This window comes from Oncorhynchus masou, chromosome 5 (assembly GCF_036934945.1).
Source record: "Oncorhynchus masou masou isolate Uvic2021 chromosome 5, UVic_Omas_1.1, whole genome shotgun sequence".
In the NCBI taxonomy this organism is placed as follows: domain Eukaryota; kingdom Metazoa; phylum Chordata; class Actinopteri; order Salmoniformes; family Salmonidae; genus Oncorhynchus; species Oncorhynchus masou.
In genome coordinates, this window is record NC_088216.1 from 16,762,844 (window position 1) to 16,907,022 (window position 144,179).

A 144,179-nucleotide genomic window follows, 5' to 3' on the forward strand; every position below is an offset into this window, starting at 1 on the left:
GGAGGATATAGTCCCCAATTCATGTTGCGGGTCTGGAAAACCTTCATGGAGGAGCTGGTGGCCACGGTCAGCCTCACATCCGGGTACCGGCCTCAGTCTAACGGGCAGGAGGAGAGGACCAAACAGGAACTGAGGAGGTTCCTAAGGAGTCAATGCCAGGACTGGCAGGGGGAGTGGGCCCGGTTCCTCCACTGGGCTGACTCCCAATGCGTCCTGGGATATCAGCCGGCCCTGGCTCCGTGGACTCCGAGCCAGACCGAGGCCCCTGCAGTTAACGAGTGGTTCCGGCATGCAGAGGTATGAAACAGTGCCCACCTGAGGCTCCAGCGCGCCGCCCACCATCAGAAGGATCAGGCGGACCACCACTGCAGTGAGGCTCCCGTGTTCCATCCTGGTGCTCGCGTCTGTTTCTCCACCAGGAACCTCCCGCTCCACCTGCCCTGCCGGAAGCTGAATCCCCGGTTTGTGGGGCCCTTCAAGGTCCTCTGGAGGGTCAATGAGGTAACATATAGCTTACAGCTCAACACTAATTACCGTATCTCACATTCTATTCATGTTTCCCTCCTCAGGCCGGCCCTGCCTATGCCGTCAGATCCCTCCTGGATTCCAGACAACTTATGGGTCAGCTCCAGTACCTGGTGGACTGAGAGGGGTACAGTCCAGAGGAGCGGTGTTGGGTTCCGGTGGATGACATTCTAGATCCCAACATCATCCGAGATCTCTACCTTCGCCGACCGGCCCGCTCCTTGCTCTCAGAGCCGTCCACCTGGCCGGCATCGTCCTACGGCTGGATTTACTAACCATCGGTCCTGGCAACCCATCATAACGCGCACCTGGCAACCCTCATTATGCACACCTGCACCCCATCATGAGGCACACCTGGACTCCATCACTACCCTGATTACTTCCCCATTATATAGCACTCCCTAGCATCACTCTTCGGGCAGTATTGATTCAGTATTAATGTCCAGGCACATCTCTTGTTTTGTAACTCTCCATGGTCGTTATTACTAAACTCACAATCTGCACCTGCTTTCTGACTCCCTGCGTCTACGTTACACTATCACACCACTCTACAACACACTACTCAACCTCAACATATCTACAATACAACACACTACTCTACCTCAATATATCTACAATACAACACACTACTCTACCTCAATATATCTACAATACAACACACTACTCTACCACATCATATCTACAATACAACACACTACTCTACCTCAATATATCTACAATACAACACACTACTCTACCACATCATATCTACAATACAACACACTACTCTACCTCAACATATCTACAATACAACACACTACTCTACCTCAACATATCTACAATACAACACACTACTCTACCTCATCATATCTACAATACAACACACTACTCTACCACATCATATCTACAATACAACACACTACTCAACCACAACATATCTACAATACAACACACTACTCTACCTCAATATATCTACAATACAACACACTACTCTACCTCAATATATCTACAATACAACACACTACTCTACCACATCATATCTACAATACAACACACTACTCTACCTCAATATATCTACAATACAACACACTACTCTACCTCAACATATCTGCAATACAACACACTACTCTACCACAACATATCTACAATACAACACACTACTCTACCACAACATATCTGCAATACAACACATTATTACACACTACTCTACATACACCAAACACCCCACACACAGTGAAGAACCAGCTAGCGTTAGCTGAAATGATGGATATCATTTACATTTACATTTACATTTAAGTCATTTAGCAGACGCTCTTATCCAGAGCGACTTACAAATTGCAGCCAAGAGGCCCATGATCACTCTGGATGAACTGCAGAGATCTACAGCTGAGGTGGGAGACTCTGTCCATAGGACAACAATCAGCTGTATATTGCACAAATCTGGCCTTTATGGAAGAGTGGCAAGAAAGCCATTTCTTAAAGATATCCATAAAAAGTGTTGTTTAAAGTTTGCCACAAGCCACCTGGGAGACACACCAAACATGTGGAAGAAGGTGCTCTGGTCAGATGAAACCAAAATTGAACTTTTTGGCAACAATGCAAAACGTTATGTTTGGCGTAAAAGCAACACAGCTCATCACCTTGACCACACCATCCCCACTGTCAAACATGGTGGTGGCAGCATCATGGTTTGGGCCTGCTTTTCTTCAGCAGGGACAGGGAAGATGGTTAAAATTGATGGGAAGATGGATGGAGCCAAATACAGAACCATTCTGGAAGAAAACCTGATGGAGTCTGCAAAAGACCTGAGACTGGGACGGAGATTTGTCTTCCAACAAGACAATGATCCAAAACGTAAAGCAAAATCTACAATGGAATGGTTCAAAAATAAACATATCCAGGTGTTAGAATGGCCAAGTCAAAGTCCAGACCTGAATCCAATCGAGAATCTGTGGAAAGAACTGGGGGCTGAATAATTTTGCATGCCCAATTTTTCAGTTTTTGATTTGTTCAAAAACTTTGAAATATCCAATAAATGTCGTTCCACTTCATGATTGTGTCCCACTTGTTGTTGATTCTTCACAAAAAAATACAGTTTTATATCTTTATGTTTGAAGCCTGAAATGTGGCAAAAGGTTGCAAAGTTCAAGGGGGGCGAATACTTTCGCAAGGCACTGTACATTACGGCACATTGTTGTTTTGCAGTTCTCATATATTACTCATATGGTCAGCATGTATTTGTTGCAGGAGAAATCTAAGAAAAGCTATTACTGATGCCAGTACAGGCATTGTGAAAAACACTAAGCGGGGTACACTAAGTGAGGTACACTCTAAGCGGGGTACACTAAGTGAGGTACACTCTAAGCGGGGTACACTAAGTGAGGTACACTCTAAGCGGGGTACACTAAGTGAGGTACACTCTAAGCGGGGTACACTAAGTGAGGTACACTCTAAGCGGGGTACACTAAGTGAGGTACACCCTAAGCGGGGTACACTAAGTGAGGTACACTCTAAGCGGGGTACACTAAGTGAGGTACACTAAGTGAGGTACACTCTAAGCAGGGTACACTAAGTGAGGTACACTCTAAGCGGGGTACACTAAGTGAGGTACACTCTAAGCAGGGTACACTAAGTGAGGTACACTCTAAGCGGGGTACACTAAGTGAGGTACACTCTAAGCAGGGTACACTAAGTGAGGTACACTCTAAGCGGGGTACACTAAGTGAGGTACACTCTAAGCGGGGTACACTAAGTGAGGTACACTCTAAGCGGGGTACACTAAGTGAGGTACACTCTAAGCAGGGTACACTAAGTGAGGTACACTCTAAGCGGGGTACACTAAGTGAGGTACACTCTAAGTACACTAAGTGGGGTACACTAAGTGAGGTACACTCTAAGCGGGGTACACTAAGTGAGGTACACCCTAAGCGGGGTACACTAAGTGAGGTACACTCTAAGCGGGGTACACTAAGTGAGGTACACTCTAAGCGGGGTACACTAAGTGAGGTACACTCTAAGCAGGGTACACTAAGTGAGGTACACTCTAAGCGGGGTACACTAAGTGAGGTACACTCTAAGCAGGGTACACTAAGTGAGGTACACTAAGCGGGGTACACTAAGTGAGGTACACTCTAAGCGGGGTACACTAAGTGAGGTACACTCTAAGCGGGGTACACTAAGTGAGGTACACTCTAAGCGGGGTACACTAAGTGAGGTACACTCTAAGCGGGGTACACTAAGTGAGGTACACTCTAAGCGGGGTACACTAAGTGAGGTACACTCTAAGCGGGGTACACTAAGTGAGGTACACTCTAAGCGGGGTACACTAAGTGAGGTACACTCTAAGCGGGGTACACTAAGTGAGGTACACTCTAAGCGGGGTACACTAAGTGAGGTACACTCTAAGTACACGTGGGTACACTAAGTGAGGTACACTCTAAGCGGGGTACACTAAGTGAGGTACACTCTAAGCGGGGTACACTAAGTGAGGTACACTCTAAGCGGGGTACACTAAGTGAGGTACACTCTAAGCGGGGTACACTAAGTGAGGTACACTCTAAGCGGGGTACACTAAGTGAGGTACACTCTAAGCGGGGTACACTAAGTGAGGTACACTCTAAGCGGGGTACACTAAGTGAGGTACACTCTAAGCGGGGTACACTAAGTGAGGTACACTCTAAGCGGGGTACACTAAGTGAGGTACACTCTAGCGGGGTACACAGGGTACACTAAGTGAGGTACACTCTAAGCAGGGTACACTAAGTGAGGTACACTCTAAGCAGGGTACACTAAGTGAGGTACACTAAGCGGGGTACACTCTTAGAAAAGAGTGTTCCAAGAGCTGTTCTTCGGCTGTTCCCATATAACCCTTTTTGGTTCCAGGGAGAACCCTTCTGGGTTCCATGTAGAACCCTCTGTGGAAAGGGTTATACCTGGAACCAGAAAGGGTTATACCTGGAACCAGAAAGGGTTATACCTGGAACCAGAAAGGGTTATACCTGGAACCAAAAAGGGTTATACCTGGAACCAGAAAGGGTTATTCAAAGGGTTCTCCTATGGGGACAGCCAAATAACCTTTTTAGGTTCTAGCTATCTCCTTTTCTAAAGTGTACTGGGATTGAGCCTAGATTGAGACAGAGTTCTCTAAGGCTGGATGGAGTGATGGTGGAGGGAGAGAGGGATGATGGAGTCAAGAGAAATGGCCCCTAAGAGGTGTCCAGAGGCTTGTCTATATAAAAGGCACTTTAATGTGTGTGAGTGCAATCTCACACCTTCGAGGGGGAGAAACATAGACATACACACACAATTGAACATACAGTATGACAGACACACACAGAGACACACACAGAGATACAGAGACACACAGAAATATAAAGACACAGAGAGAGACAAACACACACATAGACAAACACACAGAGACACAGAGACAGACACACAGAGACAAACACACACACAGAGGCAAACACACACACAGAGGCAAACAGAAACACACACACAGAGACAAACGCAAACACACACAGAGACAAACACACACACAGACAAAGACACACACAGAGACAAACGCAAACACACACACAGACAAACGCAAACACACACACAAACACACACACAGAGACAAACACACACACAGACAAAGATACACACAGAGACAAACGCAAACACACACACAGAGACAAACACACGCGCACACAGACAAAGACACACACAGACACAAACATTTGAGTTGAACAGACAAAGGAACAAACCAGAGCTTGCTGTCTTGACAAAGTAAGACCTTACATCTTCTAGGATGACGCATGGGTTTTTACATAGCTGTCATACAATAGCTAATTAACACTCTCTCGCTTTAGACTGTATCATAATTATATGTGGCAGGGGAAAGCTGTGTGTCACACACTGTGCTTCTACAAGTGAGCTGAGAGGGGATCTGAGGTGCCACAATGTATGAAGAAGAATCCCTTCATAATAAAGCATTGCATGATCACCACTTGTACATATTGACATGGAGCAGTATAGAGGCACTTGCACAATGCACACACATGGGGAACATTAGTGTCGCTGAAAGATCAGGGGAAATGTGGCCTTTTAAAATCCCATTTCATGCAATTCTACGTCATTTTTGAATGCGTCGCAGATGATGGAAATGACAGGGAGCTTTGACACTGACAAACTGCCAAACTGAGGTCAATAACAAGGACCTTGTCTTGAACCCATCAGCAGTCTAGAACCAGGTGTGATGACACATATTCTACAATATGAGGAGGAAATGATGCTTTCCAGTTGCACCCAATGATGCACAGTTCACTCACCCGCGATGACTGATGCGTTCGTGCCAAAAGCTTCTCTCTCTCTCGCTTAACTTCGTAAAGGAATGGTGTTCGCTCAATAGGTCTATTTGTTAGTTGATAACCTACAGACAGATTAGTCTTCACTTTTCAGCAGGGTCCATTTCCTTTCCAACCTGTTTTGACCCACGATTGCATTAGAAACACTGCGAAAGGCCTGAGACTTGCTGCGTGTTCCTGAGTGTAGACATGCCTTGTGATTGGACAACACCCATTCCACCAGCTGAATGATCAGCCTACCCCTGGTGTACCATTCACAATGATTTCATTTACTTCTCAACACATTCTACAGCTTTGGCAAATTCAAATCATCAGGGGAGGTAAGGCCCCTCCAGAGCCCTTCCCACGGCTCCGATTCAATTAGATCAATTAATGATGAAGTGCAAATTGGAGAGATGAGAGCTGCAGGCTCCTAAAAGGGTTCCTCAGCTGTCCCCATAGGAGAACCCTTTGAAATACTATTTTTGCTTTCAGGTAGAACCCTTATGAGTTCCATGTAGAACCCTTTCAATGCTGGGTTGCTTTCAATAGGGGGTTCTACATGGAACCCAAATAAGTTCTACTTGGAACCAAAAAGGGTTCTCCTGTGGGGATAGCCGAAGAACCCCTCTGGAACCCCTCTGGAACCCCTCTGGAACCCCTTGTTCTAAGTGTGTATCAGAGCAAAGAGAGGTCATAGAAGATGATTGTCATCCTAGTTCTGTGACAGATACAGGCTCTCCTTCTCACCACAGTAATGGTCACGCGTGGGTCTATATAGGCCACAATGTGGCGCAAACCACGACCCAAACACAGATCAATTCTAAGAATATCAGTTATTAAATTACGTTGTTTAGGGGACAATTACAGTTGAATTCAACGTTGCTTGCTATTATGATCATGTTCACATGGTCACGAGAGGAACCGGATCCTGGTAAATGGGTTCCTGAACCACACAGTCCAAAACTGAGAGGTGCCGGATTCTGTTCTGCCAGGGTGAGGTTCAAATTAGGCACTGGTCTCTCTCTCTCTCACACACACACACACACACCTCCACAGGAAGAGGACAGCCCAGCGGCTCTCCAAACTTGACCCTAGTGGGTGGAAGAGAAATCTAGTGGGGATAAGAGCAGTAGACTAGCCTACATTGTTCTTCATGTCCTTTTCATATGAATAAAGATACCAATCCTATCATTACTGTGTGGGTTGTAAAGGGTTGCAATCATTTACATCCATGGTTGAGAGGACATGATATAAATATATATAAGCTGTGTGTGTGTGTGTGTGTGTGTGTGTGTGTGTGTGTGTGTGTGTGTGTGTGTGTGTGTGTGTGTGTGTGTGTGTGTGTGTGTGTGTGAGATGCAGTTTCAGATAACTGCTGTTGCGTTCATTCTCAACAGGGTCTCTCTCTCTCCCCATCTCCCTCTTCCCCTCTTTCCCGTCTCTCTCTCTCCCCCTCTCTCTCCGTCTCCCTCTCTCCCCCGTCTCCCTCTCTATCTCTACCTCTGTCTCACTGAATAGGTTAGCAGTCTACAGTACCTCAATTCACTCCATGCCATGTTCATTATGCACTGCCAACACACCGAGGTGGCCTTGCCCTAAAACCAATCACAAGGGGTTCTGAATCGATGTGGCTTTTTCTTCTTTTACCGCAATATCCTAAACAGAAGGATATTGGTTTTGCCTATTGATGTCGAAGTACAGTCAAATGTGTATTTTGTTCCAACCTATCATCTGAAACTTGTAATAGTTTTCCCAGGCTATCGTCGTTTACTTCCGGCGCCGACAGAGATGGCCGCCTCGCGTTCCTAGGAAACTATGCAGTTTTTTGTTTTTTTACGTGTTATTTCTTACATTAGTACCCCAGGTCATCTTAGGTTTCATTGCATACAGTCAAGAAGAACTACTGTATATAAGATCAGCGTCAACTCACCATCAGTACGACCAAGAATATGTTTTTCGCGACGCGGATCCTGTGTTCTGCCTTACAAACAGGACAACGGAATGGATCGCATGCAGCGACCCAAAAACGACTCCGAAAAAGAGGGAAACGAGGCGGTCTTCTGGTCAGACTCCGGAGACGGGCACATCGTGCCCCACTTCCTAGCATTCTTCTTGCCAATGTCCAGTCTCTTGACAACAAGGTTGATGAAATCCGAGCAAGGGTAGCATTCCAGAGGAACATCAGAGACTGTAACGTTCTGTGCTTCACGGAAACATGGCTCACTGGAGAGACGCTATCCGAAGCGGTGCAGCCAACGGGTTTCTCCACGCATCGCGCCGACAGAAACAAACACCTTTCTGGTAAGAAGAGGGGTGGGGGTGTATGCCTTATGGCTAACGAGGCATGGTGCGATGAAAGAAACATACAGGAACTCAAATCCTTCTGTTCACCTGATTTAGAATTCCTCACAATCAAATGTAGACCGCATTATCTACCAAGAGAATTCTCTTCGATTATAGTCGAAGCCGTATATATCCCCCCCCAAGCAGACACATCGATGGCTCTGAACGAACTTTATTTAACTCTTTGCAAACTGGAAACCATTTATCCGGAGGCTGCATTCATTGTTGCTGGGGATTTTAACAAGGCTAATCTGAAAACAAGACTCTCTAAATTTTATCAGCATATCGATTGCGCAACCAGGGGCGGAAAAACCTTGGATCACTGTTACTCTAACTTCCGCGACGCATATAAGGCCCTGCCCCGCCCCCTTTCGGAAAAGCTGACCACGACTCCATTTTGCTGATACCTGCCTACAGACAAAAGCTAAAAAAAGAAGCTCCCACGCTGAGGTCTGTCCAACGCTGGTCCGACCAAGCTGACTCCACACTCCAAGACTGCTTCCATCACGTGGACTGGGACATGTTTCGGATTGCGTCAGATAACAACATTGACGAATACGCTGATTCGGTGTGCGAGTTCATTAGAACGTGCGTTGAAGATGCCGTTCCCATAGCAATGATTAAAACATTCCCTAACCAGAAACCGTGGATTGATGGCAGCATTCGCGTGAAACTGAAAGCGCGAACCACTGCTTTCAATCAGGGCAAGGTGTCTGGTAACATGACTGAATACAAACAGTGCAGCTATTCCCTCCGTAAGGCTATCAAACAAGCTAAGCGTCAGTACAGAGACAAAGTAGAATCTCAATTCAACGGCTCAGACACAAGAGGCATGTGGCAGGGTCTACAGTCAATCACGGACTACAGGAAGAAATCCAGCCCAGTCACGGACCAGGATGTCTTGCTCCCAGGCAGACTAAATAACTTTTTTCCCGCTTTGAGGACAATACAGTGCCACTGACACGGCCTGCAACGGAAACATGCGGTCTCTCCTTCACTGCAGCCGAGGTGAGTAAAACATTTAAACGTGTTAACCCTCGCAAGGCTGCAGGCCCAGACGGCATCCCCAGCCGCGCCCTCAGAGCATGCGCAGACCAGCTGGCTGGTGTGTTTACGGACATATTCAATCAATCCCTATACCAGTCTGCTGTTCCCACATGCTTCAAGAGGGCCACCATTGTTCCTGTTCCCAAGAAAGCTAAGGTAACTAAGCTAAACGACTACCGCCCCGTAGCACTCACTTCCGTCATCATGAAGTGCTTTGAGAGACTAGTCAAGGACCATATCACCTCCACCCTACCTGACACCCTAGACCCACTCCAATTTGCTTACCGCTCAAATAGGTCCACAGACGATGCAATCTCAACCACACTGCACACTGCCCTAACCCATCTGGACAAGAGGAATACCTATGTGAGAATGCTGTTCATCGACTACAGCTCGGCATTCAACACCATAGTACCCTCCAAGCTCGTCATCAAGCTCGAGACCCTGGGTCTCGACCCCGCCCTGTGCAACTGGGTACTGGACTTCCTGACGGGCCGCCACCAGGTGGTGAGGGTAGGTAACAACATCTCCTCCCCGCTGATCCTCAACACTGGGGCCCCACAAGGGTGCGTTCTGAGCCCTCTCCTGTACTCCCTGTTCACCCACGACTGCGTGGCCACGCACGCCTCCAACTCAATCATCAAGTTTGCGGACGACACAACAGTGGTAGGCTTGATTACCAACAACGACGAGATGGCCTACAGGGAGGAGGTGAGGGCCCTCGGAGTGTGGTGTCAGGAAAATAACCTCACACTCAACGTCAACAAAACTAAGGAGATGATTGTGGACTTCAGGAAACAGCAGAGGGAACACCCCCTATCCACATCGATGGAACAGTAGTGGAGAGAGTAGCAAGTTTTAAGTTCCTCGGCATACACATCACAGACAAACTGAATTGGTCCACTCACACAGACAGCATCGTGAAGAAGGCGCAGCAGCGCCTCTTCAACCTCAGGAGGCTGAAGAAATTCGGCTTGTCACCAAAAGCACTCACAAACTTCTACAGATGCACAATCGAGAGCATCCTGGTGGGCTGTATCACCGACTGGTACGGCAACTGCTCCGCCCTCAACCGTAGGCTCTCCAGAGGGTAGTAAGGTCTGCACAACGCATCACCGGGGGCAAACTACCTGCCCTCCAGGACACCTACACCACCCGATGTTACAGGAAGGCCATAAAGATCATCAAGGACATCAACCACCCGAGCCACTGCCTGTTCACCCCGCTATCATCCAGAAGGCGAGGTCAGTACAGGTGCATCAAAGCTGGGACCGAGAGACTGAAAAACAGCTTCTATCTCAAGGCCATCAGACTGTTAAACAGCCACCACTAACATTGAGTGGCTGCTGCCAACACACTGACACTGACTCAACTCCAGCCACTTTAATAATGGGAATTGATGGGAAATGATGTAAATATATCACTAGCCACTTTAAACAATGCTACCTTATATAATGTTACTTACCCTACATTATGAATCTCATATGCATACGTATATACTGTACTCTATATCATCGACTGCATCCTTATGTAATACATGTATCACTAGCCACTTTAACTATGCAACTTTGTTTACAAACTCATCTCATATGTATATACTGTACTCGATACCATCTACTGTATCTTGCCTATGCTGCTCTGTACCATCACTCATTCATATATCCTTATGTACATATTCTTTATCCCCTTACACTGTGTATAAGACAGTAGTTTAGGAATTGTTAGTTAGATTACTTGTTGGTTATTACTGCATTGTCGGAACTAGAAGCACAAGCATTTCGCTACACTCGCATTAACATCTGCTAACCATGTGTATGTGACAAATAAAATTTGATTTGATTTGAAACACGTTCAGATATATCGCGGGCTACTGTCTTCTAGCCAAATCACAATTTTCACATTGAATACTTGTGTGGTCGAATCCATCAAAATGCCGTGTGACAGGCGATAGAATGGTGTCAAATTGACAATAGTGGACGGTTCGGTTCAATGTTGTGTCGTAGAATTACTGAAATGAACATTTGAATGTCATGCCTTCTTACCTGACAGTTGGTGGTTATCGTCGAACCAGAAAGGAGAGTTTTGGAAGGGTCCTGACCTGACCTCGTGGCGTGGAGGAGGGGTCTACAGCAGGAAGAGCGCACCTGTGGGATAATAAATGCGGCTCGTAGCGCGGGTGGCGGGGTGCAGTTGTAACTGACCGTAGGACCTTGAGATGAACCGGAGGACGAGACGAGGAACAGCACCGTATCCACTACAGGGGAGGAAAACTCCATCTTCAAATTCCGTAACACATCCCGTAACGTGCCAGTCACTGACTCAAAGAGCAAACAACCGAGAAATTGTCATCAAAATGTTGGTAAAAATAAATAAATAAAAGAACGAGCATGTAATCAATGGGCACGCAGGCGGACCTCCGAAAATGGCTTTTAAGGCATATTTGGTCAAATGATCTCCCGTTCCCCTCCCCTCTCTCTCTACTCTATAGTCCTCCTCTCAGTCGCTTTCTGGTCCGTGCTTCAGTGTCAGACAATTGTTCGTTCCGTCACTCTCTCGTCTCGATCTCTGGCTGGAATCGTAAGCTTGAGAGAGCCTACAGCATGTGTGTGGTGTATGATGGAAAATGCGATGTGCGTTCACTCTTCTCTTGTTCGAGAGAAATCAACGTACGTGCTCCGGCTACCTCTCGATGCGCGTACCCGCGCCGAGTAGGAGAGACATTCACACAAGGAACAGGTTGCATAGTTCATATACCTCAGTGATTGAGCCTGGTGAGAGCACATGAAGGATAGTGTGTGTGTGTGTGTGTGTGTGTGTGTGTGTGTGTGTGTGTGTGTGTGTGTGTGTGTGTGTGTGTGTGTGTGTGTGTGTGTGTGGACGTGTTTAACCCCACAGGAGTAGTAAACGAACAAAAATGGACCAACTGGGGAGATCAAGGTCAAATGCTATTTCTAGGGTTTTTATGGTTAAGGTTAGTGTTAGTTAGAATAATTCGTTTTTTTGGGTTGAGGTTAGTCTTAAGGTTATGGTGAGGGTTAGGTTTAGGTTAGGGAAAATGAGATGTTGAATGGGACTGAATTGCGTGTTATACAAGTGTGTGTGTGTGTGTGTGTGTGTGTGTGTGTGTGTGTGTGTGTGTGTGTGTGTGTGTGTGTGTGTGTGTGTGTGTGTGTGTGAGGAAGTGAGGAAGTGAGACATGAGAGAGAAATAATACAAATAGCAAGCCTGAAGAGAAAGATAGATGCAGAGAATACGAAACAGGCTAATATACCTATAACAGGCTAATATAACAGGCTAATATACCAATAACAGGCTAATATACCAATAACAGGCTAATATACCAATAACACACTAATATACCAATAACAGGCTACTATACCAATAACAGGCTACTATACCTATGGGTAATGTTTAACTATGATGGTGTATGTTGCAGTTGTTCTAGTCTAAATGTGTCCACCTTATTGCCAGTTGTTTCCATATCCCTGTGACACACAGTAGGGGCTCGCCCACATCCAACCTCTGTTGAATATCACACGATCAAAGACCTCCCGGCAAAACCCTTTAGTTTGCTATACATCCCAAATGGCACCCTATTCCATATGTAGTGCACTATTTTTGACCAGGCCCATAAGGGTAGTGCACTATAGAAGCAGTGCACAAAACATTAGGAACACCTTCTCTTTCCATGACAGACTGACCAAGTGAATTCAGGTGAAAGCTGTAATATGATCCCTTAATGATGTCACTTGTTAAATCCACTTCAATCAGTGTAGATGAAGGGGAGGAGACAGGTTATAGAAGGACTGTTATGCCTTGAGACAATGTAGACATGGATTGTGTATGTGTGCTATTCAGAGAGTGAATGGACAAGACAGCATATTGAAGTACCTTTGAACGTGGTATGGTAGTAGGTGCCAGGTGCACCGGTTTGAGTGTGTCAAGAACTGCAGCAATGCTGGGTTTTTCACACTCAGAAGTTTCCTGTGTTTATCAAGAATGGTTCACCATCCAAAGGACATCCAGCAAGTTGACACAACTGTGTGAAGCATTGGAGTCAACATTGACCAGCATCCCTGTGGAACACTTTGACACCTTGTAGAGTCCCTGTCCTGACACTTTGACACCTTGTAGAGTCCATGACCTGACACTTTGACACCTTGTAGAGTCCCTGTCCTGACACTTTGACACCTTGTAGAGTCCATGACCTGACACTTTGACACCTTGTAGAGTCCCTGTCCTGACACTTTGACACCTTGTAGAGTCCCTGTCCTGACACTTTGACACCTTGTAGAGTCCATGACCTGACACTTTGACACCTTGTAGAGTCCCTGCCCTGACACTTTGACACCTTGTAGAGTCCCTGTCCTGACACTTTGACACCTTGTAGAGTCCCTGCCCTGACACTTTGACACCTTGTAGAGTCCATGACCTGACACTTTGACACCTTGTAGAGTCCCTGCCCTGACACTTTGACACCTTGTAGAGTCCCTGTCCTGACAGAGTCCCTGTCCTGACGAACTGAGGCTGTTCCGAGGAGAAAACGGGGGAGGGGATTGGAACTCAATATTAGGAATGTGTTCCTAATGTTTTGTACACTGTAGGATAGTGTGCCATTTGGGACACAATGTGCTCTCTGAAGTGTTGTGATCTGTGTTGTTTGAATCACTGCATATGAATCACTCTATATGAACCACTTTATATGAATCACTCTATATGAACCTCTCTATATGAATAACTCTATATGAACCACTCTATATGAATCACTCTACATGAATCATTCTATTTGAATCATTCCATATGAACCACTCTATATGAATCACTCTATATGAACCACTCTACATGAATCACTCTATATGAATCACTCCATATGAACCACTCTACATGAATCACGCTATATGAATCACTCTATATGAATCATTCTACATGAATCATTCTATATGAACCCCTCTATATGACAAGTGCAAGATAAGATAAATTGGATAAACAGGGGAAGAGGGAAAGAGTGTGTGTGTTTTATGTGAATGTGTGTGTCGTTACATCTAGTGTGTGTGTGTATGGCCCACATAGCTAATTTCCAGAGTGGAGGTTACATCTCTGCCCTGCTGGCAGTGAGCGGAGTGGCAGAGGGGGTGTGTGTGTGTCGGCAAGACGCTGAGTCAGGCTCTCCTCGTCATCAGCCCTGTCACCAATCACTCACCCTGTAAGGGCCCTCTGACACACAGACACACACAACCAGTTGTTTACGGGCTTATTTAGATGATGTACGTAAGTGGTCCATGTCCCACAATAGGATCCATTAGGGGGACCAAGAGAAAAGAGTGCCAGAATACGAATTTAAGACAAATATCACGATTCACCTTCATTCATTCTTCCTCTGGCCACATCCCTAATGGCACCCTATTCCCCTACGGGCCCTGGTCAACAGTGGTGCACTGTGTAGGGAATAGGATGCTATTTGGGACAAAGCCTGTGTCAGTCTGACTCATCAGTCTCTCTTTGGAGCAAAGAGAGAGATGAGAAGAGAATGAGAGATAAAGAGAGTATTGTATGGTTTGATAAAAGAAGGTGAAGCAGAACGGTGGTATTGCATGTACCTGTTACTACACCATAACCTTCAGTAGGACTCTATAATGTATGAGAGAGAGAGAGAGAGAGAGAAATGAGAGTGGAGACAGAACCAGAGAAAAGAGCTGAAACAGAGACAAAGAGAAAAGAGCAGAAACAGCAAGAGGGAGACAGCAAGAAGAGAATGGGAGAGACAGAGAGGGGATCCTGGGGCTCTGAGAGAGAGACAGACAGGGGACAGAGGGAGATGACAGAGAGAGAGGAGGAGCAGCACAATTAGAGAACCAAATCATGAGAGGGGATAAAAAAAAGAGAATTAGACACAGGGGAAAGAGGGAAGAAAAAAAGCAGAACCAGCTAGAGAATGAAAGAGAAAAGAGAGAGGAAGAGAGAGAAAACCAGTGGAGACAGCAAGAGAAAGAGTTATGTGCTAGGAGTTTTGCGTGTTTTAATCCATACTGTCTGAGATCAGTACTGAAGTGAGCCAGTTCCTTCATCAAGAGAAGTCCCCAATGGCACCCTATTCCTTACATAGTGCACTACTGGACTGGTCAAAAGCGGTGCACTATATAGGGAATAGAATGTCATTTGGGATGAAACCAGACCATGAGATGCTTATTGAAAACTTACTAATTTGTAAAGCAACTCCCCCTCTAGTGGTCAATGGTAATCAACAATCATTGTTTTCCAACACATCTCCAATCAGGCAAGAAGGGCAACCAGTGAAGAGATTTTAATAACCCAAAAACTACACCCACCCCACTGCAAAACTAGTGGTTAGACGCACCATTGTAAATACAACACATATCTGGATGCATATTTATTTTATCTTGTGTCCTTTCCATTTTGCAACATTTTAAAAACACTGTAAAATATAACCCACTGATCAAAAATGTCTTTATTGATGCAACAAATGCAGATGCTACTGTTAATTTTTATTGTTTATTTCTTTATCGGGGCAGCAGGTAGCCTAGTGGTTAGAGCGTTGGGCCAGTTAACCAGCAGGTAGCCTAGTGGTTAGAGCGTTGAGGCCAGTAACCAGCAGGTAGCCTAGTGGTTAGAGACGTTGGGCCAGTAACCAGCAGGTAGCCTAGTGGTTAGAGCGTTGGGCCAGTAACCAGCAGGTAGCCTAGTGGTTAGAGCGTTGGGCCAGTAACAGAGGGGGCCTAGTGGTTAGAGCGTTGGGCCAGTAACCAGCAGGTAGCCTAGTGGTTAGAGCGTTGGGCCAGTAACCAGCAGGTAGCCTAGTGGTTAGAGCGTTGGGCCAGTAACAGCAGTGGTTAGAGCGTTAACCAGCAGGTAGGGATAGCAGGGCCTAGTGGAGAGCGTTGGGACAGTAACCAGCAGGTAGCCTAGTGGTTAGAGCGTTGGGCCAGTAACCAGCAGGTAGCCTAGTGGTTAGAGCGTTGGGCCAGTAACCAGCAGGTAGCCTAGTGGTAGGAGTTTTGGGCCAGTAACCAGCAGGTAGCCTAGTGGTGAGAGCGTTGGGCCAGTAACCAGCAGGTAGCCTTCATTAGGATTGGTCCAGTAACCAGCAGGTAGCCTAGTGGTTAGTGCACTACTGGACCAGTAACCAGCAGGTAGCCTAGTGGAATAGAATGTCATTTGGGCCAGTAACCAGCAGGTAGCCTAGTGGTTACTAATTTGGCCAGTAACCAGCTCTAGTGGTCAATGGTTACAATCATTGTTTTCCAGTAACCAATCAGGCAAGATTAGTGGTTAGAGCGTTGGGCCAGTAACCAGCAGGTAGCACAAGTGGTTAATTTGGAGCCATAACCAGCAGGTAGCCTAGTGGTTCAAGATTTTAATAACCCAAAAACTACACCAGCAGGTAGCCCAGTGGTTAAAGCGTTGGGCCAGTAACAAAGCAGGTAGCAACAAGTGGTTAATATCTTGGGCCAGTAACCAGCAGGTAGCCTAGTGGTTAGAGCGTTGGGCCAACAACTGGAAGGTTAATAGATCGAATCCCTGAGCTGACAAGGTAAAAATCTGTTGTTCTGTGCCTGAGCGAGGCAGTTAACCCACTGGTCCCTGTAAGCTGTTGATTAAGGCAGCCCCCTACACCTCTCTAATTCAGAGGTGTTGGGTTAAATGGGGAAGACTTAATGCAGTTGGACAACTGTCTTTTGAGACAAACACAATTGGGAAAGTCAGAGAAAAAGTTAGTTAAGGTACCTTCCAAAAACAGACCAATTTGTGTTTTGAAAGCCCACATGGGAACAACAAGGGGTGAAAACAGCAATAAACTACCAAAGCAGAAAAACTAATTTACTCCCTTTCAAAAAGGTGCCCGTTGGCATTTCTATCCCCCCACCAAGTCAGTGCAAAATCAGGAGAAAAATTCAGTGGAGTTTGTTGAAACCGGTTGTCTCTGGCACGTGTCCCGAACACAGAAGTGCCCACTCTGCTGGGGCTGATCCGCCTTAGGCTGGTCGGACGTGAGTTATAAGTCCACTAAATCAGCTTCAGATCCGGCTGACTCCCCACTCTGCCTTTCCCTCTGCTCTGTCATTAGCAGGCACACACACACAGTCTGGAGGCAGAGAGCGTGTGGTGGAGAGCAGTGCCTAGATAGTGATTAGACAGGGACAGACTGAGGGCTTGAGTGAGGGTTTATGTCCTGTGTGTGAGTGTGGTGGGGGGGACCTTTTAGGACTGAGGTAGCCATTCCCAGAGCTAAACCGCAGAGTGAGATTGTACATATTACTGACTGCCTAGAGAGGCACACAGTCACTTTCACAACAGTTGCTCAATGTAAGCTCTTGGGTCAGATATTGGAAGGCAGTGGTGTTTGGGCCTAAAGATCCAAGACGTTATCAGAACATGCATGTGTAACAGACCTGAATTGGTTAAACTCCTCAGCTTGGAATACCAATCCAACTTGTACCTTTTCGGTGGCACAGCTGGCTAAAGGTGTTTCATGAGGGTGGTCACGTGTGGTTACGGTACAGCTAAGCACAGTGGCCCCCGTCACACATGTAACAGCACAAACAAAACACAGTGACTTTATAAAACCTTCCATCTTTATTTCCAACTAACAGACCTCAGCTTACAGTGGGTGAATCAGACAATTCAATAGAAAACCTGCAATATCTCCAGGAAGAGAGAGATTTTGGAGAATAACCAGGACCACCTGGTCTTCTTGTTCTTGCCTCATGTCCACCATTGTGTTTCCTCTCAATACATCAATCTTTATCCCTCCTCCCTCTCTGTCTCCATCCATCCATCCCCCTCTCTCTCTCTCCCAGATGGTCAGTGGGCGAGTCAGGAGTCCGTCTCCCACTCTCAGTCTGGAACCGCCCCTCTCCTGCAAGGTCACCCCGCCATTGATCCTTGGTTACCACGGTGGCGACATGGGCTGGGGGTTCTGGAGGTATGACATCACCACGGCTGAGATGGACAGCCTGATCGAAAGAAGAGATTGAAGAGAAAAAAAGGATGAGAGAAAATACAAATTAATTAGCAATAAATATTGAAGAGATTGCTCAGCAGAAGCATCAGTGCCTTCAGGTTCGGTGGTTACACTTTGTCCTCTTTTTCACAGATCTAGGATCAGCTTACCATCCCTTAGATCTTAACCTTCACTATAAAAGAAAAACCAAACCAACCTTGGATCAGTAGTATATAACTTCATATTTTTCCATTGTGATTAGGCCTATATCGCATTTGCTGCATATAACACTTCTACAACATTTTGCTGATCCACAGTTTGTGTTACCAGCCAGGAGGGCATAGAGACAATCTTTAATAAAAAACTAATCTAGGTGATGGACTGGGAGGCATCTACTACTGATGTCCTGACACGCTCTACTTTATCTGCAGAGCCACACACACTACTTTTCCTGGAAAAATGCCACACAGACACACACGCTCCCACAAAGTGAGTGGTATTATCTGCTGTAGTTAATTGTTATGGGTAAATGCAACACCTGGAGGTCAATGTTAAAAGCTTTTGGACATTAAAGCTGAGCCCATCGCATGTCACAATGCCAGGTAGAGCCGAGCGTTGCCAAACTAACTTCCTGTGTCTTTAGTTTTATTGCCAGGAGTGCATTCATTAGCAAAACATTTTGCAACGGAAACATTTAGCAATGAAAAGTGTTTTTTATTGGACACATTCAGGTTAGTCCCTCCTCCGTTTGGCTCCTAGGGAATACACCCCAGGCAGAATAAGAGCTGCCAAACTAACTTCCTGCTGCGTCCTGGTATTATAGTTAACACATTAACAGTGAGCCATTATGAGACAGATTATAGATAACTCTGCATTTTGCCATAATAGCAGACACTTTTTACACTTCTTTCACTTGCCCTCATAGTCACATACAGACCCTGGGTAGGTTACCTGGGTAGGTTACCTGGGTAGGTTGGAAATATGAGACTTGATAAAAGAGACAGAACACGTACACACAGACAGACAGAGAGAGACACACACACACATATTTGTTCTACTCACATAAAGCTGCTCATCATCTGTTTGGTGTCTTCGGAGCTGCGTGAGTTAGCGAAGCTGATGAAGGAGCAGTACACTGCTATCCACGCACACCACTTTAACTGAAACACACAACACAGAAGGTTAAGGACCACAGAACGACCCACATACTATACTTTATAATGTGCTGTGTGTGTGTCAGCTTTCCTGCATGAGGCTGTAGAAGTGCTGTGGCATAGCCAGACAGTTACTAATGTATGGTGTAAGATAATGTGCCTACGTGTAACAGGTTAAGATCATACTGCAATTTCAATCCACTGCTTGAAATGTCACCATTAGCATTGCTGAATATGTGCCTTTTTCGATGGCGCAACTGGCTAGTATGTTGTCAAGCGGGCGGTCATGTGTGTTTGAGAAGCAGAGGATCACTAGTTCGAGCTCAGTAATATGACAGGGAGAGTGAAGGAAGATATGTTGCTATGCTAGCACAGGGACACCGGTGCCCTACATAACATTTTAGGACTGATTTCAGTGGCAGCAGTCAGAGGGAAAGGTGTTGATTAAAAGAGCCATTAAATAGTTGGTAGCGTCAAGGTTACCGGTGTGCTGGACTTTCCTCTTTTCATCAACTCCACTATCGGACGTAGTGACAATTCATCCAATCGTAGAGTAGTAGACCGTCACATTAACTAGGTGGGTGTAACGGTGTATCACCCAGCACCACACACAGTCAATTAGGGATATGTGACAGAAAGTACTGGCTCCAGTTGATTTGGGGGCACACACCCTTCTAGGATAAACCACTCAGTTGAAAGGCTGGAGTTGGCCCCCAGGTGGTAGACTTTAGTCCCGTAAATGGGAGCACAGTGGGGTAACTTCTCCTTTGGGAGGTTACCTACCTACCTACCTACCTACCTACCTACCTACCTACCTACCTACCTACCTACCTACCTACCTACCTACCTACCTCCCTCCCTCCCTCCCTCCCTCCCACGCACACACACACACACACACACCATTAATGGGGGAGGGGCGAGGTCATCTGTGTGTGTGTGTCAGTGTGGTAAAAACAGATGTCTCTGGGTCACCTTCAGCATCAGGCCACACATGCTGAAGATCATGCCGAGTAGGTTCATGTAGTCTGGAGTCGGGTCTTCCAGGGTGGGGTTTGTTTCCGTGCTGGGGGGCTTGTATCTGTAACAACAACAACCAATATATGAATGACCCTACCACAAATAACGCAACTAGCTACCTTACTTAGCTATATGTCAGTGGAACAACCTCTAGTTAGTTCACAAAATGACAGGCGTTCTAGCTAGCTTGTTAGCTAGTCTATAATCGCGTTAGAATAGTGCTGAAGATGTGTGATTTAGCTAAGTAGCTATCTCGTTAGCGCGCAAACCCAACGACATTTACTCAATTGTACTCACCGGATAATTTTGTTTACCCTTTGTGGGCCTGACATGTTGTTTGCGGACATAATGTCCTTCTCGTTGAGATATTTTTAAGGATTAATTTAGTGGCAAAACGGTGTTGAGTGGGACCCGTCAGCTAGCTGGGCGAATGAAGGGGCGGGGCCTATCAGTTCCGCCGTGCGATGAATGCATTTCAAAATAAATGCTTTAAAGGACGCGAAGGACTCTATCAATGCGGAGGGAGAATGTTCGGACTTTTATTTTGACACAAATGCTTTTACCCGGAACGAAACGATTATCACAGACAGGAAGTAAACCACACATTTGCAAAAATATGAACATTCTGGAGCATAAACTGTAGGGGGGAAAAAGGACTTGTTCGTTTGCTGTTAGCTAACAGAAATCAATATGAGTGAGTTAATGATTGCTCTCTCATCAAACTAAAGCGAACAAGCAAGGTATTTCAGGTAGATATCTATCCAAATTCCATGATGCTCTTTCCATAGCACTTGCTCTTTCCACTACTAACGTTAGCGTAGTTGATGCTCAAATCAGGAGAAAAATAATAGCTATATGTTTCAACTTCTCTTTCTACAGGCAGAAGTGTGAAATGTCATTTCCCCAGCCCAAACCTGAGGTCCCTCAGATCCCCCAAAACCTTCTCAGGACCATAGACTGCCAACAAGGGGCTGTAAGAGCTGTGCGATTCAATGGTGAGAACTCAAACAAACACTGTTGCTCTACTTGGAGCTGCTTGTGTATGTCATGAGACGCTGTATCTACATAACGCGTTTCGGGTGTTTTTCATCCTCTCATTTTCTCTCGACCCACCTCTTTCTCCCTCCCTGTCTCTCTCTCCCTCTCCCTCTCTTTCTCAGCTGATGGTAACTACCTGCTGTCTTGCGGCAGTGACAAGTCTCTGAAGTTGTGGAGTGTAAGTCGAGGGACACTGCTGAAGACGTACAGTGGCCATGGATATGAGGTTCTAGATGCTGATGGGTCAGTGTCTGTATTATTACACAAACCTATATCAGAAAGTAAGCTGGCCCTCTTTGAAGTCTTGTAGATCGATGCATTGCGCTCTTTTTGGTTGTAAAGCCCTCTTGCATAAACTTCTGTGGTACGTTACTTAATTGTTAACCTGCAGAGGTACGAGTTACCAGACCTGATCTCAGGGATGGCTTACTCTGGAGATCCCTTTAATCTCCACTGAGTTAGGTACATTTTTAATCTGATTTGAGTTGTTTGTAGTTTCCAAAACGGTGTAAAACGTGATGATTTGGTGTCTCTACAGCAGGTGTCTCCAACCTTTTCTGTCACGAGACCTGCAACTCTTCCCGGGGTCCTAGGTGTTCAACAGATGTGTTTTATGTCAATATACCTCGTAAAATCATTTTTAAAACTACTCTCAATATTACAATTATTCAAAAAGAAACATCGAAAATGTATGTTTTGAAGAAAAAAATTGGTCTGAAAAAAAAAATAATTTTTTAAATGTTTTAGTGTAAAGAGGAATGTGTCAGTTGAGCGATGTTTCTGCTGAGACAACTGCTGCAGCATGTCATGGCAGGGTTTGCAAAACAATCGCCACCCAATTGATACAAATAATCAAAATATAGTGTTGTCAGGTAAGCCTACTTTGCACTTAACATTTAATTGAGAAAGTTTTGGGGGAAAGTCTTTCTGTCTACCCACAAGACGGTTATCATCATTGCCAACGGTTCTGCAAACAGAGTGATAGACAAACGCGTGCACGAAACAGACAGCAATATTGCTGGAAATGAATTGTCAGATATTGTGCTACGTTTGGAGTTTGAAGGCAGTGGTGGCTCACCAGGGGAGGGATAATATCACTGTGGCTTTGATTGGATAGTAGCCGGGAGCTTTATGTTTATGACCGTTTGCCATGGAACACATTTAAAAAATGCACGCACTTTCAGAATTGATTGGCGAGCTACTCACAGGTGGGCTGAGAGCTACTGGTAGATCTGCCTGATGGAGACCCTTGCAATACAGACAGCTGATTGAGGAACACTTTATTGAAGAATGTGTTTGGTAAAGGCCACATTTGGGTTAAATAAAGCTGATCCTAGATCTGATTGAGTGGGAAGCACTTAACTTCACTAAGCGTTCTCTTTCAGTGTGATAGCTAGCTTATATGCAGACGCCAATGCCTGTATGTTCCCCTATATGAAGTAGGAGATATGCATTAGAAATGATACATACGGTATAGTTGATAGATAAGAAGTAGCACATTTTTTACTCATTCAGTATTCTTGTTTTAAGTTCCCCTATCCATCCATCTGCCTTCTGTGTCCATTACTCTCTGTCTGTCTTGTTTAAGTTCCCCTATCCATCCATCTGCCTTCTGTGTCCATTACTCTCTGTCTGTCTTGCCTCTGCTGGCCATTCTCTATGTGATCAATCTACATGCTTGCTTGTGTAGTCTTCCTCTATCCATCTGCCTGCTTTGTCCTTCACTGTCTCCCTGCTGCCTCTGGGCCCCTGGGGGAATATGATCTGAGGTAATGGTGTGTGTCTTACCATCGATTCCTTCCCTAGTTCCTATGACAACAGCCAGCTGTGTTCCTGCAGCTCGGACAAGACGGTGATCCTCTGGGACGTCGCCACAGGACAGGTCACCCGGAAACTCAGGGGTCACGCTGGGGTGAGAGAAAATAATACATCTATGTTTTCCTGTGTCACAGAGAGAGAGATGGAGTTTTAGAGACAGAGGGGAGGGGGAAAGAGGCGGATAGGAGAGGTCAGGTGGGTCAGGAAAAAATATAGAAAGAGATGTTTATGTTGAAGGAATAGAGACAGGAAAGAATACAACAACTTAACCTCTAACTGGAGCCATTTATTAACATGGATATGGCTCTGCCTCTGGTCTGTCTCTCTGTTTGCAGAAAGTCAACTGTGTCCAGTTCAATGAAGAAGCTACAGTCATTTTATCTGGTGAGTTTTTCGTTCCTCCGTCCTTCCTCAGCAAAGTGCATCTCAGTCACCTCTACAACCAGGTTTGTGGCTTCAGCATTGTCCTGCTCATCCACAACAGGACCCATCTCGTGTGTGTGTGTGTGTGTGTGTGTGTGTGTGTGTGTGTGTGTGTGTGTGTGCGTGTACTCATGTCGGTCTCTAGGCTCCATAGATGGTACAGTGCGCTGCTGGGACACCAGGTCCAGAAAATTTGACCCCATCCAGATTCTGGATGAGGCTCAAGATGGTGTCAGCAGTCTGAAGGTGTCTGAACATGAGCTGCTCACTGGGTCAGTACCAAGTCTGAATCTTTCTGTTCATTTCAGTTTCATTCTTATAGAAGAGTCCTCTAAGCATCTTTTCTATCTCATGTCTTTCTCCAGGTCAGTGGACGGGAGAGTGAGACGGTATGACCTGCGGATGGGCCAGCTGCATGTGGACTTCATCAACAGTCAGTATCTAGTCTTACCAACTAGTTGTTGTACTAACTATCATTAACTTCTGTACCTAAACCGCCCTGAGTCGCATTGATTTGTTATGTGTTTGTCTCTGTGTTCCAGGCCCCATCACGTGTGTGTGTTTCAGTGCGGACAGCCAGTGCACTCTGACCTCCAGCCTGGACTCCACCGTGCGTCTACTGGACAAGAGCACAGGGGAGATGCTGGGAGAGTACACAGGACACAAGATGAAGGGCTACAAGCTGGACTGCTGTCTGTCCAGTAAGGATACTCACGTCCTGAGCTGCTCTGAAGACGGACACGTGTACTGCTGGGACCTGGTAGAGGTACGAGGGATGGAGGATGTGTCCATCTAATAGATAGCTCCACTACCTATCAAAATGAATTGATTTGATTTGTTGATTTTGCTTACTGGATGCGTATTTGAAACGGAATAGCACAGCAGTATCTGTAAATGTCAACAGCTGCAGATTCAAGGACTTGGTATGTGTGTCTATTGGTGTTAGATTCTTTCCACCTTTGAACATCTCTTGTTTCTCTCTCAGGGTTCTCTGATGCTGAAGCTGCCAGTCGGGAAGGCTGTCGTCCAATCGCTGTCTTTCCATCCCTCGGAGACCCGCCTCCTCACAGCCATGGAGGGGCGTGTCCAGGTGTGGGGGGTGGAGCCAGAGGAAACTGAAGAGGACGTGGTGGTTGTTCAACAGGAAAAAGCATAGTAATCATTAGGTGGACATAACAGAAAGGACAAGAGTCATGATATCGTCAGAACTGATGAGTTCCCTACTGTACTGAACTGCCTGTTCTTGACTAAGGGTCAGGGATCGGATTTTGGTTGAGGGAAATGGTTGTGTGGTTGAAAAGTGACGTTGCTTCCATGGCTAAAATATGGAATAAATCAATGAAAGTACTGCTGATGCCCCAGCATTATCAATAATGTTTTTTAAAATATTAATTGTAAATATTTTGTAAATGATGAGTTTTGAATAAACCCTTCTTGTTTTTCAAATGAATCATAGTCTCTAATATATATTTCTTAGTAGCCATGAGGGAAAATGTAATATCACTCACCAACATTGGTCATAAAACATGTAGATATGGTTGTCTTTATTATGAGTTGTACATATGAGTATGGCACATGGACAAAATAAATTAAGTAGCATCATACAGTTATCATCTCAAATAAATAAATAATTTATTTTACATAAATATCTTGTTGGTTTGCTGAGGACCTTTTTTCGAATTGTAACAGTTTTACTCAACAATCAACCATAGTGTTAACCACTATTCATTTAATCTATGCCGCAAAATAAGATCCATTCAACGTCATTGGTATAATAAAAAAACTCCCCCAAAGCAACTTTAAATAAATATACATACGCAAAATGAATGCATTTCTTTCTAGCAAATTCTAGCTACATCTGTAATCTCTTTCCTCCTGATTCTCCTTTTGTGCAGCCTGAGCCTCTGCCACTCCCATTGCATTCTGAACAGCCAATGGCCACGGCCCAAAAGTCAATGTTCAGGCCCTCCCCCTTCACGTCCAGCTCCTCCCCATTAACCCACACAGGTACACCCTGCAGCCGACAGCTTCTCCACCTTGTGCCAGCGATGGGTGTTATCCAAAAAGGCTAGATCTTCGTGGTGGGTGGGCCTGCAGCATGGTCCATTCTGCCACAGCTCTCCATTCTGCTCGGGCAGGGCCCCCCTCAGGAGCAGGTTGGTCAGGGTCAGATCATGGTTGGAGCGGACACGGGACAGTCTCCGCTGCAGTACTTGAAGAGGACGGTCTCGTCCGCGTCGTAGCCCAGACCCAGCTCTCGTACCTGGAGGAGGATGGAGCGGAGACGACATTGGGTTGAAGAGCGGCGGGACCGGATTGGGATGACTGGGGCTGGGACGGAACCCCTTTGGTCTTCTACTCCAAATCCGGAACCTTCTGTGTCCTTATTGTTTTTGTTCCCTTTGTTGGATTCTCCTCCTCCACCTCTCCTCTCCTCCTCTGATGGGGAGGATGATGCTTGCCCTCGCTGCTCTGAAAGATGGTGATAAAGAGAGAGGGTTATTAAAAAACTCATCACACCAGCTTGGACCAGATTGCATTACACTATAGACTGCAGTAGACTGATAGCCAGTGCTACCCTACAGAAAAACTTCAGAACAGAAATCACACAATATGCTCTCAAAATTCTCCAGTGACTGTGTATGCCTTGTCACTCAAGTCCCAGTGTCAAACATCATCCTGATGTAAACCAATCTCAAAGTACACAACAATATCTAGATACATATAACCCAGTACAAAACTGAGAAAATAGGAAGAAATTCTATCCTGTCCCATCTCCAATGTCGAAGGTCGTGAGTCGTGACCCCCATCCATCCTTACCGAGTAGTGAGCGCAGCCAGTGTCCCTCTCCTCTCTGGACACAGAACAGCAGAACAACCAGCTTCAGTAGAGACCTCATATCTCCCCTCTTCTCTTATGTTGATCCCTCTTCCTCTCTAAGTAAACGATTGAACAGTGGATGAGTGTCTACGAGTGATGCTGAGATGCAACAAAGTCCCAACCTCCATTATATATCCCTCTGAAAAGAAGGGGGATGAGACAGGATGTGGGGGGCGGTGAAACGGAGGGGGGGGTACACTAACCCGTTCCTCGCCAAAGCGCCAAGCCCGTAGAATCACTTGAGGTTTGACGGTTAGCGGTTTGATTGTTGGATGGGTGTTTGACCAAGCAATGTGTCATATTGGGATTATATTTAACAGGTATAAATGTAGTTCTGAGGGCCCCAGCCCAGGTGTTTTCCGATGGCTGCAAAGGCTGCTTCATGGGAAAAATGAAATCTGGAGGCTAATAACTTAAAGCTGTTTTGAAGTTGAATGGCGGGCTAGGCTGGTCAGAGGTTGAGTTGGTTGGCAATTGATGCTAGGCAGAACTACCACTTGAACAGATGAAGAAAGAGAGAGAGAGAGAGGGAGCGAGAGGGAGGGTGTAATATAAACAAAAGACCTGGGGGATTGACACTGACTTGAGGACATAGAAAAATAGACAGTTAAGTAAAAAGTCCACCAGGTCAATGTTCAAATGAGACAGAAAGCGAAGAATGCGTTTCTGTCTCTTTCGGGCCAGTAAAGAAAGAGTTGAAATAAAAGAGGGAAGGGATGGTCGTAATTAAAAAAGAGAAGAAGGAAAAAAACACGACAGGAGATATTTTAATGGACATTCCGAGACTGGCGACTGACATTCCCAGATCTTCAGTAACTTCTTCCATAAATTCAGGGATTTGGTTGGAAATGTGGGCTTGTCAGGTCACATTATCAGAAAAAATCATTTCAAATACTTTAGCTGGGCTTGATTGAGATTGCCAATGGAATAGCCCCATAACCCTACCCATCTGGCCCTCTAACACACACACACACACACACACACACACACACACACACACACACACACACACACACACACACACACACACACACACACACACGCACACACACACACACCTACCCATAGAGCTCTCTCTCTCTGTGTGTGTGTGTGTGTGTGTGTGTGTGTGTGTGTGTGTGTGTGTGTGTGTGTGTGTGTGTGTGTGTGTGTGTGTGTGTGTGTGTGTGTGTGTGTGTGTGTGTGTGTGTGTGTGGGTGAGTGAGTGTGTGTCAGTCAGTATCTGTAACATGGAAAAACACTGGGCGCCCAAACCGTCTTTTCATAATCACAACCAAATAAGCCCATGGGCGGAAGAAGGCATGTAGTCTAGGCCTAATATGACACTGTATCATCAGCTATCATTCCTTCATTCCTTCTCTTTTGTGTGTTTGTGTGTGTATGTGTGTGTCCACGAGGGATATTGAGAAACAGCTCACCTGGCAATACAGCTCTCTCTCTGTGTGTGTGTGTGTGTGTGTGTGTGTGTGTGTGTGTGTGTGTGTGTGTGTGTGTGTGTGTGTGTGTGTGTGTGTATGTGTGTGTGTGTGTGTGTGTGTGTGTGTGTGTGTGTGTGTGTGTGTGTGTGTGTGTGTGTGTGTGTGTGCGTGCGTGCGTGCGTGCGTGCGTGTGTGTCAGACTGCATTGATTCAGAGGGTTTATTCAGTGACCAATTCAGACAATTATCTTCCAGACTGTTAAGAGTTTTCATGAATGCTTTGATGCTGCTGACCATCATGTGATGACTGTGACACAAACCACATCTAACTGGTGACTAACCCTCCTGGTGGGAAAGTGAAGCTAATGATGTTTGAGGATATGCGTTCAAGTCTCTTGTCTAAACTCTCAATGACGTCTTTAAGCCCTCACGGACCGTATGACTGAACATTTCTCACTAGGTGAACATCCTGATCATGAACAGTGACAAGAGGACTGAGTCGATTCCACTCTCTCCTACTTTTGCTCTTCACTTTTTCTCTCCTTCCATCATCAGCCATCACTTTACCCAGAATACCCTGTCCCTGCATCTCTCAGCACCATTCATGTACTGTCTCCATGATGACATAGTGTACATACTCCAGGTCGGGCCTGATACAGCTCTAAGCCCTCTCCTGCCTCTGAAGAGGGAGACAGACTGTTTAAGGTTTAAACAGAGCTCCTGTAAACCTACACATTATACACATTCTGGTTTTACATCCGTCGTCTCCGCTCCACGTCTCTCCATCCTCCTCGACCCGGAGAAGTTCAAGCTGTGATTTAAGGCGAGGTAAATACACGCCACGCAATTAGTAAGAACCCTAATGGTCACATTACCGAAAACTGACTTTAGGACAACACCATGTAAGAAAATGAATGAATTGGGGTTTTAACGTCTGATGGTCGGTCTATGTAGTGAAGCACCAGGCCAGGGGAGGGAGAATACCTCAGTAGCAGCTAAGGTGTGATGGTAGGTCTATGTAGTGTAGCACCAGGCCAGGGGAGGGAGAATACCTCAGTAACAGCTAAGGTGTGATGGTAGGTCTATGTAGTGAAGCACCAGGCCAGGGGAGGGAGAATACCTCAGTAGCAGCTAAGGTGTGATGGTAGGTAGGGTATGTAGTGTAGCACCAGGCCAGGGGAGGGAGAATACCTCAGTAACAGCTAAGGTGTGATGGTAGGTCTATGTAGTGTAGCACCAGGCCAGGGGAGGGAGAATACCTCAGTAACAGCTAAGGTGTGATGGTAGGTCTATGTAGTGTAGCACCAGGCCAGGGGAGGGAGAATACCTCAGTAACAGCTAAGGTGTGATGGTAGGTCTATGTAGTGTAGCACCAGGCCAGGGGAGGGAGAATACCTCAGTAACAGCTAAGGTGTGATGGTAGGTCTATGTAGTGTAGCACTAGGCCAGGGGAGGGAGAATACCTCAGTAACAGCTAAGGTGTGATGGTAGGTCTATGTAGTGTAGCACCAGGCCAGGGGAGGGAGAATACCTCAGTAACAGCTAAGGTGTGATGGTAGGTCTATGTAGTGAAGCACCAGGCCAGGGGAGGGAGAATACCTCAGTAACAGCTAAGGTGTGATGGTAGGTCTATGTAGTGTAGCACCAGGCCAGGGGAGGGAGAATACCTCAGTAACAGCTAAGGTGTGATGGTAGGTCTATGTAGTGAAGCATCAGGCCAGGGGAGGGAGAATACCTCAGTAACAGCTAAAGTAAGGCAGAAAATCAGAAGTACGATCAGATACAATCTGGTGTATTTATGTTACTGTCTGGAATCAGTGACAACAGAATTAGGAAGACTTGAGAGGCTTTGGGATTGAACATGCTGACCGTGCAGGAATGTGTAAATGCCCACAGCTACAGAATGGTACATGGTGTAGACAGTGACATAGCCTCCAACTCAGAGGGAAATATGATGTGAGTAAGCATGGTTACGGAAAACCATGTGTCCAATTTTCTATACTTAGAAGGAGCACAGCCACAGACAACACCCATAGACATGGTTATCTGCTGGTTGGTGTCTTTCTGCCTTCTGGTTTTCAAACAAGCAGCCGAGACATTTGTCAATCAAACCTAGCTGACTCTGTGGCCTTGCTGGGCTAAAAGTGATCATTTCCAAATACCCTATGTGAAACATGAAGTGTAATATACATATGTTTCATACTATATGCATGATACACCATTGTCTGTATAGGCCTATATGAGTTGTTTTTTCCTGACATGACACTGTTGTCAGATTCTTCTCATTCCTCTCTACCTGAGACATCTTTAAATTCCAGACCATATCTTCAAGAGAAATACCAAGGGGATTGTTCTATCACTGTATCCCTCCTCCTCCTTCTCCTCCCTCTTTCTCTCTCCATCTTCATCCTTTCCTCCGGGCGGGAGGTGGAAGGAATGTGTCAGGCCCTTTGCCCTCTCACGCTCCATGTTTTCCGAGAGGATTAACCGGGAGATGAATGTGTATTGCGAGCTTCTTTCTGTAGTCCGTCTCTTACCCGGAGTGCTGATGTCTCACCTGGAGAGAAAGCTCTGAGTTAAACGGCGGGATCATCCCGATTCGATATGATGCCTTCATCACAAAAGCATCTCGGGAAGGCCAGTCACTGCAGTGTCAAATCCTTACTCCTTACACCGAGCCAATGGTTGATGGTGTTACTAATTGTGCACTGTAGTAATGTCTGATAACAATGTGGAGCATTGCTTATTGGCTACCTTGTGTCCAGCCTCTACCTTACGCAGCTGGTCTACTGTGAAGGTGACTTGTTTATAGGGGATCTACAGACCTTTCAATATCAGATAATGGCACTCTGGATCAGTCTCACTCTGCCAAACCATAACCATTAACCTCAGAGAAACATACTTCAACTGATCTTAGAGCAGTCTTTCTCCCTGCAACTACCAGACTGCTTGGCCCAGGTTCAAAACACAACTGGATCAGGCCCTGTAGGGATCAGTGGAAACACATTTGTTTCAAATCTCTTCTCCTAACGTTTGGTGTAGAGCAGTAAATAAAGATAAACTCTCTTGGAAGGGTTCAGAGTCTGCCTGTCTGTGTCTGATGGGCTTACAGTGTTGTTTGATGGTGCAACAGGCTCTCTAAGCACAGTTCTAGGACCAACTGAGCTAACGTCCCCCCAACATGGCCTGCTAACTTGAACCATTAAGGGAGAAAGATGCAAAACTGACCATGACTAGGGGGAACTTATCCTACTCGCTAAGGGCTTCTACTGGTTGAAGAGATAGCTATTCCTGAGGTTGCTGTCTTTAAATTCCTGGCCATAGACATATCACTCTCTGAGATGTCCCATTGATAGACTGATAGGCCCATTTAGGCCTAGAGGAGGGATCCTTTCTATCAGACTGATAGAATGATAGAGTAATCTAGGCCTAGATCGCAGAGGGATCCACTGGACAGACTGATAGAGTGATAGAGACATGTACTGATGGAGGGATGAAGGGATGGATCCATGGTACTAACAGACTGATAGACAGACAGGTCAGATCGATGTCTCTTCCTGAGCATTGCTGGCTTGTGCATTCCTGGTGGTGGTTGGACCGCGGAGAGGGCTGGTCTCTCTGGGTCAGCCCAAATAGGGCTTGTCTGTCTGTGCCGGGCAGGAATGTTAGATGGGAGCAACGTTCCTGTAATGGGAAGCATTATAAGGGGATTTATCCACGGAATGTCAAATTCAATGCCACAGAATATCAAACTTCGGAATGCTGTTTACAACGTAAATCTGGATCAGATAGACACCTGCACCGAGAATCTCTTTCTCTCTATCCCTCCATCTGTCTCCATCCCCCCTCCATCCACCCTGAGCATCTCTTTCTCCATCCATCCTTTTTGAGTCTCGCCCTATCCCTGATCCCTCCCTCCTTCCACCTACAACATCTCCATCCCCCTCTCACTTTATCCCTCCCTCCCTCCATCCTTCTTGCTGTATCCCTGATCTCTCCCTTCCATTCCTTACCCTGCATCCCTCCCTCCCTCCATCCTTCTTGCTGTATCCCTGATCTCTCCCTTCCATTCCTTACCCTCCCTCCCTCCCTCCCTCCCTCCATCCTTCTTGCTGTATCGCTGATCTCTCCCTTCCATTCCTTACCCTCCCTCCCTCCCTCCCTCCATCCTTCTTGCTGTATCGCTGATCTCTCCCTTCCATTCCTTCCATTCCTTACCCTCCCCCTCCTCTCCCTCCCTCCATCCTTCTTGCTGTATCCCTGATCTCTCCCTTCCATTCCTTACCCTGCATCCCTCCCTCCCTCCATCCTTCTTGCTGTATCCCTGATCTCTCCCTTCCATTCCTTACCCTGCATCCCTCCCTCCCTCCATCCTTCTTGCTGTATCGCTGATCTCTCCCTTCCATTCCTTACCCTCCCTCCCTCCCTCCATCCTTCTTGCTGTATCCCCGATCTCTCCCTTCCATTCCTTACCCTCCCTCCCTCCATCCTTCTTGCTGTATCGCTGATCTCTCCCTTCCATTCCTTACCCTCCCTCCATCCTTCTTGCTGTATCGCTGATCTCTCCCTTCCATTCCTTACCCTGCACCCCTCCCCCCAGTCCTAATCACCTGATCCTTGATAGACAGTAGCCCATCATTTCCCCAGACCTCTTCTCTGGCCATGCCTCTTTTCTTCCAATGTAGTCATTGCTTTTATTAAAAAGGAAAACAGTGAGAGTGAGGGGCAGATACAAATTGACATAGAAGTCAGTAGCCTAAAAAGCTACTTTTGTAATCTTTTTTTGGTGGGGGAAACATTTTCATATTCAGAGATATGTGAAATTCAAAAAATAAATCATTTCATAGCTGGAGACACAGTCTTGTTCTATCATAGGCCTAGGCCTAATTTGCATACTGTATTGACCCAGGTCAGACCAACATCCAGAATAGAATGATTATGGAGATAATATATTTTCCCACTCTCAGTCATTACCTGCCAGACTGTTTCTTCTCTCTGTTAAGGGAGACACCTGTAGTGGGTATCCCTCACGTCTCTGGCACATCCACCAGGTCAAAACTCTAGTTATAACCCCCCTGGCAGACACACACAGTCTGAGATTTCTCCAGAGTCCAGTGCCTATGCTAACTGAGTTATGTTGATATTATCCAGGAGTTTTGGCCTGTCTCCTGACTGCCCATGTCCCTTTACTTTGATGGACGCTCTGGTTTCCATCATAACAACTTACAACAGAGGAGGGAGGTAAAAAGGTGAATTGTCATAGTTGTGGACTTTTCCAATGGGTCTTGGGGTACAAATATAAGTATACGAAAATATCTTCACAAAAAGTAGAAGTCTTTGTGCAGGCACAATTAATCAGAGACGATTAAAAAAAGCAGACACCAATGTGTGACGTTTCTCACAAAACGGAAGTTACGTTTTTGTGTATGCACTGTTGCGAATTTTGTTCTGCTTGCTAATGCTTTGGAAAACAGTAAGGAGCACGCTACTTTGTGATATCTCAATTGTTTTTCTTCGAAAACAGTTATGTCTCGGTTACAGTTCGTGTTAATTATGGGCCCACATCTCCTGTTACATTCCTAAAACGGTTGTTTGGCTTATTATTCAAGATGGTAGCGTGAGCTAGTTAGCTACGCTAGCGGTTGTGCTTGTAAATAAGCAATCTTATTTCGAACGTCTAAGTTAGATGGCTAACTTCAAGGTGTGCAAACATTTGTAAACACAAAAATGAAGCTATGATCCTGTGTTTTCTCCCCTAGGTGACAAAGGCTATCTTCTAGTGCGCTGTACAAGCTAACAACATGGTAAGTTGCCAGGCCGCATCAAAATGTGTTCAACACACTAGTAGCGAACATTAGTGTCCTTGTAAATGAGCTCTTTTAGTATTTGTCCACCACTGGTGGCACCAGGTTTCCTCGGTGAGGAAGCCCCACTGGAGCGGCAGGTAGCCTTGCGGTTAAGAGCGTTGGGCCAGCAACCGAAAGGTCCCTGTTTCGAATCCCCGAGCCGGTAAGGTGGAAAAATCTGCCGTTCTGCCCTTGAGCAAGGCAGCTAACCCCCAACAACAACTGCTCACTGGGTCCCGTGACGAGGATGTTGATTTAAAGGCAGTACCTATCTGATTCAGAAAGGTTGGGTTAAATGCGGGAGTTGTACAACTGACTAGTTATTCCCCCTTCCCCTTATCCATGTAGAGAGAATCTGGTGCCACCCGTGGTGGACAAAACAGCACTGTTAACTACTAGTGTGTTGAATACTGACTAGGTGTTCACACTTTCCTCCTTTTCCATGTCTCCTTTCTCAGGGTGAGAGGAAAGGACAAAACCATTACTACCCTCCGGACTTCGACCCACAGAAGGTAAATATGACTACTGTCCATCATCACATATAATAGATGCGCGATAGGTTAATGGATTTAAGAAATCAGTCGACACGTGAGCCTCTTTTAACCTGTTCTCACTCTGACTCTTTTCTGGCTTTCTCTTTTCCCCCTTTCCATTTCTCCCCCTCCCTCTCTCTAGCATGGCTCCCTCAATGGTTACCATGGAACCCATGCTCTACGAGAGAGGGCCAGGAAGCTGTCCCAGGGTATCCTCATCATCCGGTCAGTAACACAAACACACACATCAAATTCAGTAGTTACAGGAGGGTTACAGGAAACTGACTCTTGTCTATGTATTTTCACAGGTTTGAGATGCCCTATAATATCTGGTGTGATGGCTGCAAGAATCACATCGGCATGGGTAAGCTCTCTCTTCCATTCTCAGTTTTCCAGCAAGTTGCTATACGTTTTCCTTTTTCAGAAACATAATCAATTACAGCCATTTCTTATCATACATTTGTGTCACTCAGGTGTACGTTATAACGCTGAGAAGAAGAAAGTGGGGAACTACTACACCACGCCAATCTACAGGTAAGACCAGACACATCTCAATCTCACACACACACACACACACACTGAAGGCCAATACATACATCTGTGTTGGTTTACCTGTGTGCTCCTCTTCAGGTTCCGAATGAAGTGTCACCTGTGTGTGAACTACATTGAGATGCAGACAGACCCGGCCACCTGTGATTACGTCATCGTGTGCGGCGCGCAGCGGAAGGAGGAGAGATGGGACATGGCTGACAATGAACAGATCCTCACTACAGGTAACTCATTTCTCCTCGTTGACCTTTACATTCTGTTAGGTGTGTGACAGGAAGGATGGGATATGGCCGACAACGAACATCCTCATCCCTGGCAACTAATGACATTTGGCCTCTCAGCCACCTTTTAGTCGCGACCTCTTATTCTTTAATACGTCAAACCCCAAAACAGAATTGACTCCAATTATCTTCCAACAATGGCACTATTGATATCAGTTCCTTTATTCCTCCATTTCTGTGTCTTGTCTGCTCATTTCTTAGGCCTCATTGTCTTCACTTTATCTCTCATGTGCTCTCTTCTTTTCTCACCTACCCCACTTATTTCCCTCTCTCTACCACCGCCCTATACCCCCCTCCTTTCCTGTCCCTGCTCCCTCTGTGTGTCTCCCCAGAGCGTAGTGAGAAGGAGAAGTTAGAGACAGACCCCATGTATAAGCTGGACCATGGTGGTAAGGACAAGGAGAAACTGAGGAAGGCTCTTCCCTCTCTGTCTGAGCTACAGGATCACCAGGCTGGATGGAAGGACGACTTCATACTCAACAGCAAGCTCCGCAGGAAGTTCAGGGTAAATGCACTGCATTCAGATCATAACTGGTTTATTTATTTTTTTCACCTTTATTTAACCAGGTAGGCGAGTTGAGTACAAGTTCTCATTTACAACTGCGACCTGGCCAAGATAAAGCAAAGCAGTGTGAACAGACAACACAGAGTTACACATGGGATAAACAAGCGCACAGTCAGTAACACAGTAGAAAAAAATGAAGTCTATATACAGTGTCTGCAAATGGCGTGAGGTGGTAGGGCAATAAATAGGCCATAGTAGCGAAGTAATTACAATGTCCAATGCACTCGAGGCCACATTTAGATTCTCTACCCTTCTCCTGAAGTGTACACTTGTTCGCCTCCCTCTAGTCTAGCCATGCCTACACCAATCCAATGCTTTTACATTTGTGGGGAGTAGTGAACGAGTGCACACTTCAGGAGGAAAGCGAGAGGATTGGGATTCGCCCATGGAATTACTTGGAATCTTTGTCAAATAGTTTTTCCTTGATTCCTCGTATCCTATGTCCTTGCCTCCTTAAAAGGCATTGGAGAAGTAGGTCCCTGTGGAGGGACCTTGGAAGTTTTTCCTCCAGTGTGGTTTAAAAGGCGGCGAGGATGCGAGAAGCCCCTTGTAAAGGAGATGTGTCTCAATGGGACGTTGTGTAAATAGGGTGGATAGGTGTAGGGCTGACTTTAGGGCTGCTGACTTAACTGTTCATCTCCACTGATCTAATACGCAGACTGAGAAGAAAGTGATGGCGGAGGAGGAGGAGAAAGACAACGCCGTGAGAAAGAGGACAAATCTGTCCATCCCTCTGCTGCCCGAGAAAGAGGAGGACAAGAAACTAGCAGCACTGCTCACCTACACAGCTCCTGACTGTAAGTGGGCATGTACACCACACACACAGAGAATAATAATGCACTCTAAACCAGACTCTCTCAATCACACACTGTTCATACACACTATATCACAGGCAAGCGCGCACACACACACACACACACACACAAACAAACTACACACACACACACACACACACACACACACACACACAACTTTTTCATAAAAGAACACCATGCCTTCTCTCCTCATCCCCTTCCTCTAGCCTACGATGACAGGCAGAACTACAAGCGGAAGGAGATCTCTAGCCGCTCCTGGTTCAGTTCCCCCACTCTGCCACCAGGTAGCGCTGCAGGCAGCCTACTTCAGAAGCTGGGCCTACAGGGGAAAGGTGCTGCTGTGGCCAAAGCCCTGGGTCCCCAAGTCTCCTCCCCTAACCCACACAGTCTCATAAGGAGGTAGGTCAATGAATGGGTGAATGAGAATTTCCCTATTTGCTGACGCCAATGACGACAGATTATCTTCCTTGGGCCCAACACACAACTAGTCAAAAGACTTTACAATTTACATGAATGTTAGTGGATCTGTCAACATCATTATGTATGAATCAGTTTTCCCTTCTAGATCATAATGAATAAGATTACATGGACAGGAGGGAGCTGACCCTAGATCAGTACTTCTACTCTGAAACGCTTTGTGAAAACAGGCCCAGTAATGTTCATGTAACCTAAGCCACCTTTTTGTTGTGCTAACCTGTTGCGGTTGGTTCACCATATTTGCTACACAGTTGATTGATAGTGTGTGTGTGTGGTTATCCACAGGAGGACCGAGGGCTCTGGGAACAAACCAGAGGCCTGCGCTACAGTCACACGCAGGAAATCAGACCCAGGAACCAATGATCTGGGAAACAGTCTCTCGCCGGAGGGGAAGGAGTTACAGGTTGCACAAACACAAAGGACTGGGGGGACAGATTTGGGAGTTGCACAGCCTGAGCAGAGACAGGAAATGGTTAAAACTCACATGAGATCTCTGGAGATGCAGATTCTTAACACCACCACAGAAGAAGAGGACAGAGGACGATCGAAAGGAGAGGATTGTGGGACAGTACTGGAGGACCATGACAGTGGTTGCTCTGGGGTGTTGAGGACGTCACTGGTTGCAGACTACAGTGACTCCTCCGACTCCGACCCTGGGGTGTAGGGTGAAGTTTCCCCTAGATGCTGATCTTGAGTCAGTTTTGACTTTCCTCCACAAAATAGTTAAGGTTGGGGGAGGGAAATCTGATCCTAGATCTGTAGCTATGGTAAACATCACCCTGAAGCCAGACCTAGGAGTATGAGGATGGACTGTTGACTTTGTGTTAGACAAACCAGACCTTTAGCCTGGTTAAAACAGACTGAATGCTGAGCTCAATATGCTTGGAAAGTGGAGATGTCATAGAACCCGCTGCAGTGTTTGCGAGCAAAAGAGATTTTGCGGTGGCTAATTAACGGTACATTTGCGAATTGTTTTGCCCCATAGTTAGCCAAAATGATAAGCCAGCCTGCTAAAACGGTTTAGTTGCTGCGACACTATTGTGCAAGGTACCGTAGCGCTTCTGTGTCAATAGAATGTATTCAAAATGACTAAGTTGTCTCCTGTTTGGTTTACATTTTATCATTGTGATGTGCATCCATGTGTACCCACTTTCTATGTGTATTGAAAAAATGGTGAGCCCTGCATTCAGTCTGGTGTAAACCGGCTACGAGACAGTTTGCTCTATGGCCAAAGTGTGTCTGTGTGTGTGTGTGTGAGAGAGACTGGGACTGAAGGCACAGTATGTGTTTGACAACGGGATCTTTTCACCCTAAATAACATTGGACGAGAGGTTGTTTTCCAGTTGTATTGATTTGTGTAGAAGTGGTGTATTATACAGAGTGGAGTGATTATACGAATGCCATTGAAAACAGTTGACCTTTGATATGCAGTGTATGTCCACATTGCTCTTGGTAATACATGTACATTTCATTTAGTCTGATAAATATCCGGGCCTTTGCGGCTCTCGCTGTAAATCAATGTCGTTTTTGTATTTTCTTTATAGAAACTATAAGCCATGATGAAGATAACTTAGAACATAATGCACAGCCATGGATCCCAGTGATGTATGATTCATATTGGGAATATCAAATGTTCTGTCTTTGCTACACACGCAGAGGAGGCATACTATTTGGGGTATGTTACATGATTACAAAAGCAACTGACCTCTTAGAATATTTGAAGCTTAGCTGCATTTGGTCACCAATTAAAAAAGGGATAGGTATTGCTTGAATATAGTCTGCCAGAATAACACACTCTTTGGGGGCTGGGCTCTGGGGGGGTGTTGTCTCTGTGTGAAAGAGTTCTGTCCCCAGTGTCGTGAGAGTTTAGTTCCATACACTGTCAGAATGGCAGAGGGAACACTGCTCCACATTTTGTTGCTTTGTGTTTTCTGTAGCTGTTGCGCCCAAATATTCAACAACCCAAACCGAGAACGGTAAGTTTTCCTTTCTCAACTTTTCATTTTGCTGCCGTAGACCGTACTACGTTTTGGCTCTCTACTAAAAGTGATATTTCTTAAACTTGACTGCTGACAGGCGCGATTTCTTGGGGTTGTATATTACACAGTGGGCTACTCAAAATACTAAAATCTTGTTATGTTTTACTTGTTTCTGGGCTGTTTTAAACTGTACTCCCTGACTGTCACATTTTTAACAGCTGTATTTCTCAACTGTTTAGGATGCGACTGAGTCCATGGCATCGCCACCGGTAGGGTCTGATTATTATCTCTTCAATTCTATTTGTTCTGATTCAGCCCAAATCTAAATATTCCCTATATTCCTAATTCACAATAACACCTAACTGCAATATGTAATCATAATGATCAATAATGTATTATTAGTAATATCAGTCTAAGAACAATGCAGTACTCTGAAATGTATACAACACTCAATGTGCCCATTCAGATTTGAACCTATGGACCTTGACATGTATTTTGATCTTCATGTGTGAGTACAGAATCTTCTCTACCTTGTTGAACCCTCATGTCGCACTACCAAATGTTGGCATTAAAGGAAAAAACAATGCTTCATTTATTTACAGTAGAAGAAATCCAAAAGACCACACCAGTCTGGAACCAAGGTACAGTGCCCCCAAAAGTATCTTTATAAACACAAAAGGCAATCCTTTCGGTTACTAAAATACTAGTCTACTGTATGCATGTCAAAGTTTGCCAAATGGGTAAGATTATAAAATAAAAAAGTGATCTTCTCACTCTCTCTTCCTCTCCCTCCTTAATTCTCTCCCTGTTCTCCCTCTCATCCCTTCTCCTCTCTCTTGTACCTCCACCCTCGCCTCCTCTCGTCTCCCCCTCACCCCAGGTTCATCCTCCTAGCCCCTAACATTCTGAGAACAGACAGTGAGGAGTCAATCTATTTAGAATCCCATGGCCTTAACAGCCCTGTCACCGTCACCATAACAGTCCATAACTACCCGGAGAGGAGGTACCAGCTCCTGCAGGACACCGTCACACTCGGCCCGGAGAACAGCTACCACGCCCTCAAGATCATAAAGGTGATTCAGTTCAATTCACCACACCCTCAAGATCAAACAGGTGATTCAGTTCAATTGACTACACCCTCAAGATCATAAAGGTAATTCAGTTCAATTGACTACACCCTCAAGATCATAAAGGTGATTCAGTTCAATTCACTACACCCTCAAGATCAAACAGGTGATCCAGTTCAATTCACTACACCCTCAAGATCAAACAGGTGATTCAGTTCAATTGACTACACCCTCAAGATCATAAAGGTAATTCAGTTAAATTCACTACACCCTCAAGATCATACAGGTGATTCCATTAGATTCAGTTCAATTCACCACACCCTCAAGATCATACAGGTGATTCCATTAGATTCAGTTCAATACACCACACCCTCAAGATCATACAGGTGATTCCATTAGATTCAGTTCAATACACCACACCCTCAAGATCATACAGGTGATTCCATTAGATTCAGTTCAATTCACCGCACCCTCAAGACCATACAGGTGATTCCATTAGATTCAGTTCAATACACCACACCCTCAAGACCATACAGGTGATTCCATTAGATTCAGTTCAATTCACCACACCCTCAAGACCATACAGGTGATTCCATTAGATTCAGTTCAATTCACCGCACCCTCAAGACCATACAGGTGATTAAGTTAAATTCCCCTCACCCTCGAGTAGACCATACAGGTGATTAAGACTTGTCATGAGTATGTATGTCCCCCGTATAATGCCTTATTATACTGTCTTTATGATCCAGAATAAATAACTGCCATTTTGACTGAACCTCCAAGACATTATAAAGGCTAATATCTGCTTATAAAATACTTCTTCTTCCCCTCCCAGCTCCCCTCAGAGCGTCTGGACAAGGGGAACGAGGAGTCCTCCAGGAACCAGTATGTGTATGTGAAAGCAGAGTTTGGGGGCTACCACGAAACTGAACAGGTTGTTATGGTCTCCTTCCACTCTGGATACATCTTCATCCAGACAGACAAGCCCCTCTACAAACCTGGAGACACTGGTGAGGGAGAGAGGGAGGTTCTCAATGACATGTTAGGTTCATGTGAATGATGAATGGCGTCTCTCTCTTTGTCTGTCTGATCGCTCTCCCTCTCTCTCTCTCTGCAGTACTATGCAGGGCCTTTGTGTCTACACCTACCTTCCAGGCCTTCAACAGCTCCATCACCATTGAATTCCAGGTGGCTAAAAGTTCATCACATGCCCTTTAGCCTACATGTCTTAAATTGTATAAAGTAACACTTCATTATGTTTTAGAAATACAAATATTTCATACGATTTAAGTGTGTGTGTGTGTGTCAGAATTCAGACGGCGTCGTAGTGAAACAGACCTCCAGGACCAGAGCTAACAACGGAATCTTTGCTGATACTCACGTTCTACCTGACATAGTCAAGTAAGTCTTTGCTGATACTCACGTTCTACCTGACATAGTCAAGTAAGTCTTTGCTGATACTCACGTTCTACCTGACATAGTCAAGTAAGTCTTTGCTGATATCACGTTCTACCTGACATAGTCAAGTAAGTCTTTGCTGATACTCACGTTCTACCTGACATAGTCAAGTAAGTCTTTGCTGATACTCACGTTCTACCTGACATAGTCAAGTAAGTCTTTGCTGATACTCACGTTCTACCTGACATAGTCAAGTAAGTCTTTGCTGATACTCACGTTCTACCTGACATAGTCAAGTAAGTCTTTGCTGATACTCACGTTCTACCTGACATAGTCAAGTAAGTCTTTGCTGATACTCACGTTCTACCTGACATAGTCAAGTAAGTCTTTGCTGATACTCACGTTCTACCTGACATAGTCAAGTAAGTCTTTGCTGATACTCACGTTCTACCTGACATAGTCAAGTAAGTCTTTGCTGATACTCACGTTCTACCTGACATAGTCAAGTAAGTCTTTGCTGATACTCACGTTCTACCTGACATAGTCAAGTAAGTCAGGAACATCATGAAGTTTCTAGACTGGTATGAGGATTCTAGCCTGGTTTTCAAATATGTAACACTTTGCTTTATAAATCATTATGCCGCCTGGTCATAATGCTCTATGAATGTAGTCGTTATGAGCAGTTATAACTCATACGCCGTTATAAATGTGCTTGGAATACTGTATGAAGAGGATGTCCATACAAAGTGTTACCACTATCCTACTGCCATTTACTAATGCTAATACGTGTGTGTGTGTGTGTGTGTGTGTGTGTGTCATAGTGAGGGAACGTGGAAGATCATTGCAAAATTTGACAACTGGCAACAGAACAAGTTCAGTAGTGAGTTTGAGGTGAAGAAATACGGTAGGTGGAAGAGCTTTGTAAATATGTGAGCACGTGCCTGTGCGTCATTCAACGTGGTTCCCTCTCCATATGATTATCCATATTATTACTCGTTGAGCTAAAGCCTGGGCAGAAGCCTGGGGAGCTAACACAATGCTCTGTTGCAGTGCTGCCTGCTTTCAATGTCACACTGACTCCCAAGAAACCCTTCCTCCGTCTGGATGATACTGAGCTGGTGGTGGAGATCACAGCCAGGTTAGTAACACTGAAGTAGACCTACTGTATTGCTTATTAATGTGTTATGTAGGGTTTATGAAACCCTTCCTCTGTCTGGATGATACTGAGCTGGTGGTGGAGATCACAGCCAGGTTAGTAACACTGAAGGAGACCTACTGTATTGCTTATTAATGTGTTATGTAGGGTTTATGAAACCCTTATTTAGGTCCCCTTCAGACAAAGTGTTACTGATGCCGGGTTCATGACATTTCAGATACTCAGCACCTCAAGAGTTAAAATTAACCTAAGTTATTTGCGGAGAGCTTCCTGTTGGTTGATTCTGATACTTCCCAAGTGAGTAAGCAAGTCGGAAATATCAGTTTCCCGACAGGACGTGAAAGCGACATTAACACTGTAATAATAGTTGTGATAATGGATAATTGTCACAAAAATAGCTCACCCATCATAGAATGACTGTTGACTTGAATGGAAATGTCTGTTCCAGTAATTCTAGCTCTATGGTAACAGCTGCCTGTTTGGTGAGGCCGTTCTAGTAATTGTGTTTCTATGGTCACAGCTACCTGTATGGTGAGGCTGTTCTAGTAATTGTATTTCTTTGGTCACAACTACCTGTATGGTGAGGCCGTTCTAGTAATTGTATTTCTATGGTCACAGATACCTGTATGGTGAGGCTGTTCTAGTAATTGTATTTTTATGGTCACAGCTACCTTATGGTGAGGCCGTTCTAGTAATTGTATTTCTATGGTCACAGCTACCTTATGGTGAGGCCGTTCTAGTAATTGTATTTCTATGGTAATTGTATTTCTATGGTCACAGCTACCTTTTGGTGAGGCCGTTCTAGTAATTGTATTTCTATGGTCACAGCTACCTTATGGTGAGGCCGTTCTAGTAATTGTATTTCTATGGTCACAGCTACCTTATGGTGAGGCCGTTCTAGTAATTGTATTTCTATGGTCACAGCTACCTTATGGTGAGGCCGTTCTAGTAATTGTATTTCTATGGTCACAGCTACCTGTATGGTGAGGCTGTTCTAGTAATTGTATTTCTTTGGTCACAGCTACCTTATGGTGAGGCCGTTCTAGTAATTGTATTTCTTTGGTCACAGCTACCTGTATGGTGAAGATGTCCAGGGAACGGCCTACGTGATGTTTGGGGTGGAGGTGAACAAGGAGAAGAGGAGGTTACCATTGATCAAGCAGGTCACCAATGTGAGTACTGGTAGTACACTACATTATGAAGTGCTAGACCCTTTCCACAACTTAAAGTCATACACACCTCACACATCAAAGGAAGATCAATTCAGCGTAAAGTGTAAACATACAACAACAACTGCCATTTTCCTTCCTTCATTTCAGTTGCAGCATGGCACCGCTACATTGACCATGGAGGAGATCAGGAAGTCCTACCCCGACCTCAGCTCCCTGGTTGGAAGCTCTATTTACGTCAAGGCCTCGGTGCTGACCAAATCAGGTAAGGTCAATCAAGTTTTATAGAATTAAGTTGAGTTTAATTAAATTACAATGGACCTTTGAATGAAAAAGGTCAGGTGCAGACTATCCAAAACCTGATGACTTACGTTAGCTTCCCAAGCTAATGCCTAGGTTAGAACCCAGTCGATCAAACTATGGTAGGATTGATTTGAAACCTTGCTTGAGACCTAAAGACTTGTGGTAGCTCCCCAAGCTAATGCCTAAACTTTGACTCAGCGGGCTAACACAGTGTTGTATCTTTCTACTCCTCTGTAGGCAGTGACCTGGTGGAGGCAGAGAAGTCTGGTATTAAGATAGTGAAGTCCCCTTACGTCCTCTCCTTCATAGAAACACCAAAGTACTACAAGCCTGGCTTGCCCTTGGACTTCATGGTAAACAACATCAACGCCTGATAGACAGAAAGGATCCACCTTATGGGAATGAATTATAAGTCGTTGGAGATAAGAGCCATAGAGATGCAATGTGATAATATCATTCTGAGATAAGAGAGTCTGGTTCAGATCCAGGTATAAAGTGTTTTATATCTCTAACAGGTTCTTCTAACTAGCCTCGTTCTACCATCCGCATCTCACAAGCTTACATTCTGTTAAAAGAAACGAGAGCGCAGTGGTCAGGATGGTGGATCAGGTTACCTTCTAACGGGTTCTAACGGTGTTCTTCAGATCCAGGTGAGTTTCCAGGATGGTTCCCCGGCTCATAACGTCCCGGTCCAGGTGAGCCTCCTGGCCAACCCAATCACCAGCCACCGTGGCACTATCAGGACCGCCATCAACATGCCTGCTGAGCTAGGCCCTCAGATCATCACTGTGAGTACCGCTAACAGGGCTTATAACCAGCTATAACCTGCTATAACCACCCTCACTAGAGCTAATGGTGCTTATAACCAGCTATAAGTGCTTATAACCAGTTAAAATAACATGCTTACTGAGATACACCCGCAGACCATCACTGTAAGTACCCCTAACAGAGCTTATAACCAGCTATAACCTGCTATAACCTTCTATAATCACACTCAGTAGAGCTAATGGTGCTTATAATCAAGTATAACCAGCTATATCCACCCTCAGTAATGCCCTAAGCAGTTATAGCAACTATCGGTTCTTAGTGTTCATAAGCAAAACTTTGCCTGTCTGTTTCTGTGTACTTGTGTATGTGTGTATCTGTGTATGGCTGTGTGTGTGTGTGTGTCTTGTTTTTCATGTGTGTGTCCTGTAAATCCTAAACACACAGGCTGAGACCAAACAGACGGGCCTACAGCCAGAGCAGCAGGCCAGACAGCAGATGACCCTTCACCCCTACACACCCTTTGACCGACAGAGACAGAACTACCTGTATATCTCCACTGGGACCACCACAGTCTCTCTGGGGCAGAGCCTTGGCCTCAGTCTTCACATCAACACTGCTGACAAGGCCCACAGGGAACTCATCACTCACCTCACATACCTGGTGAGTGGATGTAGTAGAATGGAGTAGCATACAATTGAATGGAACAGCTGGTGAGTGCAAACTGAAATGGTCCAGATTTTTTACAATTCAAAATCAAGTCTTTTCAAGTTACTCCTGTATATTTATATTTTCAACCATATGTTGGTACCGTATATAGCTTAAACATTTACATACAGTGGGGAGAACAAGTATTTGATACACTGCCGATTTTGCAGGTTTTCGTACTTACAAAGCATGTAGAGGTCTGTAATTTTTATCATAGGTACACTTCAACTGTGAGAGACGGAATCTAAAACAAAAATCCAGAAAATCACATTGTATGATTTTTAAGTAATACATTTGCATTTTATTGCATGACATACGTATTTGATCACCTACCAACCAGTAAGTATTCCGACTCTCACAGACCTGTTAGTTTTTCTTTAAGAAGCCCTCCTGTTCTCCACTCATTACCTGTATTAGCTGCACCTGTTTGAACTCATTACCTGTATAAAAGACACCTGTCCACACACTCAATCAAACAGACTCCAACCTCTCCACAATGGCCAAGACCAGGGAGCTGTGTAAGGACATCAGAGATACAATTGTAGACCTGCACAAGGCTGGGATGGGCTACAGGACAATAGGCAAGCAGCTTGGTGAGAAGGCAACAACTGTTTGAGCAATTAATAGAAAATGGAAGAATTTCAAGATGAAGGTCAATCACCCTCGGTCTGGGGCTCCATGCAAGATCTCACCTAGTGGGGCATCAATGAGCATGAGGAAGGTGAGGGATCATCCCAGAACTACACGGCAGGACCTGGTCAATGACCTGAAGAGAGCTGGGACCACAGTCTCAAAGAAAACCATTAGTAACACACTATGCCGTCATGGATTAAAATCCTGCAGTGCACGCAAGGTCCCCCTGCTCAAGCCAGCGCATGTCCAGGCCCGTCTGAAGTTTGCCAATGACCATCTGGATGATCCAGAGGAGGAATTGGAGAAGGCCATGTGGTCTGATGAGACAAAAATAGAGCTTTTTGGTCTAAACTCCACTCGCCGTGTTTGGAGGAAGAAGAAGCATGAGTACAACCCCAAGGACACCATCCCAACCGTAAAGCATGGAGGTGGAAGCATCATTCTTTGGGGATGCTTTTCTGCAAAGGGGACAGGACGACTGCACCGTATTGAGGGGAGGATGGATGGGGCCATGTACTGCGAGATCTTGGCCAACAACCTCCTTCCCTCAGTAAGAGCATTGAAGATGGGTCGTGGCTGGGTCTTCCAGCATGACAACGACCCGAAACACACAGCCAGGGCAACTAAGGAGTGGCTCCATAAGAAGCATCTCAAGGTCCTGGAGTGGCCTAGCCAGTCTCCAGACCTGAACCCAATAGAAAATCTTTGGAGGGATCTGAGAGTCCGTATTGCCCAGCGACAGCCCCGAAACCTGAAGGATCTGGAGAAGGTCTGTATGGAAGAGTGGGCCAAAATCCCTGCTGCAGTGTGTGCAAACCTGGTCAAAAACTACAGGACGTGTATGACCTCTGTAATTGCAAACAAAGGTTTCTGTACCAAATATTAAGTTCTGCTTTTCTGATGTATCAAATACTTATGTCATGCAATAAAATCCTAATTAATTACTTAAAAATCATACAATGTGATTTTCTGGATTTTTGTTTTAGATTCCGTCTCTCACAGTTGAAGTGTACCTAGGATAAAAATTACAGACCTCTACATGCTTTGTAAGTAGGAAAACCTGCAAAATCGGCAGTGCATCAAATACTTGTTCTCCCCACTGTAGTTGTAGCTCTGTCTTCAAAATGTACCTTTGTCTGTCCCCAAAGGAAATATTTAGTGAACAAAATGAAGTGTGTCTCAAACTCCTCCTACAGGTGTTGAACAAGGGCCAAATCATCGTTGCCAAGAGACTAGAGGTCGGAGGTCAGGACATGACCAACGTTCTGTTGACCGTTACCAAGGAGATGATGCCCTCATTTCGCATTGTGGCATTCTACATGCTGCCGTGGGCGGGGACTTCGGAGGTGGTGGCTGATTCTGTGTGGGTGGATGTGGAGGATGCCTGTGTTGGGGCGGTGAGTGGACTGGACAACCCAGGGAAAGGGTTCAACTACCAGCTTCTCATCTTCCACTCTCTTTCCTCTCATTTCAATTCAATTCAATGTAAGGGCTTTATTGGCATGGGAAACATATGTCAACACTGCCAAAGCAAGTGCAGTAGATAACAAACAAAAGTGAAATAAACAATACAAATTAACAGTAAACATTACACTCACAGAAGTTACAAATGAATAAAGACAATTCAAATAACATTGCCCCCCCCCCTCCCCAGTTGAGTGTTGGTCCAGCTGGCTCCAGGCCCTTAGAGTACTACCACCCAGGGAGAGGGTTCAACTTCCAGGTGAGAGGAGACCCAGGAGCCATGGTCAGTCTGGTGGTGGTGGACAACGCTGTGTTCCTGCTCAACAGACAGAGGCTCACACAGAGGAAGGTGAGGGAGACTGTGTGGGTCTGTGGAAATCAATAGACAGAGACACAGACAGGAGAGTAATGGGGACAGTGGAGGGGTCAGTCGATCAGCCAATCATCTGAAGCTACCATCTGGATAACACACCTCTGACTCCTCTCCTCTGACTCCTCTCCTCTGACCCCTCTTCTCTGACTCCTCTCCTCTGACCCCTCTTCTCTGACTCCTCTGACCCCTTTTCTCCTCTCCTCTGACTCCTCTCCTCTGACTCCTCTCCTCTGACCCCTCTTCTCTGACTCTTCTCCTCTGACCCCTCTCCTCTGACTCCTCTGACCCCTCTCCTCTGACCCCTCTCCTCTGACTCCTCTCCTCTGACCCCTCTTCTCTGACTCCTCTGACCCCTTTTCTCCTCTCCTCTGACTCCTCTCCTCTGACTCCTCTCCTCTGACCCCTCTTCTCTGACTCCTCTGACCCCTTTTCTCTGACTCCTCTGACCCCTCTCCTCTGACCCCTCTTCTCTGACTCTTCTCCTCTGACCCCTCTCCTCTGACCCCTCTCCTCTGACCCCTCTCCTCTGACCCCTCTCCTCTGACCCCTCTCCTCTGACCCCTCTCCTCTGACCCCTCTCCTCTGACTCCTCTCCTCTGACTTCTCTGACTCCTCTCCTCTGACTCCTCTGTGCCCCCATCAGATCTGGCAGGTGGTGGAGGGGGGGGACATAGGCTGTACCCACGGTGGGGGCAGCAACAGCATGGGTGTCTTCACTGACGCTGGACTACTGTTTTACTCCAACACTGGTGGAGCCACCTCTTCTAGACAAGGTAGCACACAACACAGGCAGACACAGGAAGAGCCACCTCTTCTAGACAAGGTAGCACACAACACAGGCAGACACAGGAAGAGCCACCTCTTCTAGACAAGGTAGCACACAACACAGGCAGACAGACAGACAGGCAGAGGAAGAGCCACCTCTTCTAGACAAGGTAGCACACAACACAGGCAGACAGACAGACAGACAGAGGAAGAGCCACCTCTTCTAGACAAGGTAGCACACAACACAGGCAGACAGACAGACAGACAGGCAGACAGGCGGACAGACAGACAGACAGACAGAGGAAGAGCCACCTCTTCTAGACAAGGTAGCACACAACACAGGCAGACAGACAGACAGACAGAGGAAGAGCCACCTCTTCTAGACAAGGTAGCACACAACACAGGCAGACAGACAGACAGACAGAGGAAGAGCCACCTCTTCTAGACAAGGTAGCACACAACACAGACAGACAGACAGACAGACAGACAGACAGACAGAGGAAGAGCCACCTCTTCTAGACAAGGTAGCACACAACACAGGCAGACAGACAGACAGACAGACAGACAGACAGAGGAAGAGCCACCTCTTCTAGACAAGGTAGCACACAACACAGGCAGACAGACAGACAGACAGAGGAAGAGCCACCTCTTCTAGACAAGGTAGCACACAACACAGGCAGGCAGGCAGACAGACAGACAGACAGACAGACAGACAGACAGAGGAAGAGCCACCTCTTCTAGACAAGGTAGCACACAACACAGGCAGACAGACAGACAGACAGACAGACAGACAGACAGACAGAGGAAGAGCCACCTCTTCTAGACAAGGTAGCACACAACACAGACAGACAGACAGACAGACAGACAGAGGAAGAGCCACCTCTTCTAGACAAGGTAGCACACAACACAGGCAGACAGACAGACAGACAGACAGACAGAGGAAGAGCCACCTCTTCTAGACAAGGTAGCACACAACACAGGCAGACAGACAGACAGGCAGAGGAAGAGCCACCTCTTCTAGACAAGGTAGCACACAACACAGACAGACAGACAGACAGACAGACAGACAGACAGAGGAAGAGCCACCTCTTCTAGACAAGGTAGCACACAACACAGGCAGACAGACAGACAGACAGACAGACAGACAGAGGAAGAGCCACCTCTTCTAGACAAGGTAGCACACAACACAGGCAGACAGACAGACAGACAGAGGAAGAGCCACCTCTTCTAGAAAAGGTAGCACACAACACAGGCAGGCAGGCAGGCAGGCAGACAGACAGACAGACAGACAGACAGACAGACAGACAGACAGACAGACAGACAGAGGAAGAGCCACCTCTTCTAGACAAGGTAGCACACAACACAGGCAGACAGACAGACAGACAGACAGACAGACAGACAGACAGAGGAAGAGCCACCTCTTCTAGACAAGGTAGCACACAACACAGACAGACAGACAGACAGACAGAGGAAGAGCCACCTCTTCTAGACAAGGTAGCACACAACACAGGCAGACAGACAGACAGACAGACAGACAGAGGAAGAGCCACCTCTTCTAGACAAGGTAGCACACAACACAGGCAGACAGACAGACAGACAGAGGAAGAGCCACCTCTTCTAGAAAAGGTAGCACACAACACAGGCAGACAGACAGACAGACAGACAGACAGAGGAAGAGCCACCTCTTCTAGACAAGGTAGCACACAACACAGGCAGACAGGCAGGCAGACAGACAGACAGACAGAGGAAGAGCCACCTCTTCTAGACAAGGTAGCACACAACACAGACAGACAGACAGACAGACAGACAGACAGACAGACAGACAGACAGACAGACAGACAGACAGACAGACAGACAGAGGAAGAGCCACCTCTTCTAGAAAAGGTAGCACACAACACAGGCAGACAGGCAGACAGACAGAGGAAGAGCCACCTCTTCTAGACAAGGTAGCACACAACACAGACAGACAGACAGACAGAGGAAGAGCCACCTCTTCTAGAGAAGGTAGCACACAACACAGGCAGACAGACAGACAGGCAGAGGAAGAGCCACCTCTTCTAGACAAGGTAGCACACAACACAGGCAGACAGACAGACAGAGGAAGAGCCACCTCTTCTAGACAAGGTAGCACACAACACAGGCAGACAGACAGACAGACAGACAGACAGACAGAGGAAGAGCCACCTCTTCTAGAAAAGGTAGCACACAACACAGGCAGACAGGCAGACAGGCAGACAGACAGACAGACAGACAGAGGAAGAGCCACCTCTTCTAGACAAGGTAGCACACAACACAGGCAGACAGGCAGACAGACAGACAGACAGACAGACAGACAGAGGAAGAGCCACCTCTTCTAGACAAGGTAGCACACAACACAGACAGACAGACAGGCAGACAGGCAGACAGACAGACAGACAGACAGAGGAAGAGCCACCTCTTCTAGAAAAGGTAGCACACAACACAGGCAGACAGACAGACAGACAGACAGACAGACAGACAGAGGAAGAGCCACCTCTTCTAGACAAGGTAGCACACAACGCAGACAGACAGGCAGACAGACAGACAGACAGACAGACAGACAGAGGAAGAGCCACCTCTTCTAGACAAGGTAGCACACAACACAGACAGACAGGCAGGCAGGCAGACAGACAGACAGACAGACAGACAGGCAGACAGACAGAGGAAGAGCCACCTTCTTTTGATTAATACGAGGAAAGAGGGTAACATCAGTCCTCTAATGGTTAATATGAGGAAAGAGGGTAACATCAGTTCTCTAATGGTAAATACGATGAAAGAGGGTAACATCAGTCCTCTAATGGTTAATATGAGGAAAGAGGGTAACATCAGTCCTCTAATGGTTAATACGAGGAAAGAGGGTAACATCAGTCCTCTAATGGTTAATACGAGGAAAGAGGGTAACATCAGTCCTCTGATGGTTGTTGTCTTAGGTCTCTCTTTATGTAGTGTTATGTTGTCTATCTTGTCGTGATGTGTGTTTTGTCCTATATTTTTATTTAACTCATTTTAATTTGAATCCCTGCTCCCACAGGAGGCCTTTTGGTAGGCCGTCATTGTAAATAAGAATTTGTTCTTAACTGACTTGCCTAGTTAAATGAAGGTTACATGGCATTTGCAGGCATCCAAAGGCCATGTTTGCAATGTTCTGTTTGTTTACTGTGAGCTTGCAGGGAGGATTAGTTACAGCAAAACATTCCAGTCGCCCAATCATGAGTTTGAGTGAGACAGACCAGTGGTATAGACATCTGTGTTTCTTGGTTTGTAGAACAGTTTCATTTCGTTGTTTGCCATTCCTGTGTTTCCCTCCCTTCCATCTCTTCTGCAGGCATGCAGTGCCCAGGGAGGTCCAGAAGGAGGCGCTCTGCTGAGATGTTGCAACGCAGAACTCTACTGGGTCAGTGACAGAAAAAGTGCTATGTTCATTTTTGGTTGATGTATGGAATGATTCATTGATTGAGTGCGGGACTGATTTATTGACGGAAAGGTGGATTGATTGATTGATTGATAGATAGATTGATGGTTCTGAGCTCTCTCTCTTCCCCACTCCCCACAGAGAACCACTACAGAGAGAAGCTGTTGCGTCAGTGTTGTAAGGATGGCCTGAGAGAGATCCCCATGCCTTACTCCTGCACCCGACGCTCCCTCTACATCACTGAGGGATGGGAATGCATCAAGGCCTTCAGGTACTGAGTTGAGTTCAATTGAGCTGAACTGAGTTGAGTTGAGCTGAATTGAAGTGAAGTGCACTGAACAGAATTGTTTGGCACATTCAGGTACTGCTGCTCCAAGTACAGGGGAGAGGAGTTTGACACCAGACTACCCCCTACCACCACCATACCCCCTACCACCACCATACCGCCTACCACCACAGATCTACTCAGGCTGACCCTGGAGAGACACATTTCCCCCCAGATGCATAGCAAACAATTTGTCTATTATGGGATTTCAAGAGGTAACATTGATGATGATGGACGAGCTGGTTAATGAATTGTTAGGTGTTTGTGGCAGCAGTGTTGTAGTACTCGAATCCGGTCTTGAGATACATAGTGAGTGTATCAGTCTTGTCTTGGTGTCAGGTACATTTTTACTCAGAAACAATGAGGACTCATCATTTCTTCCCGAGACCAGCTGAAACCAGCAGAGTAACAAAACAAATAATTGTCAGCAGTGGTAGCGCTCGTGGTGGGACGTTCGACTCTTTTTACTGACTCTGATCTTGCCGACTCATTCAGTCAAAATAACTCATCTTTCTACTAATTTTGTTCATTTGCGTCACTGTTAGAGCCTCACAGTGGCGGTGTCATAATACCCATAAAACCTAGCTGACAAACAGGGAAATGGTTCCAATCGTTTTTCCACCATTCATTTTCCCCACAGGGGATTTCAGATTCAAATAAGGGCTGTGTTTCCTGTAGTCTTACCCTGATTTAATGTTTTGATAACCATGTAAATCTCTCTCGGACAAGGTGACTTTTATCAATATATTTGGCTCTATTTACTTTACAGCTAATTGGCATCAAATTAGCAAAACTTCAAATCCCTGCAAGTCATCTCTAGCTGACACCTTTGCTAACATGATCAATGTATTAATTACTACATTTAGCTAATCCAGAGATTCGAACCTTTGCCTCGTTTCGTCAGTCTTGTCCAGATCATCATGGCATTTTAGTTCCTTATGATAGCCACGTTAGTTTCACCTAGTCGGCTTGGGGATTCAAACAGGTGACCTTTGTTCCTGGCCCAATGTTCTTAACTGCTAGGATATCTGCTGCCCCATTTTGTTCACCAAAGGGGGCTTATTGGAGCTGACATTTGTGACAGACTTGTAAACGTGTGCTTTAAGCAATGTACATTTGTTGATTGCTAGGCATACAAATCAGATGATTTATTGGTACATTTGAGATCTAGTTGTGACCGTCCAGGACTAGATTGTGAACGACTCTTGGTGGAATGCATTGCATGACTACCATGGGGGTGATAAGCGCAGTCGTTTGCAAACTGCAGCACCCAAAAGATTAGTTCTCGAGTCTGAGTTTGTTGAGCAGAGTCTGTGTGTTTTGATTCTACAAAGCTGCGTCCATAACATTCAAAAATCAATGAATTGCACTTATTCTTACACCATGTGATTCATTATCCTCACCATGTGATTCATTATCCTCACCATGTGATTCATTATCCTCACCATGTGATTCATTATCCTCACCATGTGATTCATTATCCTCACCGTGTGATTCATTATCCTCACCATGTGATTCATTATCCTCACCGTGTGATTCACTATCCTCTCCATGTGATTCATTATCCTCTCCATGTGATTCATTATCCTCTCCATGTGATTCATTATCCTCACCGTGTGATTCATTATCCTCACCGTGTGATTCATTATCCCCACCGTGTGATTCATTATCCCCACCGTGTGATTCATTATCCTCACCATGTGATTCATTATCCTCTCATGTGATTCATTATCCTATCCATGTGATTCATTATCCTCTCCATGTGATTCATTATCCCCACCATGTGATTCATTATCCCCACCATGTGATTCATTATCCGCACCATGTGATTCATTATCCGCACCATGTGATTCATTATCCTCACCATGTGATTCATTATCCTCACCATGTGATTCATTATCAGTTCTAATCATGTATTTTTCTTCTCTATGCTCATGATCTATTTTCCTGCACCATATGACAGACAGTTAGTTGGTGGTCAAAGCACTTCTCTGGAGCCACCGAGGCTGAAGAGTGTGTTTTAACCCTGCTTGCTGTAGGGTTCATTGCGGCCAGCATTAGCAGGTCAAACAAACGACTAAAATGAACGAATCATGACTCTCGAGTCAGTCAAAAGAGTCGTTCAAAAATAATGAATTGTTCGCAAACTGCACATCACCAGTCAGCACGTAAAACAGCATCGCCAGGCCAAATATCCACACTCCTTTCATGACACATGAATATCTGATCCCCTATTGAAACCTGGGGTTCCATTACTTTCACTACAAGGTTTGAGGATATGTTCAGTGCTCAGCAGGATTTCCTTGATTTGCTGGTCGGAACTAGTGTGGGAAATTGCTTGACATTTGTATGCTAACTATTAGTAAGGGGAGACTAGGGTAAACTTGTCTTCTTATGGACCTGTTTGGATTAGTCCTCAGCATGTCCTCAGCATTTATCCCATTCTGAATGTCTAAAGAATGTCCTTCTGAAATCTGAACACATAAATACTGGACATTTTCAACACATTTTCAACTATTATGGTGGATTTGCATTTTCCGGGTCTTAGTCTTGGACCCCTCGCCCCCTCCCGGTCTTAGTCTTGGACCCCTCGCCCCCCTCCCGGTCTTGGTCTTGAATCGGTCTCGCTTTAGGTGGTCTTAGTCTTGAACCCCTCGCCCCCCTCCCGGTCTTGGTCTTGAATCGGTCTCGCTTTAGGTGGTCTTGGAAACAACACTGTAGGTCTTGTTAATTAAGTTGAGTTGAGTCTGTTGAGTCTAATTTCATTCTAACCAGATCTAACTTCTGTCTAAGTGGCTGTATGTTACAACTGTATGTTACAGCAGAGAACTGAGCTCAAAATGATTGATTGCTCAATTAATCCATCAACCAATCGATTCATCCACCCATCCATCCAACAGAGTTGAAACATGTTTCTTTTTTGGCATTAGAAAAAGAAGTATTGAGCCTTCCAGTGATAATGGAAATGAAACCTGCCATGGAAGGACAGAGAGGGTCTTTTGCTGAGGAAGAGGAGGAGGAAGAGGAGGATGACTTTATGGAGGAGAGTGATGTGATAGTAAGGTCTAAGTTCTATGAGTCATGGCTGTGGAGAGACCTGAGGCTGCCCAGTGTGCCTGAGGACAGCAGAGACGGGTGAGTGAATGTGTGTCTGTCCTCTCACCCCCTTATAGAAAGGGACAGCAGTTTCCCTGCTCATAGGCTAAGACTTGGTTTGAAACTGCTTACTACAGGCTACTACCTATGAGTAGGGCCAGGGGTTTTTCCTAACCACATGACCTGTCCAGGGGACAACTCTTTCTATGAGGGGTTGACCAGTTTTGTGATCCCAGTCGAAAGGGGAATAGGCCAAGCCACACCCCTCTCACCCTTAAAGGGATACTGCAAGGTTCTGGCAATTAAGCTAGTGTACCTGTAGACTTACAGGCATCATTGGCTTGCTAAACTACCTATTTATTTGTATTTTTTTAATTTGACCTTTATTTAACTAGGCAAGTCAGTTAAGAACAAATTCTTATTTTCAATGACGGCCACAGTGGGAACAGTGGGTTAACTGCCTTGTGTCAGCTCGGGGATTTGATCTAGCAGCCTTTCGGTTACTAGTCCAACGCTCTAACCACTAGGCTACCTGCCGCTCTGGTAGCCACCTAGAACTTCCTTCATAATGCACATAGAGACACAGAAATGGTATCCACGAGTTCATTAGACTCTGGAGAAGTAGAAAAGGGCAAATTGACAGAATCTCGCAGTATCCCTTTGAAATGAAACGACCTACTCTGTAAATCCCCAGAGTTGCAGCACAGTGGACTGGAGGTCACATTGAGACTGGCTGGGTTAACAGATCAGAAACAGCCTGGCCTTGTTTCATTCCCCCCCAAAATAAACACTGTTGCACCATCGTGTACTGTCCCAGGGGTATTTATATGTGTGTGTGTGTGTGTCACTGTTAGCATTGCATTAGGCAACGACATCAATCGATCACAATCCACCAGTCTCTCTCTCTATTTATCTTCAAGATAATGTTTTACTGTGCTCATGCCACAAGCTGAGCTTACAAGAGGTCAACTCAATGGGATTCATTAGTTTGGGTCTGTTCCTTACAGGTTGTCAACGCTGCATGTGGAATCCATCTTCCCAGACACTATCACCCAGTGGGGGGTACTAGCCATCAGCTCCTCACCTGTAACAGGTAGACCCTTCCCTTCCCCTGGGGTAGCCATGGTCCCAGTCCCTAAGTGCTACGCCCTATGCACTTGTTGGCAAGGTGAAACACCAAACAGAGGGCAAGGTGGAACTGTTACCATATCACTAACACCTGTCATGTCCAATCAGATCACCACATGTGCATAGGGTTTAGGATTTAAGGGGTCTATTTGGGATTGGGCCTAATTCTCAGTGGTCTACAATGGCTTCCTCTCACTGTACCCATATTCAGTCATTTCCCAGGAGGAGTCCAGGTAGTATGCTAGTGGGGATACTGGTGCCATATGAGGAATACAACATATTTCTGTACAATTCTAGCATTCTAACTAAAGCATGAAGTCCTCAACCACCTGCTGTTGTTTGTTTATTTGAATCATTTTGTTTTTATTCCAGGTTTCTGCGTAGCCGAGCCATGGAACGTGCGTGCGTGGAAGCGTTTCTTCGTGGACCTGAAGCTGCCGTACTCAGTGGCGAGGAACGAACACGTGGAGATCAAAGCTGTGCTCCATAACTATGGCGACAAGGACATGGAGGCAAGCTCACCTCTGGCCTCTCTCTCACCCATGACTTCTATTTAATTCTCAATCCTTACCTTAACCATCAGGCTGATGAATTAATATCTGAGGAAACCTCTATCTGCCTACTCCTCCCTCTACTCCCACCCACTAGCTCCCCTCTGATCCCTTCCTGTCAGCCATTTTGTGTCTTAACCCTCCTAACCCTCCCATTACTGTCAGCCATTTTGTGTCTTAACCCTCCTAACACTCCCATTCCTTGTCAGCCATTTTGTGTCTTAACCCTCCTAACCCTCCCATTACTGTCAGCCATTTTGTGTCTTGACCGTCCCAGTTTCCTCCTCTTTTCAGCTTACCTAGAAGCAATGGTGCTACTGAAGACGGAGGACATGTGCTGTGTGGCGTTCAATGAGAAATCCACCCAGTTCTGCTCACTTCCTCTTAGCCATTTTGTGTCTTGATCATCTCCGTTTCCTCCTCTACTCAACCCAGGTTAAGGTGGTGCTACTGAAGACAGAGGACATGTGCAGTGTGGCGTTCAATGGGAAACACACCCAGGAGGTGAAGTTGAAGGGCAGCTCGTCCCTGGTGGTTCCCTACACCATCATACCGCTCAAGGCCGGAGAGATGCTACTGGAGGTCCTTGCCATGGCCAAAGGGTTTATGGGTAGCGACGGGGTCAAGAAGAAGCTACGCGTGGTGGTGGGTGACTATTTCAGATGTTAGTTAAAAAATATATAAATAAATAATAATAAAATAAATAATATATATATAGCGACTGAATCAGTGTCCTTACCTAAGATACGAGGACCGGTATCTCAAAGCTGTTTTCAAAACCCTGTAACAGGTGGAAGGAGTGCAGAAGACTAAAGTGCAGAGTTTTGTATTGAATCCTTCTGCCAAGGGAGGGAACGGTGAGCAGAACTAACTCATCACCTCTAACCCTAATGCTTACCATTACCATGTCTCCTTTAGAAACAACCGTTACGAAGTCTTCTTACTATGTTTCCCCCCAGATGGGAGGCAGGTAGTGGAGGTGAACAAAGTGGAGCTGGGCTCCCTGGTCCCAAACTCTCAACCAGAGACATTCATCAACATCAGGGGTAGGCCTAACTGAGAAACGAGGTTTACGTTATTAGACAGGAATGGTGGCTGGCGGGTGCCTCTAAACCTTTGGGTTGGTTATGGACATTGTGAAGCCAAAGCAGCTGTGTGGACATATAACCTATTCTATTCCATTCTATTCTCTATTCTGCTCTCTCCACTCTACTCTGCTCTACTCTACTCTCTACTCTACTCTGCTCTCTACTCTACTCTGCTCTACTCTACTCTCTACTCTGCTCTCTCCACTCTCTACTATACTCTGCTCTCTCCACTCTCTACTCTACTCTATTCTCTACTATACTCTGCTCTCTCCACTCTCTACTCTACTCTGCTCTCTGCACTCTCTACTCTACTCTGCTCTACTCTGCTCTGCTCCTCCCATCAGGTAACCTGTTGGCTGATACCATAGACAACAGTATCAGCAGTGACTCTCTGGCCTCTTTGATCCGTATGCCTGGTGGCTGTGTGGAACAGAACCTAGCCAGCATCACCCTGCCTCTTATAGCCACTGTCTACCTGGACCATTCCAACGACTGGGAGGCTGTAGGGGTGCAACGCAGGGTGGAGGCCATGAACTACATACAGAAAGGCTACCAGAAGCAGCTGGTATATAAGAAGACAGACGACTCTTACCCCCCTTACAGGAATGAAGGCACAAGCACATGGTATTGTTCAAATACATAGAAGAAGAAGAAGAAGAAAGAATGTGTCAATCACAGAGTAATCTAAATAATACAATGGATTGTATTTGTAACCCTCACAGCCTCTCTCTCTACCTCTCCCCTTTTCTCTCTCTCTTTCTGTCTCCCCCTCATCTCCCCTCCCCCTCCACCTCTCTCCCTTCCCCTCTACCTTCTCTTTCCGCACCTCGACCTCTCCCCCTTCCTCCACCCTCTCCTACCTCCCCCTCCACCTCTCTCCCTTCTCCTCCTCTCCCTCCACCCCTCTCCCTTCCCCCCACCCTCTCTTTCTCCCCCTCTCCCTCCACCCCTCTCCCTTCCCCACCACCCTCTCTTTCTCCCCCTCTCCCTTCCCACCACCCTCGTTCTCTCCCTCCACCCCTCTCCCTTCCCCACCACCCTCTCTTTCTCCCCCTCTCCCTCCACCCCTCTCCCTTCCCCACCACCCTCGTTCTCTCCCTCTCCCTGCCCACCATCTCTTTCTCCCCCTCTCTCCCCTATCCCTTATAGGATCACAGCGTATGTAGTGAAGGTGTTCTCTATGGCTCGTCAGCTGGTGGGAGTGAGTGAACAGGACGTGTGTGGTCCTCTCCTCTACCTGCTCAACAACAAACAGCAGATCACTGGATCTTTCAGAGAGGACAACCCTGTCTACACTACTACTATGACAGTAAGAAGAGACACACACACACACACACACACGGGTGGATGCAGAAGCACGTGCGCACAAATACACACATGGACTGATGTGCGCACACATTCACACTCTAACAGACAGGGAGAGATCTGGGACTGAAGTCTGATAACAGCTTCTGTCTTCTCCAGGGTGGAGTACAAGGTGCAGAGTCTCAGTCCACTCTGACAGCCTTTGTCCTGATAGCCATGACTGAAGCCACCAAGGGTACAGAACTCAACTGCAATGGAGCTGGCCACACCATCAAGGTAAGCCGGTCACAGAACCGGCAGAAACTGTTATATTGGGACGGGAGATAAGTCAGTTATTATTTTTATTTATTTAACCTTTATTTAACTAGGCAAGTCAATTAAGAACAAATTCTTATTTACAATGTGGGTTGTTCAGGGGCAAAACGACCGATTTGTTTTTGTTTTTTGTTTGAATTTTTACCCCTTTTTCTCCCCAATTTCGTGGTATCCAATTGTTTAGTAGCTACTATCTTGTCTCATCGCTACAACTCCCGTACGGGCTCGGGAGAGACGAAGGTTGAAAGGCATGCGTCCTCCGATACACAACCCAACCAGCCGCACTGCTTCTTAACACAGCGCGCATCCAACCCGGAAGCCAGCCGCACCAATGTGTCGGAGGAAACACCGTGCACCTGGCAACCTTGGTTAGCGTGCACTGCGCCCGGCCCGCCACAGGAGTCGCTGGTGTGCGATGAGACAAGGATATCCCTACCAGCCAAACCCTCCCTAACGAGTCTAGGCCAATTGTGCGCGAACCCAGAGTCTCTGGTGGCACAGCTGGCGCTGCAGTACAGCCCTTAACCACTGCGCCACCCGGGAGGCCATAAGACCAAATTGTTGTTCAGGGGCAAAATGACCTTGTCAGCTGGGGGATTCGATCTAGCAACCTTTGGGTTACTGGCCCAACGCTCTAACCACTAGGCTACCTGATGCCCCAGTTAGAAGTAAGTTAGTCATCTGTGAGTAGGATGCCTTTTTACCTGCCTCCCCTGGTGAATCTTGGATTTCGTTGGCCGACCTGTTATCACGCAACGTTTGCATGCGCCACCATGGCTGACCATTAATCCAACCGCTGTAAATGGCATGTCAGTGTTGGGAAATGGGGATTTCCTGCCGACTCTTTTGTGTTAAAATTCAGGTTTATTCTTTATCCCTCTGCTCATATAAGAATGGAATTAATAAGCCACCAAACTAATGGATAGACAGTGAAGATGTATGCTATTGTATTGTATTAGAATGGGATCCAGAATGCTGCCAACTATCTGAGGAGCACGTATGGTAGTCTGAAGAGGCCCTACTCTCTGGCCATCTCTGCCTACGCTCTGTCTCTGGTTGACGAGACACCTTCACTGTTCTTAAAAACCCTGCTACTCAAAGCTGCCTCTCCAGGTAGGGAAATGTCTGTCTGTCTCTGTTTCTCTCTCTCTCCTCCTCTCTATTCTCTGCTGTGCTTCACTGTTATTTCTCCCCCCCTCCCTCCCTCCCTCCTTCCTCCCTCTCTCCCCTCCTCCAGACGGTACCCATTGGCCAGACAGTGAGAACCGCCTGTTCACTCTGGAAGCGACGGGCTACGCCCTGCTAGCCCTGGTGAAGAGTCGTCACATGACTGAAGCCGCCGCACCTTTCGAGTGGCTCAATGAGCAGCGCCGCAGGGGCGGGGGCTACGGATCCACCCAGGTACTGAGTGACATCATTGGAAACGAGTATTGCATGATGTCAGTGAGCTGAGTTTATGTCAACAGTGTTATTGCAGGTTGTCACTAGCCAGTCCAGTTTGTTGCCCTCCGCCATTTAGATCTCCACACAATCCAGTACATATTTTATAATAATCTCTCTGCTTCCTCTCTCTCCCCCAGCCCACCATGGTTGTTCTGCAGGGTCTGTCTGGGTACCTGATAAAAAACCTCCCAATGACCTGAGTCTCCAGGTGGACCTGAGCATCCAGGGCCGCAGCGACCAGCGCTACCACTTCGACCCCAGGACCTCCTACGTGGCACGCTCCTCCAGGGTAGGAGGGATGCTGTTCTCTCTTCCTCTCTCTCTTTCACCATTTCTTCTCTCCCAACCTACCTGTATCTTATGTCAAATATGTGGCCTAGGTTTAGGAACCATGATGTATCATGTTCCTCTTTCACCATCTCCCCTCTTCTGTGGGGTTTTCACTCAGGCTCCTATAGACCAGGGATTCAGAGTGGAGGCCAAAGGGAAGGGACAAGGTATACTAGAGGTATGACCACAACACATGTCTATGGCCATGAGTCAATACATGATAGTAGAGCTTGTTTATGATCATCTTGTCACATTGATGTATGACATCATATTTGTTTGTGTTGTCACTTCCTGGTCTAATGACCTCTGACCTAGGTGGTGACCTACTACAACGAGCTCCCTGAGGTGCATGAGAAGAGCAGCTGCAAGAACTTTGATTTGGACGTGACCATCGCAGAATCTAGCGGTAGGTTAATCCAGCTCTCAATCTCCATTTTTAGCTTAATCTTAATCTCAATCTTAGTCTCAATCCCAGTCTCAAATCTTAAACTCAAAGTTTTTTTTAAACCCCGTTGACAGAAAAGCCTCCACCAGATGCAGAGAAGTCCTACAGGATCACTATTAATGTCAGGTGAGATTATACAGTACTATGTTGAATGTCTAGACTACCTGGCAGTCTGTCTTTTCATACTCTCCTTTGGTCCCCTCTCTGAAATACACTAGGGGACTTACTGCTATTGGATAACACTCTACTTTTTCATTCCATCTTCCTCTTCATTCTACTATTCTCTCTCTCTTTCCTTCCTCCAGGGCACTGGGACTAAGGGAGGTCAGGATGGTTGTTCTGGACATCAGTCTTCCTACTGGGTTCGTCCCAGAGAATGAAGACCTGGAGATGGTACTGTTACAGTACAACTACTACCGTACTGGAACCCACGTTAAAGGGATAGTTCACCCCAATTACTAAGTTCCACCTTGGTTTCCTTACCCTGTCAGCCATCTATGGACAAGTTATGACAGAAACCATGCTTTGGTTCTATTTCCCTGGTACTGTTTTAGCAGGTGCAGCACAAGTCCAATTCAAGTCATGGGGCCGATATGTCTTATTTGTTTTGCACATCGTATCCAAATCATCTGAAAGTATCTAACACTTATTGTGAAGCTCAACAAAGTCACTTACAGATGATTTGAACATGATGCCCAAAAATGCTAATGTCGGACCCATTACTTTAATGAGATTTGCGCCACAAACGCTAAACGCTAAATGGGATTTGTGCCACATATGCATTTGGAAACAGTATCAGGGAAACTAAATCAAAGCATGGATTTCTGTCATACCTTGTCCATAGACTGCTTACAGGGTAAGGAAACCGATATGTAATAGAGGTGAATTATCCCTTTAATCTACTTGTAATGTCCATCTGTCTCCAGTAGATGGCTGTCTAACTGCATGTCTGGTCTTTGACTCAATGTCCAACTTGATTTCGACTGTGTGTGTTTAAGTGTAGCTTATTGTGACCGTGTGCATATTGAAAATGTTTGTTTGTTTTTGTGTTTGTTTACCTCCAGCTGACCAACTCAGTGGACCGTTACATCAACAACTTCCAGATAGTGGACAACCTGAGTGACAGAGGCTCCCTCATCATCCACCTCTTCAAGGTACCAGAACAGATCTAGGATCAGCTTATCCTCCCAGAAATCCTAACTTTTTAGGTGGGATCTTAGATCAGTGTCAAGGGGTAACTTCCTTTTCATCATTCACCTGTTCAAGATACTGGAACCATAGGAATAGAATCTCATTCTATTTCTATGACCTGAACGTAGAGAGACCAGCGTTACCATGTCAACCCTAGAAGTTGATTGGTCATACTTTTTTTCGCTCTGTCTGGGTTGAGGTTGTCTGTGGCATGTAGGCACAGATCTTGGATCAGCTTTCCCTCCCCAAATCTTAAAGGTAAAAGGCAAACTATTAACTCAAAACTGGCCTTAGATCAGTGTCCGGAAGTAGCTTCATTGTGCTCTTCTGTGGTCTACCTGTGCTACCAGGTGTCCAACAAGGAGACTGAGACCATCATCTTCCGACTGCAGCAGACGTTCAAAGTGGGACTCCTCCAACCTTCATCTGTCACTGTCTATGAGTACTACAACCCAGGTAGATACTGTCTACGAGTACTACAACCCAGGTAGATACTGTCACTGTCTACAAGGACTACAACCCAGGTAGATACTGTCACTGTCAACGAAGTACTACGACCCAGGTAGATACTGCTACTGTCTATGAGTACTACAACCCAGGTAGATATTGTCACTGTCTATATGAGTACTACAACCCAGGTAGATACTGTCACTGTCTACGAGTACTACAACCCAGGTAGATACTGTCACTGTCTACAAATACTACAACCCAGGTAGATACTGTCTATGAGTATTACAACCCAGGTAGATACTGTCACTGTCTGAGTACTACAACCCAGGTAGATACTGTCTACAAGTACTACAGCCCAGGTAGATACTGCTACTGTCTATGAGTACTACAACCCAGGTAGATACTGTCACTGTCTAAGAGTACTACAACCCAGGTAGATACTGTTACTGTCTACGAGTACTACAACCCAGGTAGATACTGTCACTGTCTACGAGTACTACAACCCAGGTAGATACTGTCACTGTCTACGAGTACTACAACCCAGGTAGATACTGTCTACAAGTACTACAGCCCAGGTAGATACTGCTACTGTCTATGAGTACTACAACCCAGGTAGATACTGTCACTGTCTAAGAGTACTACAACCCAGGTAGATACTGTTACTGTCTACGAGTACTACAACCCAGGTAGATACTGTTACTGTCTATGAGTACTACCCAGGTAGATACTGTCTGTACTACAACTGTCTACTGAGTACTACAACCCAGGTAGATGTTACTGTCACTGTACTACAACCCAGGTAGATACTGAGTACTACAACCCAGGTAGACTGTTACTGTCTGAGTACTACAACCTAGGTAGATACTGTCTGAGTACTACAACCCAGGTAGATACTGTTACTGTCTAAGAGTACTACAACCCAGGTAGATACTGTTACTGTCTACGAGTACTACAACCCAGGTAGATACTGTTACTGTCTAAGAGTACTACAACCCAGGTAGATACTGTTACTGTCTACGAGTACTACAACCCAGGTAGATACTGTCACTTTCTGCGAGTACTACAACCCAGGTAGATACTGTTACTGTCTATGAGTACTACAACCTAGGTAGATACTGTCTGAGTACTACAACCCAGGTAGATACTGTTACTGTCTAAGAGTACTACAACCCAGGTAGATACTGTTACTGTCTACGAGTACTACAACCCAGGTAGATACTGTTACTGTCTAAGAGTACTACAACCCAGGTAGATACTGTTACTGTCTATGAGTACTACAACCTAGGTAGATACTGTCTGAGTACTACAACCCAGGTAGATACTGTTACTGTCTAAGAGTACTACAACCCAGGTAGATACTGTCACTGTCTACGAGTACTACAACCCAGGTAGATACTGTCACTGTCTGCGAGTACTACAACCCAGGTAGATACTGTCACTGTCTACGAGTACTACAACCCAGGTAGATACTGCTACTGTCTATGAGTACTACAACCCAGGTAGATACTGCTACTGTCTATGAGTACTACAACCCAGGTAGATACTGTTACTGTCTAAGAGTACTACAACCCAGGTAGATACTGTTACTGTCTATGAGTACTACAACCTAGGTAGATACTGTCTGAGTACTACAACCCAGGTAGATACTGTCACTGTCTATGAGTACTACAACCCAGGTAGATACTGTCACTGTCTATGAGTATTACAACCCAGGTAGATACTGTCACTGTCTATGAGTACTACAACCCAGGTAGATACTGTCACTGTCTACGAATACTACAACCCAGGTAGATACTGTCTATGAGTATTACAACCCAGGTAGATACTGTCACTGTCTATGAGTACTACAACCCAGGTAGATACTGTCACTGTCTAAGAGTACTACAACCCAGGTAGATACTGTTACTGTCTAAGAGTACTACAACCCAGGTAGATACTGTTACTGTCTACGAGTACTACAACCCAGGTAGATACTGTCACTGTCTACGAGTACTACAACCCAGGTAGATACTGTCACTGTCTACGAGTACTACAACCCAGGTAGATACTGTCTACAAGTACTACAGCCCAGGTAGATACTGCTACTGTCTATGAGTACTACAACCCAGGTAGATACTGTCACTGTCTAAGAGTACTACAACCCAGGTAGATACTGTTACTGTCTAAGAGTACTACAACCCAGGTAGATACTGTTACTGTCTATGAGTACTACAACCTAGGTAGATACTGTCTGAGTACTACAACCCAGGTAGATACTGTTACTGTCTAAGAGTACTACAACCCAGGTAGATACTGTTACTGTCTACGAGTACTACAACCCAGGTAGATACTGTCACTGTCTAGAGTACTACAACCCAGGTAGATACTGTCACTGTACTACAACCCAGGTAGATACTGTCACTGTCTACAGTACTACAACCCAGGTAGATACTGCTACTGTCTGAGTACTACAACCCAGGTAGATACTGCTACTGTCTATGAGTACTACAACCCAGGTAGATACTGTTACTGTCTAAGAGTACTACAACCCAGGTAGATACTGTTACTGTCTATGAGTACTACAACCTAGGTAGATACTGTCTGAGTACTACAACCCAGGTAGATACTGTCACTGTCTATGAGTACTACAACCCAGGTAGATACTGTCACTGTCTACAACCCAGGTAGATACTAGTATTACAACCCAGGTAGATACTGTCACTGTCTATGAATACTACAACCCAGGTAGATACTGTACAACCCAGGTAGATACTGTCACTGTCTATGAGTACTACAACCCAGGTAGATACTGTCACTGTCAGGTAGATACTGTTACTGTACTACAACCCAGGTAGATACTGTTACTGTCTAAGAGTACTACAACCCAGGTAGATACTGTTACTGTCTAAGAGTACTACAACCCAGGTAGATACTGTTACTGTCTAAGAGTACTACAACCCAGGTAGATACTGTTACTGTCTATGAGTACTACAACCTAGGTAGATACTGTCTGTACAACCCAGGTAGATACTGTCTGAGTACTACAACCCAGGTAGATACTGTTACTGTCTAAGAGTACTACAACCCAGGTAGATACTGTTACTGTCTAAGAGTACTACAACCCAGGTAGATACTGTTACTGTCTAAGAGTACTACAACCCAGGTAGATACTGTTACTGTCTAAGAGTACTACAACCCAGGTAGATACTGTCACTGTCTATGAGTACTACAACCCAGGTAGATACTGTCACTGTCTACGAATACTACAACCCAGGTAGATACTGTCTATGAGTACTACAACCCAGGTAGATACTGTCACTGTCTATGAGTACTACAACCCAGGTAGATACTGTCACTGTCTAAGAGTACTACAACCCAGGTAGATACTGTCACTGTCTAAGAGTACTACAACCCAGGTAGATACTGTTACTGTCTAAGAGTACTACAACCCAGGTAGATACTGTTACTGTCTAAGAGTACTACAACCCAGGTAGATACTGTTACTGTCTAAGAGTACTACAACCCAGGTAGATACTGTTACTGTCTATGAGTACTACAACCTAGGTAGATACTGTCTGAGTACTACAACCCAGGTAGATACTGTCTGAGTACTACAACCCAGGTAGATACCGTTACTGTCTAAGAGTACTACAACCCAGGTAGATACTGTCACTGTCTACGAATACTACAACCCAGGTAGATACTGTCTATGAGTACTACAACCCAGGTAGATACTGTCTATGAGTACTACAACCCAGGTAGATACTGTCACTGTCAATGAGTACTACAACACAGGTAGATACTGCTACTGTCTATGAGTACTACAACCCAGGTAGATACTGTCTACAAGGACTACAACCCAGGTAGATACTGTCACTGTCAATGAGTACTACAACACAGGTAGATACTGCTACTGTCTATGAGTACTACAACCCAGGTAGATACTGCTACTGTCTATGAGTACTACAACCCAGGTAGATACTGTCACTGTCTATGAGTACTACAACCCAGGTATATACTGTCACTGTCTATGAGTACTACAACCCAGGTAGATACTGTCACTGTCTATGAGTACTACAACCCATGTAGATACTGCTACTGTCTATAAGTACTACAACCCAGGTAGATAGTGTCACTGTCTATGAGTACTACAACCCAGGTAGATACTGTCACTGTCTAAGAGTACTACAACCCATGTAGATACTGTTACTGTCTATAAGTACTACAACCCAGGTAGATACTGTTACTGTCTGAGTACTACAACCCAGGTAGGACTATGGTTTGTTTTGACTATATTTCATATGCCCTCGAACAAGAGAAGCTATTGTAAACATTGGAGTTGATAATTTCTCTCTGTCTGGTGGAGAAATGTTAACATAGTGTGTCTCTCTATCAGACCACCGCTGCAGTCGCTTCTACAGCCCCAAAGAGGACAAGGACGAACTCTCACAGATCTGCAGGAACAATATATGTCGCTGTACACAGGGTGGGTGTGTGTGTGTGCGTGCGTGCGTGCGTGCGTGTGTGTATCTATGTGTGTGTGTGTGTGTGTGTGTGTGTGTGTGTTTATGCGTGTGCCATACATGAGTGTGTGTGATAATGATGTGTGTCTCTCTCCTATTAGGTGATTGCTGTGTGTCTAAGTCCCTAACCGATCCAGTCACCTATGGAGCACGAGAGGACCACGCATGCAAAGGATTATACCACGGTATGCTATATCTGTTTTCACTATAGAATATAACACACATGTTATAGGCATTATATATATGTTGTAGATATTATAGGCATGTTATAGACATGTTATAGACATGTTATAGACATGTTATAGGCATGTTATAGGCATGTTATAGGCATGTTATAGGCATGTTATATAGACATGTTATAGACATGTTATAGGCATGTTATATAGACATGTTATATAGGGATGTTATAGGGATGTTATAGGCATGTTATAGACAGACATATTATAGACATTATAGACAGACATATTATAGACATTATAGACATTTTATAGGCATTATAGGGATGTTATAGGCATTATAAACATATTTTAGACGTGTTATAGACATGTCATAGACATGTTTTAGGCATTATAGACATGTTATAGATATGTTCTGAAGATTAGACGTGTTATAGACGTGTTATAAGCATTATAGACATGTTATAGATATGTTCTGAACATAGACAGGCTATATAAATTATAGACATGTTATAGGCACTATATACATCTTATAGACATAGACATGTTATAATAATTTATAGACATGTTATAAGCATTAGACATATTATAGGCATGTTATAGGCATAGACATGTTATAGGCATTTTATATACATGTAATAGGCATGTTATAGACATGTTATAGGCCTTATAGGCATGTTATAGAGATTATAGACATGTTATAGGCATTATAGACATATAGGCATGTTATAGAGATTATAGACATATAGGCATGTTATAGGCATTATAGACATATAGGCATGTTATAGAGATTATAGACATATAGGCATGTTATAGGCATTATAGACATATAGGCATATTATAGTCATATAGGCATGTTATAGGCATTATAGGCATGTTATAGAGATTATAGACATATAGGCATGTTATAGGCCTTATAGACATGTTATAGGCATTATAGACATATAGGCATGTTATAGAGATTATAGACATGTTATAGGCATTATAGACATATAGGCATGTTATAGAGATTATAGACATGCTATAGAGATTATAGACATGTTATAGGCATTATAGACATATAGACATGTTATAGGCATTATAGACATATAGGCATGTTATAGGCATTATAGACATATAGGCATGTTATAGAGATTATAGACATGCTATAGAGATTATAGACATATAGGCATGTTATAGAGATTATAGACATGTTATAGGCATTATAGACATATAGGCATGTTATAGGCATTATAGACATATAGGCATGTTATAGAGATTATAGACATGTTATAGGCATTATAGACATATAGGCATGTTATAGAGATTATAGACATGTTATAGGCATTATAGACATATAGGCATGTTATAGAGATTATAGACATATAGGCATGTTATAGAGATTATCGACATGTTATAGGCATTATAGACATATAGGCATGTTATAGAGATTATAGACATGTTATAGGCATTATAGACATATAGGCATGTTATAGAGATTATAGACATATAGGCATGTTATAGAGATTATCGACATGTTATAGGCATTATAGACATATAGGCATGTTATAGGCATTATAGACATGTTATAGGCATTATAGACATATAGGCATGTTATAGAGATTATAGACATGTTATAGGCATTATAGACATATAGGCATGTTATAGAGATTATAGACATGCTATAGAGATTATAGACATATAGGCATGTTATAGGCATTATAGACATGTTATAGGCATTATAGACATATAGGCATGTTATAGAGATTATAGGCATGTTATAGAGATTATAGACATATAGGCATGTTATAGAGATTATAGACATGTTATAGAGATTATAGACATATAGGCATGTTATAGAGATTATAGACATGTTATAGGCATTATAGACATATAGGCATGTTATAGAGATTATAGACATGCTATAGAGATTATAGACATATAGGCATGTTATAGAGATTATAGACATGTTATAGGCATTATAGACATATAGTCATGTTATAGAGATTATAGACATATAGGCATGTTATAGAGATTATAGACATGCTATAGAGATTATAGACATATAGGCATGTTATAGAGATTATTGACATGCTATAGAGATTATAGACATATAGTCATGTTATAGAGATTATAGACATATAGGCATGTTATAGAGATTATAGACATGCTATAGAGATTATAGACATATAGGCATGTTATAGAGATTATTGACATGCTATAGAGATTATAGACATATAGGCATGTTATAGAGATTATAGACATGCTATAGAGATTATAGACATATAGTCATGTTATAGAGATTATAGACATATAGGCATGTTATAGAGATTATAGACATATAGGCATGTTATAGAGATTATAGACATATAGGCATGTTATAGAGATTATTGACATGTTATAGGCATTATAGATCTGTAAATCTGTCACACTGAGACAATACTATACCATGTACAGTTTATGGTACAGCTATAAATGAATGTTGTCCGTCAGAGGTAAAACTATCATCTAACGCTTCATTCTTTAATTGTCTTAGTCAAATTGTTCCTTGGACAGTCAAGTGTATCATATCATTGATTGAGGAGAGTGTATTTTGCTGTTCTGACGCTTCTCACGCGTCTGTCCTCCAGTGTACAAGGCCAAGGTCCTGAGTGTCAGCCAGAGTCAGTACGACAGATATGAGATGAAGGTCACACGGGTTATAAAAATAGGTAAGCATCTTATGTCATCTAGTCCTTCTCTGTCCTCTACCCATCTCTCCTTACCCTCTTTGTTTCAGAATGTGATGCTGAGTTAGTTCAAACATGGTTAACTCTGTTTCTCCCTCCCTCCCTCCCTAGGAGTGGAGGAGGGGGTCAGTGTGGGTGACACTAAGGTCTTCCTGTCCCATGCTGGCTGTAGAGGAGGTCTGGACCTGAAGGAGGGTACAGACTACCTCATCATGGGGCCAAAAACTGACCTCTGGTACAAGTACAGCTCCACCAACAGGTGGGGAGAGGCAGTGACATGTTATAATAGACTTAATAGTACTGGCAAGACAAAGCAAGTCGGAGCAATAAAGTTATGTTAATATCTGCCTAAAGGGGTTATTTTCTCTCTTCTTTCCCTCTTCTTTCTCTCTCAGTGCCACATACATGCTGGGCAAGGATGCCTGGGTAGAGCGTTGGCCCACCTCAACAGAGTGTGCTAGTGATGCCAAACTCAAGGCCAGGTGCACAGAGCTGGACAACTTCAGCAAGGACCTCTCAGAGAAGGGATGTCGGTTTAAATAGACTCACTCACACACACACACACTCACTCACTCACTCACTCACTCACTCACTTTGCCTCACACTTTGCCATGTAGCTTTACGTCTCTGGATGCACTGGTTCAGCAGAAACTGTCACCATTTTAGCCATGCAGTCGACATATACTGCTCTGTTGTATAATCACCATGGGAACCATTAGAGGAAAATGGACATTAGAATTAGAAAGCGTAAAAACAGACTGGTGTTAAGCCTGGGTGGGTCTAGGATTGTGTTACTGGGAGCTCAGCGATTCGTCATAGCCAGGGCTACTTGATATGGCATACAATCACAACACACACACTCACACGATGGGAACTCGCTCAGGTGGCACTCGGTGCAGTGGAATATTGTCTCACTACTGTGTAGAATGCGTTAATGTTCCTGGATGTTCCACATAGAGAGAATAACAGAATACAGAACACCAGGGAGATTCTCAGTACAATAACAGAATACAGAACACCAGGGAGCTTCTCAGTACAATAACAGAATACAGAACACCAGGGAGATTCTCAGTACAATAACAGAATACAGAACACCAGGGAGATTCTCAGTACAATAACAGAATACAGAACACCAGGGAGATTCTCAGTACAATAACAGAATACAGAACACCAGGGAGATTCTCAGTACAATAACAGAATACAGAACACCAGGGAGATTCTCAGTACAAACCCTGTATTGAGTTGTGAATTATTCACAGCCTTTTCTTTCTCATACAGTTTGATTACTTGTCCATGTTGTAGATTGCAGTACTTTATTCCCATCGTTGCCACAGATTTGTAAACATAATGATCAACCCATATTCTGCTCTAAGAAAATAAATGGATGTGTTGTGGTTGGGTTGATTGAAGTATTCTTGGGGTATTATATTGTAAATAATGCTGCTATAGTTCTTGCACTCTCACACACTCACTCTCTCTCACACACAGGAACACACGCAGGTCAAGTACTAATATCAATGACATATAGGTAGGCCAACAGTATGTAAACTAACTTCAAATAACAGAATATCAGTCTACTTTTGAAATGCTATCGCCATAGCAATGACTCATGATTTCCATGGGATTTTCTGCTGCCTCTAAAATGTGTGTGTGCCCTACATAATCTAAATAGGAAGGTCTGGTATTGGGCAGCTGGTCACACAGCTGGTCACGTGTTGGTAGTGTACACACACGCACACACACTGGCATTGCATGCGTAGTGGGTACACACAGAGTGACTTACACACAGTAGCATTTGCTCAGGGGGATATTTCACTGCTTTTGTATCAGGTAATGGGATGTAGTCCTGCATTGAGAAAGGGAGAGAAAAAGGCCTACAATTGGAGAGAAATACAATGAGAGAGATGGAGAGAAATACAATGAGAGAGATGGAGAGAAATACAATGAGAGAGATGGAGAGAAATACAATGAGAGAGATGGAGAGAAATACAATGAGAGAGAAATACAATGAGAGAGATGGAGAGAAATACAATGAGAGAGAAATACAATGAGAGAGATGGAGAGAAATAAAATGAGAGAGATGGAGAGAAATACAATGGAGATAAATACAAAGAGATAAATATAATATGAGATAAATACAATGAGAAATGGAGAGATAAATACAATGAGAGAGATAAATACAATGAGAGATAAATATAAGAGATAAATAAAATGAGATAGATGGAGAGAAATACAATGAGAGAGATGGAGAGAAATACAATGAGAGAGATGGAGAGAAATACAATGAGAGAAATACAAGAGAGAGATGGAGAGAAATACAATGAGAGATGGAGAGAAATACAAAAAGAGAGATGGAGAGAAATACAATGAGAGAGATGGAGAGTGATAAATACAATGAGAGATGGAGAGAAATACAATGAGAGAGAAATACAATGAGAGAGATGGAGAGAAATACAATGAGAGAGAAATACAATGAGAGAGATGGAGAGAAATACAATGAGAGATGGAGAGAAATACAATGAGAGAGATGGAGAGAAATACAAGATAAATACAAAGAGAGATAAATATAATAAGAGATAAATACAATGAGAGATGGAGAGAGAAATACAATGAGAGATGGAGAGATAAATTCAATGAGAGATAAATATAAGAGATAAATACAATGAGAGAGACAAATACAATGAGAGAGATGGAGAGAGAAATACAATGAGAGATAGAGAAATAAAATGAGAGGGAGAGAGATAAATACAATGAGATAAAGATAAACAAATTTGTCTCTTAATCCTCGGGCCAAACAGAGTGTAGTTACTGCTTAGTTACTGTAGGCTACATTAGCACGCTAACTTCCTGCTCTGCACTGATACTGGAGATCACAGAACAGCAGCTACTGTGGGACAGTTTCTTCTCCCCTTCTCCTGAAGTGTGTGTGCTTATACTCCCTGTCATGATTTTAAAAAGAATGGACTGGTGTAAGGGAACTCACACTAGCCATGCTTGCACCTTTCCAATGCTTTTAAATGCATTAGGGGGAGTGATCGAAAGCACAACTCTGGGTGAAGGGTAAAGAATCAGAACTCAGCTTCTGGGTGCAATGGCAGATTCCTCGTGTCCTCTCTTCTCGTCTCCTTCTCAAAACGGCACAGGAAAGCGTGGAGAGTGTTGGAGGACAAGACCCTAGGTTCCTTCTTCTCCAATCCTTGATTGTTCCTACTGAAGTGAGGAGAGAGGAACATGAGGAATTTGAGACTTACTGACACAGCAGTTGTTTCGTATCTCTCTCACACACAAGAGGAGGAATTCACACTCTCTCCTTTGTCTTGAGTTATTACCCTCATCTTAGTATTATACATGTGGTGAAACAGACATATTTGTAAATCAACATGATTTCAGAGTGAAACATTTATGTTCGATAAGAGTTTGAAATGTCAGTGTTTATAACATTTAAAATTCTGTCGGTGAGATCTTCAAGTGTATGATGAAGGAGACGGACAAAACCCTCCAAATGAAAAGCCTTACGAAGCAGAATCCTAAGAGGGATTGTTATGGGAACAAGTTGTTTTGGAGCCAAACTAGTTCACCTGTCTGTCTGTCTGTCTGTCTGTCTGTCTGTCTGTCTCTCTGTCTCTCTGTCTCTGTGTGTGTGCTCCTTTTAGCCCAAAGTAAAAAGCATGGAACACTGCCTGAATTCTGACCATGTAGACCTTAGAACATAAGCCAGCCAATCAGCGCTCCTTTCTCCTTGAGACAACACCCAGGGGAACAGATGTGGCCTAGGAAATGAAGAGGATCGGCATCATGGGTATTCACACACAAACCTCCACTCTCTCTAGTACATCTTGAAGACGCACACACACAACATCCTGACTTAATTTCCTGTGTTGTGACATGAAATACACAAGATGACAATCTTGAGACAGTCTCTCCTTTTTTTCTAATCTCTATACTGTCCGTGCTTCTATATCATCATTTATAGGGGGCGCAGTATGTGTGTTGAAGGCATGACGGAGCCCAGAAACAGGATCTGCTATCTGGATAACACTGTCTGCAGTCTCCAGTGGGAAACTACAGTTGAAGTCAGAAGTTTACATACACCTTAAACTCAGTTTTTCACAATTCCTGACATTTAATCAGAGTAAAAATTCACTATTTTAGGTCAGTTAGGATCACCACTTTATTTTAACACTGTGAAATGTCTGAATAATAGTAGAGAGAATTATTTATTTCAGCTTTTATTTCTTTCATCACATTCCCAGTGGGTCAGAAGTTTACATACACTCAATTAGTATTTGGTAGCGTTGCCTTTAAATTGTTTAACTTGGGTCAAACATTTCGGGTAGCCTTCTGCAAGCTTCCCACAATAAGTTGGGTGAATTTTGGCCCATTCCTCCTGACAGAGCTGGTGTAACTGAATCAGGTTTGTAGGCCTCCTTGCTCACACACGCTTTTTCAGTTCTGCCCTACAACAAGTTGGCTTGGAGTCAATGTCCATTTGGAAGACCCATTTGCGACCAAGCTTTAACTTCCTGACTGATGTCTTGAGATGTTGCTCCAATATATCCACGTAATTTTCCTTTCTCATGAGGCGATCTATTTTGTGAAGTGCACCAGTCCCTCCTGCAGCAAAGCAACCCCACAACATGATGCTGCCACCCCCATGCTTCACGATTGGGATGCTATTCTTTGGCTTGCAAGCCTCTCCCTTTTCCTCCAAACATAACAATGGTCATTATGGCCAAACAGTTCTATTTTTGTTTCATCAGACCAGAGGACATTTCTCCAAAAAGTATGTCCCAATGTGCAGTTGCAAACCACAGCCTGGCTTTTTATGGCGGTTTTGTAGCAGTTGCTTCTTCCTTGCTGAGGGGCCTTTCAGGTTATGTTGATTTTGGACTTGTTTTATTGTGGATATAGATACTTTTCTACCTGTTTCCTCCAGAATCTTCAAGGTCCTTTGCTGTTGTTCTGGGATTGATTTGCACTTTTAACTCCAAAGTACATTAATCTCTTGGAGACAGAATGTGTCTCTTTCCTGAGCGGTATGACGACTGTGTGGTCCCATAGTGTTTATACTTGCGTGTTTGTACAGATGAACGTGGTACCTTCAGGCATTTGGAAATTGCTCCCAAGGATGAACCAGACTTGTGGACGTCTACAATTTTTTTCTGAGATCTTGGCTGATTTCTTTGGATTTTCCCATGATGTCAAGCAAAGAGGCACTGAGTTTGAAGGTAGGCCTTGAAATACATCCAATTGTACACCTCCAATTTACTCAAATGATGTAAATTAGCCTATCAGAAGCTTCTAAAGCCATGACATCATTTTCTGGTATTTTCCAAGCTGCTTAAAGGCAGTCAATGGTCCTCGGATGGAGCCACAGTGTCTCCTGACCCCTCCTGTCTCAGCCTCCAGTATTTATGCTGCAGTAGTTTATGTGTCGGGGGGCTAGGGTCAGTTTGTTATATCTGGAGTACTTATCCTGTCCTATTCGGTGTCCTGTGTGAATTTAAGGATGCTCTCTCTAATTCTCTCTTTCTCTCTCTTGGAGGACCTGAGCCCTAGGACCATGCCTCAGGACTACCTGACATGATGACTCCTTGCCGTCCCCAGTCCACCTGGCCGTGCTGCTGCTCCAGTTTCAACTGTTCTGCCTGTGATTATTATTATTTGACCATGCTGGTCATTTATGAACATTACATTTACATTTAAGTCATTTAGCAGACGCTCTTATCCAGAGCGACTTACAAATTGGTGAATTCACCTTCTGACATCCAACATTTGAACATCTTGGCCATGTTCTGTTACAATCTCCACCCGGCACAGCCAGAAGAGGACTGGCCACCCCTCATAACCTGGTTCCTCTCTAGGTTTCTTCCTAGGTTTTGGCCTTTCTAGGGAGTTTTCCCTAGCCACCGTGCTTCTACACCTGCATTGCTTGCTGTTTGGGGTTTTAGGCTGGGTTTCTGTACAGCACTTTGAGATATCAGCTGATGTATGAAGGGCTATATAAATAAATGTGATTTGATTTGAACTTAGTGTATGTAAACTTCTGACCCTCTGGAATTGTGATACAGTGAATTATATGTGAAATAATCTGTCTGTAAACAATTGTATGAAAAATTACTTGTGTCATGCACAAAGTAGATGTCCTGCCCGAAAACTATAGTTTGTTAACAAGAAATTTGTGGAGTGGTTGAAAAATGAGTTTTAATGACTCCAACCTGAGTGTATGTTATCTTCCGACTTCAAATGTACATTAAGACAAGGGAAGTGCTTCAGTCATAGCTAGGCTGTGTATTGAATGGCATACCTATTTCCTAAATAGTGCACTACTTTTGACCAGAGCCCTGTGGACCCTGGGCAAAAGTAGTTCACTATAGGGAACAGAGTGCCATTTGGGGAGGAACCGTATAGTCCACTTGATCCTCTTGTTTTCATTTCTGACTGTTGATTAATGTGGAAAGAGAAGATGTGAGATGAACGTTGACGCCCATGGCAGGTGCAGAGTGTGTGTGTATGAGAGAGAGGGTTGGTTGCCTTGAACCGACCAGGGCTGACACTGAGGGAGGGGGACTGTGGGAAATTAACCCTGGGACCGCCCGAGGCTGACACTGAGGAAGGGGACTGTGGGAAAAGAACCCTGGAACCGCCCGGGGCTGACACTGAGGGAGGGGGACTGTGGGAAAAGAACCCTGGAACCGACCGGTCTGACACTGAGGGAGGGGGACTGTGGGAAATGAACCCTGGGACCGACCGGGGCTGACACTGAGGGAGGGGGACTGTGGGAAAAGAACCCTGGGACCGACCGGGTCTGACACTGAGGGAGGGGAACTGTGGGAAAAGAACCCTGGAACCGACCGGGGCTGACACTGAGGGAGGGGACTGTGGGAAAAGAACCCTGGAACCGACCGGGGCTGACACTGAGGGAGGGGGACTGTGGGAAAAGAACCCTGGGACCGACCGGGGCTGACACTGAGGGAGGGGGACTGTGGGAAAAGAACCCTGGGACCGACCGGGGCTGACACTGAGGGAGGGGGACTGTGGGAAAAGAACCCTGGGACCGACCGGGGCTGACACTGAGGGAGGGGGACTGTGGGAAAAGAACCCTGGGACCGCCCGGGGCTGACACTGAGGGAGGGGGACTGTGGGAAAAGAACCCTGGGACCGACCGGGGCTGACACTGAGGGAGGGGGACTGTGGGAAAAGAACCCTGGGACCGACCGGGGCTGACACTGAGGGAGGGGAACTGTGGGAAAAGAACCCTGGGACCGACCGGGGCTGACACTGAGGGAGGGGGACTGTGGGAAAAGAACCCTGGAACCGACCGGTCTGACACTGAGGGAGGGGGACTGTGGGAAAAGAACCCTGGGAGTCTGAGGCCCAGTCATAATAACACAGTGAGGAAACAGTAATGCAAAGCTCACACAGAGAGAACCAAGGCCACAGTATGTGTGTGAGAGAGAGGGATGGGAAGCATAGAACTGGAGCAGAGTTTTTAAGAAGATTGGTGTTATATCAGCTGGAATGGTATATGTTTTATTGTGCTAAGTCTGCTCCTGTTTAGATATTACGCTACCACTACTGTCTTTCATCCTGCTACTGTTTAGACATTACGCTACCACTACTGTCTTTCATCCTGCTACTGTTTAGACTATACTATACTACTACTGCCTTTCATCCTGCTACTGTTTAGACTATACTATACTACTACTGCCTTTCATCCTGCTACTGTTTAGACATTACTATACTACTACTGCCTTTCATCCTGCTACTGTTTAGACATTACTATACTACTACTGCCTTTCATCCTGCTACTGTTTAGACTGCCTTTCATCCTGCTACTGTTTAGACTATACTACTACTGTTTCCATCCTGCTACTGTTTAGACTATACTATACTACTACTGCCTTTCATCCTGCTACTGTTTAGACATTACGCTACCACTACTGCCTTTCATCCTGCTACTGTTTAGACATTACTATACTACTACTGCCTTTCATCCTGCTACTGTTTAGACTAGCCTTTACTACTGTTTACATTACTACCACTGCCTTTCATCCTGCTACTGTTTAGACATTACGCTACCACTACAGCCTTTTATCCTGCTACTGTTTAGACATTACTATACCACTACAGCCTTTCATCCTGCTACTGTTTAGACTATACTATACTACTACTGCCTTTTATCCTGCTACTGTTTAGACTATACTATACTACTACTGCCTTTCATCCTGCTACTGTTTAGACATTACTATACTACTACTGCCTTTCATCCTGCTACTGTTTAGACTATACTACTACTGCCTTTCATCCTGCTACTGTTTAGACATTACTATACTACTACTGCCTTTCACCCTGCTACTGTTTAGACATTACTATACCACTACTGTCTTTCACCCTGCTACTGTTTAGACTATACTATACTACTACTGCCTTTCATCCTGCTACTGTTTAGACATTACTATACTACTACTGCCTTTTATCCTGCTACTGTTTAGACTATACTACTACAGCCTTTCATCCTGCTACTGTTTAGACTATACTATACTACTACTGCCTTTTATCCTGCTACTGTTTAGACTATACTATACTACTACTGCCTTTCATCCTGCTACTGTTTAGACATTACGCTACCACTACAGCCTTTCATCCTGCTACTGTTTAGACATTACGCTACCACTACAGCCTTTCATCCTGCTACTGTTTAGACTATACTACTACTGCTTTTCACCCTGCTACTGTTTAGACTATACTACTACTGCCTTTCATCCTGCTACTGTTTAGACTATACTATACTACTACTGCCTTTCATCCTGCTACTGTTTAGACATTACTATACTACTACTGCCTTCCATCCTGCTACTGTTTTGACATTACTATACTACTACTGCCTTTTATTCTGCTACTGTTTAGACTATACTATACTACTATTGTCTTCCATCCTGCTACTGTTTAGACATTACTATACTACTACAGCCTTTTATCCTGCTACTGTTTAGACTATACTATACTACTACTGCCTTTCATCCTGCTACTGTTTAGACATTACTATACTACTACTGCCTTTCATCCTGCTACTGTTTAGACTATACTATACTACTACTGCCTTTCATCCTGCTACTGTTTAGACATTACGCTACCACTACTGCCTTTCATCCTGCTACTGTTTAGACTATACTATACTACTACTGCCTTTCATCCTGTTTACTGTTTTGCCTTTCACACTGTTTAGACTATACTACTACTGCCTTTTATCCTGCTACTGTTTAGACTATACTACTACTGCCTTTCATCCTGCTACTGTTTAGACTATACTATACTACTACTGCCTTTCATCCTGCTACTGTTTAGACTATACTACTACTGCCTTTCATCCTGCTACTGTTTAGACTATACTATACTACTACTGCCTTTCATCCTGCTACTGTTTAGACTATACTACTACTGCCTTTCACCCTGCTACTGTTTAGACTATACTATACTACTACTGCCTTTCATCCTGCTACTGTTTAGACTATACTATACTACTACTGCCTTTCATCCTGCTACTGTTTAGACTATACTATACTACTACTGCCTTTCATCCTGCTACTGTTTAGACTATACTACCACTGCCTTTCATCCTGCTACTGTTTAGACTATACTAATACAGCCTTTTATCCTGCTACTGTTTAGACTATACTATACTACCACTGCCTTTCATCCTGCTACTGTTTAGACATTACGCTACCACTACTACTTTTACTGCCTGTTTCTATCCTACTACTGTTTCATCCTGACTGTTTACTATACTACTACTGCCTTTCATCCTGCTACTGTTTAGTTTAGACTACCAATGCCTTTCATCCTGCTATACTAATACAGCCTTTCATCCTGCTACTGTTTAGACTATACTATACTACCACTTTCATCCTGCTACTGTTTAGACTATACTATACTACTACTGCCTTTCATCCTGCTACTGTTTAGACTATACTATACTACTACTGCCTTTTATCCTGCTACTGTTTAGACTATAATATACTACAGCCTTTCATCCTGCTACTGTTTAGACATTACCAGACTACTGCAGCAGGGTTCCCCAACTAGCGGGCTGGGGGTGATTTTATTTGTCCCCCCTCCCTCCCTAAGTTTTCAGACCAAAAGTCTTTTGGACATGAAAGACTGTAAAAGAAAACTGCCAATCAGTTCCAAGTGATTTTATTTTGTAAATCTGTTCCAAAGTATTCCCACGCATAATAAGAGATATATATGTGATCATAAACGAAAGCAAGGTTTGAAATGATTGTTTTAGTCAAATATTATATATTTTTGGGCCTCTTGCGGTCAATTTGCACTCTACAAATGATTTGTAATTAAACATCTGATCAGGAAACAGTTGTCCCATGGCTGAATCTAGTAGATAATCTCTATACTATAGCCTTTCAGTTGTGGCAAGTCTGTCTGACCATTTGTTTCCTAGTTACAATGCTTTACAACTTATCGTACATCACAACTCAGTAGATTAAACAGCAAATGACACCAACTCCCCCTTCTGTAATACCCACCTACCTGCTGACTCAAGCCCCTGCATTCTTATCAACAGGTGTGAGATCAGTTCAAACCTACCTGCTGACCCAACCACCTGCATTCCTATCAACAGGTGTGAGATCAGTTCAAAGCATACCTAACTAATGCAGTACCATTTTAATCATTTTTATTTTATTTTTATTTCACCTTTATTTAACCAGGTAAGATAGTTGAGAACAAGTTCTCCTTTACAACTGCGACCTGGCCAAGATAAAGCAAAACAGAGTTACACAAACAACCACACAGAGTTACATAGAATAAACAACCGTACAGTCAACAAAATATAAAAAAATAAAGTCTATCTACAGTGTGTGCAATTTGGGTAGGTGGCTGTTTGTGTTCGACTCAAGATAAGCTTGACTTTGCCAATGTCAAGGCCATAACACACTTGTCTTGAGTTTTATCTTAGTGTATGAGTGCTCTGACTTAGAGGAGGCTGGTGGGAGGAACTATAGGAGGACGGGCTCATTGTAGTGGCTGGAATAAAATCAACTGGAATGGTACCAAACACAACGTTTGACTCCATTCCATTAATTCCATTCCAACCATTACAATGAGCCCATCCTCCTAAAGCTCATACCACCAGCCTCCTCTGTATGACTAATTCCACACACACTACCTATCTGCAGTTCATCAATTATAGTCAACATCTCAAGGTAAACCTTTAATCATAAGTTAGTGACATAAGATGTTTTAATATTGCACATAAAGGACTAACTAACTCCCACGTATCCAAGTTATAGAAAACACATGCCAACATCATTTTGTAATTGCCCTAAATTTATAAATAAAGTTATTTTAAATGAATTGACTTCACTCATACTGTACCTTCTGCTAAACACACTTGATTTATCCTTTTCTTTGATAAAGTAACATCATGCCAAACAAACACACATGATGGTCAAGCTGTGCCAGGCAGATGAACAGACTCAATATAGCATCATAGTGAAGGAGAACTCTATTGGCATCTCATGCTTCTCTCTTCTTTCATCATTATCATCCACTCTCATTCAAGTTCACTTTCTGTCTCGCTGAGACTTGTACAGTCTGTATAGTCTCAGTCGTGTGTGTGTGTGTGTGTGTGTGTGTGTGTGTGTGTGTGTGTGTGTGTGTGTGTGTGTGTGTGTGTGTGTGTCTTATTCATAACTTTTAATGAGTTCTCAGAAGAGATACTATGCATAAATGCGGCATTGGAAATATATGATGCTGCCAGGTTTCAAGTCCCAACACATGACTGTTTCTGGTTCCCTGTTTTCCACCATCACCTGCTAGACAGTTGGCCTGTGTACAGCAATAATAACTGTCTTATTAACACAGACACACAACACACACACACAAGCATGTACACAATCACATCCTTAAACATCTGCCAAGACAGAGTTCGCTACCCTGAGTGCCTTGTTTGATCCTACATTAAAGGTGTAACTGTGTGTGTGTGTGTGTTTGTCTGTGTGTGTGTGTTGTGTGTCTGTGTCTGTCTGTGTGTGGTTATGACAGACAGTCCCCTCTCCTTTATGGGCCAATCATCACATGTTCCATAGGTATCCCTCACCTTTCCATTGGACAGTACCAGCTGTGTAACTCCACTACAGGAGTGTTGGAGCAGTATGGTAAACAGTGGGCAAAGTTGGTTGAAAGGTCATTGTCTTGTCATGACAATCTGTGAAAGCCAGCTCCTCTGTTTGTAAGCCTGTTGTCTTGAAACACACACACACACACCCACACACTCTTTCTCTCTCTCTCCTGCTCTCTCCTTCTGCTGCATTAACAAGATTAAGAGATGACAATTAGCAAACCACTCACAACCACTTGTATCACTCTGGGAAAGAAGGACAGAAATCTCCCTCTCTCCGCTTCCAAAAGAAGGGCTTTCCTCTGGTCTTGAGTTGTGAAGTAAAGGCTTTAAGTGTCTAATCTGATGTGCTAATGTTGGCACCAGTAACAATGGTCTAGTGTATAGAGGGAGTTTATTTTGGGGGTCTGGTTAATGGGGGGAAGTGGAAGGTATTGTTCCCTGTGTGTGTGCCTGTGTGTGTGTGTGCGTATCAGACTAAGGTCTTTTGTGTCTGTGTTTCAAATAGCACCCTATTCCCTATATAGTGCAGTAATTTTGATCAGAGCCCTATCAAACATAGTGTACTATATAGGGAATAGAGTGTAATCTGGCACACTGCCTGTGTCAAGGTCCGGACACACTGGTAGAGAGGTGACATCATTGTCACTAGTTGCTGCCCAGATACAGAGGCTTGAAGGAGGAAGCATTGTATTATCGCCAAATTAGGTGACAATAGATTTGTGGATGTGTGTGTGTGTGTCAGTGCAAGCAGCCATTTGTGTGTGTGTGTGTGTCAGTGCAAGCAAGGCAGTGTGTGTGTGTGTGTGTGTGTGTGTGTGTGTGTGTGTGTGTGTGTGTGTGTGTGTGTGTGTGTGTGTGTGTTGGTGGGGTTTACTTACACACACCGATTAATCAATTCAAAACAGAATGATCTCTCTCATAGCCTCTCAGTTAGACTAAAAGAAAGGCTCTGGAAAAACAGAGACAGCAGCTCTCATCGAAGCCAACAATGTAAAGGATGACATGACTGTTTAATCCAAATGTTCCAACGTTTCTCACACTTTGTAATAATATTCCAAAACATCTGCCAGCTGTAAGCAACTGCATCATACGACGACTGTGTGTGTGTGTGTGTGACTGTGTGTGTGTGCGTGTGTGTGTGCGTGTGTGTGTGTGCGTGTGTGTGTGTGACTGCGTGTTTTACATTAACTCAACCTCAGCCCCAGCTGTGTACAGTAATGTCAGTCGTCAACCTGACTACAAGTCAGTAATGGAAAAGGGAGTGACTAGTGAGTATCGAAATAGGGGGAGAGGAAGAGGGATTCAAAGAGGGATGTCAGCTGGTTGATTTGAGAGGCATTGTGAGGGTGTGAGAAAAAGACAGCGAGACAGAGACAGCCGCTGACAGAGACAACGAGACAGAGACAGGGAAAGAGAGACAGAGTGAGACGAAGGCAGAGAGGAACAGTTGATTGAGAAAGAGAGAAAGATCTGTGAATAATCTGTGAATCCAGAAGCACCCAGTAACAGGTTCAGTGACATGCTGGTATATAGACCCTTAGATGTGGCCAGAGGTTTACACATAGAGAAATAAAGTGTTCTAGTCATGTCCCACATGGCACCCTGCTCCCAATACAGTGCACTACTTTTGACCAGGCCCCATAGAGCTCTAGTCAAAAGTAGTTCACTATAGTAGGGAATGGGGTTCCATTTTGGATGCACATTGGATCTTTGTCTTAACCATCTGAAAACAAAGAGCCGATTATAGAAGAAGAGGAAACACGTACACACAAGAAGTAGGCTCTCCTCAGATGTGATGATGAGATAATATAGCAACAGCTGTGGCTCTACTGTTTAACTTACATCGGAAATGTTTTGTCTTAGCAGGACTGATAAGGAATATGACAGTCCGTCTGTTAGTGCATTCTTCTGTTTTGATGCTTATGTGATACTCAAACAGGCAGTGCTGAAATCTCATCTCCACAGGAAAGACACAATAATCTTGTTCTGACCTAATGCTTAGGATGCTGCTTTAGATGTGGGTAAAGCGTATGGTGCAGGAGCACACATGCATGTGTGTGACTTTTTGGTAGCAGCAGAGGGACTCTGTTTCCCAAATTCAAAGAGAATCCACCAAGCCTCTCTCAAGCCTATGCTTAAACAGATGAAGCCATTGCATTAACTATACAGGTAAACCAAACACTAGCATATTCAAGATGTTTATCCAGAATGAGTATTCGGTTGGCCGCTTCCCAAACATTCATGCTTCACACAATAGTTTTTGGGAAGTGGCCAACCATGGGATTACCCCGGGTTTAATGGTTGAAATCGTGAAATCCATTCTGACTCACTATTTTGGTATGGATTCTTATAGAGGGGAAACTAAAATCAGACCTGGATTAAAATACTATCTAAAATAATTTAAAATACTTTATCTGGGATTGATTGAGCTTGACTGTCACGACAGAACCAATAGAATAGTCACAAAAATGCAAACGTCGCCCATCCAGCACTCCAGGCAAACTACAGATGTAGGATCTTAATTTGATCACTCTTTTGTTGCCGAGAATTTTCCTGCACGGCAGGAAATGCAAAACTTGTAGTGTATTCAAGGTTTAAAAATGCTTCTAAAGTTTGTAATTTCCACTTTAGTGCCCGACTTGGGTTTGCCCTAACAAAAAAACGATCAAACCCTAAAAAAAAGTCCATTAATTATAATCCACATTTCCTGCTGCTACAGAATTATTTTCCTGCGGTAGCAAACTGGCTCAAATTAAGACCCTATATAACTGTAGAGCAAATGTTAAAAGTATATGAAAAGATTTCAAATAGAACTCAATCCCAGGTCTGACACATATGAAAGGGTTTTTCATTATGCACTATGCATAGGGTTTGGAATAGAATTAGGTATTAGGTACTTATAGGTACTTTCATCCACACCCTGCTTGTAAAACTCTCATCCCTCCACAGATCAAATTTAACTAGCGACTGGATTCAATCCGTATCGTGAAAGTCTCATGGTAAACCTGTGTACATTTTTTAAAGTAATTTACAATTGAGCAGACATATGCAGTGTTTACTGTGAATGCAGTCTCCGCGGACACTGGAACATTGCCTTTAAATTTAAGTGGAGCTATAACGCAGATCTTCCACGATACTTCTGCGATACGGATTGAATCCAGACCTATTTCTCCTTCTCTCTTCTCTCTCATGCACATTCCCTCTCTGTGTCTCTCCATATCTCAATTTGTCTCTGTTTCTCTCTCCTTTCTCTGTGCCTATCCTGTTGTCTGGGTCTAGACTTTAGGGAAACCTCTCGCCTCTCTGTCGGCATGACAACATGCATGCTACTGCCCCTACCATAGCAGGAGGCATGTCCCACTTCTATCCCACAGAGGAAGTGAGATAGAAGAGAGAGAGAGAGAGGGATTCAGAGAGGTTAAGGGTCCAGATCATTGCCCTTTGGCATCCCTCTCACCGGGTCCAAGGATGTCACAGTGGAATGTTCTGGATCGGTTTGGTTCTAACCCAGTTGTTTCCCTAATTCGGACCCCTGTGCTGTAAGTGAGTGTGTGTGTGTACACATGTGCACTTGCATGTGAGTCTGGCGCCTTGCAGGAGTCAAGTACACCAGACCAGAGCAGCCCAAAGCAAAGCCCTTCAGGGTTGATGGAGGGAGAGACAGAGTCACTGAGTCTCTGTCTGGCTAAATAGGTCTTAATTGGCAACAAACCTTGTTTCTCTTCCTCCTTCCCTCCTCCTTGGCCCCTTTATTCTTCTTCCTCCTCTCCCCATCTCATTCACCTCATTTTCCTCCACGTTCACCTCTCCCTACTTCTCATCACCACTACTACAGACTGTCAATGTCTGCATTTGTAGCTAGAATAGTGGCTGCTCTAGTGTTGAGCGAGACTGGGTCCAGTGGGCACAAAGTCCCTAACTATCTCAGCCGTGACACCATGTCTGGTCACAAGGCACACAGTCAATGTGTGTGTAGGTCCGTGTGAACATGTCTGTTTTGTATCAAGTGTTGTTCTTAGCTCCAGCACACCGTGTCCCCCCTACCTCTGATCCCTCCACCCCTTTCACTCTCTCACTCCTTTATCATGGAGGTCAGTTGTGTCTACGGTCTGGCCACTTATTAATGAAGTTAATTAAACACCAATTAAAAACAGACACACTCAGCCATCTGTGGCTGACCTGGAAGGGAGGGAGAGGGGTGGAGGAAGGAATGGAGGGGGGGTGTAAGAGAGGGAGGGAGAGGGGTGGAGGAAGGAATGGAGGGAGGGTGTAAGAGAGGGAGGGAGAGGGGTGGAGGAAGGAATGGAGGGGTGGAGGAAGGAATGGAGGGAGAGGGGTGGAGGAAGGAATGGAGGGGGGGGAGATGTGAGGGGGCTGGAGAAGGAGGGAATTGAAGGAAGGATGTAAGAGGTGGGGAAGAGAGAGAAGAGAGAGAGGAGGAGGTGTGAGGAACTGAAGGGAGGGTGTAAAGGGAAGAGGGGAAGAGAGAGAGGTGGAGGTGTGAGGAACTAAAGGGAGGGTGTAAGAGGGGGAAGAGAGAGAGGTGGAGGTGTGAGGAACTGAAGGGAGGGTGTAAGAGGGGGAAGGGGAAGAGAGAGAGGTGGAGGTGTGAGGAACTGAAGGGAGGGTGTAAGAGAGGGAAGAGAGAGAGGTGGAGGTGTGAGGAACTGAAGGGAGGGTGTAAGAGGGGGAAGAGAGAGAAGAGAGAGAGGTGGAGGTGTGAGGAACTGAAGGGAGGGTGTAAGAGGGGGAAGAGGGGGAAGAGAGAGAGGTGGAGGTGTGAGGAACTGAAGGGAGGGTGGAAGAGAGGGAAGAGAGAGAGGTAGAAAGCCTCCAGTGACTTTATAGGTGATAAACACCCTAAACTATTCAACCATGGGTTTGTACTTTGTTATAAATGAGCTCAGTCCCTTAAAATGTAATGACTGGTGCTTTAGAAGGGATCAAATGTTACTGTGTTAACTAGTAACCTGCCATTGTGTGGTAAAACAACAGGGCATTTAGGGACAGTTACAGGGTATGATGTTTATAGAGATCATCAACATCCTCATCACCTTCATCATCACTGTCATCATCATCATCATCACCACTATCACCATCAAAATCAAATCAAATGTTGTTTGTCACATGCACCGAATACCTTACAGTGAAATGCTTACTTACAAGCCCTTAACCAACAATGCAGTTTTAAGAAAATGCCTAAAAAAGTAAGAGATAAGAATAACAAATAAATAAACAGCAACAGTAAATTACAATAGCTGGGCTATATACAGAGGGTACCGGTACAGAGTCAATGTGGAGGCTATATACAGAGGGTACCGGTACAGAGTCAATGTGGACGCTATATACAGAGGGTACCGGTACAGAGTCAATGTGGAGGCTATATACAGGTGGTACCGGTACAGAGTCAATGTGGAGGCTATATACAGAGGGTACCGGTACAGAGTCAATCTGGAGGCTATATACAGAGGGTACTGGTACAGAGTCAATGTGGATGCTATATACAGAGGGTACCGGTACAGAGTCAATGTGGAGGCTATATACAGAGGGTACCGGTACAGAGTCAATGTGGAGGCTATATACAGAGGGTACCGGTACAGAGTCAATGTGGAGGCTATATACAGAGGGTACCGGTACAGAGTCAATGTGCGGGGTCACCGGTGTCGAGGTCATATATACATTTAACATTACATTTAAGTCATTTAGCAGACGCTCTTATCCAGAGACTTACAAATTGGTGAATTCACCTTCTGACATCCAGTGGAACAGCCACTTTACAATAGTGCATCTAAATCATGGGGGTGGTGAGAAGGATTACTTATCCTATCCTAGGTATTCCTTGAAGAGGTGAAGAGGGGTTTCAGGTGTCTCCGGAAGGTGGTGATTGACTCCGCTGTCCTGGCGTCGTGGAGTTTGTTCCACCATTGGGGGCCAGAGCAGCGAACAGTTTTGACTGGGCTGAGCGGGAACTGTACTTCCTCAATGGTAGGGAGGCGAGCAGGCCAGAGTGGTGGATGAACGCAGTGCCCTTGCTTGGGTGTAGGGCCTGATCAGAGCCTGGAGGCTACTGCGGTGCCGTTCCCCTCACAGCTCCGTAGGCAAGCACCATGGTCTTGTAGCGGATGCGAGCTTCAACTGGAAGCCAGTGGAGAGAGCGGAGGAGCGGGGTGACGTGAGAGAACTTGGGAAGGTATATACATGTGGGTAGAGTTATTAAAGTGGCTGTGCATAGATAATAACAGAGAGGAGCAGCAGGGGAGATGCACATAGTCTGGGTAGCCATTTGACTAGCTGTACAGGAGTCTTTTGGCTTCATCGCCGTCATGAAGAACATCATCATCACTATAATTGCATGGATCTGAAACGCACCTGCATTTGACCAATGATGCATGAAAGAAGTCTGGTGCGTTGAATGGACTGATGTGAGCGCGCCCACAGTCAAAGGCCCATGGTCTCCTTTATAGCCGATCCATCCATCTGTAGTCACAGAGCGCACACCCGGAGAGCGGAGTGGCAACGTGACCGCGCCCCGCCAGCAACGCAGTAGCTATATCATATGACTCAAAGCGTTCCGACTTCATTCACTACGGAGATCACAGTCTTCAGCGGACCCGCTTTGAAGGGATCCAATAGGCTACAAAAACCGTTTGATAAGAACAACCGGGACATGCGGACGGCTTGACATTCTTTTTGACCTATTCTCCACTTGCTGATATAAACAGGACATAAAGTTGATATTTTTGGAAGCCTCTCATAAATGTATGGATAGGGAAATATTATATACTCAGAGAATTGTATCGACATGCATAGAGGATTAAAACACTTAAATGTTCCACTACGAGACGTCTTCACTTCACGTGGATTATAGCCTGATCGACAAAATGATTACATTTCTCACATCTGGAAGTTCCTATACGCATCGATAGCTCTTGTCTCAGGTGCCGTAACTCCGACCAATCTCCTGCTCCTGTGTTGCTTCTGTGTCCAAAAGCGGAGTAGGAAACCCAACTGACTTCAATAAACGTCAGTCTTAAATGTAAACCTAAATGAACACCCAATAAAGTCCCACTGTTAGCCTCGCCATGTTGCCTATAATAGCCAAATAATTCGGACTACCGGGTGTAGACTCGTGGAGGTAGCGGTTCCACCCGAGGGATGGTACTGGATTCCCGTGGTTTGGGAGCGACGCCTCAGCTCCTGGTTCTGGAACGGTGTTGGTGGAACTACTGGAACTTTCTCTCGTTCTGGAGCCCAAAGGACCTGAAGGGAGATGAGAGCCGCTTTTCTGAGCTTCCTCCTCGCCTGCTTATTGTGCCTGTTATGCACCGCCGCTGAGGTAAACGACTTTTATACGAGTTTTGGTTTGTACGCTATGTAGGGGCCAAATCTGTTCAAATTGTGCCGTTTTTAGTGCAACGCTTACTTCGTTGGCAGGTGCAAGGTTTGTTCGCTCATGCTCCACTTATGCATAATTATGCACAAAACTCCAGAGTAGCGTTGCTGTAACTCCGTCCAAAAATGACATGACAATAGGTGGAATCTATGGCTTCTCAGCAACAAGCGCAAACTAAGTGTACATTCTACCACACCCTTAATTGTGCACATATTTGTGCTTAAAACACTTCTTCAGCGCTACATAGTCACACTCATACCACTTCTATAGCCGCGCTATCCATTACGGTACGATGACGTCTGTGTAGGGAATAAAGTGCTGTTATTTTCATTTCAATGTTTTCCTTTTGTTTTAGGAGGACCCACTCCCCCGGGAGCTGTTGGAGCGGCTGTCCCGCAGTGAGATCCGCAGCATCAGCGACCTCCAGCGGCTCCTGGAGCTAGACTTGGAAGGTAGGCCGAAAGCCTCTTATATCCGTCTTCATTCAATAGCTTTATTACACAGCCTCGGGCTAGGCTTCAGTAAAGACACTGAATTGAGCTCAACGCAACATGCCAGAAGTAGCCTACAAGGTTCTGGATAGAACCAAAACGGGTTCTATTGCTTGCTTCATATATGGCACCCCTAAATGTTCTATATAGAACCCTCTTATTGGGTTGGTTGATCAGAACCCCATGGGTTCTTATTCACTGACCCAACATTTGTTCTATATAGAACCTGAAGGGGTGCCATATATGAAGCAAGCATAGAACACTTTTTGGTTTTATCCAGAACCTTTGTTTCTAAGTGTACCCTTTGAAGGTAGGAGGAGAGAGGTGAGAAGAGGCGCTACGGCTGTGTCTGGTCTGTGATAGGCTGTTAGCCTGTGGGCAACTTGGACAGGTTTGTCTGCCACATAAGAGATGTTGAATTAGACGAGTTACTTCCTGCAGCTTGGTGAATCTCCATTGGATGTTGCCCCGGCCATGAGCACGCCCCTCTCGGGCGGGAACTAAAAGATGTCTCACCAGCTTCTGCTCTGTGATAGTGGGAGTTGTCTCTGTCCCGCTGCTGGCGGGCACTAGGGAGGACAGTCACCATGGGGCACTAGGGAGGACAGTCACCATGGGGCACTAGGGAGGACAGTCACCATGGGGCACTAGGGAGGACAGTCACCATGGGGCACTAGGGAGGACAGTCACCATGGGGCACCAGGGAGGACAGTCACCATGGGGCACCACGGAGGACAGTCACCATGGGGCACCAGGGAGGACAGTCACCATGGGGCACCAGGGAGGACAGTCACCATGGGGCACCAGGGAGGACAGTCACCATGGGGCACCAGGGAGGACAGTCACCATGGGGCACCAGGGGGGCACCATGGGGCACCAGGGAGGACAGTCACCATGGGGCACTAGGGAGGACAGTCACCATCACCATGGGGCACAGGGAGGACAGTCACCATGGGGCACTAGGGAGGACAGTCACCATGGGGCACTAGGGAGGACAGTCACCATGGGGCACATGGGGGAGGACAGTCACCATGGGGCACTAGGAGAGGACAGTCACCATGGGGCACTAGGGAGGACAGTCACCATGGGGCACTAGGGAGGACAGTCACCATGGGGCACTAGGGAGGACAGTCACCATGGGGCACTAGGGAGGACAGTCACCATGGGGCACTAGGGAGGACAGTCACCATGGGGCACTAGGGAGGACAGTCACCATGGGGCACTAGGGAGGACAGTCACCATGGGGCACTAGGGAGGACAGTCACCATGGGGCACTAGGGAGGACAGTCACCATGGGGCACTAGGGAGGACAGTCACCATGGGGCACTAGGGAGGACAGTCACCATGGGGCACTAGGGAGGACAGTCACCATGGACCTGGTGACGGCTGCTTGTGTCAAAACTGTTTTACACCTTTTTATTCCACGTGAAATGAACTTTAAGAAAACTGAACACATAACTGGAGTCTGGTCGAATAAGGGGGAAGAGGTGGACAAGGGCTTGAAACATACCTTAAGGAACCGTTTAACACCTTTCATTGTTAGGCTGCTTAGTGAGTCTCTCCATCCTACATTCTGATGTTCTTATCATTTTTTCATCATTTTTCATTTGGTCATGACTACACCCCACCATTCATTCTGGCATTATTGAGATGCAAATAGGCCTGTCTGCTACTCAGCTGTCTCCTCGGGGCTGGGGGGGGGGGGGGGGTTCGGTCAAGTGGCTGTAGGCTTTATGCTGCTGTCATGCTGTCCATTATTTGTGGAGCAGCAGTGTAAGGCTGAATGACACACACACACACACACACACACAACACACACACACACACACACTAACACACACACACACACACACACTAACACACACTAACACACACACACTAACAAACTCACAATGGGGGCTAAATGGCTGCTGTGTTGGTATGTATAATTCATGGTGAAATTCCTGCGTGTCAGGAGGAAGGAGCTGGGAGGCTTTGTGTTGGTCAAGACATACAGCAAGCACTTAAGTTCCTGCACGTAAGTGCAGTCACGCACACACACTTGCAAGGAACACACACAGACAGACACAATCATACACACACTCTCTACAGTCTACACTCTCTGTGGGGTCAGTATTTGGGTAGCAAAAATATGTAATTTGAGCGAGAGACCACAAACAGGTCAATATAGAGCTGAAAGGACAAACAAAGTTATTTTGAAGAGAAAGGTTCTTTACACACCTGACTAACAACCAAAGCTGTTGATTGGATAGCAGAAGGCTTATGGTTGTCATGGTGACGATAAGGGATTGTTCATTTACAGAGGGGACACAGTTATTTTGAGCTTTTCTGGGGTCAAGCTTCTCTCTCCATTCAGTGTTGCTCTGCTTCTGAATGGCCCAGCTCGTGTAGGGATAACATGACACTGACGTTGTGGTCAACAGAGAATGAGGTGATAGGGGAGAACAAACAGAGGTACCACAACAAGGCCTCCCCCCACAGCTACTCACAGCTGAAGAGCTCTCAGACACACTCCAGGCACAAGAGGAGCATCGGTAAGTGTGTGTGTGTGTGTGTGTGTGTGTGTGTGTGTGTGTGTGTGTGTGTGTGTGTGTGTGAGAACGTGTGTCTGTTTGAGTATTTGCCTCTTTCCGTCTATATCCCATCTACTGTATGTCTACGTCTACGTGTGTGTCTCTCTGTGTGTCTGTGTGTGTATGTCTCTCTGTGTGTGTGTGTGTCTCTGTGTGTGTATGTCTCTCCATGTTTCTCTGTGTGTCTCTGTGTGTGTGTGTATATGTCTCTCGCTGTGCATGTGTGTGTGTGTCTCTGTGTGTGTGTGTGTCTCTGTGTGTGTATCTCTGTGCGTGTGTGTGTCTCTGTGTATGTGTGTCTCTGTGTATGTGTGTCTCTGTGTATGTGTCTCTGTGTGTGTGTGTCTCTGTGTGTCTCTGTGTATGTGTCTCTGTGTGTGTGTGTGTATGTATGTGTCTCTGTGTTTGTGTGTGTGTGTGTCTGTGTATGTGTGTGTGTGTGTCTGTGTATGTGTATGTGTGTCTCTGTGTGTGTATCTCTCTCTCTGTGTGTGCGTGTGTGTGTCTCTGTGTATGTGTGTCTCTGTGTGTGTGTGTAAGTATACACCAACACTACCTTCTCTCTATGCTGTCATGTTTCACCTTTAACCTCTCCCCCTCCCCTTTGACCCCAGAGGAGGCGTTACCCGCGGTGTGTAAGACTCGTACGGTGATCTACGAGATCCCTCGGAGCCAGGTGGATCCCACCTCCGCTAACTTCATCATCTGGCCCCCCTGTGTAGAGGTGAAGAGATGTACCGGATGCTGCAACACTAGCAACATGCACTGCCTGCCCTCCCGCAAGCACCACCGCACTGTCAAGGTAGGAGAGAGCCACACTTTCTCTGAACACACACGCACAAACATACAGGCACACACACACACACACGCAGCAGCTCAACCATTCAACCCATTTCTACTAGTCCAGCTCCACTTCTCTGTGTATGTGTGCGTGTTGTGTGTGTGTGTTGTGTGTGTGTTTGTGTGTGTGTGTGCGTGTGTGTGTGCGTGTGCGTGTGTGCGTGTGTGTGCGTGTGTGTGCGTGTGCGTGCGTGTGTGTGTGTGCGTGTGTTTGTGTGTGTATTCATGCCTGCATACGTGTGTATGTGTACAGTACCAGTCATTGTAGAATAATAGTCAAGACATCTAAACTATGAAGTAACACATATGGAATCATGTAGTAACCGAAAAAGTGTTAAACAAATCAAAATGTATTTTATAATTGAGATTCTTCGAAGTAGCCACCCTTTGCCTTGATGACAGCTTTGCTCACTCTTGGCATTTTCTCAACCAGCTTCACCTGGAAGATAATAAAAATAAAGAAAAACACTTCAATGAGTAGGTGTTTCCAAACTTTTGTCTGATACTGTATATGTGCATGTGTGTGTGTGTGTGTGTGTGTGTGTGTGTGTGTGCCAGGCCAGGAGACTCCCTCGCGACCGCAGCAACATAATCATTTGTATTTGATCTCTGCCAGGCCTGGCACATAACAGCTAGTAAACCCTGCCATCTTAAACCCACACACACTGCCAACTGGAAGCTCTGCTCAGTGTGTGTGTGTGAGAGAGAGAGAGAGCGAGGATGGAGAGAGAGAAAAAGGAGTAAGACGGTGTGTGTGTGTGTGTTCATGCACTAAGGATTTCCAGCCAGTTTACCATCGTCTGAGCCGAGGAGGATAGTGGGTGTGTTCATGATCTCAGTGCTTCAGTGTATTCACTACGGGGGTTATTTTGTTTTCCCCACTCCCTGTTTCCCACTGAGTGAATGGCTCCTCAGTCCTCTGTCTATTAAAAGACTAAAGATGCTGTCTGTCTGGCTGAGCTATTCCTTGTGTGTCTGTTTGGCTTAGCTGTTCCTCTGACAGTTCACACAGAGGAAGAAGTTGTTATTTCTGGGTGCTGAGGTCGTCCCTCCTTGTCTAGGTAAATGCTATTATGTTTAGTTCCTAATGAATGCAATCTGATCTGAACTGACCTGGCTGAGGCAGTGCTATCTGTTGTAGACCGCAGATAGAGATCATATGCAGAAATAGAGGGTCAAAGGTCATAGAGATATCCCTGCAAATTAGAGTCGTAACTATTGGAGGAAATCTAACTGTGCTTAAATGTACAGAAAGAGAGTGAGAAAGAGAGAAGCAGTGTTTTTGAAGGGGTGAGGCATGGTCAGATAGAGAGAGCAGAGGGATGAGAGGAATGGACAGATGAGGAGAGAAGGGAGGGATAGAGAGAGCAGAGGGATGAGAGGAATGGACAGATGAGGAGAGAAGGGAGGGATAGAGAGAGCAGAGGGATGAGAGGAATGGATAGAGAGAGCAGAGGGATGAGAGGAATGGACAGATGAGGAGAGAAGGGAGGGATAGAGATAGGAGGAATGGACAGATGAGGAGAGAAGGGAGGGATAGAGAGAGCAGAGGGATGAGAGGAATGGATAGAGAGAGCAGAGGGATGAGAGGAATGGACAGATGAGGAGAGAAGGGAGGGATAGAGAGAGCAGCGGGATGAGAGGAATGGACAGATGAGGAGAGAAGGGAGGGATGAGAGGATTGAGCAGATGGGAGAGAGGAATGGATAGAGAGAGCAGAGGGATGAGAGGAATGGACAGATGAGGAGAGAAGGGAGGGATAGAGAGAGCAGAGGGATGAGAGGAATGGATAGAGAGAGCAGAGGGATGAGAGGAATGGACAGATGAGGAGAGAAGGGAGGGATAGAGAGAGCAGAGCAGAGGGATGAGAGGAATGTACGGACGAGGAGAGAAAGGAGGGATAGAGAGAGCAGAGGGATAAGAGGAATGGATAGAGAGCAGAGGGATGAGAGGAATGGACAGATGAGGAGAGAAGGGAGGGATAGAGAGAGCAGAGGGATGAGAGTAATGGACAGATGAGGAGAGAGGGGATAGAGAGAGCAGAGGGATGAGGAAATGGACAGATGAGGAGAGAAGGGAGGGATAGAGAGAGCAGAGGGATGAGAGTAATGGACAGATGAGGAGAGAAGGAAGGGATAGAGAGAGCAGAGGGATGAGAGGAATGGACAGATGAGGAGAGAAGGGAGGGATAGAGAGAGCAGAGGGATGAGAGGAATGGACAGATGAGGAGAGAAGGGGGATAGAGAGTGCAGAGGGATGAGAGGAATGGACAGATGAGGAGAGAAGAGAGAGCGCAGATTTGATCCCCTTTTGATACTCAATATCAGATGAAAGGGTCTCTCTCTCTTTCATTCTTTTTCCTTTTCTTCATTCTTTCTTTCTCTTTGTCTTTGACAGAGAGGAAATCAAAAGATAAGTCTCCCGTATATCCTGAGACTCAACTACAGAGACAGAACTATGGAGAGGAACACACACACATGCACGCGCACACACTTTCACACGCTGTGTGATGTCCAGGAGAAGCCTTCGAGGGTGTGTGAATGTGTGTGTGCACGTGCATGCTAGCTTGCCCGTCTCTGCTCTTCCAGAAACCATTCACCAGTACCAGAACAGCAGACAGTTGTTTTTCAATGGCTCATACTGGTCTTGGCTCTGTGTATTCATCTCCCATGGTTTCTCTGTGTCCACTGTCTGTTTCCCTCCATTCCAGTTTCCACTGGTGGGAGAGAGACAAAGGTTCCATTGTTGTCTGACTTTATGATGATAACAGCTCGAAGGACATGATCATATTAATTAGACCTGGTGGTTTACTGAGAACCCTACCACACCTCGTGTTCTACACCTTTGAGTTGACTCGTGTCTCATTTCCTGTATTTCATTTGACAGGTAGGAGACTTAGAAAGTCCCTCAGTCTGCATCTCAGTGTCGCCTAAAATGGGTTCTTCTCCATGTCTCCTCCCTTTCACATACAGATGTAGGATCTTAATTTGAGCCAGTTTGTTACAGCAGGAAAATAACCAGTCAGCAACAGTAAATGTGAATTATTATGTTTAGGGGTTGATACATTTTTTGTAAGGAAAAATCAAGCCTGACATTTTAAAGTGGAAATCACAAACTTTAGAAGCCTTTTTAAATTCTCAGCCACAAAAGAGTGATCAAATTCAGATCCTACATCTGTACACTGCCCTGTAAGCACAGGGAAAGTAAGTAGCATGGCATCTGTCCAGTTGTTTCCTATCAGTGCAGAATCAGATGAAGGAAATGACACAAGGAGAAACAGCCTTTATTAGACAGGGGAGCGTCTCCAGTCCACACTATTGAGATGCCTTACCTCACCTGAACCTCTGGACCAATAACAGTGTTACTGTCTCTGCTGTGCTCCTCTGGTTCATGTCGTAACAAGGCAGCACCTTTCTGTGTGTGTGTGTGTGTGTGTGTGTGTGTGTGTGTTGTCTTTGTGTATGTTCAGACTTGAAAGAGAAGAGAGGCTTGTACAATCAGTCCTGAAGCTCTAGCAGGCGTGGCTCACTTTTTGAGCGAACACTAATGTGTGTGTGTGTGTGTTAGTGTACGAGTGTGTGTGTGTTAGTGTACGAGGCTGTGTGTGTTAGTGTACGAGGGTGTGTGTGTTAGTGTACGAGGGTGGGTGTGTGTGTGTTAGTGTACGAGGGTGTGGTGTGTGTCAGGTTTTTGTATCCTTCCATTACCTCGAAAAGAGGGGATTCTACAGAACTCATTCTGATCCCTCCCTTCCTCCCTTCCTCCCTCACCCCCCCCCTCCCTTCCTCCCTCACACCCTCCCTCCCTTCCTCCCTTCCTCCCTCACACCCTCCCTCCCTTCCTCCCTCCCTTCCTCCCTTCCTCCCTCACACCCTCCCTCCCTTCCTCCCTTCCTCCCTCCCTCCCTCCCTCCCTTCCTCCCTCCTCCCTCCCTCCCTTCCTCCCTCACACCCTCCCTCCCTCCCCAGGTGGCTAAGGTGGAGTATGTGAGGAGGCGTCCTAAACTGAAGGAGGTGCTGGTGCGGCTGGAGGAGCACCTTGAGTGCATATGCACCTCCAAACGACACATCAAGGAACTCTATGATACAGACAATGGTAAATATCTTCCTCTACTCTGCTGCTGACAGTGTGTGTGTCAGCTCCTGTCTGAGTGTCTCTCTACACTGATATAAACTAATAACAGTTGAGGAATTTAAATGGTTCCTCAGGGTATTCCACTCCTTTTTTCATTCCCCTTTTGTCTTTATAGACCCCCCTCTTCCCCCTCCTCCCCCTTCATCCACAGGACCCAGTAGGACCAAGGGTAAAGGGAGGAAACGTAAAAAGCTCAAAAACCTCAAAGAATTTCTCATACCTTTATCGGGCATGTGGAAAAACATGAGTGTTTATTAGTGTCATCACGGTAGGCATTAGCACTACGGCCAATCAATGATCTGGGTTTAAATGCCAATCATGGGAATCGCCAATCAGAGACTAGTATCAATCGAACAGGAAGAGGGGGTGAAATTAGGAAGTGGTTTTAATTGGTGACTGATGCCTTGGCTGATTACATTGGGTATGGAGGTTGTATTTGGTGGTGAAAGATGGGGGTGCTAAAGATTCATTGTTTTAAGTGGTGAACATTTGACATTGGGGGGGATGACTTGTATTGTCTGATTGGCTAAGCTAACTTTTGGTACCTATTTCTCTCCTCCCATCAGGCGTAAGGTGAAGACAGATGGATGAAAGAGAGAAGAGTGAAAGAGAGGAAGAGGGAAGAGAACATGTTTCTCAGACTGTGATATGAACTTCAGCCACGTTGTGTGTGATGGCAACAAGAGAAGTGGGGACAGAGGACAGAGAACATATTCTATATATGTTATATTCTATATCTTCCCACAAGACGAACCTTCAAAAATCAATCATTTTGATAACGTTAAAATATTGCCAGAATCGGGAATGACGTTTCTGGAAGATGCAAATAAGGACTTCGGTATTAGGAGTGGGTGTGGCTTTGATTTGATGATTGACAGGTGTCAAATAACGTGACTACGCCAACTGGGAGAAGAAGAGAGGTAGATGATTGGATACTGGAGGACTATGGGAGTTGCAGTCTTTATATAAAGGACTTCTGACTACAAGACTACTCCCATGATTTTGGATGGCAAGCGGTTTGGAATCCTCCCAATCATTTCGGATGCTTCTGGATTTTTCCATCGGATTCCGAGGACAGTGACTGGGATTATGTTTTGTATATTACAAGAATCCAAGATGTGCTCTCCTTCTGGAATGGAAGGAAGTCACCTACATGATGTATATCCTCTTATTTTTGTAACCCTGGTTTTCTATTGCTGACGGACTTCTTGATTAGTTTCTGGTATGTTATTCACATAAAGGAAGGTTTAAAACAACTGCTACATCAGTTACAAGTTACTAATAAACTATTTATAATGTCAATTTGTTATAATGTCTTTAGTTTTTGAGAGAGAGAGAGAGAGAGAGAGAGAGAGAGAGAGAGAGAGAGAGTCAGAGAGAGAGTCAGAGAGAGTCAGAGAGAGAGAGAGAGAGAAAGAGAGAGAGACTTTGTACAACTTCAGGGGTCACCTCTTATGACCCATACTCAGACACTTTGAACATGAAACCCCTGTGAACTAGTAACTGAGTATATCTCTGCTCTCACTCATACATACCTTCAATACGGAGAGGAAGGAAGTAGATATCAAGACCAACACACTGCTAATGCCAAAGCAACTCTCAGGTTATAGAGCAGGGCCTGTGTTCTAAAGCGTCTCAGAGGAAGAGTGCTGATCTAGGATCAGGTTCCACCTGTCCATTGTAATCTTATTCATTATGCTCTAACAGGCTACACTGATCCTAGATCAGCAATATTTTCTGAGACACTTTGTCAATACAGGCCCAGGTAACGGTTTTACTAAGAACATTTCATAAATGAATAAGATAATGTTATTATTGTACTCTCTCAGTGAGGGATAAGATACTGTGTTTAGGAAAATAGTCAAAAGTCAATGATGTTATTATTCTGTAACTTTTCAAAGAAGCCCAGAAGCTGACTTAGTTTCAACATATAAATCACTTCCAGGTTCTCACAGAAAGGAAATAACCTTGATAATACAGTACTTGTGTAAAACGTGCAGTTTTTACACCTTAATCAGTGACACCTTAGTTGAAATGGTAATATGGCATCTCTTTAGTTCCCACAATCCACCAGTGTTATAAGACGCCATGGACGGACAGTACCGGCTCCATTGGTTTAGCAAGACTTTTACTTAGTGAATAAACCAGTGAAATAGAGGAGGGATTGTGTGCCTTTGGGGTTTCTCAAAACGATATTCACCCTCTCTGCCAAACCATAAACTGCTCCCCCATAATCCTTTTCCAAACCCAAACTACAGCCCAAAATGCAACCCTCGGAGCCAGAAGCCTTTCTCTCGCTCTGTCTTCATGTTATTATGACGTGACAGTCTGGCGGTAACACGGTGATCACTCCCAGTCAAACTGCCCTTCGTGTTATGACGTGACAGTCTGGCGGTAACACGGTACTCACTCCCAGTCAAACTGCCCTTCGTGTTATTATGACGTGACAGTCTGGCGGTAACACGGTACTCACTCCCAGTCAAACTGCCCTTCGTGTTATTATGACGTGACAGTCTGGCGGTAACACGGTGATCACTCCCAGTCAAACTGCCCTTCGTGTTATGACGTGACAGTCTGGCGGTAACACGGTACTCACTCCCAGTCAAACTGCCCTTCGTGTTATGACGTGACAGTCTGGCGGTAACACGGTACTCACTCCCAGTCAAACTGCCCTTCGTGTTATGACGTGACAGTCTGGCGGTAACACGGTACTCACTCCCAGTCAAACTGCCCTTCGTGTTATGACGTGACAGTCTGGCGGTAACACGGTACTCACTCCCAGTCAAACTGCCCTTCGTGTTATGACGTGACAGTCTGGCGGTAACACGGTACTCACTCCCAGTCAAACTGCCCTTCGTGTTTTATGACGTGACAGCCTGGCGGTAACACAGTACTCACTCCCAGTCAAACTCCCCTTCACATTTCCTAACGTCACAAGATAATCATGACATAGCATAAAAATGCAACCATTTAATGAGTGTCACAGTGGACTATATTCATAACAAACAAAGAACAAAACTAATGTTTGTCGGGTTGTGGTGTGGTTTTGAAAGGAGGCGACACAAACACAGACAGACTTCATATTAGTTTGAGGTTGGGTTACATAACCAAAGGCTGCCAGGGTATTTCTCTTGGATCGGTTGATATAAACGCTTACTGAAGACGTTTGCCAATATTCGAAACAGACTGACTAGGCTTTTGGACCCACCCACACACGCACGCACGCACACACACACACCACACACACACACACACACACACACACACACACACACACCAGGCTTTTGGACGCTCACTGCAGCTGCAAACATACACTTCCTAATTGAGTGAGTTATACAGTACTGCAGGACAAAGGGGACACTGTGTCTGGTGCGTGTGTGTCTGGTGTGTGTAACAGGAGAAAAGCCCTTATGCTTTCATTCTACATTATGTTACAAATGAGATTTTAACATACTGTACACATGCTATGGTTGTCCAGCTTTTACCATGAGAGAGAGAGAAAGAAGGACAGAAAGAGGGAGAGAGAGGGATAGGAAATGAGAGAGAGAGAGAGAGAGAGAGAGAGAGAGCAATGGAGTAGGAGAGGGATAGGAAGAGAGTGAGATCAAATCAAACCTTAAAATGTCCCTCTCTTTCCTTCCATTCAAATAAAATCCAATTGTATTTGTCACATGCTTTGTTTACAACAGGTGTAAACTAACAATGAAATGCCACATCTCAACAATGCAGAGAGAACTAAAGAGGAATATTAGAAATAGAACATGACACAATGAGTAACGATAACTTGGCTAACAGGGTACCAGTACCGAGTCCATGTGCAGGGCTACGAGGTAATTGAGATATACTGTATATGGGTTAGGGTTTGGCGGGTACGTCATTGTAAATACGAATTTGTTCTTAACTGACTTGCCTAGTTAAATAAAGGTTAAACAACTTGTAAATATATATATCTAACTACAGTAACTATTTAGCAGTCTTATGGCTTGGGGGTAGAAGCTGTCCAGGCTGTTCAGTGTCCTGTTGATTCCAGACTTGGTGCATCGGTGTGGCTTTCCGTGCGTTAGGAGAGGGAACAGTCTATGACTTCGGTGGCTGGAGTCTTTGTCCATATTTAAGGCCTTCCTCTGACACCGCCTGGTGTAGAGGTCCTGGCTGACAGGGAGCTCGGCCCCAGTGATGTACCCTCTGTAGTGCCTTGCGGTCGGATGCCAAGAAGTTGCCATACCAAGCGGTGATGCAGCCAGTCTAGGTGCTCTCAATGGTGCAGCTGTAGAATGTTTTGAGGATTTGAGGATCGTGGTAAATCTTTTCGGCCTCCTGAGGGGGAAGAGGCATTGTTGTGCCCTCTTCACGACTTTGTCAGTGTGTGTGGACCATGTTAAGTCCTTAGTGATGTGCACACCGAGGAACTTGAAGCTCTCGACCTGATCCACTACAGGCCATTTGATGGGGATGGGGGCATGCTCAGATCTCTGTATCCTATAGTCCACCATCAGCTCCTCTGTCTTGCTGACATTGAGGGAGAGGTTGTTGTCCTGGTACCACACTGTCAGGTCTCTGACCTCCTCCTTATAGGTAGTCTCATCAGCTCCTCTGTCTTGCTGACATTGAGGGAGAGGGTCTGTTGGGGCGTTATGCCAATTGGAGTGGATCCAGGGTGCCTGGCATGATGGGGTTGATGTGAGCCATGACCAGCCTTTCAAAGCATTTCATGGCTACAGACGTGAGTGCTACAGGGCGATGGTCCTTGAGACAAGTTGCCTTGGCGTTCTTGGGCACAGGGACTATGGTGGTCTGCTTGAAACACGTAGGTATTACATACCGGGTCAGGGAGAGGTTGAAATGTCAGTGAAGACACTTACCAGCTGGTCAGCGCAGAGGGCGGAGCGAGAGAGAGAGGGAGAGATAAGGAAAGCGACAGAGAGCGAGGGAAGATAAGGAAAGCGACAGAGAGCGAGGGAGAGATAAGGAAGAGAGACAGAGAGAGAGGGAAAGAGGTGGAGAGGGAGGGAGAGTAAAAAGTGGATAAGATGTGGTGAGAACCAGATGTGGAATTAAGATTGAGAGCGAGGGAGGGAAAGTAGAGAGAAAGAAAGAAAGAAAGAAGGAAAGAAAGAAAGCGAGACAGATGGGGTTTAAGATTGTGTGTAAGAGGGTTTGAAAGGTGAGAGGAAGGGGGTGAAATGAGAAAGAGGAGAGAGGGATGGAGAGAAAAAGAGGGAGAGTGGGGAAACCCCAGCTAAAGCCGTAGCTCGACAAAGCCAGATTAACTCTCCCCTGGGTCTCCAGCTGAAATCTGAAAGGGTCAGTGTTCTACAGGCCATGTATGACCTGCTATAAGTCTCTGTCACCAGACAACTGATCTAGGATCAGATTACCTTTAGCCCCAATCCTAACTGCAACCATTAGTGGCTGAGGACAGATCTGACCCCAGATCAACGGTTAGGAGAAAACATCAACCTCATATTATAAGCCGAGTAGCTACTGTTCTGGCGTTGCTGTCAGGTTTCATCAGTGACTAAGCTAGATTGCTTAGTCGACTGCTGTAACAAGTCTGTGACTACCGACTTGATTTGATTGTCCCATGTAATCCTGAACACTGTAGCCTGAATCCCAGCTCTACTTCAGTGATGACCTGAAGTGAAGGTGTCACAGAACATCTACAGGTAACTGCCTAAATAATGGAAACACTTCAGGAAATTAGTTATACAAGCTGTCATGTCTTGTTATGTCTGTTCCTGTCCTTTCTCTTCATTCTCTCTCTCTGCTGGTCTTTTTAGAGTTACCTTCTCTGTCTCTCATCCCTCAGCAGGACAAAGGGCTCATTCTCTCTTTCCCCACCTGTTCTCTCTTCCCCCTCTGATTAGGTCTCTATTTCTTTCTCTGTTCCTGCTACTTTCAGTGTCTGATTCTTGTTTGTGTTTTTTGATGCCAGAAGCAAGCTGTCGTCTCGTTTGCTTCCACCTTGTCCTGTCCTTTCATTCTGCATTATGCAACCTTACAACGTTCTTTTGTTCCATTTACGTTGGAAGAGGATTTATGCCATTCCTGTTTTTTATTAAAGAACTCTGTTTTCTGTTCCAGCGTTTGGGTCTTCACTCAAGTTCATAACAGAAGAATCAGACCAAGAATGGACCCAGCGGCTCCGGACCCTTTTCACTCCGCCGTCGAGATCCAGGGAGCGATGCTAGGCAGACACGAGGAGGAATTGTCTGCTGCTCAACATGCCGTGTATTAACCAGTACCAGGACTTTAAGGAGGAGATGATACGGGTTTTTGACCGTTCTGTTTTTGGAAGAGGCTTCCAGGGCCCTGTCTTCCCTATGTCAGGGGAATAGATCCATAACGGATTATTCTATTGAAACTCTCGCTGCCTCTAGTGACTGGAACGAGCCGGCTTTTCCGTTTTCTGGAGGGTCTCCATTCAAAGGAAGATCCTCTCCCGGGAGGTTCCTTCCAGTCTGGACTCCTTAATAGCTCTCGCTATTCGCATGACGGTTTGATCTTCGTCGCCGAGCTCGTGGAAAGGAGCTCACGGTGCTCCCCTCTCCACATCACTGCCACCTGCCGCATCACTGCCACCCTCCCCCGCCGGCTCGGATGCTGAGCCTATGCAGCTGGGGGTATTCGCATCTCGGCCAAGGAGAGGGCAACGGAGAATCACCAATCGCCTCTGTCTCTACTGCGGCTCCGCTGGTCATTTTGTCACCTCATGTCCAGTAAAAGCCAGAGCTCATCAGTAAGACAGGGCTACTGGTGAGCGCAACTACTCAGGCCTCTCCTTCTGGATCAACACCTTTCCGGTCCATCTCCGCTGGCCAGTTCATCTGCTTCCTGCAGTGCCTTGATAGACTCTGGGGCGGAGGGCTGTTTTATGGACGAGACCTGGGCTCGGGAACATGACATTCCTCTCAGACAGTTAGGGAGCCCAGGGCCTTGGCTTTAGATGGTAGTTCTCTCCCCAAGATTCACCGTGAGACGCCGCCTTTAACCCTCACTGTCTCTGGTAATCATACGAAACCATTTCTTTTTTAACGTTCACCTTTTACACCTGTTGTTTTGGGTCATCCCTGGCTTGCGCCATAACCCTTCTATTAATTGGTCTAGTAATACTATCCTATCCTGGAATGTTTCTTGTCATGTAACCTGTTTAATGTCTGCTATCCCTCCTGTTTCCTCTGTCTCTTCTTCACAGGAGGAGCCTGGCGATTTGACAGGGGTGCCGGAGGAGTATCACGATCTGCGCACGGTGTTCAGTCGTTCCAAGGCCACTTCTCTCCCTCCGGTCGTATGACTGTAGTATTGAGGGAACACTCCCCCGGGGTAGATTATACTCTCTGTCGGCTGGCTAAGGCTCTCGAGATTATTTGTCGGTTTCGCTACGCCGGTACCATAGTCTCCTCCTCCTCCCCCACCGCGGGTTCTTTTTGTTCAGAAGAAGGACGGGTCCCTGCGCCCATGCGTGGATTATCGAGGGCTGAATGACATAACAGTTAAGAATGTTATCCGCTTCCTCTTATGTCTTCAGCCTTCGAGATCCTGCAGGGAGCCAGGTTTTTCACCAAATGGACCTTCGTAACGCCTACCATCTCGTGCGCATCAGGGAGGGGGACGAGTGGAAGCGGCGTTTAACACTCCGTTACGGCACTTTGAATACCGGGTTCTTCCTTTCGGCCTCAACGCTCCAGCTGTCTTTCAGGCACTAGTTAACGACGTCCTGAGAGACATGCTGAACATTTTTGTTTTCGTTTACATGGATGATATCCTGATTTTTTTCACCGTCTCTCTCGATTCATGTTCAGCACGTGCGACGCGTCCTCCAGCGCCTTTTGGAGAACTGTCTTTATGTGAAGGCTGAGAAGTGCACTTTTCATGCCGCCTCTGTCCCTTTTCTCGGTTCCGTTATTTCCGCCGAGGGCATTAAGATGGATCCCGCTAAGGTCCAGGCTGTCATTGATTGGCCCGTTCCTAAGTCACGCGTCGAGCTGCAGCGCTTTCTGGGCTTCGCTAATTTCTACCGTCGTTTCATCCGTAATTTCGGTCAGGTGGCAGCTCCTCTCACAGCCCTTACTTCTGTTAAGACGTGCTTTAAGTGGTCCGTTTCCGCCCAGGGAGCTTTTGATCTTCTTAAGAATCGTTTTACATCTTATTCTTGTTACACCTGACATCTCTAGACAGTTTGTTGTTGAGGTTACCGTCAGAGGTGGGCGTGGGAGCCATTCTTTCTCAGCGCTCTCTCTCTGACGGCAAGGTCCATAGCGTTTTTCTCTCATCGCTTATCGCCGTCAGAACGTAACTATGATGTTGGTGACTGCTGATCCGCCAGCCCTAGGCGAATGGCGACAGTGGTTGGGCGACCGTTCCTTTTGTCGTTTGGACTGACCATAGGAACCTTGAGTACATCCGTTCAGCCAAACGGTGCGTCAGGCTCGTTGGGCTCTGTTTTTCGCTCGTGGGAGTTTGTTATTTCTTATCGTCCGGGCTCAAAAAACACCAAACCTGATGCTTTATCTCGTCTCTTCAGTTCTTCTGGTCTCCACCGACCCCGATGGGATTCTCCCTGAGGGGCGTGTTGTCGGGTTGACTGTCTGGGGAATTGAGAGGCAGGTAAAGCAAGCACTCGCTCACACTCCGTCGCCGTCGAGCTTGAGGAACCTTCTGTTCGTTCCCGTTCCTACTCGTCCGGCCGTTCTTCAGTGGGCCCACTCTGCCAAGTTAGCTGGCCACCCCGGCGTTGAAGACACTTCCATTCGCCAGCGTTTCTGGTGGCCCACTCGGGAACGTGAGCGTCGATTTGTCGCCGCTTGTTCGGTCTGGCGCAGACTAAATCTGGGAAGCCGGCCGTCTCAGAGCTTCCCATTCCCTCTCGACCGTGGTCTCACATCGCTTTAGATTTTATCACCGGACTGCCTTCATCAGCGGGGAAGACAGTTATTCTTACGGTTGTCGATAGATTCTCTAAGGCGGCTCATTTCAGATAAGCTCCCTTCTGCTAAGGAGACGGCTCAGATCATTATCGAGAATGTTTTCCGAATTCATGGCCTTCCGTCTGACGTCGTTTCCGACAGAGGCCCGCAGTTCACGTCTCAATTTTGGAGGGAGTTTTGCCGTTTGATTGGGGCTTCCGTCAGTCTCTCGGGCTTTCATCCCCAGTCTAACGGTCAAAACGGGCCAATCAGACTGTTGGTGCATTTTACGCAGTCTTTGGAATTAAGTCTTGGTCAGAACAGCTCCCCTGGGCAAAGTACGCCCAGAACTCGCTTCCTCGTCTGCTACCGGTCTATCCCCTTTTCAGTGTAGCCTCGGGACCAGCCTGCTGTTCTCATCTAGCTCGCCGAGTCCTGCGTCCCCTCCGCTCAGGCTTTTGTCCAGGTGAGCGCACCTGGAAGGGGTCAAATGCACTTTGCCGTAAAGGGCGCAGACTGTGAGGGGATGCGTAGGACCAAGAGTCCTAGATATTGTTGCGGTCAGAGAGTATGGCTCTCCACTCAGAACCTTCCCCTTAAGACAAAGCCAAGTTGGCCCCGCGGTTCATTGGTCCGTTCCGTATTTCCCAGGTCATTAATCCCAGCTTCTCCGCGCTATCTTCTCGCGTTCACCCGGTCTTCCATGTCTCCTGTGTTAAGCCCGTTCTTGACCTGCTCGTCCCTCCCCCCCCATCCTTGTCGAGGGCGCACCCATCTACAGGGTTCGTAAGATTTTGGACATGCGCCCTCGGGGCCGTGGTCATCAGTACCTAGTGGCCCCACGGTCCTGAGGACTGGAGTTGGGTTCCCTCTCGGGACAGTGCTGGACCGTTCGCTGATCGATGATTTCCTCCGTTGCCGCCAGGTTTCCTCCTCAGTCGCCAGGAGGCGCTCGGTATGGGGGGTACTGTCATGTCTTGTTATGTCTGTTCCTGTCCTTTCTCTTCATTCTCTCTCTCTGCTGGTCTTTTTAGGTTACCTTCTCTGTCTCTCATCCCTCAGCTGTTCTACATTTCCCTAACTAGCTCATTCTCTCTTTCCCCACCTGTTCTCTCTTCCCCCTCTGATTAGGTCTCTATTTCTTTCTCTGTTCCTGCTACTTTCAGTGTCTGATTCTTGTTTGTGTTTTTTGATGCCAGAAGCAAGCTGTCGTCTCGTTTCTTCCACCTTGTCCTGTCCTGTCGGAGTCTGCATGGCAGGTGCAACCTGAATTATAAGGTTCTTTTGTTCCATTGACTACGTTGGAAGAGGATTTATGCCATTCCTGTTTTTATTAAAGAACTCTGTTTTCTGTTAAAACCGCGTTTGGGTCTTCACTCAAGTTCATAACACAAAGCATATTGAAAGCAGGTGCATCCACACAGGTGTGGATCCTGAGTTAATGAAGCAATTAACATCCCATCATGCTCAGAGTCAGGTTTAAAAATGCTGGGCAGGCCATTATTTTGGCTACCATACCTATGCCGCATAGGAGGACAATGAGCCCATCCACAGGGCGTGAGTGGTCACTGAATGGTTTGATGAGCATGAAAATGCATCACTTATTGGGGATTCTGAAGTAGTGCCTGAGGCTGCGTTTTCCACCAACATCAACAAAACACCAAATCATGGAATTTCTTGTGGAAGAATTGTGTCACATTCCTCCAATAGAGTTCTAGACACTGGTAGAATCTATGCCAAGTTGTATGAATCTGTTCTGACTTGTGGTGCCCCAACGCCCTATGAAGACACTTTATGTATGTTTTCCTTTATTTATACAGTGCTTTTTAAGTATGTGTAGGTGATTCCTACAAGAATTGAACCCAATACCTTAGTATTTTGGGGGGTTGTATCATTTGATTTACACAACATGCCTACTACTTTGAAGATGCACAATGTTTTTTATTGTGAACCAAAAAACATTTTTCCTTAAAATATACTTTTTTGAAAGTTGTAATGTTGCTGTCCCCACTACAACGAAATAATACTGAAATACTGAAATACATTTCATTTTGTCCTTGAAACATTGAATTGACATACAGTAGAACTCCATTCATTCCTATGGAGGACTGCTCCTCTGGGGCGTGCCAATATGTTCAGCCTCTCATTGGCCAATACATTGCATCAGTACTTCAGGGTTTATATGCATCATTGGTTGTATGTTTTGTCTTTGTGCATCGACAGCCTCCATAACTGACCAAATATGGCCCATGTCCAACTAATAGAAGGATATTTTTACGAGCCCAGGACCAGACGACGATAGAAATGGTGATATCGTTACATCGAAGCATTAATAAACGAGTCCAAAATTGATAAAAATTTAATATTATAAATAATGGATTCCAAACAAGTCATAACGGCTTCATTACAAAATGCTTTAGGTGTTGATTCACATCCAGGAAATTGGAATGTTCTGAAAACATGTTCTGGAATCACAGCTTCCATTTATATGACAAAAAAAACACTTAGCTTTTCAATCTGCAAGACCACGGGACAAGACCAACACATCAAGACCACGGGACAAGACCATCACATCAAGACCACGGAACAAGACCAACACATCAAGACCACGGGACAAGACCAACACATCAAGACCACGGAACAAGACCAACACATCAAGACCACGGGACAAGACCAACACATCAAGACCACGGGACAAGACCAACACATCAAGACCACGGGACAAGACCAACACATCAAGACCACGGGACAAGACCAACACATCAAGACCACGGGACAAGACCAACACATCAAGACCACGGGACAAGACCATCACATCAAGACCACGGGACAAGACCAACACATCAAGACCACGGAACAAGACCATGACATCAAGACCACGGGACAAGACCAAGACATCAAGACCACGGGACAAGCCCAACACATCAAGACCACGGGACAAGACCATGACATCAAGACCACGGGACAAGACCATCACATCAAGACCACGGGACAAGACCATCACATCAAGACCACGGGACAAGACCAACACATCAAGACCACGGGACAAGACCATCACATCAAGACCACGGGACAAGACCATCACATCAAGACCACGGGACAAGACCAACACATCAAGACCACGGGACAAGACCATGACATCAAGACCACGGGACAAGACCATCACATCAAGACCACGGGACAAGATCAACACATCAAGACCACGGGACAAGACCAACACATCAAGACCACGGGACAAGACCATCACATCAAGACCACGGGACAAGACCAACACATCAAGACCACGGGGATCAAGACAAGACCAACACATCAAGACCACGGAACAAGACCAACACATCAAGACCACGGGACAAGACCAACACATCAAGACCACGGGACAAGACCAACACATCAAGACCACGGGACAAGACCAACACATCAAGACCACGGGACAAGACCAACACATCAAGACCACGGGACAAGACCAACACATCAAGACCACGGGACAAGACCAACACATCAAGACCACGGGACAAGACCAACACATCAAGACCACGGGACAAGACCATGACATCAAGACCACGGGACAAGTCCATGACATCAAGACCACGGGACAAGACCAACACATCAAGACCACGGGACAAGACCATGACATCAAGACCACGGGACAAGACCATGACATCAAGACCACGGGACAAGACCATGACATCAAGACCACGGGACAAGACCATCACATCAAGACCACGGGACAAGACCATCACATCAAGACCACGGGACAAGACCATCACATCAAGACCATGGGACAAGACCATCACATCAAGACCACGGGACAAGACCATCACATCAAGACCACGTGACAAGACCATCACATCAAGACCACGTGACCACATCACCAGAACATCATAAATTGAGCAAACAATATCATGTACTGCACCCTGTTCTGTCTTAACCAATCAGAAGATGCTGTTGTCACTACCTCAGTGACTCAGCCCTTAGGGTCAGGGTAAAGGTCAGGGTTGAGTGTTTGGGATGTCAACTTGGGTTGCGAGAGGGAGCGAGGGAAGGAGAGAGAGACATCCCCCCATGCCCCTAATACCATGACATGAGAGCAACAGGTTTTCATAGTGTCTCCTCCCCTCTCTCTCCTCACTCAGATTCCTCTCCTCTCCTCTCCTCTCCTCTCCTCTCCTCTCCTCTCCTCTCCTCTCCTCTCCTCTCCTCTCTTCTCTTCTGCTCTCTTCTCACCTCCTCTTCTCTCCCCATCTCTCCTCATCTCCTCCCCTCTCCTCTTCTCTTCTCCTCCCCTCTCCTCTTCTCTTCTCTCCCCATCTCTCCTCATCTCCTCCCCTCTCCTCTTCTCTTCTCCTCCCCTCTCCTCTTCTTTCCTAATCTCCTCTCCTCTCCTCTCTACCATGATTAAAAGTAAACAGGTCTTCTCCACACCCCGTGTGTCGTACTGTGGTTCTTTATGTCTGATTACCAGATAAACACATCTACCTCCCACTGCCATGTGATTCTCACTCACTCTCTCAATGTTCCCACCACCAGACACACCATTGAAATACTACAGTATGTAACAGAAAGTGAATGGATGCTGCAGTAATATCAGAGATGGAAGAGGAAGCGAGATATCTCACTTGCTCCTTTTTTCTGATTCATGTACATTCAATGACCTAAGCAGACCAGACTCAGCTGCTAATACGTTGGTGCCTATGGCCTTATTTATCTATCTTTGGTAGTATGCCTCATCCTAACCCACCATAACTAAACAACTCATCCTCTTTTGTTTACTAAATTCCTGTGTTTGCATCTCTTCTTCTCCTTCTTCCTGCCTGGAGGGCCATGGAGGGCCATGGTGAATAAATTGACTATATCCCATAAAGGCTGTTTACTATTGGAAGAAATGGTCACAGTTCCATTCTACTTAAGGGATGGCTCTCCCATAGGCACCAGTTGTCATAGCAACGGGGTCTGGTCTACTTAGCTCATTGACTGTATATGAACCAGAAAAAAGAAGCCTATGAAATGTCTCGCTTTGTCTCTGGGCCATAGGCAGGGAGACTCTATAAGGACACTGCTGACCTTCAAAACTACTAATCAAAATATAAACTTGACCTTAACCAAACATTTAACCCTTAACCCTGACCCTAACCCTAACCTTAAAGATGCATTCCGGGATCTGAAGCACTTGCAAATTCGTAACATATTGTACGAGTTGGAAATCGTAATATACAGACCAAAGGTATGTGGACATCTGCCTGTTAAACATCTCATTCCAAAATCATGGGCATTAATATGGAGTCGGTCCCCCTTTGCTGCTACAACAGACTCCACTCTTCTGGGAAGGCTTTCCACTAGATGTTGGAACATTGCTTTGGGGACTTGCTTCCATTCAGCTACAAGAGCATTAGTGAGGTTGGGCACTGATGTTGGGTGATTAGGCCTGGCTCGCAGTCGGTGTTCCAATTCATCCCAAAGGTGTTCGATGGGGTTTAGGTTAGGGCTCTGTGCAGGCCAGTCAAGTTCTTCCACACCAATCTCGACAAACCATTTCTGTATGGACCTCACTTTGTGCACGTGGGCATTGTCATGCTGACACAGGAAAGTGCCTTCCGCAAACTGTTGCCACAAAGTTGGAAGCACAGAATGTGCTGAGTGGAACTCGGTAGTGAGTGGAACTCGGTAGTGAGTGGAACTCGGTAGTGAGTGGAACTCGGTAGTGAGTGGAACTCGGTAGTGAGTGGAACTCGGTAGTGAGTGCTGCATCCGAGGACAGACCATTTTTACGTGCTCCGCGCTTCAGGACTTGGCGGTCCCGTTCTGTGAGCTTGTGTGGCCTACCACTTCCCGGCTGAGCCGTTGTTGCTCCTAGACATTTCCACGTCACAATGACAGCACTTACAGTTGTTCGGGGCAGCACTAGCAAGGCAGACATTTAACAAACTGACTTGTTGGAAAGGTGGCATCCTATGATGGTGCCACATTGAAAGTCACTGAGCTCTTCAGTAAGGCCATTCTACTGACAATGTTTGTCTATGGAGATTGCATGGCTGTGTGCTCTATTTTATACACCTGTCAGTAATGGGTGTGGCTGAAATAACCTAATCCACAAATTGTAAGGGGTGTCCACCTACTTTTGTGTATATATTGTATCATACAAATTGGATGACGTGGTACACAATTGTGCACAATGTTCAGGGACCCGTTTTGGCTCGTGAAAACTTCTTTCAAAAATACCCTCTGAAATTATGCAAAAGCTCTGGGAGTGTCACTTTTAACCAAATTTTAACCAATTCTGATTACAGGATGTGACATCACAATATACCTATCATCCCTCCACCACCACCCACACCTGAGGGTACAACTCTAGAATAAATATGTCCAAGAAGGATCTATTTGTTTTGTTGAGGCCGACAATCTCATTTCCTGTATCGTCCCAGAAATCTTTCACTGGGAATGATTAGAATAACTCTGGTAACAGATCTTGAGAAAAGAAGAAATGGCTAATAATGACATATGAATCTGTTATTTGATAGGGAAAGTTTTCCCTTTAACTGTGTTGTGTCACATGACAGTAAGAAAGGGCCTAGCTGTGGCTCTTCGGTTAGTAGTGGTGTTACATTGAATTGAGAGAGAATAGCGGAGAGGAGGATAGGGAGGAGGTATTGGTGTGTTTAAGCTTACTCCAAGACATAATAGGAAGCAGCAGCGTTTGGGCCTGGAGAAAGATGGGTAGTGGGGAGTGAGAGAAGAGGAGAGGAGGTGGAGGAGGTGGAGGAGGGTGGAGGAGGGTGGAGGAGGTGGAGGAGGTGGATGAGAGGAAGAGGGGTTGTTCAAAGAGTCACAGAAGGACCCTTAGGGGAATTTCTGCTTGATTGGTATCAAATGAACCCCGCCTCACTCCTCCCCAACCCAACCCCCATTACCCTTACCCACCTCTACCCCACTATCCCTCCCTGATGACTATTATTCAGCTTCCTTAAAGCTTTTAAAGCTCCCCTTTAACCCCCTGACTGCCCCCCACACTATAAGAAGCCTTCCTGCTGTCATCTATAGTCACACTGTCACACACACACACAACCCTGTAGCCCCCCCCATCACACACACACACAACCCTGTAGCCCCCCCCATCACACACACACACAACCCTGTAGCCCCCCCCATCACACACACACACAACCCTGTAGCCCCCCCATCACACACACACACCACCCTGTAGCCCCCCCCCCATCACACACACACACAACCCTGTAGCCCCCCCCATCACACACACACACAACCCTGTAGCCCCCCCCATCACACACACACACAACCCTGTAGCCCCCCCCATCACACACACACACCACCCTGTAGCCCCCCCCATCACACACACACACCACCCTGTAGCCCCCCCCCCCCCCATCACACACACACACCACCCTGTAGCCCCCCCCATCACACACACACACCACCCTGTAGCCCCCCCATCACACACACACACCACCCTGTAGCCCCCCCATCACACACACACACCACCCTGTAGCCCCCCCCCCATCACACACACACACCACCCTGTAGCCCCCCCATCACACACACACACCACCCTGTAGCCCCCCCATCACACACACACACAACCCTGTAGCCCCCCCCCCCATCACACACACACACCACCCTGTAGCCCCCCCCCCATCACACACACACACCACCCTGTAGCCCCCCCCCCATCACACACACACACCACCCTGTAGCCCCCCCCCATCACACACACACCCCCCTTCAAACTTCTACACCTCATCAGTCCGTCAGTCCATCACCACAAAAATCATTGTCTTTAGTTGGCCCAGTGAAGAGTGTGAAAATACCCTGCCAGTTAGTTTGTTTTAGACAGACAAAGAGACGAGAGACGTGTTTAGTCAGAGTGAATGGGAGTCAACAGGGAGAGAAGGTAGAGAGAATAGAAGCCTCTGTCTGTAGGTCGCTAAGTGCTTTTTGAGTGTCGGCTCCGGTCACTCAAACAGCTGGGGGCTGGAGTGTGTGTGTGTATGTGTGCTTGCGTGTGTGACACTGAATTACTTAACATTACATAACCGGACCTAACATTCTCAGTTATACCAGTCCAGCCCGTCCTCACATCTCCAGCTTCCTCTCTAAACTATTTGCTGCCTGTGTTGCAGATTGAGTGGTTCAGCGTGTATGAGAGGGACAGTAAGCAAAGTCTATTAACAGTTTTTGTAGTCGTTAACGGTCCAGTTTACTCTGTTCTCTGGCTCTAATCCTCGATGGTGCATTTTCATTATCTTCAAACGCCATTAAGAGCCCGTGTCTGAGTCCCAAATGGCAACCTATTCCCTGTATAGTGCACTACTTTAGACCGGTGCACGTAGGGCCATTTGGGACGCTAGCAGTCTGAGTTCTGCTAACTCCTAGCTGACACCACCGTTGGGAAAGTCCATGTTAAACCCGTATACTTGTCAACTATAATGACCGTTTACTGCAGAATATAAAGAGTACACACTATATGTAGGAACTTCACCATATACTTGTCAACTATAATGACCGTTTACTGCAGAATATAAAGAGTACACACTATATGTAGGAACTTCACCATATACTTGTCAACTATAATGACCGTTTACTGCAGAATATAAAGAGTACACACTATATGTAGGAACTTCACCATATACTTGTCAACTATAATGACCGTTTACTGCAGAATATAAAGAGTACACACTATATGTAGGAACTTCACCATATACTTGTCAACTATAATGACCGTTTACTGCAGAGTATAAAGAGTACACACTATATGTAGGAACTTCACCATATACTTGTCAACTATAATGACCGTTTACTGCAGAATATAAAGAGTACACACTATATGTAGGAACTTCACCGTATACTTGTCAACTATAATGACCGTTTACTGCAGAATATAAAGAGTACACACTATATGTAGGAACTTCACCATATACTTGTCAACTATAATGACCGTTTACTGCAGAATATAAAGAGTACACACTATATGTAGGAACTTCATCATATACTTGTCAACTATAATGACCGTTTACTGCAGAATATAAAGAGTACACACTATATGTAGGAACTTCACCATATACTTGTCAACTATAATGACCGTTTACTGCAGAATATAAAGAGTACACACTATATGTAGGAACTTCACCATATACTTGTCAACTATAATGACCGTTTACTGCAGAATATAAAGAGTACACACTATATGTAGGAACTTCACCATATACTTGTCAACTATAATGACCGTTTACTGCAGAATATAAAGAGTACACACTATATGTAGGAACTTCACCATATACTTGTCAACTATAATGACCGTTTACTGCAGAATGTAAAGAGTACACACTATATGTAGGAACTTCACCATATACTTGTCAACTATAATGACCGTTTACTGCAGAATATAAAGAGTACACACTATATGTAGGAACTTCATCTGACCAGTGTTGTCGCAGCAAAATAATCCTGCAGCAAAGAGGATTGGAACGTTTTGTGCGTAATGTTGCTTGATCTTATTATCGGGACAAAAAAGGTTAGAGGAGAAGCGCAATGATGTTAGTGTGGGTTTTCAGCGAATTCATGTGGATCACGAAGCTCATCTGCATTTCCTGTGTTGCAGGACAATTCTCAGCAACAAAAGAGTGATCAAATTAAGATCCTACATATGTACATTGAATAGCCTATATTGTCAAATTTAAACATGGATGGGTATGAATGGGTCCAACAAACCCATTTCCTTTTGTAATGAAGGGAAGGGATTAGAAGAACAGAAGTTGGAGCGTGGGCGCGTGGGAGGGGAATCAGGTCAGTTTGTCACTCAGTACCATGCGGCAGGATGACATGATACTGCATGATAGAGAGAACATAAGAGGGAGGAGGAGAACAAGACGATAGAGGATGGGACGTGAATAAAGCGTTTGCATTTGACTGTTTGTCAAAAAAGGATGCTACCATCATCAAGCCTAGTAAAGGATGCTACCATCATCAAGCCTAGTAAAGGATGCTACCATCATCAAGCCTAGTAAAGGATGCTACCATCATCAAGCCTAGTAAAGGATGCTACCATCATCAAGCCTAGTAAAGGATACTACCATCATCAAGCCTAGTAAAGAATGCTACCATCATCAAGCTTAGTAAAGGATGCTACCATCATCAAGCCTAGTAAAGGATGCAACCATCATCAAGCCTAGTAAAGGATGCTATCATCATCAAGCCTAGTAAAGGATGCTACCATCATCAAGCCTAGTAAAGGATGCTACCATCATCAAGCCTAGTAAAGGATGCTGCCATCATCAAGCCTAGTAAAGGATGCTACCATCATCAAGCCTAGTAAAGGATGCTACCATCATCAAGCCTAGTAAAGGATGCTACATACTATCACCAACAACTGATTACCAAGTCATCAAAGACAGCGTTCTTTCTTGTTTTGCACTTAAAATATGTTTTATTGTCACATACACCATGTCAGGTGTTGTTTTACAGGATCAGCCACAGTAGTCCAGCACCTATGGAGCAAATTAGAGTTAAGTGCCTTGCTCAAGGGCACATCAACAGATTTTTCACCTTGTCAGCTTGAGTATTCAAACCAGTTAAGTGCCTTGCTCAAGGGCACATCAACAGATTTTTCACCTTGTCAGCTTGAGTATTCAACAGCGACCTTTCAGTGACCGGCCCAACGCTCTAACCGCTAGGCTACTTGCTGGTAGGCTACCTGCTGCCTTCCACATGTAGAATTCTATGAGTTATGAAGCTCTCTGAGAAGATCATTCATCTGGTGTTTCAACATGGCAGAGGAAGAGCTTTCAATGGACTGAAAGAGGAAGAGGGGAAGAGCTTCAATGAGCTGAAAGAGGAAGAGCCTTCAATGTGCTGAAAGAGGAAGGGCCTTCAATGGACTGAAAGAGGAAGAGCCTTCAATGTGCTGAAAGAGGAAGAGCCTTCAATGAGCTGAAAGAGGAAGAGCCTTCAATGTGCTGAAAGAGGAAGGGCCTTCAATGGACTGAAAGAGGAAGAGCCTTCAATGTGCTGAAAGAGGAAGAGCCTTCAATGGACTGAAAGAGGAAGAGCCTTCAATGTGCTGAAAGAGGAAGAGCCTTCAATGGGCTGAAAGAGGAAGAGCCTTCAATGGGCTGAAAGAGGAAGAGCCTTCAATGGGCTGAAAGAGGAAGGGCCTTCAATGGGCTGAAAGAGGAAGAGCCTTCAATGGACTGAAAGAGGAAGAGCCTTCAATGTGCTGAAAGAGGAAGAGCCTTCAATGGGCTGAAAGAGGAAGGCCTTCAATGGGCTGAAAGAGGAAGAGCCTTCAATGGACTGAAAGAGGAAGAGGGAAGAGAGGAAGAGAGGAGAAGAGAAGGGGAGGGCTAGAGATGAATAGGCCACTGGGCTGAAAGAGGAAGAGGGAGGAGAGGAAGAGAGGAGAAGAGGAGGGGAGGGCTAGAGATGAATAGGCCACTGGGCTGAAAGAGGAAGAGGGAGATGAGACTGGGCTGAAAGAGAGAGAGAGAAGAGGAGGGGGAGGGCTAGAGATGAATAGGCCACTGGGCTGAAAGAGGAAGAGGGAGGAGAGGAAGAGAGGGAGAAGGGGAGGGGAGGGTTAGAGATGAATAGGCCACTGGGCTGAAAGAGGAAGAGGGAAGAGAGGAAGAGAGGAGGAGGGGAGGGCTAGAGATGAATAGGCCACTGGGCTGAAAGAGGAAGAGGGAAGAGAGGAAGAGAGGAGGAGGGGAGGGCTAGAGATGAATAGGCCACTGGGCTGAAAGAGGAAGAGGGAAGAGAGGAGAAGAGGAGGGGAGGGCTAGAGATGAATAGGCCACTGGGCTGAAAGAGGAAGAGGGAAGAGAGGAAGAGAGGAGATGAGGAGGGGAGGGCTAGAGATGAATAGGCCACTGGGCTGAAAGAGGAAGAGGGAAGAGAGGAAGAGAGGAGATGAGGAGGGGAGGGCTAGAGATGAATAGGCCACTGGGCTGAAAGAGGAAGAGGGAAGAGAGGAAGAGAGGAGATGAGGAGGGGAGGGTTAGAGATGAATAGGCCACTGGGCCAAGTTTTTATCACCATGTTGAGTTATAGAGCACAGAGAGATTATGGTCCTTGAATGAGTGGACAAACAGAACAACCCATTTCACCTAACCCAAATTTGTTAGTTCTCTTAATCGCGAACATACATTCTCCCCATAATTCTCCTTTCTTGTTACTGTGCAACAAGCTACCTGGTCTCAGATAAAGATGTGCAATACTATACGTCCTCCAAGACATAGGATAAACTACAACATCCAATTCGTATGCTATTGTACGACCGGTTAAGACGTATCATACTATACTTCCTCTAATTCGTACGATATTGCACGACGGCTATTCCATTCATAATGTCACCTAGCATATCGGACTAAATGGAGTGTCACAGATTTACCTACAGAATAATACAAATTGCCCTGAGACCACATTGGACATGGAAGATCACTAGACTGAGGATCACGGTCAAACACACCCGCATACACATTCACAAGCATAGACACACACACAGTCACATACACCGGTCTGGTAGCATGCATTGTTTTTAGGCACTACACGTGTATTGAATTCTACTACTCAGTCACTACAAACACTTCTAGTTCATCAATCCTCCGCAAACACTTTCAGAACACAATTCAAACGTGAGAAAAAAAGACTGCATCCAACTGTTGCATCCAGCTACATGCTTTCCATTTCCTGTCCAGAGATATTTGTTGATGTTGTAAATAGAACAGGACTTAACGAGGCCTATCTCAACCTCCATCTGCCGGTCTGGACACCAAAGTGCCCATCTGAATGCTGAGGCTGGGGATCATGCTTCAGTGAAGTCCTCACAAAGGAAGGTGGAGTTAAAAGTCAAAGCCGCACAGCGACCCATCAAACCGAGCCACAATCCTCTGCTCTACACCACCCATAAACCATCTTCCTCGGACAACACAGAGGACAAAAGAGAAGGCAGGTGAAAGAAAGACTCACGATAAACATCTATACATCCTCCTCTTCTCTTTGTCCTCCTCCATCTCCCTGACTTGAAAAGAAAGAGAAAAAGGATGGAGAAAGTAGAGATAGAATCTTAAGAGCACAAGCTTGAAAGAGCAGGATCTTGTCAATGTGGATTCAAGTCCATTTCTTGCATACCTCAGATAATGTGCTGCTATTTATGACTATTTCGTAGTATTGATACAGTGAATCACTTACCTATTCAAAAGAGGCAGGGCCTCAGTTTAAACATACAGTTAATAGGAAAGAAGATGAATTGATATGAAGGTACTGACCATTCATTCATCCACTTCCACATCGAGGCTCTTCTCTTAACCTCCGACCTTTAACTGGTGACCCCTGACCTCTGGCTTTGTCCACCAGTCAGGTGCCAGCTTGCCCTCCGTACAGAGACGAGATTCCACGGAGGCGCTTTCACACATGGGGGGCGAGAGAGGGGGGAGAGAGGAGGGAGGAAGGGGGAAGGGGAATCTTACCTCAACAAAGAGAAGGGACACCAATCACTGGCCTGTCAGCCCCCCTCCCTCTCCCACACACACACAAAAGCATGCAGGCATACAAGCTAACAGCCTACTCTGTGCTCTGTAGGCTCTCTCTCTCTTTCTATCTTTCTTTCTTTCTTTCTTTCTTTCTTTCTTGCTTCCTCTGTCTCTCGTGCCTCTCCATCACTCTCTCTCTCTGTCCACCTCTGTCTCTCTCTCCTCCTCTCTGTCTCTCTCTCTCTCTTTTCTCTCTCCCTCCTCTCTCTCTCCCTCACTCACTCACTGACTCACTCACTGACTCACTCACTGACTCACTCACTGACTCACTCACTGACTCACTGACTGACTCACTCACTCACTCACTCTCCTCTCTCTCTCCTCTCTCTCTCCTCCTCTCATTCTCCCTCCTCCTCTCTCCTCTCCTCTCCCTGTCCTAAAGCCCATACAGCCCTCAGGCTTTCCTACAGTTCTGATGTCTCTGTGTCTTAATCTCCATAGGCTTATTAGGGAGACATGAAAGACACTACGGCTCCACACACAGAAACACACACACTCACACACACACAGCTTAGAGGAGACATGAAAGAGAGACACTTTGCTCTTCACTTCACTTCTGTCCTGCTGTTTGATCCCGTATACTGAGCTCCAAAATCCTCTTCATCGACAGGAGGGGGGAGAAAGGGGGAGAAAGGGGGACTAGGGAGGAGAAGGGGGGTGGGGACAAAATAAAAAGAGTCAGGAACAAAGAGAAGAGAGTAGCTTGGCCAATGTGAAAGTCTGATGCCAGAGTTGAGGTAACTTGACTTGGCTCCTGGTTTAATGTTGTTTTGAAATGGTGATGAGAGAAGAGGGGATAAATGAAAGTAGAGAGAGAGAATGAAAGGGAGAGATAAATACAGAAATACTATATATAGAGAGAAGAGAGAGAGAGAGAGGGCGAGAGAGCGAGAGAGTGAGAGAGAGAGAGAGAGAGGGCGAGAGAGAGGATAGATGAGAGAGATAGATAGATAGATAGATAGATAGAGAGATAGATAGATAGAGAGAGAGAGAGAGAGAGAGTTAGAGAGAGAGAGAGAGAGAGAGAGAGGAGAGAAGGTTGTAGAGATATGTCTGATATTGAAACCATGTCTGATATTGAAACCATGTCTGAGAGAAGACCATGAGATATTGAAAGGGTGTGAGCCATGAGAGAGAGAAGAGGAAGAGAGTCATCAGAGAGAGAGAGTAAAGATCAAAGATAGATAGATAGATAGATAGATAGATAGATAGATAGATAGATAGATAGATAGATAGCGAGAGAGTTAGAGTGAGAGAGAGAGACAGGGAGAAAGGTTGTAGAGATATGTCTGATATTGAAACCATGTCTGATATTGAAACCATGTCTGATATTGAAACCATGTGGCCATGTAAAAAGGAAGAAGTCATCATTTAGGGTAAAGATCCAGTCCAAGAACATACAGGATCTCTGTTGTTCTAACTACAGTATACATGTACCTACAGCACCACTGGAAGAAGGGAGGAAAGAAAAAGAGGACGACAGGATGAATGAGAGGGGAGGAAAGATATCCCATTGTTTTGATATCTCTGTCTGATGCGTGTCTGAAATTCTTTGGCAATAGCAAATCATCCTCCTGCCAATACAGTAAAGGGATTTCTGATGAAAAGAGGGAAGAACAGACGAACAAAGACACCGAGAAGAGGAGGAAATGGAGGCAGCAGATATGGGGCTTCAGTTATTGGACCCCTCAGGTGTGTGCATGTGTGCCTGCATGAATCTCTGTTTGTGTGTGTGTGTGTGTGTGTGTGTGTGTGTGTGTGTGTGTGTGTGTGTGTGTGTGTGTGTGTGTGTGTGTGTGTGTGTGTGTGTGTGTGTGTGTGTGTGTGTGTGTGTGTGTGTGTGTGTGTGTGTGTGTGTGTGAGAGAGAGAGAGAGATCAAGAGAGAAAGCCGCAAGAGCACGAGAATGAAAAGAGAAAGGAGTCCTGTTCATATCATAAAGACAGTTCAATTTATGACTGGATTTGATGGGATTTCCAGTGGTCTGTATGACTGGGGCTGACTGGGGGTTATGGTAAAGCTGTACTATAGCTGTTGTGCAATACCTTGATGTCCCGTCATGCACACTGTCCACTGCATACCGTGCCTGGACCTAAGCTCTGGCCAGATGTCGTTTTGGGATCTAAGCCATCAATACCCTGCATCCTCTTCCTCCGTCCTCCTCTTCCATCCTCCTCCTCTGTCCTCTGTCCTCCTCTTCCATCTTCCTCCTCTGTCCTTCTCCTCTGTTCTCCATCATCCTCTTCCATCCTTCTCCTCCATCCTCCTCTTCCATCCTCCTCCTCCGTCCTCTGCCCTCCTCATCCATCTTCCTCCTCTGTCCTCCGTCCTCCTCTTCCATCCTCCTCCTCTGTCCTCCTCCTCTGTCCTCCTCCTCCGTCCTCCTCTTCCATCCTCCTCTTCCATCCCCCTCCTCCGACCTCCTCTTCCACCCATCTTCATCCCTTCTTTCTCATCTTCTTCACTGAAGTTCAGGGGAGCCCAACGTGCTTTATCAGTAATCCCATATCTCTGACATTCTATGGCATCACCAAGTAATCAAGTTGTGTATTCTGTATGTTGGAAAGGGAGGAGAAGCAGGTTCTGTTGTGTGTAGAAATATTTACTACACATTGCGGATATGTTGTAGGCTATCTGATCAGGCATTAGGGGCAAATCAAAAGTCCTGATTGGTTAAAACCACTTCCTGTACCACAGTGAGTCATCAGCATTATCAAGATGGATCCACTCTACTCAGACAGGGGTCAACGACTACCACCCTCTGTAATTTGTACACAGTCTGCGCTCCCAGTGTGTGTGTGTGTGTGTGTGTGTGTGTGTGTTAGTGTGTGGCTAATTTGTAAAAGCAGACCTCTTCCACAGGCCTAACCACCAAGCAGTTCCCAGGAACTTCCTTCCTATCTCTCCATCTCCTCCAGACCAAAGACCCTGCTTGGCATCCCTCCACCCCAGACCAAAGGCCCGGGTGAAGCCTGGGGCTCGTGGCACTCTGGGATCCCAGCCCCTCACCGCCCAGCCCCTCACCTCTCAGCCCCTCACCTTCCAGCCCCTCACCGCCCAGCCCCTCACCGCCCACCCCCTCACCTCCCAGCCCCTCCCTTTGACCTTCCCCCTGGGGTGGTTGTTAAGCTATGTGGCCTCCAGCTACAGGTCAGGTCTTCACCTCCTTTTGCTCCTCCTATTTTAACCTCCACCTCTCTTCTCTCTATCACTTCTCCCATGAGACCACCAACGCCTTCAGCTCGTTTCTCTAGCCTCAGGTTGGTTTTTCTGGGCAAGCCGGCCAATGTCTTTTGTCTCTCTCTCTCTCTCTCTCTCTCTCTCTCTCTCTTGTTGAGCACTTCACATACCAAGTGGAGACATAAGCCATTAGAGATGTTTGTCTTGTCTCTCAGGTTGAGAGAGAGGTGAAAAGTGTGGAGAGGAGGGAGGGCCAGGGAGGGGGGTTATAACTGCAGACAACACAGGCCGTGGCAGGATGTTAGGCTAGGTGAAGAGTTTTGTCAACAGGACAAGCTGTAGTACCATAGACATGTCATTCTTCTGTTTGAGTCCAATTGTCTTGTTCCTTGTAGCCAGCCTCTCTCTGCTTGTCTTGGACAATGGTAACAGTTGTTATATGTTACAGCTTGGCATGGCGACCTCAAAGGGTTGTGGTGACAGATGGCCTATCTGTGTTGAGGCATAGTCCATTTCCTGGATGCTAAAGATGAAAAGTGGAAGTGAGTGACAAAGGGAGTGAAGAAGAGGAGGGATGTGGGGAAGATCTTTCAACAGTATCCCGCCGTCTCCTCCCCTCTCCTTCCTTCTCCTTCCCTCCACTGCTATCCTCCTCCTCCCCTCTCCTTCCTTCTCCTTCCCTCCACTGCTATCCTCCTCCTCCATCTCTACTTTTAAGCCCCTAAAACTCTGATGTCTTGTGGCTGATTTTTCAAATCATTGAAACATGTGAGTCAGGCCTGGTCTCTTTTTAGAACCAGAGTCAAATGTTTTGTGGTTTACCAAAGGGTTTCCACCAGGGAACATATTCACATTACAGTGATACAAATCCACAAATCCGGAGCCTTGATAAGTAAAGTAGCTCCGCGGACATGGTTCCCCCACAGCTATTAAAATCAGCAGAGGCAGTTTTGTGTGTGTGTGTGTGTGTGTGTGTGTGTGTGTGTGTGTGTGTGTGTGTGTGTGTGTGTGTGTGTGTGTGTGTGTGTGTGTGTGTGTGTGTGTGTGTGTGTGTGTGTGTGTGTGTGTGTTAAAGGGGAACCAGACAAGGACCCAGGAGAGACCCAAAGCGGACCACCCACTCACACATAACCCAGAAATGGTGCTCTCACGAACTGGCATTGCAAAAAATATAAATGTTGGCTAACATTCCCATTCATTCCCAGTCAATTGGTCTGTTCTGCTCATAATAGCCAGAACACACAGTACAGACAGACAGTACCTGGACTCAACGAGCTGACTCTGTCTGGAGCTAGTTTGGAGAACTATCCTCAGGATATGTAACATGGTCATCCAACATGCTGTTATGCAGAGATACAACTGATATCCTCCCTCAAAGGAATGTGTGTCCTTACCTTTTTCTTTGTCCTGGGTGACTCCATTTGCTCAGGCCTGGATACCTGACTGCAATAAATAACTTGGTCACGCATTGATTCTTTGCATCTACAGGAAACCTCTTCTGTAGTCACATTCTGATGCTATTGTAAAGCTATTGCAAAGCTCAATGCCTTAGGGCAGGGTTAGGTCCATTTTAATTCAGTCAATTTGGGAAGTAATTCCAATTCCAAATTGGAAGAAGAAATGACCCCAACCCTGCCCTATGATTCATGACCCCAACCCTGCCCTATGATTCATGACCCCAACCCTGCCCTATGATTCATGACCCCAACCCTGCCCTATGATTCATGACCCCAACCCTGCCCTAGGATTCATGACCCCAACCCTGACCTATGATTCATGACCCCAACCTTGCCCTATGATTCATAACCCCAACCCTGCCCTATGATTCATGACCCCAACCTTGCCCTAGGATTCATTACCCCAACCCTGCCCTAGGATTCATGACCCCAACCCTGCCCTAGGATTCATGACCCCAACCCTGCCCTAGGATTCATGACCCCAACCCTGCCCTAGGATTCATGACCCCAACCCTGCCCTATGATTCATGACCCCAACCCTGCCCTAGGATTCATGAGCCCCAACAAAGGAAATTACCCTAACACCCTGACCTGACCGCAACAATCAGGTCTATTCTGATGACCCTAACACCCTGACCTGAAGCAGTAACACCTCCTCAACGATCAGGTCTTACCTGATGACCCTAACACCCTGACCCTCTCAACGATCAGGTCTTACCTGATGACCCTAACACCCTGACCTGAAGCAGTAACACCTCCTCAACGATCAGGTCTTACCTGATGACCCTAACACCCTGACCTGAAGCAGTAACACCTCCTCAACGATCAGGTCTTACCTGATGACCCTAACACCCTGACCTGAAGCAGTAACACCTCCTCAACGATCAGGTCTTACCTGATGACCCTAACACCCTGACCTGAAGCAGTAACACCTCCTCAACGATCAGGTCTTACCTGATGACCCTAACACCCTGACCTGAAGCAGTAACACCTCCTCAACGATCCTGATGACCCTGACCCTGAACACCCTGACCTGAAGCAGTAACACCTCCTCAACGATCAGGTCTTACCTGATGACCCTAACACCCTGACCTGAAGCAGTAACACCTCCTCAACGATCAGGTCAGGTCTTACCTGATGACCCTAACACCCTGACCTGAAGCAGTAACACCTCCTCAACGATCAGGTCTTACCTGATGACCCTAACACCCTGACCTGAAGCAGTAACACCTCCTCTTACCTGATGACCCTAACACCCTGACCTGAAGCAGTAACACCTCCTCAACGATCAGGTCTTACCTGATGACCCTAACACCCTGACCTGAAGCAGTAACACCTCCTCAACGATCAGGTCTTACCTGATGACCCATGGCCTAACGTAGGTAGTATACATCAGTAGTTCATGGCGGGGTCAACCTTCAGATACGGATGGACTGTTTGTACTGTGTGTGTGTGTGTGTGTGTGTGTGTGTGTGTGTGTGTGTGTGTGTGTGTGTGTGTGTGTGTGTGTGTGTGTGTGTGTGTGTGTGTGTGTGTGTGTGTGTGTGTGTGTGTGTGTGTGTGTGCGTACATGTTTAGTGCCCGTTGTTTAATCAGTGTAATAGTAGCAGTGGTTAAGGTCTTGGTCTGGTCATGTTACCTGATGGAATGCGGTTGTCTTGACCACACCAGAATGACTCACAGGTGTGGAATCTTATTATTTGACCTGTAGGTTTTTATCTAGATAATCAGACTTTTAGACTCAATCATTTAGCAAAGCCTCTGTCCACTTTGGGTTAAGGCTATACACTCACTCTTTCTCTCTCACGCCATTTCTCTCTCTCTCTCTCTCGCTCACACACAGGAATGCACACACACACTCCCTCTCTCTCTCTCTCTCTCTCTCTCTCACTGTTCTCTTTCAAAAAACACACAGACGAACTCCCACCATGAGTGCGAAGTCCGTAGTACTTAAATAAATCTTTGAGAAAGGAGAAAGGCAGTCTTTGTGTGGCCATATTGCGTCACCTAATCTGCAGAATCAACAGCGGAGGTTTCTTTCAGGCCCCTGCGGTTCTGTGGTGGCGGGCCTGTTTGGGGTGACTGCCACGGGGCTGGCCATACATGTCTTTGGGGTCCCTCTGGTTCTGCTCCCAGCCACTGTGGTGTGAGTGTGTGAGTGTGTGTGTGTTTATGAATGAGTGATGTCCTATTCACACTTTGACTCAAGCACATAGTCCTAAGCAATGGAGCATCCATCCATCAGATTCTTACCCGATCCTTAGTTCTGTCCCTCACTGTCACAGAGAGAACTAACTTCAACCTATTGAAGTACACACCACCCTTTGGCCTTGGCTTTGAGTAAATAGCACCACCTATAGGGACAACAATTCAATTACATAAAGAGTGATTGACTGACTGAGAGTTTGATAGAGGGCTAGATTCAAACAAATTGACATCCCCAAATCAAATCAAAGTTTATTTGTCACGTGCGTCGAATACAACAGGCGTACAGTGAAATGCTTACTTATAGGCCCTAAAAACAGTGCAATTTCTAAGTAAAAAAAAAACACAAAAAAATGTATTAGGTGAACAATAGGTAGGTAAAGAAATAAAACAACAGTAAAAAGACAAAATATTGGTTGTTTTGGCGGTTAGAGGTTACAGAACCACACTAGACTTTCATCCGACGAATCCCATGCAGCCACATTACAAGTTCAAACACTCACATTTCATTCAGTCAGAACTTCCCTCATCCAAATAAACATGACAACATGTGCTGATGTTTCAGAGGGATTCATTCTAACATGGATAGAGCCTCTACACTTTCTAGTGGGGTTTCAACTTCCTACTCAGTAGGGATGATAAGGAAGGAAGTCATTTGTGACACATCAGAGCAGCAGCTCACCGATATGTCAGCTCATACTGCAGTTACCTCTCCAACACTGATATGTCAGCTCATACTGCAGTTACCTCTCCAACACTGATATGTCAGCTCATACTGCAGTTACCTCTCCAACACTGATATGTCAGCTCATACTGCAGTTACCTCTCCAACACTGATATGTCAGCTCATACAGTTGCAGATATTACCTCTCCAACACTGATATGTCAGCTCATACTGCAGTTACCTCTCCAACACTGATATGTCAGCTCATACTGCAGTTACCTCTCCAACACTGATATGTCAGCTCATACTGCAGTTACCTCTCCAACACTGATATGTCAGCTCATACTGCAGTTACCTCTCCAACACTGATATGTCAGCTCATACTGCAGTTACCTCTCCAACACTGATATGTCAGCTCATACTGCAGTTACCTCTCCAACACTGATATGTCAGCTCATACTGCAGTTACCTCTCCAACACTGATATGTCAGCTCATACTGCAGTTACCTCTCCAACACTGATATGTCAGCTCATACTGCAGTTACCTCTCCAACACTGATATGTCAGCTCATACTGCAGTTACCTCTCCAACACTGATATGTCAGCTCATACTGCAGTTACCTCTCCAACACTGATATGTCAGCTCATACTGCAGTTACCTCTCCAACACTGATATGTCAGCTCCAACACTGATATGTCAGCTCATACTGCAGTTACCTCTCCAACACTGATATGTCAGCTCATACTGCAGTTACCTCTCCAACACTGATATGTCAGCTCATACTGCAGTTACCTCTCCAACACTGATATGTCAGCTCATACTGCAGTTACCTCTCCAACACTGATATGTCAGCTCATACTGCAGTTACCTCTCCAACACTGATATGTCAGCTCATACTGCAGTTACCTCTCCAACACTGATATGTCAGCTCATACTGCAGTTACCTCTCCAACACTGATATGTCAGCTCATACTGCAGTTACCTCTCCAACACTGATATGTCAGCTCATACTGCAGTTACCTCTCCAACACTGATATGTCAGCTCATACTGCAGTTACCTCTCCAACACTGATATGTCAGCTCATACTGCAGTTACCTCTCCAACACTGATATGTCAGCTCATACTGCAGTTACCTCTCCAACACTGATATGTCAGCTCATACTGCAGTTACCTCTCCAACACTGATATGTCAGCTCATACTGCAGTTACCTCTCCAACACTGATATGTCAGCTCATACTGCAGTTACCTCTCCAACACTGATATGTCAGCTCATGTCAGCTCATACTGCAGTTACCTCTCCAACACTGATATGTCAGCTCATACTGCAGTTACCTCTCCAACACTGATATGTCAGCTCATACTGCAGTTACCTCTCCAACACTGATATGTCAGCTCATACTGCAGTTACCTCTCCAACACTGATATGTCAGCTCATACTGCAGTTACCTCTCCAACACTGATATGTCAGCTCATACTGCAGTTACCTCTCCAACACTGATATGTCAGCTCATCAGGGATATGTCTGCAGTTACCTCTCCAACACTGATATGTCAGCTCATACTGCAGTTACCTCTCCAACACTGATATGTCAGCTCATACTACAGTTACCTCTCCAACACTGATATGTCAGCTCATACTGCAGTTACTTCTCCAACACTGATATGCTGATATGTCAGCTCATACTGCAGTTACCTCTCCAACACTGATATGTCAGCTCATACTACAGTTACCTCTCCAACACTGATATGTCAGCTCATACTGTTTCCAGTTACCTTCCAACACTGATATGTCAGCTCATGAACTACAGTTACCTCTCCAACACTGATATGTCAGCTCATTATTGCAGTTACCTCTCCAACACTGATATGTCAGCTCATACTAGTGAAGCAGTTACCTCTCCAACACTGATATGATCAGCTAAAGAAGAGGAAGATGAGAAGGAGAGCTGGGTCCATAAGTTACTCTCTCCAACACTGATACTGTCAGACTATCTATGGGAAAGTCACTGTGTTGTTGACAGTAGTGGGGCTGAGGGTTCCAACACATCATCCAAAACATCTGCTGAGGGTTGTCTATAGCCACATCACTGGTTAGTGGGGCTGAGGGCTGGCATACTGTGTTGGGGTCGATCTGATTGAATCCAGGCCCAGTAGTTGTATCAATACACACAAGGCTTGTGTAATTAAAGGAGAATGGGAGTATGATTGAGTTGTCAAAGCATACACAAGGAGTCAGGGAGGGTCATTGCTATAGGCTAAAAAAAGTCCCTAAGGCTTCTAGTCCAACCATTAGCCTAGCTACGGTCAACCACAAACACACCACACCAGCCACATTCAAGTCCATTATTCAAAATGGCCCAGTTAACTGTGTTGGGGTGAAATGAAAACATCCACAAATCAGCCACTGTGTTGACAGAGAACCTTTCAATGTAATGTTTATTTTCAGGGTTCTCTAGAGTTCCACTGTGTTGTGGTGATATTCTGTTTCCACATTACCATTCAACAGATGATGGCATTTTCTTTCTTATTGTGTTTTTGAACTACAGTGGGATGAAAATAAAGAGAGCGAGGGAATCTAAAAAGCCAACATAACAGAGGGATTAAGTTAACAATAGAGATTACAGTACATTATTATTAGACTAATCAAGTTCTCAATGTGCATCAGCCACATGTGTTTGAATATAATGTCCCAGTCAGTCCCAGAACTATAATATTCTAGTGAAGGAGTGAAGGACTGAGGGAGTACATCAGGACTGTGTTGTGGTGACAGAGTGGAGGAGGAATAAGATGTGTTGTGGTGAGATGAGGATGTAATGATGAAGATAAAGAAGAGGAGGGATGTACATCAGCCACTGTGCTGGGTCCAGGGTTCTCTATAAGGTAATCTCTATATGGTAAATGACTCACATGCATCAACTGTGTTGTGGTACTACTGTCTGTCACAGCCAGAGACTATCTATAGGAATCAGTCACTGTGTTGGGGTGACAGTAGTGGGGCTGAGGGTTCTCTATAGTACATCAGCCACTGTGTTGTGGTGACAGTAGTGGGGCTGAGGGTTCTCTATAGTACATCAGCCACTGTGTTGGGGTGACAGTAGTGGGGCTGAGGGTTCTCTATAGTACATCAGCCACTGTGTTGGGGTGACAGTAGTGGGGCTGAGGGTTCTCTATAGTACATCAGCCACTGTGTTGTGGTGACAGTAGTGGGGTTGAGGGTTCTCTATAGTACATCAGCCACTGTGTTGTGGTGACAGTAGTGGGGCTGAGGGTTCTCTATAGTACATCAGCCACTGTGTTGTGGTGACAGTAGTGGGGCTGAGGGTTCTCTATAGTACATCAGCCACTGTGTTGTGGTGACAGTAGTGGGGCTGAGGGTTCTCTATAGTACATCAGCCACTGTGTTGTGGTGACAGTAGTGGGGCTGAGGGTTCTCTATAGTACATCAGCCACTGTGTTGGGGTGACAGTAGTGGGGCTGAGGGTTCTCTATAGTACATCAGCCACTGTGTTGGGGTGACAGTAGTGGGGCTGAGGGTTCTCTATAGTACATCAGCCACTGTGTTGTGGTGACAGTAGTGGGGCTGAGGGTTCTCTATAGTACATCAGCCACTGTGTTGTGGTGACAGTAGTGGGGCTGAGGGTTCTCTATAGTACATCAGCCACTGTGTTGTGGTGACAGTAGTGGGGCTGAGGGTTCTCTATAGTACATCAGCCACTGTGTTGGGGTGACAGTAGTGGGGCTGAGGGTTCTCTATAGTACATCAGCCACTGTGTTGGGGTGACAGTAGTGGGGCTGAGGGTTCTCTATAGTACATCAGCCACTGTGTTTGGGTGACAGTAGTGGGGCTGAGGGTTCTCTATAGTACATCAGCCACTGTGTTGGGGTGACAGTAGTGGGGCTGAGCTGCTGTGAGAGAGAGTGAGAGGACACTGATTCTGGAGAACAGGCATGTTTGGGTGACAGAGTGGGGAACTACAAATACAGCCAGTGTTTCTGATCATGTCCTGTAGGGTTCTCTATAGTACATCAGCCACTCTGTTGTTTGAGGATTACAAGACATCAATTTGAAAACTCTCCTGAGGGTTCTTATTACATCAGCCACACACCCCTCATCCCTCCCTCCTGCTGCTGTTATTGGAGGACAGGAGGGACGACAGGAGAGATTGGAGGAGTTTCTATAGTACATCAGCCACTGTGTTTCTCCACTCTCATCCCCCATTCTGGTGACTAATACCTCCCTCCTTCCTTCTCCATCCATTGTGTTGTTTTGACAGAGTGGTGGAAGAGGGTTTGTCCCCTGATATCTGTGGTGACAGTAGTCTTCTGTTCTCCCCCCATCCCACCTCCTGAGGGTTCCCTCCCTCCGACACAGGCACCCTGACTGTGTTTTAAGGTCATAAAAACAGCCAGAGAGAAGAGAGGGATGAGGGTTCTCTATAGACATCAGCCACTGTGTTGGGGACAGGGTTGAGGGAGTACAAGGACTGTGTTGGGGTGCACAGTAGTGGGCTGAGGGTTCTCTATAGTACATCAGACTGTGTTGGGGTGACTATAGTACATCAGCCAGAGAAGTTGACTTACAGTAATGTACAGCAACTCTCCCACTCTTCATGCTTGCACTTGTCTTTAAACATCAGCCACTGTGTTGGGGTGACAGTATACCATACACTGTATTTTAGATTCAGAAATCTACCTCTATAGTGTATCAATGGCATGAAGTGGGGGAATTCAAGCAGTCAGCCAACACACCCCCAACCATCAGCAACACAGTTTATCCCATTCAATACTGTACTACTGTTTCTCCACACACACAGCTGTTGGGGTAGCCTGAGGGCAAAGCCTTAGTATCCAACAGAAACTATCAGCAGTGTGAAGAGTGGGGGAGGGTTCTCTATAGTACATCAGCCACTGTGTTGTGGCACGCATGGGGCAGCTGCACGCACGACACGATTCTGGAGAACACACACACACACACACAGGTTTCACACACTCACACACACTGTTGTTTGTGGACACAAGACATAATTTAAAACACTCACACATTCACACACACACAGCTCATCCCTCCCTCCTGCTGCTGTTATTGGAGGACAGGAAGACAACTTAGTCCATCCATCCCCCCACAGAAACTTATCCATCCAGTTGTTTTGAAGAGTGGTGGAAGAGGTTTGTCCACATACTGTTCTCCTGTCACCCACATCCCCCCCCCCCGCCACAGGCACCCTGACCTTTTAAGGTCATAAAAACACAGACACACACACAGAGGGGGTTGAGACACACACAAGAAGACACACTTACAGTAATGTACAGCACACTCCCACACACACACACACTTTAAACACACACACACATACACTGTAGTTTAGACAGAAATCACCTATTTAGTGTATCAACATACACAGGAATTCAACAGTCAGCCAACACACAACCATGCAACACAGTTTATCCCATTCAACACACACACACACACAGCTGTCCGGGTAGCCTGAGGGCAAAGCCTTAGTATCCAACAGAAACTATCAGCAGTGTGAAGAGGGGACGTCACACACACACACACCCACACACACACACACAACACACACACACACACACACACACACACACACACACACGCACACGCACACACACACACACACACAAAACACACACACACACACACTGACACTACACACTGTGTTCTGTTATGGAGATGATAGGGCTGTTGTGGAGATGAACTCTCACTGCTTCTTACTCTCTGGCTGTCAAACAATGTTTAGTTCTGTTCACTCACAGCTCAAAGACTGTACAGCTGTGGGGTTGAGAGAGAACTATGGCTGGAACCATAGAAATACAAGTCCATCCATTGCAGACCCATTGCATTGAATGGGAATGGCTGTTCTAGTAATTGTATTTCTATGGCTGGGATTCAAGGAGGAACATGTGGCTAAAGAGGTGTTTGTATGTCTGTTGAGGTCTGTAGAGATCTGAATGTTTTGGTGAATGAAGATGTTTACTGTAAGTGTTTCCAGGTAGTTAGAGAGGGAAAAGGTAGAGGTCTGTAGAGATCTGAATGTTTTGGGGAATGAAGACGTTTACTGTAAGTGTTTACTGTAAGTTAGAGAGGGAGAAAGGTAGAGGTCTGTAGAGATCTGAATGTTTTGGTGAATGAAGATGTTTACTGTACACTGTTTCTGTTTAGAGAGGGAGAAAGGTAGAGGTCTGTGGAGAGAATCTGAATGTTTTGGTGAATGAATATGTTTACTGTAAGCTGTTTACTGTACAGCTTGGGGAGAGGGAGAAAGGTAGAGGTCTGTAGAGTCCATCATTGAATGCATTGAATGGGAATTTTGGTGAATGAATATGTTTACTGGGATTCAAGTGAGGAACATGTGGTTAAAGAGGGAGAAAGTCTGTTGAGGTCTGTAGAGATCTGAATGTTTTGGTGAATGAAGATGTTTACTGTAAGTGTTTACTGTAAGTTAGAGAGGGAGAAAGGTAGAGGTCTGTAGAGATCTGAATGTTTTGGGGAATGAAGACGTTTACTGTAAGTGTTTACTGTAAGTTAGAGAGGGAGAAAGGTAGAGGTCTGTAGAGATCTGAATGTTTTGGGGAATGAAGACGTTTACTGTAAGTGTTTACCGTAAGTTAGAGAGGGAGAAAGGTTGAGGGCTTGAAAGGAGTAAATCCATTACAGATTTAGGATCTTCAATTGAGCCAGTTTGCTACATCCAAAAAGTAATCCTGCAGCAACAGGAAATGTTATTAGAATTGATGGACATTTTTGTAGGTGTGATACATTTTCTGTGAGGGAAAATCAAGTCCGAAATTTCAAAGTAGAAATTACAAACTTCCAAAGCTTTAAACCTCAAATACAGTACAAGTTTTACATTTCCTGCATTGCAAGAAAGTTATTCTGCAACAAGGTGATCAAATGAAGATCCTACATCTGTACACACTTGAAACTCTCTATGTAAGTGCCTCTATGATTTAATAGAGCTGCCATGCTATTATGGAGGTCCAGCCAAGGTGTCCTCAACACAGTTCACATAAAAGCCTCAACCTCTAAGAACTAAGCCTTCTGAGGCCTGAAGTTGACCATGAGATCTGACCAGAAAGAAAACTCTGAGTTACGCTACAACCAAGGCCCAGAGTTTTTCCTTGTTAGGGGTATATTCATTAGTGCTCACCATAGCTAACTGTACCACAAGGTTCATTAACAGAAAACGTTTTGCAATGAAAACGAGTTTCTATTGGAAAAAATCCGATAGGTCCCACCCTGTTTCGATCCGTTTGCTTTTGTTTGGCTCTGTTTGGTCCCTAGTGAAAACACCCCAGTACACGTGCTCACACATGTTACAGTATCACCCTTCATTTAGGCTGCATAGAGTAGTCTGGGTCACCAGTGTTTTCCCACGTAGCTTAGGCCCTGAGGTTATGGATAGCTGGGCTGCCCTCTGTCACAGAGAGAATGATGTATGGCCGTTTATTGCCGTCATTCATTACCCCAAACACGGTCATTACAAGCAACAGTCAACCACAGGGTTGATGGAACGTTCAGGGCTGAACCCTCCCCGCCGACGCTTTGAACTCCGCTGGCTGGCTCTTTATGACATCACAGCGGGGTGTAGGCTAATGACTGGCGGGGAGCGGAGGGACGGGGAGAATATGGATCGGAGTGAGTGGCAACCCTGGCCGGCCCAGCCCCCAGCTCAACTGACGCTGTCCCAATTCCCAAACCCTTAACCCCATGCATTTACCCACAACAGTTGAACATTCTCAACAGTTTCCCAAACAGAACCAGTTATAGGCCTACATCCAGAAGTACCAGGTTTGGTGAGAGAAACACCCTGATTCCAACCTAACAAATAATACACTATATCTTATAGATCGCATTGAAGACACAACATGGTGAGGATAAAGTCAAACACAGCCAAACATTCTGCTGGTTGTAGCATTGAAGACACAACATGGTGGGGATAGTCAAACACAGCCAAACATTCTGCTGGTTGTAGCATTGAAGATACAACATGGTGGGGATAGAGTTAAACACAGCCAAACATTCTGCTGGTTGTAGCATTGAAGACACACCATGGTGGGGATAGAGTTAAACACAGCCAAACATTCTGCTGGTTGTAGCATTGAAGACACACCATGGTGGGGATAGTTAAACACAGCCAAACATTCTGCTGGTTGTAGCATTGAAGATACAACATGGTGGGGATAGAGTTAAACACAGCCAAACATTCTGCTGGTTGTAGCATTGAAGACACACCATGGTGGGGATAGAGTTAAACACAGCCAAACATTCTGCTGGTTGTAGCATTGAAGACACACCATGGTGGGGATAGAGTTAAACACAGCCAAACATTCTGCTGGTTGTAGCATTGAAGACACACCATGGTGGGGATAGAGTTAAACACAGCCAAACATTCTGCTGGTTGTAGCATTGAAGACACAACATGGTGGGGATAGAGTTAAACACAGCCAAACATTCTGCTGGTTGTAGCATTGAAGACACAACATGGTGGGGATAGAGTTAAAACAGCCAAACATTCTGCTGGTTGTAGCATTGAAGACACACCATGGTGGGGATAGAGTTAAACAGCCAAACATTCTGCTGGTTGTAGCATTGAAGACACAACATGGTGGGGATAGAGTTAAACACAGCCAAACATTCTGCTGGTTGTAGCATTGAAGACACAACATGGTGGGGATAGAGTTAAACAGCCAAACATTCTGCTGGTTGTAGCATTGAAGACACAACATGGTGGGGATAGAGTTAAACACAGCCAAACATTCTGCTGGTTGTAGCATTGAAGACACACCATGGTGGGGATAGAGTTAAACACAGCCAAACATTCTGCTGGTTGTAGCATTGAAGACACAACATGGTGGGGATAGAGTTAAACAGCCAAACATTCTGCTGGTTGTAGCATTGAAGACACAACATGGTGGGGATAGAGTTAAACAGCCAAACATTCTGCTGGTTGTAGCATTGAAGACACAACATGGTGGGGATAGAGTTAAACACAGCCAAACATTCTGCTGGTTGTAGCATTGAAGACACAACATGGTGGGGATAGAGTTAAACACAGCCAAACATTCTGCTGGTTGTAGCATTGAAGACACAACATGGTGGGGATAGAGTTAAACACAGCCAAACATTCTGCTGGTTGTAGCATTGAAGACACACCATGGTGGGGATAGAGTTAAACACAGCCAAACATTCTGCTGGTTGTAGCATTGAAGACACACCATGGTGGGGATAGAGTTAAACACAGCCAAACATTCTGCTGGTTGTAGCATTGAAGACACAACATGGTGGGGATAGAGTTAAACACAGCCAAACATTCTGCTGGTTGTAGCATTGAAGACACAACATGGTGGGGATAGAGTTAAACACAGCCAAACATTCTGCTGGTTGTAGCATTGAAGACACATCATGGTGGGGATAGAGTTAAACACAGCCAAACATTCTGCTGGTTGTAGCATTGAAGACACAACATGGTGTGGATAGAGTTAAACACAGCCAAACATTCTGCTGGTTGTAGCATTGAAGACACAACATGGTGGGGATAGTCAAACACAGCCAAACATTCTGCTGGTTGTAGCATTGAAGACACACCATGGTGGGGATAGAGTTAAACACAGCCAAACATTCTGCTGGTTGTAGCATTGAAGACACACCATGGTGGGGATAGAGTTAAACACAGCCAAACATTCTGCTGGTTGTAGCATTGAAGACACACCATGGTGGGGATAGAGTTAAACACAGCCAAACATTCTGCTGGTTGTAGCATTGAAGACACACCATGGTGGGGATAGAGTTAAACACAGCCAAACATTCTGCTGGTTGTAGCATTGAAGACACAACATGGTGGGGATAGAGTTAAACACAGCCAAACATTCTGCTGGTTGTAGCATTGAAGACACACCATGGTGGGGATAGAGTTAAACACAGCCAAACATTCTGCTGGTTGTAGCATTGAAGACACACCATGGTGGGGATAGAGTTAAACACAGCCAAACATTCTGCTGGTTGTAGCATTGAAGACACACCATGGTGGGGATAGAGTTAAACACAGCCAAACATTCTGCTGGTTGTAGCATTGAAGACACAACATGGTGGGGATAGAGTTAAACACAGCCAAACATTCTGCTGGTTGTAGCATTGAAGACACAACATGGTGGGGATAGAGTTAAACACAGCCAAACATTCTGCTGGTTGTAGCATTGAAGACACAACATGGTGGGGATAGAGTTAAACACAGCCAAACATTCTGCTGGTTGTAGCATTGAAGACACACCATGGTGGGGATAGAGTTAAACACAGCCAAACATTCTGCTGGTTGTAGCATTGAAGACACAACATGGTGGGGATAGAGTTAAACACAGCCAAACATTCTGCTGGTTGTAGCATTGAAGACACACCATGGTGGGGATAGAGTTAAAACAGCCAAACATTCTGCTGGTTGTAGCATTGAAGACACAACATGGTGGGGATAGAGTTAAACACAGCCAAACATTCTGCTGGTTGTAGCATTGAAGACACAACATGGTGGGGATAGAGTTAAACACAGCCAAACATTCTGCTGGTTGTAGCATTGAAGACACACCATGGTGGGGATAGAGTTAAACACAGCCAAACATTCTGCTGGTTGTAGCATTGAAGACACAACATGGTGGGGATAGAGTTAAACACAGCCAAACATTCTGCTGGTTGTAGCATTGAAGACACAACATGGTGGGGATAGAGTTAAACACAGCCAAACATTCTGCTGGTTGTAGCATTGAAGACACAACATGGTGGGGATAGAGTTAAACACAGCCAAACATTCTGCTGGTTGTAGCATTGAAGACACAACATGGTGGGGATAGAGTTAAACACAGCCAAACATTCTGCTGGTTGTAGCATTGAAGACACAACATGGTGGGGATAGTCAAACACAGCCAAACATTCTGCTGGTTGTAGCATTGAAGACACACCATGGTGGGGATAGAGTTAAACACAGCCAAACATTCTGCTGGTTGTAGCATTGAAGACACACCATGGTGGGGATAGAGTTAAACACAGCCAAACATTCTGCTGGTTGTAGCATTGAAGACACAACATGGTGGGGATAGTCAAACACAGCCAAACATTCTGCTGGTTGTAGCATTGAAGACACACCATGGTGGGGATAGAGTTAAACACAGCCAAACATTCTGCTGGTTGTAGCATTGAAGACACAACGTGGTGGGGATAGAGTTAAACACAGCCAAACATTCTGCTGGTTGGAGCATTGAAGACACACCATGGTGGGGATAGAGTTAAACACAGCCAAACATTCTGCTGGTTGTAGCATTGAAGACACACCATGGTGGGGATAGAGTTAAACACAGCCAAACATTCTGCTGGTTGTAGCATTGAAGACACACCATGGTGGGGATAGAGTTAAACACAGCCAAACATTCTGCTGGTTTGCATTGAAGACACACCATGGTGGGGATAGAGTTAAACACAGCCAAACATTCTGCTGGTTGTAGCATTGAAGACACACCATGGTGGGGATAGAGTTAAACACAGCCAAACATTCTGCTGGTTGTAGCATTGAAGACACAACATGGTGGGGATAGAGTTAAAACAGCCAAACATTCTGCTGGTTGTAGCATTGAAGACACACCATGGTGGGGATAGAGTTAAACAGCCAAACATTCTGCTGGTTGTAGCATTGAAGACACAACATGGTGGGGATAGAGTTAAAACAGCCAAACATTCTGCTGGTTGTAGCATTGAAGACACATCATGGTGGGGATAGAGTTAAACAGCCAAACATTCTGCTGGTTGTAGCATTGAAGACACAACATGGTGGGGATAGAGTTAAACAGCCAAACATTCTGCTGGTTGTAGCATTGAAGACACAACATGGTGGGGATAGAGTTAAACACAGCCAAACATTCTGCTGGTTGTAGCATTGAAGACACAACGTGGTGGGGATAGAGTTAAACAGCCAAACATTCTGCTGGTTGGAGCATTGAAGACACAACATGGTGGGGATAGAGTTAAACACAGCCAAACATTCTGCTGGTTGTAGCATTGAAGACACACCATGGTGGGGATAGAGTTAAACACAGCCAAACATTCTGCTGGTTGTAGCATTGAAGACACAACATGGTGGGGATAGAGTTAAACACAGCCAAACATTCTGCTGGTTGTAGCATTGAAGACACACCATGGTGGGGATAGAGTTAAAACAGCCAAACATTCTGCTGGTTGTAGCATTGAAGACACAACATGGTGGGGATAGAGTTAAAACAGCCAAACATTCTGCTGGTTGTAGCATTGAAGACACAACATGTGGGGATAGAGTTAAACACAGCCAAACATTCTGCTGGTTGTAGCATTGAAGACACACCATGGTGGGGATAGAGTTAAACACAGCCAAACATTCTGCTGGTTGTAGCATTGAAGACACAACATGGTGGGGATAGAGTTAAACACAGCCAAACATTCTGCTGGTTGTAGCATTGAAGACACACCATGGTGGGGATAGAGTTAAACACAGCCAAACATTCTGCTGGTTGTAGCATTGAAGACACATCATGGTGGGGATAGAGTTAAACACAGCCAAACATTCTGCTGGTTGTAGCATTGAAGACACAACATGGTGGGGATAGAGTTAAACACAGCCAAACATTCTGCTGGTTGTAGCATTGAAGACACAACATGGTGGGGATAGTTAAACACAGCCAAACATTCTGCTGGTTGTAGCATTGAAGACACACCATGGTGGGGATAGAGTTAAACACAGCCAAACATTCTGCTGGTTGTAGCATTGAAGACACACCATGGTGGGGATAGAGTTAAACACAGCCAAACATTCTGCTGGTTGTAGCATTGAAGACACAACATGGTGGGGATAGAGTTAAACACAGCCAAACATTCTGCTGGTTGTAGCATTGAAGACACACCATGGTGGGGATAGAGTTAAACACAGCCAAACATTCTGCTGGTTGTAGCATTGAAGACACAACATGGTGGGGATAGAGTTAAACACAGCCAAACATTCTGCTGGTTGTAGCATTGAAGACACACCATGGTGGGGATAGAGTTAAACACAGCCAAACATTCTGCTGGTTGTAGCATTGAAGACACACCATGGTGGGGATAGAGTTAAACACAGCCAAACATTCTGCTGGTTGTAGCATTGAAGACACACCATGGTGGGGATAGAGTTAAACACAGCCAAACATTCTGCTGGTTGTAGCATTGAAGACACACCATGGTGGGGATAGAGTTAAACACAGCCAAACATTCTGCTGGTTGTAGCATTGAAGACACAACATGGTGGGGATAGAGTTAAACACAGCCAAACATTCTGCTGGTTGGAGCATTGAAGACACAACGTGGTGGGGATAGAGTTAAACACAGCCAAACATTCTGCTGGTTGTAGCATTGAAGACACACCATGGTGGGGATAGAGTTAAACACAGCCAAACATTCTGCTGGTTGTAGCATTGAAGACACAACGTGGTGGGGATAGAGTTAAACACAGCCAAACATTCTGCTGGTTGTAGCATTGAAGACACATCATGGTGGGGATAGAGTTAAACACAGCCAAACATTCTGCTGGTTGTAGCATTGAAGACACAACATGGTGGGGATAGAGTTAAACACAGCCAAACATTCTGCTGGTTGTAGCATTGAAGACACAACATGGTGGGGATAGAGTTAAACACAGCCAAACATTCTGCTGGTTGTAGCATTGAAGACACACCATGGTGGGGATAGAGTTAAACACAGCCAAACATTCTGCTGGTTGTAGCATTGAAGACACACCATGGTGGGGATAGAGTTAAACACAGCCAAACATTCTGCTGGTTGTAGCATTGAAGACACAACATGGTGGGGATAGAGTTAAACACAGCCAAACATTCTGCTGGTTGTAGCATTGAAGACACACCATGGTGGGGATAGAGTTAAACACAGCCAAACATTCTGCTGGTTGTAGCATTGAAGACACAACATGGTGGGGATAGAGTTAAACACAGCCAAACATTCTGCTGGTTGTAGCATTGAAGACACACCATGGTGGGGATAGAGTTAAACACAGCCAAACATTCTGCTGGTTGTTGTGAAGACACACCATGGTGGGGATAGAGTTAAACACAGCCAAACATTCTGCTGGTTGTAGCATTGAAGACACAACGTGGTGGGGATAGAGTTAAACACAGCCAAACATTCTGCTGGTTGGAGCATTGAAGACACACCATGGTGGGGATAGAGTTAAACACAGCCAAACATTCTGCTGGTTGTAGCATTGAAGACACACCATGGTGGGGATAGAGTTAAACACAGCCAAACATTCTGCTGGTTGTAGCATTGAAGACACACCATGGTGGGGATAGAGTTAAACACAGCCAAACATTCTGCTGGTTGTAGACACACCATGGTGGGGATAGAGTTAAACACAGCCAAACATTCTGCTGGTTGTAGCATTGAAGACACACCATGGTGGGGATAGAGTTAAACACAGCCAAACATTCTGCTGGTTGTAGCATTGAAGACACACCATGGTGGGGATAGAGTTAAACACAGCCAAACATTCTGCTGGTTGTAGACACACCATGGTGGGGATAGAGTTAAACACAGCCAAACATTCTGCTGGTTGTAGACACAACATGGTGGGGATAGAGTTAAACACAGCCAAACATTCTGCTGGTTGTAGACACAACATGGTGGGGATAGAGTTAAACACAGCCAAACATTCTGCTGGTTGTAGACACACCATGGTGGGGATAGAGTTAAACACAGCCAAACATTCTGCTGGTTGTAGACACAACATGGTGGGGATAGAGTTAAACACAGCCAAACATTCTGCTGGTTGTATAAACACAGCCAAACATTGAAGACACACCATGGTGGGGATAGAGTTAAAACAGCCAAACATTCTGCTGGTTGTAGACACAACATGGTGAGGATAGAGTTAAACACAGCCAAACATTCTGCTGGTTGTAGACACAACATGGAGTTAATGAGTTGCTCAATCTGTGCCTGTTGTTCAGTGTGATATTTACAGTCGTCTGTGGCCAATGTCAGACGTCTCCTGAAAAATGCATTCCACCAAGACAGGCCCAGCTGGGATGCTATTTAGCAGGTTGCCTTGGATATGGAGGGGAATGGCAGAGGGAGAGAGAGAGAGAGAAAGGGAGGGAAGCGAGGGAGAAAAAAGAAAGTAGGGAAGTTTAACTTTCTTTCATCTCTTGTCACGTCACAAGTGACATCTACTCAACAACCTCTCTCTTTCACTGACATGATAGTGACATATATTCCTCTGAAATCCCTTTTCACAGTCCTACTTGCTACTTCTCATGCCAATGCACAGCACTTTACTGGTCGTGTTAGTGAATAGGAGAAGACAGCCCAAGCTGATTGTTCAA

General features: G+C 45.5%; 5 protein-coding genes and 1 long non-coding RNA gene across 7 annotated transcripts; 5 read left to right on the plus strand and 1 right to left on the minus strand.

The window, feature by feature from the left end:
• Nucleotides 1–17,790: 17,790 nt before the first annotated feature.
• wdr83os (WD repeat domain 83 opposite strand) lies at nucleotides 17,791–20,810 on the minus strand. The gene is made up of 4 exons (XM_064961740.1): nucleotides 20,649–20,810; nucleotides 20,307–20,412; nucleotides 19,243–19,340; nucleotides 17,791–18,193 (listed from the first exon to the last, which is right to left on the minus strand). The coding sequence occupies exons 1-4, from the start codon at nucleotides 20,696–20,698 to the stop codon at nucleotides 18,127–18,129; spliced, it is 321 nt and encodes a 106-aa protein (XP_064817812.1). The 5' UTR covers nucleotides 20,699–20,810; the 3' UTR covers nucleotides 17,791–18,126.
• Nucleotides 20,811–20,925: 115 nt separating this feature from the next.
• On the plus strand, nucleotides 20,926–25,080 carry wdr83 (WD repeat domain containing 83). 2 transcript variants are annotated; one of them, XM_064961743.1, is made up of 9 exons: nucleotides 20,926–21,100; nucleotides 21,231–21,346; nucleotides 21,512–21,632; nucleotides 23,196–23,301; nucleotides 23,543–23,591; nucleotides 23,776–23,902; nucleotides 23,996–24,063; nucleotides 24,173–24,396; nucleotides 24,616–25,080. In XM_064961743.1, the coding sequence occupies exons 2-9, from the start codon at nucleotides 21,244–21,246 to the stop codon at nucleotides 24,784–24,786; spliced, it is 969 nt and encodes a 322-aa protein (XP_064817815.1). In that variant the 5' UTR covers nucleotides 20,926–21,100; nucleotides 21,231–21,243; the 3' UTR covers nucleotides 24,787–25,080. The 2 variants fall into 2 exon arrangements, with proteins under 2 accessions (XP_064817815.1, XP_064817819.1); XM_064961747.1 differs by having other exon boundaries at nucleotides 20,926–21,091.
• An 8,258-nt stretch (nucleotides 25,081–33,338) lies between these two features.
• On the plus strand, nucleotides 33,339–38,512 carry yju2b (YJU2 splicing factor homolog B). The gene is made up of 11 exons (XM_064961753.1): nucleotides 33,339–33,400; nucleotides 33,687–33,731; nucleotides 34,232–34,285; nucleotides 34,449–34,531; nucleotides 34,615–34,670; nucleotides 34,780–34,840; nucleotides 34,937–35,079; nucleotides 35,469–35,641; nucleotides 36,360–36,498; nucleotides 36,723–36,915; nucleotides 37,279–38,512. The coding sequence occupies exons 2-11, from the start codon at nucleotides 33,729–33,731 to the stop codon at nucleotides 37,655–37,657; spliced, it is 1,284 nt and encodes a 427-aa protein (XP_064817825.1). The 5' UTR covers nucleotides 33,339–33,400; nucleotides 33,687–33,728; the 3' UTR covers nucleotides 37,658–38,512.
• A 311-nt stretch (nucleotides 38,513–38,823) lies between these two features.
• Nucleotides 38,824–72,650, plus strand: LOC135535002 (complement C3-like). The gene is given in 45 exon segments (XM_064961760.1): nucleotides 38,824–38,969; nucleotides 39,212–39,241; nucleotides 39,439–39,480; nucleotides 39,575–39,613; nucleotides 39,853–40,045; nucleotides 40,875–41,049; nucleotides 41,157–41,227; nucleotides 41,349–41,440; nucleotides 42,259–42,341; nucleotides 42,488–42,575; nucleotides 43,663–43,765; nucleotides 43,913–44,027; nucleotides 44,303–44,418; nucleotides 44,710–44,853; nucleotides 45,278–45,493; nucleotides 47,368–47,568; nucleotides 47,826–47,984; nucleotides 48,652–48,781; nucleotides 52,117–52,185; nucleotides 52,345–52,474; nucleotides 52,565–52,743; nucleotides 55,459–55,663; nucleotides 56,632–56,717; nucleotides 57,125–57,264; nucleotides 57,739–57,948; nucleotides 58,094–58,160; nucleotides 58,263–58,349; nucleotides 58,736–59,015; nucleotides 59,541–59,700; nucleotides 59,856–59,972; nucleotides 60,971–61,124; nucleotides 61,249–61,412; nucleotides 61,592–61,628; nucleotides 61,631–61,743; nucleotides 61,903–61,962; nucleotides 62,100–62,190; nucleotides 62,304–62,355; nucleotides 62,535–62,622; nucleotides 63,294–63,383; nucleotides 63,771–63,876; nucleotides 68,246–68,335; nucleotides 68,474–68,557; nucleotides 71,158–71,238; nucleotides 71,368–71,515; nucleotides 71,652–72,650. Coding segments are annotated over 45 exon segments (5,322 nt in total). The 5' UTR covers nucleotides 38,824–38,880; the 3' UTR covers nucleotides 71,800–72,650.
• Nucleotides 72,651–73,802: 1,152 nt separating this feature from the next.
• Nucleotides 73,803–77,284, plus strand: LOC135535013 (uncharacterized). The gene is made up of 2 exons (XR_010454790.1): nucleotides 73,803–75,055; nucleotides 75,230–77,284. It is a non-coding gene; the product is annotated as an uncharacterized LOC135535013 (long non-coding RNA).
• A 12,569-nt stretch (nucleotides 77,285–89,853) lies between these two features.
• Nucleotides 89,854–100,131, plus strand: LOC135535021 (platelet-derived growth factor subunit A-like). Its single transcript, XM_064961766.1, has 6 exons — nucleotides 89,854–90,734; nucleotides 91,147–91,243; nucleotides 93,706–93,816; nucleotides 94,470–94,657; nucleotides 98,664–98,790; nucleotides 99,396–100,131. Exons 1-6 carry the CDS (start codon nucleotides 90,669–90,671, stop codon nucleotides 99,404–99,406), a joined length of 600 nt encoding a protein of 199 aa, XP_064817838.1. The 5' UTR covers nucleotides 89,854–90,668; the 3' UTR covers nucleotides 99,407–100,131.
• The last annotated feature ends 44,048 nt before the right edge of the window (nucleotides 100,132–144,179 follow it).

Excerpts from the sequence above, each read along its gene's own strand:
- wdr83os (XM_064961740.1), bottom strand. The coding sequence starts at position 20,698 with ATGTCCGCAAACAACATGTCAGGCCCACAAAGGGTAAACAAAATTATC. Across the intron at positions 20,413-20,648 it reads AGGGTAAACAAAATTATCCG|ATACAAGCCCCCCAGCACGG; the intron begins GTGAGTACAATT and ends TTGTTGTTACAG. Across the intron at positions 19,341-20,306 it reads TGTGTGGCCTGATGCTGAAG|TTAAAGTGGTGTGCGTGGAT; the intron begins GTGACCCAGAGA and ends TGTGTGTTTCAG.
- wdr83 (XM_064961743.1), top strand. The coding sequence starts at position 21,244 with ATGTCATTTCCCCAGCCCAAACCTGAGGTCCCTCAGATCCCCCAAAAC. Across the intron at positions 24,064-24,172 it reads GCATGTGGACTTCATCAACA|GCCCCATCACGTGTGTGTGT; the intron begins GTCAGTATCTAG and ends TCTGTGTTCCAG. Across the intron at positions 24,397-24,615 it reads ACTGCTGGGACCTGGTAGAG|GGTTCTCTGATGCTGAAGCT; the intron begins GTACGAGGGATG and ends TTTCTCTCTCAG.
- yju2b (XM_064961753.1), top strand. Across the intron at positions 34,532-34,614 it reads CAGGGTATCCTCATCATCCG|GTTTGAGATGCCCTATAATA; the intron begins GTCAGTAACACA and ends GTATTTTCACAG. Across the intron at positions 35,080-35,468 it reads TGAACAGATCCTCACTACAG|AGCGTAGTGAGAAGGAGAAG; the intron begins GTAACTCATTTC and ends GTGTCTCCCCAG.
- LOC135535021 (XM_064961766.1), top strand. The coding sequence starts at position 90,669 with ATGAGAGCCGCTTTTCTGAGCTTCCTCCTCGCCTGCTTATTGTGCCTG. Across the intron at positions 93,817-94,469 it reads CAGGCACAAGAGGAGCATCG|AGGAGGCGTTACCCGCGGTG; the intron begins GTAAGTGTGTGT and ends CTTTGACCCCAG. Across the intron at positions 94,658-98,663 it reads AGCACCACCGCACTGTCAAG|GTGGCTAAGGTGGAGTATGT; the intron begins GTAGGAGAGAGC and ends CTCCCTCCCCAG.